Here is a 142,551-nt window from a genome sequence, read left to right as displayed (position 1 = left end):
ACGTTTGTATGTGTTTAATACACTCGGCTGAAAGGTCAGAGGAGAGAGGGAAAGAGCCCTCAGGCTTCCTGTGCAGACAGCCTCAGCCTGCACACGGGAAGCCTCCTCTTCCAGGATGGGTATTCGCCATACAATGTACACTCTGTCTGTCCAACCCCAAACTCTGTTCTGTGCTCAGGCTAGCGGGGCTGTGCAGAACAAAAGCAACCACGTAATCCATGAGGTATCAATCTGTCAGGTCAGTCGGTTCAATGAATGTATATGGCATATTTATCAAAACAGCATAATACAAGGCAGGAACTTACATTGTACATAATTTATTTCTACTGTGAAAAGAAGACTGATGCACTTAGCACTTTGTTTGCTAAGAGAGAAAATATTTTTTTCTTCTTATCTGGTTTTCTTAATATATATTAAACTATTTCTGGATCAACAGTCTTTGTACTATTTTTCTACTTCTCACAAATGCATTTTGGAAAATATACCAATAAAAAGGAAGAACACCAGAGGGAAACATGTACAGTGGGATGTGGTACGGTATAAGCTGAGAGGCGTGTAACAGCGAATTACAAAGGCCACCGTCAGAACAACGCTTAGGCCTACTGAGTGCCACGCCCTATGTTGGACTGTACTGATTTGCATAAATATAACCTAATTAAAGATGGCTTGATTCATGAGAATGAATACATGTCATGTGGCCAGAACTAGAGATTCAAGGTGGCTGCACTCCCCGGTAGCCAGAGAGTGGAGTCCCTGTGGAAATTCCATCCGCCTATTTTTTTCTTTCAGAAATAGACTGTGAATAGCCAGAGCATCTCAGTGTTAAAACACAGCACAGCAGTCTCAGTCTAATATATGGCCATCAGATCAGGCCTGTTCAGCTCACTCTAGGGTTACGTTCCAATAAGCCCAGACTAAGACGGCAGTGCCCGTGGAAATGCATTCCATTGACCTGACCGTGAACTGCAGAACGTCGCGTGAGTGTGGAGCACCAGTGTGACACACTGGGCTGGCTTGGCTGCTGCTGCTGTCAGCACTGACAGATGCAGAATGTCAGAAGCCCGGGAGGAGCGTCAGATTCAAAATGGGAGCTGTGAGCTTTACTGAGGGGTAGTTTAACTTTCCCGCTGTCATAAGGCAGGGAGTTACAAGTGTTAACTACTACACACTCGGACTGTGGTTGAAATGGAATTTAGAGTTCAGATGTAGACCTATATATCTAGACACAGTTAATGTTTAAAAGGCAAATGAGGCTGCCTGGACTCTTCCGTAGAGCATTGCCCAAGTGGCTAGAACAACTGAAAATCCACCGCATCTCGAACCATATTGAAAAGTGAACTCAGTGGAGGGAAAACTATAAAGAAACAACTTGTTAGAAATCTTTTAAGAGTTTCTTTTCAAATGACATTCAATAGGAGGGGAATGGATTTTTTCAAATGTTTTTTTTAAAAGTGTGTTAAGGGCCAGGCTTGTGAAAGTTAAGCCAGAGAAAACCCAGTGTAGAAGAAGAGGTTAGCACTCAGCCTTAAGCTGATGAACTATTGGTCTGTGAGAAGAAGACAGAGTCAGGTTTCTTGAACATTGTGACCTCTTGTACTTTTTCTACACTCAAGGGCAGATCCATACCCACAATTAGCCAGCATAGCACAAGCAAGGGTTTGAGTGGGATGGAGAACCTGAAGTTGGATAGGCGACTAGGTAGATGTACAAGGAGTTGGGAGAGGGGATGTGATCAAAACACATTCTATGAAATTCCCAACGAATAAACAAAATTTAAATAAAATGAAAAGCAAGCCAAGCATGGCAGTGCACACCTTTAATGCCTGCACTCAGGAGGCTGAGGCAGAAGGCATCTCTGAGTTTAAGGCTAGCCTTGTCTACATAGCAGGTTCCAGGAGAAATGTTGTGTTAGGAGGGGAGGGAGGAAGAAAGGGAATGAAGGCAATGGAGAAAACCCATTGCAGACCATGCATTTGACAAAGGCCTGTGGTGCTGGCTGTGTGTCTTCAGTGTATAGTACACAACTCCAGTAGGACCAAGTCATTACCTGTGCAGTCCGCCTAAGCATTTCCCTAAACCAAGGAGATACCGGGGGAGGGGGAGTAGAGAAAGGAGGAGAAATCACTAACAGGAAATGGCTAACACGCTATTAGTCTTTAGGAAAATGCAAGTCTTAAAGCCACAGTAAGATGCCACTTCTCACATTCGAGGGTAACATTAACAATGTCTAGAGGGAAGTGAAGAAGCTGAAATGTCATTCATGGTTGTGAGAGTGGAGAACAACTAGATGCCTTTTTAAAAAATTAAATAGGGGCTGGAGAGATGGCTCAGCAGTTAAGAGCACCATCTGCTCTTCTAGAGGTCCTGAGTTCAATTCCCAGCAACCACATGGTGGCTCACAACCATCTGTAATGGGATCTAGTGCCCTCTTCTTGTGTATCTGAAGACAGCTACAATGTACTCAGGTACATTAAATAAATAAATCTTTAAAACAAAAAAGTAGGATTGCCACATGACTTAGCCACTCAATATGCCAAGAAATCTAGAAAACCACATGTGCACACAGCTTTTATAGAAATATCCTGGCAGCATTTGTAATTGCCCTAAGTGGATAGAATCCAAAAGTTTACTGAACACTGCTATTCGCCCATTAAAAAATTGAGTGTACTACTTTTAACACATGCTATGGTATGGATGAGGTCTTGATTGAAAGGAGCCAGCACAAAATGCTGTATCTACCTTGACTTGCGAGTTTGAAGTGTGCCGGAGGGGCCCACGTGGAGATGCTCATACATTAGCAGCTTGCAAGGGGCTAAGGGACAAGACCATGGGAGCTGACTGGCGATAGATACCTTTTGGGGAAGATAAAAATATTCTGATTAGTGGTGATGGCTCTATGGTATTGAATATTCTATCAAACCACTGCATTTTACTCTTTAAAGTTATTGTTTGGTAAACTTAATTTTTTGGTACATTTTAATAAAAAAAAGTTGCAGAAGGTGAACCTGAAACATGCCAGTTTGCTCATCTTAAATTCAAATATTGACATCGTACGTGATTTTTGAAACGTAGAAACACCACCACCTGGCAACCTATTTTGAAAGCAGAAGGTAAGACATTTTTTCTCCCTGAAAACTGCCCATAGGAGTGGTATTAATTGTCCAGGTTGAGAATATTTATCTATCTAGAGTTTTATCTTCTCTATATGATGTAGGTTGAACTCTTGTGTAGAATGTACAGTCAGTGATACTGAGTTCTGGAAGTAGGTTACCTTTCTCGTGTGTGGGAGCGGTCCAAAGCCAGCGGTGCATGCCCGGGGGTAGGTCTTCCTCTCTTGCCCTCCACTTTATTTTCTCATGGAGTCTCTCATGCCTTGGAGCACACTAGTACAGCTTGGCTGGCTGGCCAGCAAGGCCAGGGATCCTCTGGACTCTTCCAGTGCTAAGATTGGCAGGCACGTGCCACTCAGCCTGGCTTTTACATGGATGATGGGGGAGCCAAATTCGATTCCTCACGCCTGTTTCACAAACTCGAAAACAACTAAGTCACCCCCCCAAGCTATTTTTTTTAAGTTAGATATGTTGTTTAGTATTACAGCCAGACCTACATATATGGTCATTTTGGGGTCATAATTATATTTAAGGCTGATTATCAGTCATGATTATGAAAAGACTGTTTTGCTCGAATTACTTTAGAAAATAGATGCTGTCATATGGGTCCAAATATAAAATGGACATGTTAGCTGACGATATAAAACATATTAGCTGAGGATATAACAATTGCGTTAATAATGACATGCCAATCTATCAAATCCAGCTAACATTAATTCTGATGAATATTGAAAAATGAAAACATTTTGTGCTGAAAATACATAAAAACTCATCATAATACTATGCTTATAAACATGAGCTAAACTGGAAGAAATTCCAGATATGGACAAAAGCATTCACATGAAACATTTGCTTGCTTCAAGGGATATATAATTTTCTGGCAAAAAGTTGGGGATTTTTATAATTAAAACCAGCAAATTCTGAGCCTGCCTAAAATTTTCAAAAGTTTTATATTTTATATAAAGGGTATAGCTTTGACACCAGGAAAGTAATTACATACTAGTATATATCATGTTCTTAGGTATTGTAACTTACTTTTTTCTGGTAATCAAAATTAAAGCATACTAATATTTCCTAATTAAGGTAGTTTTACTGTCTTCCAAACTATTTTCTCCCTTACCGGTTAAACAGAACAGTGTGGTTTCCTCTCTCTGCTGTGTACAGTGTTTAGTCTGATCTCAGGGGTGTACGCTGTCAGTGTTTGCTGCTCTGCAAGGAGAAGGAATCTGTGCGTGTTGATAACACTCATGCAGGCATCTTTCTAACTGACCATGCTTCCTCTGCTTTGAGTTTTCTGCATATACATTTATACCCTTTGCCCTTTACTTCTTATTTAGACTATTAAAGCTCTCTTTCTTTTTCTTTTTTCCCCCATTTTTGTTAAATTGGGTATTTCTTACTAACATTTCAAATGTTATTCCCTTTCCTGATTTCCTGTCCATCAGTTCCCCTAACCCCTCCCCCTCCCCTTCTATATGGGTGTTCCCCTCCCCATCCTCCCTCCATTACTCCCCACACAACAGTCCCCTACACTGGAGGTCCAACCTTGGCAGGACCAAGGGCTTCCCCTTCCACTGGTGCTCTTACTAGGATATTCAATGCTACCTATGAGGTCAGAGTCCAGGATCAGTCCATGTATAGTCTTTGGGTAGTGGCTTAGTCCCTGGAAGCTCTGGTTGGTTGGCATTGTTGTTCATATGGGGTCTCAAGCACCTTCAAGCTCTTTCAGTCCTTTCTCTGATTCCTTCAACAGGGGTCCCATTCTCAGTTCAGTGGTTTGCTGCTGGCATTTGCCTCTGTATTTGCCGTATTCTGGCTGTGTCTCTCAGGAGAGATCTACATCCGGCTCCTGTCGACCTGCACTTCTTAGCTTCATCCATCTTATCTAGTTTGGTGACTGTATATGTATGGGCCACATGTGGGGCAGGCTCTGAATGGGTGTTCCTTCAGTCTCTGCTCTAAACTTTGCCTCCCTATCCCCTCCTATGAATATTTTTGTTCCTCTTTTAAAGAAGGAGTGAAGCATCTGCATTTTGGTCATCCTTCTTGAGTTTCATGTGGTCCGTGCATTGCATCGTGGGTAATTTGAGTATTTGGCCTAATATCCACTTATCAATGAATACATACCATGTGGTTTTTTTTTGTTTTTTTTTGTTTGTTTGTTTGTTTGTTTTTTGTGATTGGGTTACCTCACTCAGGATGATATTTTCCAGTTCCATCCATTTGCCTACAAATTTCATAAAGTCATTGTTTTTGATAGCTGAGTAGTATTCCATTGTGTAGATGTTCCACATTTTCTGTATTCATTCCTCTGTTGAAGGGCATCTAGGCTCTTTCCAGCTTCTGGCTATTATAAATAAGACTGCTATGAACATAGTGGAGCATGTGTCTTTGTTATATGTTGGGGCACCCTTTGGGTATATGCCCAAGAGAGGTATAGCTGGGTCCTCAGGTAATGCGATGTCCAATTTTCTGAGGAACCTCCAGACTGATTTCCAGAGTGGTTGTACCAGTCTGCAATCCCACCAACAATAGAGGAGTGTTCCTCTTTCTCCACATCCTCGCCAGCATTTGCTGTCACCTGAGTTTTTTTATCTTAGCCATTCTGACTGGTGTGAGGTGGAATCTCAGGGTTGTTTTGATTTGCATTGCCCTGATGACTAAAGATGTTGAACATTTCTTTAGGTGCTTCTCGGCTATTCAATATTCCTCAGCTGTGAATTCTTTGTTTAGCTCTGTATCCCATTTTTCAATATGGCTATTTGGCTCTCTGGAATCTTAACTTCTTGAGTTCTTTGTGTATTTGGATATTAGCCCTTTATCAGATGTAGGATTGGTAAAGATCTTTTCCCAATCTGTTGGTTGCTGTTTTGTCCTAATGACAGTGTGCTTTGCCTTACTGAAGCTTTGCAGTTTTATTAGATCCCATTTGTCGATTCTTGATCTTAGAGCATAAGCCATTGGTATTCTGTTCAGGAAATTTTCCCCAGTGCCCATGTATTTAAGACTCTTCCCCACTTTTTCTTCTGCTAGTTTGAGTGTATCTGGTTTGATGTGGGGGTCCTTGATCCACTTGGACTTAAGCTTTGTACAGGGTGATAAGCATAGATCGATCTGCATTCTCATACATGCTGACCTCCAGTTGAACCAGCACCATTTGTTGAAAATGCTATCTTTTTTTTTTCCATTGGATGGTTTTGACTCCTTTGTCAAAAATCAAATGACCATAGGTGTGTGTGTTTTCATTTCTGTGTCTTCAATTCTATTCCACTGGTCTATCTGCTTGTCTCTGTGCCATTGCCATACAGTTTTTATCACTATTGCTCTGTAATACTGCTTGAGGTCAGGGATAGTAATTCCCCCAGAAGTTCTTTTATTATTGAGGACAGTTTTAGCTATCCTTGGTTTTTTGTTATTCCAAATGGATTTGCAAATTGTTCTTTCTAACTCTATAAAAAATTGAATTAAAATTTTGATGGGGATTTCATTGACTCTGTAGATTGCTTTTGGTAAAAATGGCCATTTTTGCTATATTAATCCTGCCAATCCATGAGCATGGGAGATCTTTCCGTCTTCTGCATTCTTTTTCAATTTCTTTCTTCAGAGACTTGAAGTTCTTATCAAATAGATCTTTCACTTGCTTGATTAAAGTCACATTGAGGTATTTTATATTATTTGGGACTATTATGAAGGGAGTCGTTTCCCTAATTTCTTTCTCAGCCTGTTCATCCTTTGAGTAAAAGAAGGCCACTGATTTGTTTGAGTTAATTTTATACCCAGCCACTTTGCTGAAGGTGTTTATCAGGCTTAGTAGTTCTTTGGTGGAACTTTTGGGGTCACTTAAATATACTATCATATCAGCTGCAAATAGTGATATTTTGACTTCTTCCTTTCCAATTTGTATCCCTTTGACCTCCTTTTGTTGTCTGATTGCTCTGGCTAGGACTTCTAGAACCATATTGAATAAGTAGGGAGAGAGTGGGCAGCCTTGTCTAGTCCCTGATTTTAGTGGGATTGCTTCAAGTTTCTATCCATTTAATTTGATGTTGGCTACTGGTTTGCTGTATATGGCTCTTACTATATTTAGGTGTGGGCCTTGAATTCCTGATCTTTCTAGAACTTTTAACATGAACAGTTGTTGGATTTTGTCAAATGCTTTCTCAGCATCTAACGAAATGATCATGTGGTTTTTATCTTTGAGTTTGTTTATATAGTGGATTACTTTGATGGTTTTCTGTATATTGAACCATCCCTGCATCCCTGGGATGAAGCCTACTTGATCATGATGGATGATCATTTTGATGTGTTCTTGGAGTTGATTTGCAAGAATTTTATTGAGTATTTTTGCATCGATATTCATAAGGGAAAATGGTTTGAACTTCTCTTTCTTTGTTGGGTCTTTGTGTGGTTTAGGTATAAGAGTATTTGTGGCTTCATACAAGGAATTTGGTAGTGTTCTATCTGTTTCTATTTTATGGAATAGTTTAGACAGTATTGGTATGAGGTCTTCTATGAAGGTCTGATAGAATTCTGCACTAAACCCACCTGGTCCTGGGCTCTTTTGGTTGGGAGACTTTTAATGACTGCTTCTATTTCTTTAGGAGTTATGGGGTTATTTAGATGGTTTATCTGTTCCTGATTTAACTTTGGTACCTGGTATTTTCTAGAAAATTGTCCATTTCCTGCAGATTTTCATGTTTTTTTGAATGTAGGCTTTTGTTGTAGGATCTGATGATTTTTTTGAATTTCCTCAGATTCTGTTGTTACATCTCTCTTTTCATTTCTGATTTTGTTAATTTGGATATACTCTTTGTGCCCTCTGGTTAGTCTGGCTAAGGGTTTATCTATCTTGGTGATTTTCTCAAAGAATCAGCTTTTGGTTTTGTTGATTCTTTGTATAGATCTTTTTGTTTCTACTTGGTTGATTTCAGCTCTGAGTTTGATTATTTCCTGCCTTCTACTCCTCCTGGATGTATTTGCTTCTTTTTGTTCTAGAGCTTTTAGGTGTGCTGTCAAGCTGCTGATATATGCTGTCTCCTATTTCTTTCTGCAGGCACTCAGCGCTATGAGTTTTCTTCTTAGCACTGCTTTCATTGTGTCCCATAAGTTTGGGTATATTTTACCTTCATTTTCATTAAATTCTAAAATATCTTTAATTTCTTTCTTTATTTCTTCCTTGACCAAATTATCATTGAATAGAGCATTGTTCAACTTCCATGTATATTGGGCATTCTTTCTTTATTGTTGTTATTGAAGACCAGAAGCAACAATCACTATTTCTTAATATCTCTCAACATCAGTGGACTCAATTCCTCAATAAAAAGATACAGATTAACAGACTGGATATGTAAAGAGGACCCAGCATTTTGCTGCCCACAGGAAACACACCTCAGAGACAAAGACAAACACTATCTCAGAGTAAAAGACTGGAAAACTACTTTCCAATAAAATGGTCTAAAGAAGCAAGCTGGAGTAGCCATTCTAATATCAAATAAAATCAACTTTCAGCCAAAAGTCTTCAAAAAAGATAAGGAAGAATACTTCATACTCATCAAAGGAAAAATCCACCAACATGAACTCTCAATCCTAAATATCTATGTTCCAAGTACAAGGGCACCTACATTCATAAAAGAATCCTTCCTAAAGCTCAAAGCACACATTGCACCTCACACAATAATAATAGGAGATTTCAACACCCACTCTCATCAATGAACAGATCATGGAAACAGAAATTAAACAGAGACATAGAGAAACTAACAGAAGTTATGGACCAAATAGGTTTAACAGATATTTATAGAACACTCCATCTAAAAAGGATATACCGTCTTCTCACCACCTCATGGTACCTTCTCCAAAACAGACCATATATTCTGTCACAAAACAAGCCTCAACAGATACAGAAAGATAGAAATAATCCCATGCATCCTATCAGATCACCACGGACTAAGGCTGGTTTTCTTTTTCTTTTTAAGATGTATTTATTTATTTTATGTATTTAAGTACACTGTAGCTGTCTTCAGACACACCAGAAGAGGGCTCAGATCTCATTACAAATGGTTATGAGCCACCGTGTGGGTGCTGGGAATTGAACTCAGGACCTCTGGAAGAGCAGTCAGTGCTCTACACCTCTGAGCCACCTCTCCGGCCCTCTAAACCTTGAGTGTGTGTGTGTGTGTGTGTGTGTGTGTGTGTGTGTGTGTGTGTGCGTGCGCGCGCGTGCGCGCGTGTGTGTGTGTGTGTCCTTTTTGCTAAATTCCATTTCAAGGTGTGGCTCCTCTCATCCAAACTCAGGGCTGTGACCTCTGCTCACCCACATCCCTTTACCTCCTGATGACAGTCTGTAGCCTCTCTTTTGGTTTGTCATTTCAAAGAAAAAACTTAAATGTTTATTTTCTCTGTTGTCCTTTTCAGTTATTTTATTCACTTTTGCTCCGTCTTCATTCTTCTTTCTACTTTGCATTTTACTTGGCCTTTTTTCCTACCTTGTTGAAATGGTCCTAAAGGGATATTTTATACATATAAGAAACAATTTAACATGTTAATCTTTACTTCATCTACGTTTTCTTATATATGTTATATGTTCATTATCCTTTTTGTTCCATTCACTTTTTAATTTTTTCAAATATATTTTGAATGAAAGTAGAATTATTTTACCTGCCCCCTCCATTTTCTCTCTACGTCCCCTCCGAGCCACCCTCCCCTGAACCTCTCCCACATTCTCCACACTCTCAAGCCGGCAGCTTCTCTTTGCTTCCTATTATTACGTGTGTGTGCACAAACACATAAAAATACAGCCCATTGAGTCTGTTGTTTGTTTGTTTGTTTGTGTCTGAGCATTGAATGATCAGTAAGAGGGCTCTTCCTGGGGAGAGGCTAATTCTAGTTCTCCCTAAACTCACCAGTTTCCTGTAGTTCTTTGTCTAGGGTGGGGACTCCTACCTTCACACTAGCATGTTCATTCAGATTGCCGTTGTTCTGGTCTGGCTCATGCTGCCATTTATAGGAGAGGCTTCCTGGTATTCTGGCTTTTACAATCTTTCCACCCCATCATCTGAGCCATAGATGTGGGAGCTGTGATGGGGGAGCAAATGCATCCGTGATGCAGGAGCTGTGGTGCAGGTGCATCCGTGATTCGGGAGCTGTGGTGCAGATGTGTCCGTGATGCGGGAGCTCTGATGCAGGTGCATCTGTGATGCGGGAGCTGTGGTGCAGATGCATCTGTGATGCAGGAGCTCTGGTGCAGATGCATCCGTGATGCGGGAGCTGTGGTGCAGGTGCATCCGTGATGCGGGAGCTGTGGTGCAGGTGCATCCGTGATGCGGGAACTCTGGTGCAGGTGCATCCGTGATGCAGGAAGTCTGGTGCAGATGTGTACCTTTGGGGCTGGGCTCCCAACCGTCAGTTGAACTCACTTCCAGCATTTTCTAATTTCCATAGTGACCTTTTGTGTTCCCTGGATCAATTGGATGCATATTTACAAACATAAATATTTCTGTCATTTTTTTATTTCTTTGCATCAAAAATGTATCCTGTATTTCAATCCTTTGACATTTTTATGCTTACTTGTTCTGATATACAATAATTGTAGTAAATTGTCCTCTTTCAAATGAAGAAATGAAGTCTCTCCTGTAGTTACTGTGTAAAGCTCTCTACATGTTAGGATGATAATTTCTTTCATACCGCTGGTAATCATCTGTCACCTTTCTGATGTTTGATCTGTGAGCTATATAAGCTTCTGTGGCATTTATGAATTTCTGTCTTCAGTCTATTCAATGTTTGCTTTATGTGTTTTCGTCTATTTCTCCATGTTTGAGTTTGACTTATTTTCATTTCTCTGAAGTGTGATCCACTTGGAAATATGTTGTTTGCACTTTTGCCATTAATGTTTTCAACAAGGGAGCGTGGTGATGACGTGTCCTTCTTACAAAGAATGAGCAGTGAGGACAGTTGTCCAGCCCCGCTGCGTCTCGTCGCTGAGTCTCGTCTCTCTTTGCCTCAGTCCTCAGCTGTTAGATGGTGCGCTTGCCATGAAGCCAGTCACTCTGGACTACTGGCCGTGTAGCCGCTGTGACCCACTGGTAAATCAGGCCACATCCTCACAGCAAGCTGAGGTTCCAGCCATATTGGTTCTTTCTCCTTCTTTCCGTCTGTGATCAGGGGACTTGGAATCTGCTGGCTCTGACTGGATTTTACATTAGCCTGTGACCTTCATCTGTAAAAGATCCTAGGATCTTACATACTGGAGATGGGCTAGTCTTCCGCCTTATAGATGCGGTACTTCCTCCTGTAAAAAGAAGGTGCTATGGGTCATGTCGCTCTCCGGCCTCCAGGATTTTTAGATAAAAGTGGATAGTTATAGCTGGACATGCCATTTTCCTTCCAGGGGTTTGGTTTTTCTTTTTTGTTTTAACAAGTAGGGAAACCCTTTTCTTGTGTGGTAGATTTCTTGCTTATTTTAAAAACTGTCTCTAATCCTGAGCCTAAGCTTAGTGCAAAATCCTTGACTTTGATTCGTACCCAGTAGCCTGAGAAACTTTCACAGAACTTTGGTGGTTAGCAGAGGAATGAGCAGACTCCACAGCTCACTGCGGTGTGCATAGTTACTGATAGTTACTCAGTCGACTTTTTTTTTTTTTTTTTTAAGGAGTCACTTTCTGCTGAGCATGTATTCTGAGCAATTAGCCAGCCAGGTACCAATGCCACCGAGGCTCAAATGGCAAGTTACTGCTATGAGGATTTAACAGCCAACCCTCGCCCCATTTACCAGACGGGGGCGCCTAGGATCCCTGACAGCTGGTGGCAGCCAGGCTGAGACTCAGCAGCAGCTACCTGGCTGGACTCTGCTGCACCCCTCTGCCCTCCTTGCCCATCTTCTTGCCCTTGGCCTGCCTGGTGCTTGATCTGTGGGGTCACTTTACCAGCCGAGTCACAACACGGGGCTGACGTCACACTCACCTTCCTGTGCCTTCAGCAACAGCACCCCCACCTCTTCTCTAGCCTGGCAGCTGGGAAGGAAAGGGGTGCCAACTTATTTTCTAACATTTCAGAACCTCCATTCAGAGCCTTCTGGGGTGTTCTGGCACTGAGGAAAAGCCAGAACAGGAACCCAGTTAGATCCAGCCCACCCTGGCCTGCACCAGAAAATCTGGGGGAACAAGAGCAGTCTTTGTAACTCCCACATTCCATCAAGATGGGCTGAAATCGGGTTCTGTCAGCTCCCACACCACCCCCATTTTCCCCCGCTCCAAAACCAGAACCGTTAAATAGCTCAACAGACTTTTATTCAGAACTAAGACTTTGTTAGCACCAAGTATTTGATCCAAGATTCTCTCTTTCTGTGGGAACTTGCATGGGCACCTCTTCCCCATGCTGCTGCAGCAGAAGCAGATGGCCATCTTGGAGGGGGTCAAAAGTCTGGGACTTGGACAGGTTGAGAGCTCTATTTGCCAGGCTGAATTGCTTGTAGTTAACAAGCAATTCAAATGCTTCTCTTCCTCCTCCTCCTCTTCCTCCTCCTCTTCCTCCTCCCCTTCTCCTCCTCCTCCCCCTCCTCCTCCTCCTTCCCCTCCTCCCTCTCCTCCCCCTCCTCCCGCTCCTCCCCCTCCTTCCCCTCACTCCTCCTCCTGAACTTATCCTAGGAATCAGCAGCATTGATTCATGCATAGAAACAGATCTGGCCAGAAAGCGAAAGTTACCCCTAAAGTCAGGGGCACCCAGTGGAGATGAAATCTAGTGGGTCTGGGGTAAGCAATTAGCCTTCCCCTTGGGCTTGATGTTTCCTGCTTTTCTGGGCAATGGACCGCAGTCAAGGTGCCATTGTGTGAGTTAGAGCTGGGGTATGCACTGTCTTCTTTCTTGCCTTTTTGACTGTTTTTTCTCCATCCCCTGGCCTGAGCCATGCCTACCATAAACATTCTACCTGTTTCGAGTCTTGCTAGTTAAACTTCTTAACGTCAGTTGGTTAATATTTATCCGCTTTCTATTACGGAAAGGAAAAGAACTCATTCATCTTGTCGCTTCGGGGGTGAGGGCTTGGAGACACAAACTAGCTTTGCGCTTTCCTGCCTGAGTTGTTCTAATTGTCAGACTGCTCTCCGGTTGGAGAACCGACAACAGAGCGAGGCCTGGCCGCTTGCTCTCCTATCTTGTGGCAATAGGGACCTCAGGAGTACTGTCAGCAATCCTGATTTATTTCAAAGCCTTCCAAAGAGGCAAACAATTGAGATTTTCCTCTTTGGGGAACTCCTAGTAGGGGCAATGGCACTTTGGGATTGAGTATGAAATTATCTGTGTAGGAACCGGTTATAGAGCTCTCCTGAGAGACACAGCCAGAATACAGCAAATACATAGGCGAATGCCATCATTAAACCACTGAACTGAGAACGAGACCCCTGTTGAAGGAATCAGAGAAACGACTGAAAGAGTTTGAAGGGGCTTGAGACCCCATATGAACAACAATGCCAACCAACCAGAGCTTCCAGGGACTAAGCCACTACCTAAAGACTATACACGGACTGACCCTGGACTCTGACCTCATAGGTAGCAATGAATATCCTAGTAAGAGCACCAGTGGAAGGGGAAGCCCTTGGTCCTGCCAAGGTTCGATACCAGTGTAGGGGATTGTTGGGGAGCGGTAATGGGCATTGGATGGGGAGGGAAACATCCTTATAGAAGGGGAAGGGGAGGGGGCTGATGAACAGGAAAGCAGGAAAGGGAATAACACTTGAAATGTAAATAAGAAATACCCAATTTAATAAAAATGGAAAAAAATTATCTGTGTAGGGGGTCATGCTGGGAGCAAAGCCTGGTTCCTGTGCAAACTTCTGTGGAGGGAGAGAGGCAGGCTGCTGCTTGCAAGAGTCACTTCACAGAGTGCAAGCATAGCTCCGCTGGAGGAGCCACCAGCCGTGCTCCGGTCCTTAGATTCCCTATAGTTCCAGTTCTGAATTCTAATGTGATCAGTGCCACAGTCCGTGGGCTCACCATAGCTGGCTGGAAGAGCCGTATCTGGGTGAGCTGTGGAAGTAACAGATAGAGCATGGGTCCCCTGAACAACAGCTAAGGTTCCCCGACAGATAGAGCATGGGTCCCCTGAACAACAGCTAAGGTTCCCCGGATGTAGAAGATGAGATCTGGGTTTCACACAGTGCCCAACCGAGAGGAACCAGGGTCTCTCGCCATCTAGGTGTCACCTGAGTGCCACTGGCAGGCACTCTCAGATCCCTCCCGCTCACAGTCATTCTGTGAACTTCTTGCACTGTCACAGGTGCGCCTGCCTTCTTCACACTCAGGGACAATGAGATTTAGTAACTCGTTTTAATGAGGTAATTATATTTTAGCTCTGTTATGTGCAATTATGCCCTCCCTCAAGTTGTTTTGTCCCCGCCAGCGGGGACCCAGTTATTCAGGGTCCCGAAGAGGCTTTCTACCTGTGGGCCAAAATGGGGGTGAAGAGAAGAAGGAGACCAAGCAAAAGTTCTGTTGTCAAGGTCTCGTTTATTGGGATGAACATTGCAGCTTTTAAGGCTTTCAGGTAGGGGGAGTGACCTTTGTGAAATATGAAGGAGGGGGAGATGAGGGTATAGGCAGTGATAGCTGGAGGCAAAGAAGTCAGGCGATGAGGTCAGGTGGTGGAGACACTGGGTGTTGACTGAGGAGATAACTGGTATCTGCTCGAGCTGAGGCATCCCTTGAATGTTATACTCCTGTGCCGTAAATTCATGGGAGAGGCTTTATCCAACAATCTTAAGATTTATGGCAGTCATCTTCGGGGTGAGTCTCTGTGGCCAAACAGCCCAGAGTCACTTTGAACCATGCAGTCAAAAAGCGGCTAGGCCCAAATCCAATATGGCTCCGTGCATTGTTTCAGCCAGAACATGTGGGTGTTGACCTGTTGGTCGGTGTTGCTGACCCACTGGGCCCAGTGGCTGGTCACATGCTCATACTGAAGCTACCCCTGCTGTGGCTCTGCTAGTAGTTTAGTGCTGATACAGAGCAGGGACAAATTGTCATTTCCTGCCCCGCCCAGAGGAACTCCTGCCGGGTGTGTGGGTGGCCTGCATCTTCCTCATCAGCTTTCTGAGCTAGCAAGATTATTTATCCAGGCTCCAGAGCCCCAGGTAGTCCTTTAGTTTGCAGGGGCTGGAAAAACAGGCCTGGCTAATCATAAGCAAGCACCTGGGATGGATCCATGCCTGGGGGGTCGGGGGTAGAAGGAGGAAGCTCCTGCTACACCCATCTAGCTTTGCAGCTAAGTCTCAATGGAAATATATATATATATGTATATATATATGTGTGTGTGTGTATAGTTATATATAGTTATTATAGTTATATATAGTTGTATATAGTTATATATAGTTATTATAGTTATATATAGTTGTATATAGTTATATATAGTTATTATAGTTATATATAGTTATTATAGTTATAATAGTTGTATATAGTTATATATATGTATCTATAGTTATATATAGTTGCATATAGTTAACATATGTATATATAGTTATAGTTATATATAGTTGTATATAGCTATATATAGTTATATAGTTATACATATAGTTATATATAGCTATATATAGTTATATATGGTTATATGTATTATTTATAGCTATATATAGTTATATAGTTATACATATAGTTATATATATAGCTATATATAGTTATATATGGTTATATGTATTATTATTTATAGCTATATATAGTTATATATATGATTATATATTATATATAGCCATATGTAGTTGTATATAGTTTTATATATAGTTGTATATAGTTATATAGTTATACATATAGTTATATATAGTTATATATATAGCTATATATAGTTATATATGGTTATATATTTTATATATAGTTATATATAGTTATATATAGTTATATATGTTATTTCATAAGTATGGGTGTCTGTCTGTTTGTATAGAAGTACATTACATACCTGCCTGGTGCCAGCAGAGGTCAGAAGAGAGTGTTGGGATTCCCTGGAACTAGACTTCAGTTGTGAGCTGAGCCATCAGTTCATTTAACCATCTCTCATGGTAACTTTTTAGAAGACAGTTTAAATTATGTGACATTTGCTTTGTTCAAAATATTATATCTAACTTATACTATGTGAACCAAAAAGCCTGACCAAGCAGGGACCAAGGCATCTCACCGCCCAACTTAATAAATGTCTTCAGTACATGTCCCTGTGTCCGTCCCACCCAACTTAATAAATGTCTTCAGTACATCTCCCTGTGTCCATCCCACCCAACTTAATAAATGTCTTCAGTACATGTCCCTGTGTCCGTCCCACCCAACTTAATAAATGTCTTCAGTACATCTCCCTGTGTCCGTCTCACCGGCCTATCTACAAGGGAGACTGCCAGGGTTCCATTCTTGTAAGCCTTTCCATGTAGGTATGTCCCTCACTGTTAGAGCTACAGACTCTTTGTAGGCTGCGTCTTTCTTGAGGTAACTTACTGTAACTTTCAGCTCATTGGCTGTTACGGGAAGGTCCATGTTTGCTGCTATGCAATATGTCATTGAGTCGCAAGTTACTTTCCTCTCCTGTCAGGCATATTTTGGGGCATTTTGTCCATTATTTTGTTTTGTGGACAGAACCTCCATAACAGCACTGCTCACACATACTTGGGTAATTGGAGCTTTTCTCTGCTTTTCTGTAGAATTTCCAGGCCCCAGAACTGAGGAGATTGTTTGCCAGAGCTGTTGAACTCCCTGCAGACAGGCAGTATGGTTTGCCATTTTCCAGAGCCCCATGGTGTTGTTCATTATCCAACACGACACAGTGACTGTGTTATTTTTTTGAACTGCATCCCACCTGTTGGCTATGGGGCCCTGGGAAAGTTGGTCAGTCTCTCAAAATATCACTTTCCTTCTTTGTAAGCTGGGGGTTAATCGATTGTAGTGAGGCATGGCAGGTTTGTTGGAAGAAAGAAAATACTCAGTGAAAGGCACACAGTGCCGGATACACTATGCTAAGTGCAGAGCTGCGAGGGGAGGGGATATTTGAACGCAGTGTTCTAATGGGTTGTGTTTGATCCCCACCCCCACTTATATGCAAAACTGAACCCTCAAGGTAATGGCATTAGAAAGGAGCCTTCTGCAGGAGATTCCACAATAAGATAGGCACCTCTGGAAGGAGATTAACGCTCTTACAAAAGAAGCCACGGGCTACCTGTTCACCCCTTCTACCTTGTGAGGAACAAATTAGAAAACCCCTCAGAGGCCTCTAATCTGCTGACACCTTAATCTGAGGATTCCTGACCGTGACAACTGTAAACGGCAAGCTCCTTTTATAAATTCCCACCGTATGATTTTGTGTTATTTTCATTTAAAAATTGATTAAATCAACGGATGTAGTAGTCCTTTGGGCAGCACATGAAACTGGAAGATAAAGAGGTTAGTGTGGCTGCTGCACAAGGGTGGCCAACAGATTCACGAAGCATCCCATAATCATGAAGAGATGGCTCAGCAGTTTAGAGCACTTGTTGCTCTTACAGAGGACCCAGGTTTGATTCTCAGCACCCACATCATCTATAACTCTTGTTCCTGGGGATCTGTGGCCATCTGCTGGCCCCAGGGCGTCTGATACCCTCTTCTGGTCTTGCCAACACTAGATGAACATGATACACATACATATATGCAGCAAAACGTACACAAAAAAAATACATAAAAAAAAGGAAAAGGATCTAACATTTACTAACTGGTCATATTAGTGAACTCGCTACATAATGAAAATGTAACATTTTACCCCAGTAATTTGTTACTGCTTGTATAACCTAAGGCAAAGAGGCCTTGCAAATCTTGTTTCAGGAACTTCCTTAGTCTTGTAAATTTCCTTTACTTCCTGAATCTGTCTACCTCTTCCCTCCAAGAAGGAATATTTCAACGCAGAGGAAATGGCTACATAAGAGGCAGATTTAGGGGTTGGGGATTTAGCTCAGTGGTAGAGCGCTTGCCTAGGAAGCGCAAGGCCCTGGGTTCGGTCCCCAGCTCCGAAAAAAAAGAACCAAAAAAAAAAAAAAAAAAAAAAAAGAGGCAGATTTAAATTATTAACAGATCCCAGTAGCCAAAAACATAAGCAACTAACCAATGAATTCAGGATAGCAATTACTCAGATGAAGAGCTCTCTCACAGGCTGAGCTGCCTACAAGTCCTGCCAGAAGTTTCAGGGATGTGGCCAAGAGGCAACCATGCTGGATTTGAGTCACTCCGGCTCCTGTAAGTAACCCTAGTAAGCTTTTTCTAGGTTCACCAAGCAAGACTTGGGTGGATTAACTTCTTTGGTCTGTCTTCAGTGCCCTATATTGGGTCGGTAGACATTTGTTCATATTTACCTACGAAAAGTCACACAGCACTGTCCTAAAAAATGGAGATCCATATCATAAGATAAAAATATTTTCTGGTTTGTTATTACAGGCCGCAGTGGAGTGATTTACTTAATTAGCATGGACCACTGCTGCTGCTGTCTTCAGCATGCTCGCTCGGGCTTCCCTTGGGACTGTCAGGTCCTGTTGTTTCCTCCAGAGCCCGCAGGGCAGCCCATGTTACACTGAGGCTTTGTGACATCGATGGAGCTATCCTGCTGGGGCGCTGGGAGCAGTGCTCTTCACTCAGAACCTGTGGGAAGCGGCCATGTGTAGCCTTTCCTGATGTCCTCAAAGTTATGTGTTATTTCTAGTCTTTCACAAGTAAGGAGGCAGTGCGAGGAGTCTTCCTTTGTCCGAGGTGCCAAGCCTGATGAAGCCTGGTCTTTTATCTCTGGGTCAGTGATTTCTCTGCCTTTCCACACCTGGCTGCTCCTTGGCATTTATTTATTCCTTTCTCCTTCCCATGGTATGTAGCTTAATCCATCTTACCATATTTAAAAGAGAAGGAAATCCGTTTGCACCCCTAGTTGGCGATAGCCATTAGTCCGAATCAATGAACAAAGTTCACCCTCAATTTTGCTTACAAGGAAAGGCTCAAGAGTTAACCCTGGAAAGTCCCTGGTTGGAGGCACAGCTGTGTAAAGCAAATGGAACCATGCCTGGGTTTGCTGTTGTTGTTGCTGCTTATTCAGATAGCCATGAGTCCTCTTCTCCTGCCTGCAAAATTCACTCTTATTTATCAACACAGTACATTTCCAGTGCCCACCAGATTCCTGGCACGATAATCAGGGTTGAGGAGTATACATGGAACGAGAACAGGGAGAGGAAGCTGAAGGCTAGAATAGAGGAGAAATAAAACTTTTGCTTCCCCATTTTAACACGGCCTCCAAAATGAAGTCCCACAACCCAGTCTTCTCCCCAGGTGTTACTAGGAAAATCCCTCCATATCTTTCCTCTGGGCATGGCCTGCCTAGGCCTCTGGTCATGGCTCCAAAGATATATGTGCTCTTCGCCTGAGCCAATGCAGCTCTGTGCTGTTTCATGAAATGCCTTGCCTTGTTCTGATTTATTTAAGACCATATGGCATTTCATTTGATTTTCTCTGACTTCTTCTGTGAACCTGGTGGTGCCCCCGACCTGTATTTCATATCTACTTTACCTAATAATCCTTTACTACTTTATTTACAAAAAAGACTCTCTGAGTCCTAATTTAGGTGGGCATTTGGTATTGCACCAAGCATTGAATTCTAAACAAAACAGACATGGCTCCCGCCCAGGAACTTATAGTGTTTATTTCTTAGCTCTCCATTGTTTGGTGACTGGGACTGGGGCTTACTTGACTCTGTGTTCTGGCAGGGAGCTTCCATCATCATCAAAAGTCCTCAATAAACACCCAAAATGTACTTTCTCCGGGATAGCCCCTGGTACCACAGTGTCACCTCCTGGCTCAGAGTTCTGCTCAAGTGTCCCTGCCTGGCCTGAGAGCTGCCATCTTCACTCTTAAGCAGGGTTCAAGTGCTTGGTTTACGTCTCTCTCCAGAAACCGTGTGTCCCTTTTCCACCTCAACCTCTGGCCTCAGTTGGGGCCAAAGAACTTATGAACCATTCAATCTCACACCTCTAGTCAAAGAACCATCTAGCTGGTGAAGACCTGTCTCCCGCGTGTTCCCAAGGACTGTCTTTACGCACCTTCCTTGTGGGATTGCTAATCGAATGCAGACCCTTTGTATCTTAGATGGTTGTTCTCACACCAACTACCCAAGGCAGACACAGGTCTCAACAGGAACCAGGACAGTTTGAAGGCTGGAAGGATCTCCACAGCAGGGATCAAAGCCACCTCAATGCCAGGAAAGAAAAAGGAACAAACCTGTTTCTAAAGCCACCAGAGAGGTGCCTGTAAGGGTGCAAGTCACTTGCATCTTCCTAGGAGTCTTGGACTAAGATGGGAACTTCTCTTTCTAAACTAACTGCCTGGTGTTTGGGGAGAGGATCTTATATTTGACTTCCCTCACAGTGGATTCACCAAGCTCAGGAATGTCAGGACACTGTCTGTCCCTGAGGCTTCTGATACACGAAGGGAAGTAAAATTATTCTTTTTTTTAATTTCCCCATTGAAGTTTGGTTCTGAAAACGTACCATCCTTACTGGCTTATGTTTTGTACATTTGTTCCTTAGACTGTGGTGACATTTTGGGAGGCTGAGGGGATTGGTCACAAGGGGCAGGCCACTCTGCTTCCAGGCCCATTGTTCTGAGTGTCAGCCTTCACTTGACAGTCCCACATCCAGGGATAGAGCCGCCCACCATGCCTGCCCACTGTGATCAACCGACTGGAAGTCTCTGAGTTCACGTGCAAACGTGGATTCTCTTCCCTCCTGTTGTCTGTGCCAGGTAATTTGGTCCTGGTGATGTGAACGTTTCTGATATACCCACGGAGAGCAAAGAAGCCAGGCTACCAACATGTCGGTTACTAGGAGCTGATTACGTGTTTCTACCCCTGTCCCTGTTAGAGAAAAACAAAGGAAACACAGTGAGGTGCAGGTGGTATGAGGTTAGAGTCACAGTGACCACTAAGTTAGAGATATGGCCCCTCTCCTCTACCTTTGCTCTCACAAGGCTGCTCCCCGAGACTCTGCAGCAGCTGTGCACATCTGTCAACAGTTCTTTCCTATGACTTCAGTCCACTCACCTCATAATTAGTTTCTTACTGCTTAGAAGTCTTAGAAAGGATGAGGTTGACTGGTGTGAAACTCTGTCACACTGGACTCTTCCTGGTCCAGATGGACGGTGGGCTAGAAAATCAGTTCACCATTCCTAACACTGCAGACGCACAAACAGCAGGAGCTGCCCAGCCTCACACTGCCTAGTTTATTTATCCAGGACAGAAGCGTCCATCATCTTTGCGTCCATCATCTTTGCTGTTTTCTTTTAGAGCAGAGACACCATCTTCACTTACCCCCTCCCGAGCAACGCTCCTGATAAACACATAAACACGGTATGTGAACAGGGAAAGTTTGCTCCGCTTTGTAAAAACTCTCAGTTAGAGACTGGGGGATGGCTCAGCACCTAAGAGTACACGCTGCTCTTGCAGAGGACTCCGACTCTGTTTCCAGCACCCATGCTGGGAGGCTCAAACCACCTGTGCTCAAGCTCCTGGGGAGCCCACACCCCATCTGGCGTCTGTGGGCGCTCACACTCACACGCATAGTCTCCACACACATACAAGTACCTTGAAGGAAAGCAAATAAAGACCACATGAAATTTTAAGAATTCAGTACGAATATACATGATGAAATTAGTGTTTTGAGGCAATGCTCATTTCTGTACATCATTATGAAATAAATGTTATTGTATTGAGATAATTTCAAGGGAAGGGGTTGAAAATTCATCATTAATGAGATATCCTGATGATGTAACTCGGGCAACGACGTAGGAACATTCGACCTCAGAGATGGGGTACATATTTCATCATCTCATGACCCAAGAGAAATTATAAATTTCTTGATTATTTTTGTTTGAGCTCTTACTTTATACCCCATTAGCGCCTTAATATTAATGACACAGACTTAAACATTTATCGCACTAGGAAACATGAGAGCTGTCAGAAGTGCGTGCCGTCACATAAATAGATATATGATGTGTGCCCAGTGTGCAGGCTCAAAGCTACTCCCCAGTGCACAAGTCAGCGATGCTGAATTGTAGAAACAGCTCTGGGACACTGTTTCTTTTGCTGTTTTCAAGGATAAGTGAGAGCACGCCAATGACAGAATTCTCATCAATCAGCCTCATGTTTATGTCTTCAAAAAGAAACCTTAGTCATGACTTTCAAAGTCTTCCACATCATCTATTGTTTCCAAAACTGCATGTAATTTTAAAGCTTTATGAAGCCTTCTCTCTGCCAGTGGAAAGAGGTTTCTATAAACTGCCAGACCATTTGTTTCTGTTGTTTAGAACAGAATATCAGATACTCATTAAATTTTGTGTGTGTGGTGGGGAGGGAGTTATATTTAGATTTGATCTAATTTATATTATGCCCCAAAGATACGATCAGTGAGTTGGGATAATATGAAATTTCTTTTCACTTCCGTGTATTTTTATACAATGTGGCAGGTGCTCTTGCTTATAATTATCTAGTTTGGGGGAAGATTTTTAATAGTTTTTTTAATACATATTGGGATAGTTTGTAAAAAGTTAAAATCATGGCAACGCTCATATTCATACATCATTATGAAAGTCAAGTTTTCATCTTGAGATAATAATTCCAAGGGAGGGAGGTTGAAAATTCATCATTAATGAGGTATTCTGATGATGAAAGGCTGTGGCTAATGTCATCGAAACACTGGCTCTCAGACATGGGGAGTAGGCATCTCTATGCTCGCATGACCCAGGGGAGAGCCTGACTTACAGAGAGGCCATCTGTTGTGATGGGTGGGTATCTGGATGCTGGAATCCTATGCCTGACACCTGACCCTTCCCGTAGATTATCCTGGCAGAGTCACACAGCTCTCTGTTGGTAAGGTGGGGATAATGATGTTCTGACCCAAATGGATTAAGACACAAAAATTATTGAACAACTCAGTTCACAAAACGAGGGTTTGCTGGATGTTGCTTGTTGGCATTTTCATTACTATTGTGTTGCTTGAGTTGGATTAGAGAAAATAAAATATAGCAGCTCTTTTGTCCCTACTAGGGTCTAAGCAATGACAGGAAAGGTCATGTGAAGGATGAGGACACAGCCGGGACTTGATTTCTTCATCAATAAAATGGATCTTTTCTCAGGATGCCTTTTTCTTCCTCTTCTCACATCCCGAGCTCCTGTTCATACAGTGTGCAAAGTCCTAGGCACACTCGTTCCTTTGGTATGGCAGTATTAAAATTAGGACAATATAAAGCACCCGGCAGGCGACTAAAATAAGTAATACCAATATCCTACATAACCTTTGGAGAGATGTTTCTGAAAGATGTTTTCTAGGCAAAATTTGGATCTACAAAGAATTGGGGGAAATGGATGTAATTGGGGGAAAGGTTTTTTTAAAAACCTTTCAAAGATCAGCTGCAGAAGACCAGAAATATCATGTTTTCATGTTCAGCTTCAATTCTAGGAATTCTTAGTTGAACATAGGCAGAGGAGGGAGGAAGGAGAGAGGGCAGCAGGGGGCAAAGAGGAACAACGTGCAGCTTGTATGTTGTGTGTAATTGTTATTTCAAGAAAATTTATTCTGACCACCTTTATTCAAAGAATAAATCAACAAATACCCAGAAGCATTCTGCCCCATTTTCTTATAGCTAGCATAGACCCAATAAAAACAACGAAGGCATGTTGTTTCCAGTAAAAATGGCTGCCTCTGTCTTCCCAGAGTTGTTGAGTACAAGCCACTCTGGTTTTGCAAAGTCCCCTGGCTTGGTAATTTTAGATACATAAGATTGATACCATATGCTATGCCCTGGGTCGGGAGGGCAGAATAAATGGGGGTGGGGAATGTAAGGAGTATTTTATGGATCTGCTATGAAGGAATATGAGAAACTGAAGACTCAAACGCCCAGCCCAGGCAGTAGTCTGATGGCTGGTCTTGCATCTGTCAAGTGGCCTGCCTGGTCTGGTCTTTAGTGACAGATTGGAGGGAATTTGCCACTTTCTTAGCAAGGAGTCCCTGGCTGCTGGGGTGGTTTGCCAGGTCCCCCTTGCCCTGTTTAATGCTCTTGTTTGCGTCGTTCGATTCGGCTCACTTGCTTTCCTGCCTCTGTTTTAGAGTCTTCATTGATTTCTATACATCTTTTCTTCTATTTCTTATCCTTCATCCTTCTTCTCTTTAATGGTTGCCCTGAATGTGTAACATTAACCATTGATTCAGCTTCAGACCAACAACAGCCAAAAGTGAGTACTTCATCAAGAGGTAGGTGGAGAATTTTGAACACATGATCTTTTTTAAAAAATGTTTTCAAAAATAGATGTTTATTATTTCTTTGAGAGTTTCATAACGCACAGTGTACTTTGATCATAATCACTTTTACTCCTCCCCTAGCTCCTCCTAGATCAACCCCCATGTCCTCACTACTTCTCAATGTCAGACACCCCCATCCCTTTGTTAAATAACCCACTGAGGCCATTCTGTACTGCTCGGATAGAGTGTGGATGTGTGGCCATCCACTGGAACAACCCACCAGGGTCCACACCTTTAAAGAAAATGTAGTCTTCTTCCCTCAGAAGCCATCAGCTAGCCATAGCTTCTCATCTAAATGTTGAGGTTCATGAGCTTCCCCCCATCCATGCTGGAATGTTGACTGGATTATGCAAGTATTGTGCAGCCAGTGCCACTTGCTTTGAGGTCACTAGTGCATCAGTGTAGCTGGATTTCTGCCTAGTTCATTATTCATTTCCCACCACCCTTATCCCTTCCAACCCCCACACTAGGTAGGAGAGAAAGGTTAGGGGGAAAGAGGGCACTGATATCATTAAATACCTCCTGCTGATTAGGGGCATTGAGTTCCTTGGGGCAAGTTTGATTGTCAGGAGAGCTCCAACCAGCAACCAGCAATCATCATCGCCGCCGTCGTCGTCGTCATCATCATCATCATCATCATCATCATCATCATCATCAGCAGCAGCAGCAGCAGCAGCAGCAGCAGCAGCAGAGAAAGTAGAGAAGGCAGAGGAAAGCAGCGGCCACACCCCTCGGGGCTCTAGCATTTTATACCCTCTGAAGACTCCTCAGATTTCCAAATGTCATACACTTGCAGAAACTATCTGCAGGCAGCAAAATCACAGCCTTGCCTGAGCATGAGGTAAATCATAGTCTGCTGTTGTGGACATTCTGAAGCAGCCCCATATACCACAGAAACATTAAAACAAAAACACATTCCCATAGCATTTCTGTGTTTTTAAAGAAACAACAATTTTCACTACATAGCAACCCTGTCATGTCTAGAAGACACCATTTCAGTTCTCCCCAGTCCCTGGCTTTTATAAGGGTTGCTCCTTATAAGATACCTGAGCCTTGAAGGGAGGAGGTATCTACAGTTGTCCCTTTCCTCTCTATACTTTGACCCGTTATGAATTTCTGTATTAACTGCCATCCATGGCACAAAGAAACTTCTCTGATGAGAACTGAGTTTATTGCCTACAGGGTAAGGAAGCATTCAATCAAGACTGCCAGAACACGGACAGAGTACGTGCTGTCTGCAAAATAATACTAGGAGCTGGAGTGGGGAATCCACTCCAGCAGTGATGAGGTCCATGAGCAGAGGTCAGGTTGGGTACAGTGAGTGATATACCAGAACAGATGATCGCTTAACTGAATCCTTAAAGAGTAAGATCGACTAAGTTACAAGGGAATGTAAAACTGCAATGAATTGTGGGAAAAGGACCGATGATGGGGGATGAGAGGCGATGAAGTCATATGACGAATCCTGGGAAATCTGACTCTGAAGACCAGCATCAGGGTACAGGTATGAGTTTATTGCCCAGGGCATATACAGTGTTTGAGTCAATCTCAAGCCCCTAAATCCTCAGCCAATTGTATCTCACCACACCAATACTGTGCTCCAATGAAAGCCCTGCCTGGTGAGGTAATGCAGAAAGAGTGGGAGTGGGAGGAGCTATCATCACCTATGAGGACTTCCGTGAAGACCAGGAAGTGGCCACCGCCCTGACCTCAGTTCTTTTTTGCTATCTCACCAGCATGCAGTGTGCTGGGAGCCATCTTAGATCTAATGCAGTGTGTGGCAGAGCAGGACTCTGAGGAGTCTCAGGAGCCTGTGTGCTTTGCTTTCCATCCCACTCTCTCCTTCACAGGGTTGATTTCCACAAACCCCACAATGAATGTTTGTCAGGTGTTATTAGAGTGGAATTCATGGACGTTGTTGAGAGATAAACAAGACCAGGGTCAGGGGCAAAAAGCATTATATTACTTAGGGGACGCTGACTCTGCCTAAGATATAGGCAGCGGAGACACGTGGAGAGGTAGCAAGAATTGATATCTGTCCAGAAGATGAAACATGTTGATATGTCAGCATCAGGCTAGCACGTCTTTACTCACCTTTGTACATCATTAAAGTCATTTGTCCAGTTTAAATATGGGATTTCCCACAGGCTTAATTGTTAAAGGCTTGGTCTCCAGTGGGTGGCACTGTTTGGGGAGGTTCTGGAAACTGTAGAGTGCAGGTCCTGGCTGGGAATGTGTCTTTGGGGCTGTCCTTGCCCTGGCTCAACCCTGGCTCATTGTTCCCTGGCTACCATGGAGGAGTAGGCAGCTTCCTCTCTCAATACATTTCAGCCATGATGGTCTACTTTACCACTCAGAAACAACACAACCACCCAACAGTGGCCTATGACCCCCGAAACTATGAGCTACATAAATCCCCCCACCTTAAAATGCTTTTCTTAGATATTTGCTCCTGTGATAAAAATATCAACACACTACCATTCTCCCTTGGATCTAAGTAGTTAGGAAGCATTTCACCATGGATTTTCTGAACCCCTGAATAGATTAGGTATCTTGGTACTAAAAAGTAGGTGATGGGGAAAGTATATTGTCTATAGTCCCTGAGATTGTGTCAAATAATGGTTACTTGTTGAAAATTGTTCAACAGTTCTTAAGGAAGAATAACATACTCCTAACTGCATGTGTGGGGAGAGTCAAGAGCTATCATTGATGCAACCCAGTGTCATAAAAACATAAAACAGAGTTAACATTCTGAAAAGCTGAGTCCCAACAATTCTCAAGGAAAATAACCACTTCCTGAAATGGTTCAGTAAAAGAGATGAATTGTTTCTGTTTCAGTCCTAGCCCAAAAGTGATAGGTAGTAAAAGATAGTTTATATTTGATACCTATAGATTAACAATACATCCAGCTTGGTTAGGGTAACTGTGCTGTATTCTCTGAACAGAAAAGGCTGGGAAGAGAATCTGAGGTCTAATCAATGACATGACAGCCCTGCTTGAAATCACGTGCTGATAGGTAAAGGTGACTTTGTTTGGAGCCTTGAAAAGGAAGGGTTGGTCAAAAAGTGCCAACTGGCATTAATTCTGAATATCCAAAGGAAGGAGTAATCCCAGCTCGCTGATGTGGATCTTGTCATTGTTGAGCTGTCGAGGTTCTGGAAATAGATCATGTTTTTCTGCAGCTTGGATGAAATGTTTACCGAGTGTGCATGGATTGTCAGAGTTGCAACTTCTCAAATAATCTCCTTTGCCATCAGGAAAGGCAAAATGGTAGAGTATAATAATCTGCCTTGAAAACATGTGTGCTTCCTCCTACCCACAACTGCCAGCATTGGGAACAAAGACATTTTGTTGGTACTGTTGTTCTTATGTCAGGCAGGGGCAGAGCAGACGGCAGTCCTTTACTCACCATAGCTTGATGGCTGGCTTGGTGGCCAAAGCTGTCTTATGCCTAGGACTCAAAAATCAAATCAAATCAAATCAAATCAAATCAAATCAAATCAAATCCAGGCAATGCAGCATATGAAGAGGAAGACAGACAGAGACCTGCAGACCACCATGCCACCTACAGACCTGCCCTTCAGCACAAGGTATAGGTAAATCACAGACCCACCCCTGCCACTCAGTGCGGATGGAGGATGTCAACCAGAGGCCAGCCCCTTGGCCAGCCTTCAGCAGGAGTCACCCCAGTGTGTGAGCATGTGGTGGTCAGATGGGAGAGAAAGAGAAGTGGAGTAGCTTGGGCATTATGAAGATAGATGGAACTGGAGACTGAAGGTGGAGGGGAGTAGCCTGCTGTGAGTGTCTAGCCCTGCCACTGGGACAGCCTGAGATGCTATCGAGGGCCATGTCTGAGTCTGTGGCTGTGCAACCACAGGGATTAGTGTCAATGTCCATGGCTCATATTAGCACTAGAGGACATGTCCCATGGAGATATCCCTGAGCAGGATGTCCATATGAGACAGGGGCTGTGCAGAACTGGCCCTGCCCCTTACTGGATGCACCACTCTGGAGAGCAGGCCCTGTTCCTTGCTCAGGTAGCACAGTGGAGCTGACTGGTGGCAGGGGTGTGGATGAGCGGGTCCAAAGAACGTGAGTATGGGAGAACTGACCTCACCACTCATCTGCCACAAGGCGGTCTGGGTGCCGGGGTGATGCTGCCCCCGACTCTACCCCTTGCCACCTTCAACAGTTGGGAAAACTGCCCCACAGGGTCATGAACCTGGGAGAGCTAGCCCTGCCCCTCACTAGCTGCAGTACTCAGGAGAGTGGGGCCTGCACCTTGCCTGGACAGCACAATAGTGCTGAACCTGGTAGCAGGCTGTGCAGGGGAGCCAGGTCCAAGTGGGGAAAGTACAGGGGAGCTGGTCCTACCCAGAGGGATGATGCCTTACCCCTCCTTTGCCTCTCCCCAGGTCCTGTAGCAGCCGGAAAACAGGGACTCCACCTGGTCTTCATGTGGAGCTGGGCCTGTTGGGAGGGTGGGGATGGGTGAGCCAATCCTGAGAGCATAATCCAGGAAGAGCTGGCCCCGCCATTCCTCTGCCATGAGGTGACCTTGGGTGAGGGGGTGGTAGATGTCCTCCACCCCCTCATCCGTTGATACCTGAGGCAGTCAGGAACTCTAACTCGAAGGTCATGATGTTCCTGATCAGGATGTCCATATGAGACAGGGGCTGTGCAGAACTGTTATGACCTCGCCACTCATCTGCCATGATGTGCAGAGCTATCCCTGCCCCTCACTGGCTGTAGCACTTGAGAAAGTGGGCCCTGCACAGTACCTGGACAGCACAGTAATGCTGGCCCTGGTTGAAGGGTTGTGGATGAGCCATCCACTGATGAAAGCATGGGAACACTGGCTTTTCCAATCGTCCAGTATGAGGCGGTGTAGGTGCTGGGGTGATGTCCTCCCCCACTTCACCTTGCTGTCTACAGCAGCCTGGAGACCTGGGATCATAAGATCAGGAGAGCTAGCCCTTCCCTCTCACTGACTGTAGCACTTCGGAAGAGGGGGTCCTGTGCCTTGCTTGGGCAGCACAGTAGAGGTGGCCCTGCTGATGGGGAAGGCATGGGTGAGTCAGCCCTGAGGCTGTGAGAGCAGGAGAGCTGTCTCAGCCTCTCGGAGGATACAGCACTTGGGAGAGTGGGCCCTGCACCTTGCCTGGCAGCCCAGTGGAGCTGGCTCTGGAGGAGTGGGTGTAGGGAAGCCAGCCCGAGGGCATGGTGGCATTGGGTGGCCTAGCCAGAGCAATACTGGAGACCTTGCCCTAGTGGGCAGATAGGAGAGGGCCAGCAGGCTAAACAGCTTCCACCCAGGCCCAGATTCAGGACTCTGGATTGCCCCGACCCAAAAATCTGTCTGCGTACGGTTCGGACTGGTGAAAGGGCTGGTCCTGCTGATCCAAAGCTGCAGGATCTCCATGACACAGGGCAACAAGAGGATAATCAGGAGGAGTCCGGACAAGGATCCAACACTGATGATGTCACAGAAGCCAAAGATCTCGAACCAGACCAATGACTCGATTGCAATGAACATTTGCAAGTGAAGCTGTATGGATAGGAATCTACTGTGGGACACATTGTTACACACTACAGCTTCCGTGATGAGATGTTCTCTATGCTGTGTTTTTGGTGTGTGTGTGTGTGTGTGTGTGTGTGTGTGTGTGTGTGTGTGTGTGTGTGTGTTTTATTTTGCAAGCGAGATTGCAAGCTTTAGGACGGAAATGAGGAGATGGGGAGATGAGTGGAACTGGGATACATGGTGTGAAACTCACAAAGAGTCAATAAAAAGTTAAAAAACAAACAAACAAACCAAAACCCAAAACAAGCCAACCTGTGCACTGATGACTTGGCTGTAGCACTTCAAAGCCATATGCATCCCTGAGAGGGAGAAATCTGAGGGAGAACCAATTAAAATAAGGAAATAAATGTCTTGAACAGCAGCCTAGTTGAACAACATCACTCAGACAACACGGTGTTCTTTAGAATCTGGTCTACAGCTGGCTCAAACAGGACAGCAGGATAATTATATTCAAGTTTGGAAGGAGTTCCAAGGCACTCACACACATGTGAACCATCACGGTATTTGACCACTGTGACTCATTTTAAGTCCCTGTTATAGTTTCTCCACTTGTAAGACAGAAGCGACGTTGCCATCCATCTGCCTTCTAAAATAAGAATAAAAAGAATTACTGCAAGGCACTTGGCATGATAAGGGACATATAGGTAAGTGATTAATAAATGTCAGGTTTGCTGGTTACTAACTCTGCTCTGGAGCCCTTTGACCTCCGATGGAGGTTCAGGAAGCATCCGGACTCCACAGAACAATGTTAGCGTCTTCTTTGACAGGAGGCGTAGATTGATTGTTCCCATTATATAAGCAAGCTATCCTCCACGTGGTCCTTTTGGACTTCCACGAACCAGAGCACTGTTCCTGCCTGGCCGGGGGATTCAGGCCAGACAGTGCGCAGTCTTCTTTGTAAACCTTATTACTTTTGTCCACTGAAGGAAATAGACTGGCGAGGTGGCTCCAGGCTGTGCCTTCTCAGATTCAACACCGTGGAGGTGAGAAGACACATGGAGCCTAGGGTGCCTGCAGAAATCAGAGGGATAAATCTCAGCTGATGCCTCCAGGAGACAGCCAGGAGCCCTTGAATGGACTCTTAGGTTCCTGCTGTGGCTTCATCAAAGCAGAACCTCCTTGGGAGTCTGACCTGAAGTCTCCTTATCAGTGGCTCTCTGATGTCATAAAAAAGGGACCACCATCCTGACTTCACCCCTAATAGCTGAACTATCGTGAATGGATACTGTAAGAATGTTCTAGAATCCAATAAACAAATAGTCTATTCAGATCTAATCCTACATTAAATCAAATTAACCATTTAGTCAGCAGGATCCATGAAAAGTCTCAATATTTCCTGTTTCGGAATAAACTTTCAGGCAGCTGATAAACAAGTTTATAACCGTGTAGGGTCTCTGAGATATTGATTAGTCTGCCGTATAAGTGCACATGATATCCCAAGAATATCTCGGAAAGTTGAATGATGAGAGCTTCTGACTTTGGACTTACGGATGCACCAAGTCTGCACCAGAAATCCAAACTAAAACTTGTTTCTCCCAGATATAAACCTGGCATCAGGAAGCATTTCTCCACACACAAGACATTCGAGGGCTTCAGATATCCCACTCCAGGTAGCTAACCAAAATAAATGTGAAAGAACTTTGCTTTGGGACCACGAGGGAGCATAAATGTCACCTGCTTGCATGTGTGTCCTGGAACTGACTCTTCCTGAAAGAAACCTGCCTTTTGTCTGAAATGAAGTCATTCGTAGACAGTAACATAGCACATGAAAACTACTATTACTGGTCAGGCATCTGTATTAACACAGAAGAAACAAGAGGAGATGAAGTTTCTTATGACATCATACTTTCAGCCGACTTTGGGATAAACGTTTGGGCGTTTCATACGCACAGTTCTTTAGGAAAATCTGAAGACTTACGGTGGACATATTTTTTTTTTCAGACAAAATTTACCTTTTCTGAATGGCAACACATCCAACTTCCCCTTGTTTGTCGATGCAAAAGAATGCCACCCAAGGCAGCAGCCAGAGACAAAGAGAGGTGCTTGTACATTCACAGAACAAAAGTCTGGCAGGAAAGGCAGGGCGCAACTGCCCACACTGTGTGGAGTCGATGCTGAGAACCATGTTGCTTTCTTTTCTTCTTGGAAAATGGTCTCAAAGGAGTCGAGGGCACGGACTGCTGCTGCTAAGTAAAAGGTCCACGCTCGCCGCAGCCGTGAGTGCCATTAAGTTATACCAGTCCCGGAATAACTTTTCCTCTGAGGACCCCATGTGGCCTCCATTCTCTTCCTCAAAGTCCCAGCCCCCTCAGCCTTCTTAAAAATGTCGCCTATTCATTGCAAGGCTCTCACCCAAGGAAAATAGACAGAGGTGAAGGGGGTGGGGATGGGTGATACAGGGACCCAGAGGGGAGCTGCTTTAGAGAAAGGAGGGAAGGAGAAGGGGGCCCTCCTACAGAATACAAGGATACTTAAGAGCAGTCTGGCTGGAGGACGTTTTTATTTTTATTTTTTTAATCGAATTAGGTCTGAGAATTCATCTCTATTCGCTGGACTGTGCGAAATTAGTTGACAGGAATTAGAGAAAAAATTTTAAAAATGTACGTTTCCCTGAAAATATGAAGTGACCGTGGGCTGTAGGACTATAAACCACAGTAGTTAACGGAGAGGGCTGTTTTGGTAGTGTGAGACCCTGGCGAGCTAGGGAGGACAGTTTGGTCCTTCGATGCAGTCTGTGAAGTTGAATAACCTTATTTTGATTGCCACTTCACACAATGTGAGCTTTCAATCCACGAAGAGCCATAGCAAAGAGCAGGGGGGCATTTTGTCTTTTATTCATTCTCTAAGCCCCGCCGCTCCCCTACCCCATTCCTTGGTTTCCTCCATCTGGTTTTGAATAGCTGTCGTGTGCCAACAATATGTCCGCGCTAGAGTTATTATGCCCCTGTTACCAAAAGCACCTGGCAGTCACCTCTCCAGTGCCCCATGGAGATGGGCTTAACTCTGACTGAAAATCATCCACTTGTATTTTTTTTTTCGGATAACTTTAACAAGAACAGTCTGGTATTAGAGAAGTCTAACAAGTGATTTTTAATAAGAAGTTTTCAAGTGGAAAGAAAACAGAGCCTCTTGCGATTTTCTGGGTTGCGAAGTTGGCTTCCTCTTCCTCCCCACTTGTCCTTTCTTTGGGTTTACAGCCTCAGCAGGCGAAGTTGTCCTGTCCGGATGGACCAGTGCAGATGGGAGCTTTAATTGGTTCTACAGCGAGGCCCGGAAATACACTCTGTGGTCTAGCAACTCCCTGTGTCAGGTGATGGGGGCGGGGGTGGGGGGATCAGCTATCCATTACAGAAAAGTGTAAGAACTGGCAGGGGCTTTGTGTGGTGAGAAACTGCCTTCTCAAGAGGCAGAGAACTCTGTCAGTTTCTCCTTCTAGATAGAGAAGGGCCTAACTGTAGTATTTTGTCTGAAAGAAAATGAAACCCAAGAAAGTCACTGAAACAAGTCTCAAGCTCTGGGCACAGAAGCTCCGGGCGACCTAAAGTAGATGCAGAAACTCCAACCGCGGACTTGACGGACTTGACAGACTTGACGGACCTGACGGACCTAAGGGACCCGACGGACCCGACGGACCCAACGGACTTGACGGACCTGACGTGGGTGCTGAACGTTGGTTCCCACCCAGAAGATGGTGGGAACCTGTGGGTACCTCGTTCTCGACGTGGTCAGACAAGATTCCTTCCTAAACACAGTGAGCCACAGTTCCATGAGAAATCCTTAAGGAATATATCTAGGGAGGAAAACATCGAGATTTAGTTTCCGTGTGGATGAGTCTTATGGAACAACCTCGTGTAGGTGAAGATGAAGCTAGACCCAGACTGGAGCAGAAATTCAAGCTGAGAGTATCTGGAACCATAGAAGTAACCATAGAGTAAGGAGCCATACGTGGTCAAGGGCTGACACTTTACCCCACGGAAGCTGAAGCAGGTGATTATCTTTCAGGGATAACTCATGGGTCACGGTGGTACAGGGACAAAAACATGTCTTACTGTTTCTGATCTACTACCCACCGTTCTTTCTCCTGGGATATTACTGATGGTTTGGTAAATAACTAAGAGTTTGGGTCCTTGTTAAAAGGAAGCATGGATCTTGGGAGAGCTTCTGAAGTGACGTCTTAGTCTGAGTGGCAGTTACACAGCTGTCACCATTGTCACTTGACAACTGGACTTTTCTATACATACAATATAGTTCAAGTATAGAGTTAAACATAAGGAGTTGGTGCAAAGGCTCAGCAGCTAAGAGTATATATTACTTTTGCGGAGGACCTGGGTTCTGTTCCCAGCTTCCACAAAGATGTTAACAGCCATCTACAGCTCAGTTCCAGAAGATCCAGCGCCCTCTTATGGGCTTATCAGGTACTACACACGTTTGTGCACAGATATCCGTGCAGGAAAACACCCATATACATAAAATACATTTTAATAAATAAATCTTTTTTTAAGTTATAAAAGAAGCACAATGATTGCCACCAGTTATATATTTCTTTTAACTGACCCTCTTTTGATCAATAATTTATTATAGGAAAACGAATAAGTAAATCATAAGAATGACTGGTTATACCTTGTTTTTAATGACAGTCTTCCGAGCTTTATGTATTTTTCAGCCAAGAAATAATTCTTTTCACTCCTGCAGGTGGAGACAAAGCTGTATCATTCAATCTTAGACCCTTTGTTAAGAAATGCCTACTTCTTGAATGGAACTAAATATTGCCTTTGACAAGATCCTGGTTACCACAAGGTCAGTTTGATGACGTTACTTAAGAAATGTAGTAAGTGAAGACAGTGTTTTAAAATTCTTTCACTTTCTTCTTCTCTCCCTGTTAAATTCCTAGGGTGACAACCTGTGACTACCGTTTTTAAAAGATGCTGAAGTTGGCAGCTTTCATGTGTGTAATCAGAACAGGACAAAACCTAGACTATAGGCCAGTTCAGCCAGACGGTCCTCCTTGTAAAAGTCTCCAACCCAAGCAGGTGGCCCTGTACCAGCCAAGAGCCTAGAACCTGTTGCATTTTTTAATCCCAGGACATGCCAATATCACTTGTCTATTGGCTTGCTTCATTTGTAAGCTGGGAGTAGTCACATACAGTTGTGAAACAAGTTTGACAGATATGCCTGACTTCTGGCTTTACCAAGAGGGTTTTCCGTTACTTTGGGTGAAGCCATTTTGGAAAAATTAGAAACAAAGCCAAAGCTGTACTTACAAACTTTGGGCTCAAGAAAGTGTGGGCAGGGAGGCAAGCATGAGGTAGTGTGGCTAGACCTAGGGTCAACTCAATCTAGACACAGTATGGATCATTCCAGGTAGGGGGGCTGATGTCAAGAAAGTGTATGAGATTTCAGTGCTGGCCAGGGTGTCACCACCACCTCAGTCGGCTGAGGGCATCTGTCCACGTAACTCAGGAGAGTCCTATAAGCCGGTCCCTGGCCCAATCTGCCCGCACTGAGCCTCAGGTGCAGACATAGCTTGTGGGTAACTGCAGAACTGGGTTTTGAGTGCTCTCTAAAGGCCTTTGTGGTGAGGGAGCTTTTTATGAAGTAGGCCTTTTAAATTGGGCCTTTTAAATTGAGTGGAAAGCCAGGCACCACACAGGACATGGGGGAGACACCACTGACTCTGGCCCCTTCCTCTTTCTTCTCTTCTTACCTACCATGTGCTGGTGAGCCTAGCTATACCGCGTGCGCATCCCCACTGTTAAGTTTCAAACCCAGGACGAGCAGCTGAGATGGCTGTTTAGCATATCAAGCCAGACCTGGCCTCTAGGTTCCCCAGCTCAGTGCCTACCCATTACAGGGTATGACTGGCACACCCTGCCTTCCGCCCTGAATTCTCCAGACCAGGAGCTGCGCTGCCCTTCCTCAAGAGGCTCTTCCCTACAAAATCCAGACGTTTCTCTACTTTGGTACCTCCTGACCCTCACCACAAAGGCCCTTTGAGAGCACTCAAAACTCAGTTCTGGGCAAGATGTGTCTGCATCTGAGACTTGGTACAAGCAGATTTGACCAGGGACCGGCTTATAGGACTCTCCCGAGTCACGTGGACAGATGTACTCAGCAGACTGAGGTGGTGGTGACACCCTGGCCAGCACTGAGGTCTCGTACACTTTCTTACCTCCTGACTGCTGTACTTGGCTCCCACGCCTCCTTTCCCCTCCCCATCTCCCCACATGGTTCAGGGTCATGACCACTCTGTACTTCCCAGATGTGTCTGTCACTGGCTATGCTCTCCTACTTATCTATAATAAACCTTCTCCTCCACTATACCCAGGAGCAGTCGTGTCCTGTCCTTTCCTTCCTTTCCCTTCCCTTCCCTTCCTTTCCCTTCCCTTCCTTTCTCTTCCCTTCCTTTCCCTTCCCTTCCCTTCCCTTTCCTTTTTTCTTTTCCTTTTTCATTCACTCACCATAGTCGGTGACTTTCTCACAGGACAGAAAGCAATGATGATCAGCCACTGACCGAATCTCTGAAGCCATGAGCCAGATCCAAATTAGACATCTTTAAAGTAAATCCGTTCCGTCATTGCCTGTGGTGGAATGGTGACTGACCGAGAGCTCATCCCCGGTTATTGTGGGGACTACAGCTGACAATATGAGCTGGGAGCCTTTGGGAACTTCTGAAGACGCAGGCAAGAGAAAGCCTAGGATGCTGTTAAGCCATTAAGTCTCGAGCATTCCAGTGGGAGCCCAGAGAACTGATACTGAGCTGCTCTGAGGGTCCTCTGCTCCTGGTCCGTGCCACTCACTCAGAGTCCTCTGCTACCTCTGCCAGGGGAGTACAGATGGACGCCATCTGTCCAGCACCAGGCTCTCTGTCTCACCCTCACAGACCTGCATGGTGCACAGCATGGAGATACGTGAAGATGGAAAGAGACACAAGTCCTTCTGGATTAGACACAGGCTCTTTTATTTTATGTTAGGCGTGGGAAGCCGTCTGAGGGTGGAGGTGTGGCTCCAGATGAATATGGGTCAGAGACCTAAGCTGGTGATCTCTCTAGAGGATGGCATCCGGATGGATGAAACCCTCTGTCTTTTAAAACAGGTCCCTTCAGTGCTTTGTGTCAGAGTACAGGCCTCTGTTGCTTGATCAGCAGGGTCCTCTGAAAGCTTCCTTGTGATCTGTCTTCTTTTCTCCCCATCCTATGGGCTTTTTTGGACTTTGTAACCTTGTAATTATCCAAGCTCTGTTTCCTGAGCTTTAGGCACAGCTAGGTTTAAGTTTGGAGGAGGCCCTGTTTATTACAATCAGTGACAATCACTGATTTCTGTTTTCAATGTAGAGCTTCTAACCCAGAATGACCAAAGTGTTTCCTCCCTTAGCCCACTGCACAGAGTTCTGCCATGGGAAAATCTGGTGCCTCCAGGCTCACACTCACAAACCCATCTGGAGCTTTTCCTGATGCCCCACTGTGTTCCTTGTACAGCTGTCCACCCTACTGAAAACATACTTTCATTCCCCATGGCTTTGCACACCTTTGTGTCCTCTTTCTCTTTCTTGTACACGTGACCTAAACCATATGCCATGAACCTCAAGACACTCATTTTGCCTTGGAGGGAAAATGTAGTTTCAGTTATTCAGATTTAGGTTTCCGAGTAAGTATTTTATGAGTATTAATGTACACACGAAGGTGGACTTTAGAGTATTAGATTCAGTGTTAGTTATGAGAACTTTTACTTTTAGGTGAAATTTTTATTTATTATACAGTAAGCTGCAGAGCCGCAGAGCCGTAGCAGGCAGAGAGCATTCGTCAGCCAGCCCCAAGCACCATCTGAGGCCCTCTGTCTTCTGAAGCAGGCCCTTCGATGCTGGCCAGACAGTACAGGCACCTTGTCACTAGGCCAGCAGACTCCTCTGAAACCTTCCTTATGACCTAGCTTACTTCTTCCCATACTATTTCTTTTTTTTTTTTCTGATAGATTTTCAGGACTCTGTAATCTTTTAACGACCTGAGATCTGTTTCTTGAACTTCAGGCTTGTTCAGTTTAAGTTTGGAGGGGGCCCTGTTCGTTTTGAGCCAGTAAAAGCCCAGCTGTGAAGACAAACCCTCGAGAGAGGCAAAGGTGACAGCTACAGCGTCAGCCTCTCCAGGGTGTCGATTCTCAGCGGCTGACTTGGGTTCTGGCTTCTCCTCCTTTAGTTCCCTCTTACCTTTGCTGCTCTCGTTTCTCGCTCCCTGTACCACGCATCTGTTTCGAGTTTTACCACTGCGATAAGAGTGTTTTATGCTGGCTTCTCTGAATTAAATAGAAAGTGCCGAGAGAAGTGTGGACAGTAATGGCCATGCCCAGTCCACACAGTGAGGGTGGGAGTGAGGCCTGCTGGAAACCGCACTAGAGTCCCTCCTTGTGTACCCTCCTTGGCACACACTGGCAAAGAACTTGACCGTATTCTGTCAGTGCTCGGTAAGGCTGAATGTCATGGTGGAAAGAAAAAATCAGGATAGTAGAAAATCCAGGCCACACATGCACATTGATGCTAGCTGCTTTTAGTCAGAGAGGTAGTAAAAAGCAAAAAGGAAGCAGCCAAGGGGAAGATCTGAAAACGGTACAGTTTACCCCAAAAAGAAAGACATGTAACATTCCAGGCTAGTGTCACAGAACACAGCCATGACAGGCTCTCAAAGGCCTAAAAAAATTAAACCCACTTAAAATATTTTAGTTTGACAGTCTCTGGGTGACTTGCACACACAAGGAAACCTTCGGAACTGCTTCTTTACGATTCACTTCCCTCTAGTTAGGAATGCAGAACCTCATCTAGACGTGGTCTAGGGGCTCTGGTGCAACCCTAACCACTGACAGCCCTTCCTAGTGTTCATGGGATGCCGACTTTATAAGCACAGGTATGGGGGGCACGGGGCTGCCAGTGAACCACAGGGCAAAATCTGCAAGTAGCTCTGACAGGGAGATGTGAGAGTGAAGCCAAGGCTTCATGGCGGACCTCAGGCACTTACACACACCAGGATCATGGAACGATGCCAGAGGAAGCTGTAGCCACCCCCACCCCCCAGAGGTATGCGCAGGGAGACTGTACCCAGCAAGTCCACAAAGGCTGTGCTTCCAAAGCCCTTTGGAGCTCACTACTTGCTTTCCTGTACTCAGCATGATGGATGTGAAACAATATTCTTCAGTGTTTCCTCTGTGGCGGTGTTTACTTTCTTTGGTCTACACCTCTATTCCCCACCTCTGGAAATGGAGACGTTTAATTTGTGTTGTAGGGGAAGTTCATAACCTGCTCCATTAATTTTTTACAGGGGCCAAGAGCTAAGGATTTTCTTTGTTCCCCGAGGAGACCTTGCACTCAGACTTTTGACAGTGTTGGAACGGTTAAGACTCTAGGTACGTTTAGAGATGGACTGGTTTGAAGACAAACTTTCGAGAGGGGCAGAAGCTAAGGAGATGCCGTTGAGTATCTCCCTGTTTGCCTGCTGAAGACATAATTACCACATGGTGGTGCTTGGAAACCATAAGCCTTTAAGTTGTGCCTAGTAGAAGGAGCCGAGTGCCTCTGGAGAGAGTCTAGGGGCCTCGGCCGCTTCCTCTGTTTGTCACCTGCTTCTATCATAGTGTGCTATGGGATGTGACCAAACGCCCAGAGCAAGAACGCTACAGAACCACGCATGGAAGCCTCTGGAAATACCAGCTAGAATAAGCCCCTCCTCCTTCCTGCAAGTTCGTTTATACTCAGGTATTTGTGACAGAGACCACAGACAGACAGAAGAGCTATGTGTGTCTGTGGCGCTTCTATCAATAAAGGTGGAGGAAAATCCAACAGTGAGGTAGAGTAGCCCAATGCCACCGTGAAAGACAAGATGACCAAGGAGCACCAGGTCCATCCAAATGGTTTATACAAAGATTATCTCTGCACCAGATGCCATGAGTATGGGATGCAGCAGGGCGCTCACAGGGAGTTCCTACTCTAGAAAGAGGAGGCTTTTTAGTGGAAGGCGTTAGTCTCTCAAGAGGGAATGAATAATCTGCACAGGCAATGTCTGGACCCCCACAGGGAGATTCCCAAGCCCTTGCTCCCTTCAATTCAAAGTTAAGGAAACCTGTTCGGATGAAGATAAGGCCCTTAGTAAAGACCCAAGGATAAGAGGGAAGGTTGAGGGCTGTCCAATTAAGTTCCTTAAGAGGATAGAACTGGGGTCTCAGAATTGGCTCCACCCCACAGGCATCTGTCGAGGGGAGCTGGTGGCTCAGGAGCCCCCAGTGTATAAGTTCCCCTCAAGGACACTCTGGTGTTTGTGGCTGTGCCTAAGAGCAAAAGTCGATGTCGACATGTAGAACTCTGGCCCATTCACTTGCAGGAACTCCCGAGTGAATGTTACCTGGTGGACGGGTGAGCTGAACTTGATGCACTGCACAGACTAAGCTGGGATTGGAGAGAAGCCTGGCCGAGGGCTGGCGGCATTGTTAGTGACCAAGTGCAACCGCTTCAGCCTGTGACTCTGGCATGGCCATCAGAGGAGTCTCTGAGCCGTGTATCTTTGATGAGAGCATGGGTGCCATGCAGCACTGAAGGTAACTGAAGGGGCCCTTCCAAGGCTCTGGCCCAACAGTAAGGTTGGAAAGATTGACTTAAGAGTCTAGGAAACATCTGGGCGTTGTCAGGATATGCAGCAGCACTTAAGCTGGTCCTACAGAACAAAAGAGCCTATACTCTTAGGCTCTTTTCATATTTTAATTATTCACTGTTTTATTAATACAAGAGGAGATTTTAGCACCACTAAACTTCATGCAATGTTTTCTTCCCTCGTTATTTACAGAAATCATTCCAATTAAAGATCAAAGCACACAAAAAGAAAAGCTTCTCGAATCAAAGCAGGGTTAGGGGTAGGTAGACGATGTCGGACTTTGTGGTTTGTTCAGCCTAGAGGAATGAAGGAAACGATATTTCAAAGTGAAGACTGAAGGGCAGAGCTCATCACCGAGGGACAGAAATATGATATATTGTACAGTGAGGAGGAGGATGCTGGTGAGGTGTGGTCAGGATAGAGCCTAACTGTGCCTCAGCCATATACATCTCCAGTCAGGAAATCCTGCATTGTGACAGCAGGAAGCTCAAGAGCACAGGGAGGTTCCAGGCCTCAGACAAACTTCTCAGGGGTGCGAGGGGCAGGGGGTGGGGACTGAGCAAAGGAAGCTCTGTGTATTCCAGTGAGAAGAAGGGAGGAAATTAGTTACCCAAAACAACTAGGCCCAGAGGCCCGGCTGCAGGGGAAAAAGCCCCCATATCCCACGAGATTTCAGGAAGCTGGTCCAGCCCTATGCAACAGCATGAATAAGGAGAGGAAGGAATGAGAAGGCAGATAAAGAGGTTTGCCGCAGCCCAAACCAGGCCGGCTTAAATACATCTGGCATGAAGCGGAAGAAGCATGAGGAGGACTGGGAAAAGGCATGTGGCTCTGCACAATAGTGGGGCCCCCTGGAGTGGGTGGGGAGTAGGGAGTAGGTCCAGGGCTTAGACGACCCCATCCCACTAGGACGAGAGGGAGCAGATGATCCGTTCACAATGAGCCTGCAGCATTCAACTGTGCAACAGTGGAAGTGAGAGTGGCTTCTGAAAGGGCTCTCAGAAAGACCCACCCCACCAGGTCGATTCTGTGGAAGCCTGCTGACTCAAGGACCCCACATTCTGGAGGTGACACTGGACTTTACCCACGGCAATACTATCCACTCTTTGTTGGAATCAAGCAGAAGCGTTTACTAGTTAATGAATTTCTATAACGCCTGTGAGATTCTAGGATGCAGGCACATAGAGAAGATTGGTTGAATCCAGAGTTTACCTGCTGCAGCCCTTAAGAAACCATCTTATTAAGAAGGCACTTAACGTTATTCATCATGATGCGAACCCTATCAGATCGTTTACTGGAAAGTATTCTGAGAAATTTACAGATGGGAAATGGCAGGCACCACAAGTCTGTTGGGTCTCTGCCCATTCTTTTCAAAGGTAGGAAATGTGCCTTTTCTTTGTGATATTGGCTCACCACGCTGTGAACCGGAGTGAGTAGACTGGGTCAGAGGTGAAGGGAGCAGAGCAAGCAAAAGTGTGTGGGTGATTACTGCACTCGGGCCTCGTTCCAGGCAAGGTGGTCAGCTTGATCTCAGCACAGTACTCTCTCGCCGTCTGCCAAGAGGATGAGGTTAATTGGATTGGCAGATGTGGGAGGAACTGATGTTAGCAGATCATTTAACCAAATGCTTTAGCGTCTAACTGGATTCTCTGTCAAGTGGTGTGCCTCTATGTGTGCATGCAATGCTCACAGCAAGCTACAAGGATTAGCCCATCTTACAGAAGAGAAACCCCCAAGTAATTTTGCTTTAGGGTACAGAGGCATTAAGACACACAGTAAGATGTATAGCAAACGCCTGATTTACTTCCCCGCTCTACACTTTAAAATATATTTACTGAAGGTCATTCATCCATGTGCATATATTGATTTAAAGATGAGAGTACTAGTCAGGAGGTAAGCTTCCTGCGGAGTTCCTAGTGTGTAGGAGGGAACTGGAGAGAAAGTACATTCATGTGGACTCTTCTCCAAGTGCCAGCTACATCCAGTCTTTTCTCCCCACACAACGGCCCTTCTAAAAACCATACAGACTGAAAATCTTACTTTCTGCCTCTACCCCGTTCCCTTCAGATGGCCCTCGGTAAAACTTTATTTCAGTTCTCTCTGTGAATACTCAGGAATGTGAACCCTTTGAAGCAGGAAATCCCACCATTGGGAAAATTGTTTTTGAATGTTGATGTGTGCTCCTGTTTGGGCCACCCCTGGCTGCCTCTGCTGTTATCATCATTGTAGTCATCATCAATGTCGTCGTCGTCGTCATCATCATCATCATCATCTTGTGACCTGAGCAGGACCTGTGCTTCTGGGGCTATTCCAGAGATAGGAAGTGATGATGATGTCTTGGAAACCTCTGGTCAGAAGCTTGGCTTATATAGAGTGTGGCCAGATGGCTTTGTCATCTGCCTTATCCACAAGTCTCCATTTGATAGAAATGCTGTGAAGCATAAGCCAAAAGGAAATTCAGATTAACTCTTCAGATAGTCAACACACACACACACACACACACACACACACACACAGAGAGAGAGAGAGACAGAGAGACAGAGAGACAGAGAGACAGAGAGACAGAGAGATACAGACACAGACAGAGACAGACAAAGAGACAGAGACAGAGACACAGAGAGACACAGGGAGAGACAGAGAGAGACAGACACAGAGACAGAGAGAGACAGAGAAAGACAGAGAGAGAATATGCAGGGATACTGTGAAAGTTAAGGGAATAGATGTGCACTCAGTACTGAATGGTGTCTGGCAACATTACATGTTAGCTGTTATTGTCACTGATGTTTTTATGTGTTGCTTTCTGAAGATTTTGCTATAAATAATTAAAGGATACCTGGTCTAAAATAAGTCTCAAAGTTCCATTTACCGAACAGTTTTTCCTTTGTTGTTCTTTTCTCTTACATCTTCATTCTCTTTGTCCCTACCAAGTTAGTTACTTCTGTCAGCAAAGATACTCTCTCTCTCTCTTTTTTTTTTTGTTGTTGTTCTTTTTTTTCGGAGCTGGGGATCGAACCCAGGGCCTTGCGCTTCCTAGGCAAGCGCTCTACTACTGAGCTAAATCCCCCAGCAAAGATACTCTCATGCAGAGGGCAATTAAAGTGTCCACACTCATGGTCGCTGATTTTAAAATGTGAAACTATGAACAGGTAATACCATGTGCACTATCAAATACTCAAGGACACCAGAGAATGGATGGCAAAAGCAAGGCATTTGAAGTAAGCGGTGAAGGGAGCCAGAGCGGCCTGTGAAATATCTTTGTGCGCATGTTCTGAATGAACAGGACTGATAGGAGAATGCTGGGGTATTTTTGAGAACCACAGTCTTTCTTGGCTCTTGGTGGACTTAACTTGGATGTGGGAGAGCTAAGCTCCCAGCAATCTGACTAAATCAATGCTAACCTGAGTGAGTGGCTTTTGGATACCTGTCTCCTGGATTTGAAGAATGAAATTCACGGAACACAGTGGGCGAGTTTTAGGAAGAAGTATCTTATTGTAAAGATCTTAAAAGAAAGAAGAAAGACAGAGCTCCAGTACATAAGAGGGGTCTCGGACCTGGGTATCATTAAAGGATGACTGTCTTAGACTTGACAAAGCTTTACCTGATGAAGAAATGGAGTCACCATGAGCTGGTCTGTCCAGTTCCTACTGTCGGTGTCCAGGCCTTCACTATGGTTCCCAGGAGCGAGGTTCCCAAGGAAGGAAGAAAGACATGAAAAAGTCATCCTGTCCTCCTGGCATCTCTGGTCTCCGTAAGTATGAAGCTACCAACCTGGGCCCAAGAATGTTTCTGGACTTCAGTTAACAGGAAAAACTATTTCAGTCTCTTTTACCATAAAGCTCCCTACACAATTTTTATCTCCTCTTCCTATCAATAAGCAGAAGGGGCAGAGCGACCATTTACAAAGAAGTAATGGCAATATCCACTCAAATGAAAATTGACATCTGTTTCGTTTCCTACCGTCCTACCACAACGTCTCTTGATCCTTATGTTTCTGCTTCGGGCTATTGACTGTGAGAAATCTTTGACCTGAAGATTTAAAATTCACAGTGATGGGGTGGGGTCAGAATGCTCATTTGTTAGAGATGTAAGTACCTTGCACATCACTTTAAATTTACACTGCAATCTTTCTCTACCTCCTTGTGGCATCCTTAAGGTAGTCAGTTTTGTGTGGGAGAGTGAAGGGAACAGAAATTGTAAGAGAGTTGTGTGGAAGGGGATCAATGCTGTGTTTCAGAATAGGAATTTTTTTATCTTGTTTTTCCTTTGGAGCTAAGGACCAAACCCAGGGACTTGAACTTGCTAAGCAAGTGCTGTACCACCGAGCTAAATCCCCAACTCCAGGAATTTTCTTAATATTTAGGGTTGTGTGTACATGTGATGAGTTATTGAATCCCTACTACTCTTTGTAACTCAACTAATTATTCAGCTGCCTAATCTCATTAACGGATTATTTCTGCAGAAGTGGCTTATTTGTATGATTCCTTTCAGTCTTTGTGGTGTGTGTGTGTGTGTGTGTGTGTGTGTGTGTGTGTAGCGCACGTGCTACAGACTGAACCTGTGCATGCCAGGCAAATGCTCTATCACTGAGTCACATCTCCAGCTTTTCTTTTTCAGTCTTAAATGTGCACTTCCTGAAGCTACCAAGAGTATTTGTTCTTGCAAACTCGAATAAGAGACTATAGACTCTTATCCCTCCAAGGCCCAAACACTGGAGAACACTGTTTTGATTTTTCTTTTAGGTCCATAACCAGTCTCTCCTGGAAACATGATTTTTACTTCCTTTTCTATTCAGCTGCTCTGTAAAACTATTCCTGTTCTCTTGGTTTTGCCACAGATAGGGCTTGCACAGCTGTTCCTTCTCTCTGTTTTCTTACTCTGCCATGTTTTCCACAATGCAACGCTAGCAAAATTCTACATAACCTCTGTGAAAGGATTAGAGGGTATGCATGTGGAAAGTTTTCATTTTAAAAATCTTTTCTCTCTTAAAATCTTTGTAGTTAAAAATGGAGATTTTTTATGGTTGGTTGGGTTGGTATAGCTTTCAATCATAGGGAAAGGTTGAAGTTACAACAAAAGATCTGGAAGATCCATTTTGAAGAGAATGGTTTAAAACAGAGAGAAAATGAAGAGGGTAGGAAGGGGAAGGGAGGAAAGGGAAGGGGAGGGGAGTGGAGAGGAGGAGAGTGGAGAGGAGGGGAGGGAAGAGGAAAGAAGGGAAAGGAAGGGAAGGAAAGGGAAGAGAGAAGAGGGGAGGGAGGGGAGGGGAAAGGAGAGGAGAGGAGAGGAGAGGAGAGGAGAGGAGAGGAGAGGAGAGGAGAGGAGAGGAGAGGAGAGGAGGCAAGGTTCGTCCACTTGGTCATCAGTGAGTCTCTCTAAGAACAGTTGAAGCATACCTGACAGCGGACATTGGGTCTGACTGGCTGTAGTTTCTCTACTGTACCAGTCTTGCTAGATTCTGCCATTCTGCCATTCTGCTATATATTTTGAGCACTGCTACTCATCTAACCATCAAATAACTTAGTAATTATGGCTAACAAATTTGGAAGAATTCTTGAATTTTCCATACAGTCAGTTAGCTAAGTTATTTTCAATATCTAAAGTATTTCTTGGATATATAGATATAAAGCATTTTATGCCTCCGTTTTAAAATTTTTGCTTTGCAGACAAACTGATTTTGCACTGGCATTTCCTCTCACCCAAATAGTTTGCTTATGAATGGGCCCCCTAGCTCATTTGTTTTATATTATTACTAAGCCAATGTTTATATACTAAGAGTAAATGGAGCTATCATGCAGCATAGCCAGGCTGATTTGTTGTGATTTCAAGAGAGCTGAGATCTTTCCTGAAGACATGAAAACTAACTAAATGGAGAGAAACTTGAAGCAATCCCACTAAAATCAGGGACTAGACAAGGCTGCCCACTCTCTCCCTACTTATTCAATATAGTACTTGAAGTCCTAGCCAGAGCAATCAGACAGCGAAAGGAGATCAAAGGGATACAAATTGGAAGGGAAGAAATCAAAATATCACTATTTGCAGCTGATATGATAGTGTACTTAAGTGACCCCAAAAGTTCCACCAGAGAACTACTAAACCTGATAAACACCTTCAGCAAAGTGGCTGGGTATAAAATTAACTCAAATAAATCAGTAGCCTTCCTCTACACAAAAGAGAAACAAGCCGAGAAAGAAATTAGGGAAATGACACCCTTCATAATAGTTCCAAATAATATAAAATACCTCAGTGTGACTTTAACCAAGCAAATGAAAGATCTGTATGAAAAGAACTTCAAGTCTCTGAAGAAAGAAATTGAGGAAGAGCTCAGAAGATGGAAAGATCTTCCATGCTCATGGATGACCATTTTGCCCAAAGCAATCTACAGATTCAATGCGATCCCCATCAACATTCCTACTCAATTCTTTATAGAGATAGAAAGAGCAATTTGCAAATTCATTTGGAATAACAAAAAACACCCTGACAGCAAAAACTATCCTCAAAAATAAAAGGACTTCTGGGGTAATCACCATCCCTGACCTCAAGCAGTATTACAGAGCAATAGTCATAAAAACTGTATGGTATTGGTACAGAGACAGGCAGATAGATCAGTGGGACGGAATTGAAGACCCAGAAGTAAACCCACACACCTATAGTCACTGGATCTTTGACAAAGGAGCTAAAACCATCTAATGGAAGGAAGAAAGCATTTTCAACAAATGATGCTGGTTCAACTGGAGGTCAGCATGTAGAAGAATGCAAATTAATCCATGCTTATCATCATGTACAAAGAGCTTAAGTCCAAGTGAATCAAGGACCTTCACATCAAACCAGATACACTCAAACTAATAGAAGAAAACGTTGGGAAGAGTCCTGAACACATGGGCACCGGGGAAAATTTCCTGAATAAAACATCAATGTCTCGGAGGCTGGAGAGATGGCTCAGTGGTTAAGAGCACTGACTGCTCTTCCAGAGGTCCTGAGTTCAACTCCCAGCAACCACATGGTGGCTCACAACCATCTGTAATGGGATCTGATGCCCTCTTCTGGCCTGCAGGCATACATGCAGGCAGAAAGCTATATGGTGTATACATAAATATAGTAAATAAATATTTTAAAAAAAAAACACCAATGTCTCATGCTCTAAGATCAAGAATCGACAAATGGGACCTCAAAAAACTGCAAAGCTTTTGTAAAGCAAAGGACACTGTCATTAGGACAAAACAGCAACCAACAGATTGGGACAAGATCTTTACCAATCCTACATCTGATAGAGGTCTAATATCCAAAATATACAAAGAACTCAAGAAGTTAGACTCCAGAGAGCCAAATAACCCTATTAAAAATGGGGTACAGAGCTAAACAAAACATTCTCAGCTGAGGATTATTGAATAGCCAAAAAGCACCTAAAGAAATGTTCAACATCCTTAGTCATCAGGGAAATGCAAATCAAAACAACCCTGAGATCCCACCTCACAGCAGTCAGAATGGCTAAGATAAAAACTCAGGTGACAGCAGATGCTGGTGAGGATGTGGAGAAAGAGGAACACTCCTCCATTGTTGGTGTGATTGCAAACTGGTATAACAACTCTGGAAATCAGTCTGGAGGTTCCTCAGAAAATTGGACATCGTATTACCTTAGGACCCAGCTATACCTCTCTTGGGCATATACCCAAAAGATGCCCCAACATATAACAAAGACACATACTCCACTATGTTCATAGCAGACAGAAGCTGGAAAGAACCCAGATGCCCTTCAACAGAGGAATGGATTCAAAAGCTGTGGTACATCTTCACAATGGAATATTACTCAGCCATCAAAAACAATGACTTCATGAAATTCAGAGGCAAATGGAATGAACTAGAAAATACCATCCTGAGTGAGGTTACTCAGTCACAGAAAAACACACTTGGTATGCACTCACTGATAAGTGGATATTAGCCAAAAAGCTCGAATTACCCAAGATGCAATCCACAGACCACAGGAAGCTCAATAAGAAAGATGACCAAAATGCGGATGCTCCCACTCTTTCTTAAAAGGGAGAAAATATCCATAGGAGGGGATATGGAAGCAAAGTTTAGAGCAGCAACTCAGGGAATGGCCATTCAGAGCCTGACCCACATGTGGCCCATATATATATAGCCACCAAAACTAGAAAAGATTGACGAAGCTAGAAAATGCATGCTGAAAGGGACCGGATATAGATCTCTCCTGAGAGACACATCCAGAGCATGTCCAATACAGAGGTCAGTGCTAGCAGCAAACCACCGAAGTGAGAATAGGACCCCCTTGGGTGGAATTAGAAGAAGTATTGAAAGAGTTGAAGGAACTTGCAACCCGCTAAGAAACAACAATGCCAACAACCAGAGTTTCCAGGGACTAAACCACCACCGAAAGACATTGACTGACCTAGGGCTCCAACTGCATATGTAGCAGAGAATAGCCTTGTTGGGACACCAGGGGAAGGGAAAGCCCTTGGTCCTGCCAAGGTTAGACCCCACCCCCCCAGTGCATGGGAATATGGGGGGATGGATGTATAGGGGGAATACCCATATGGGGGAGGGGGAGGGGAAGGAATGGGGGCTTATGGACAGGAAACCGGAAAGGGGAATAACATTTGAAATGCAAGTAAAGACATATAGCTAATAAAAAATTTAAAAAAGAATGAACATGTAGGATATTAATACAAGAATTTTTTTTCTTTTTTGTGTCTATGCAATAAAGCCCATTTAAAGTTAAAAAAAAGTTCTATAGTGAGGGGGATCAATAAACCATTCTAGAACTCATCAACAGTGTACAAGAAGCTCACTTCAAGGCAATGCCTTTTATCATGGTGGCTATGTGTTTCCTCATCTGCTATTATGTGTTTCCTCATCTGCTATCATCTGAAAAGCACTGGGCTGGAGTTAGACTTATTTCTATTTGCTTGTGATTTCTGTACATATTTTTATCATATGAATAGAACAAAGCCACGTCTAGTTGTTTTTGTTTGTTTTTCTCTTTTGCTTCAAGCATCAGACCGACCCTTGTCACATCTACCTTTTTATTGACATTTATAACCAATTTTAACATCAAAACTAGATGACAAAACTTAGAAGTAAAAGGCTGGAAGGGTTTGATTGCCCCATGAGTAGGTGCAATGATTCCATTAAAGGACAGGAAAACACCCAAGCTCACAAGGAAACCCTAGGGTCTCCAAATTCTGCAATCGCAAGTGATTAAACAGTCTTGGTGAGAAGAGATCGGAAGATCTCTTCCTCTGGACATGTGGTGCTCCATGTTTTTGGTCTATTGAAGCATTGGTTAATTTGTATTGAAAAGTTTGGCTATGTATCAGTTGCCCAAGCTACAATATGATTCCAAAAAACAAACAAGGAACTTGTTTTTGGGGATTTTTTGTTTGTTTGTTTTGTTTTGATTTTTGTTTTTGCACCCTTGGCATTTAGACCAATGTGGGCATATAGAAACTGCTCAGTAAATTCTGTCCCAGCCAGCTATGGCTGTGGTGAGCACATACTAAGCACCAGGTGACTTCAACACCAAAACTTTATTTTCCCACATAGCTGGAGGCTTGAAGGCTCAGTTCAGGAAACATGTCAGGCAGTCTAGTGTCTTCTGGGGCTTGTTCCCTGGATGTGGATAGCTCCCTCTTGCTAATCCTGGTAAGCAGATGAGGGCTAGTCAGAAGGAGATAGTTAGAGAACAAGAGCTCCGTTGTATTTCTTGTAAGGACACTAGCTCAGTCTTTAGCACCCTACCATCATACCATCTAAACCCATAGATACTACATAAATTGGTAATAGATTGTTGATTGATAGATGGTAGATAGATGATAGAAGATTAAAATTAGATTTATTTATTATGTATGGAAGAATAGGGGCTAACAACTATTTATAATTCCAGTTCCAGGGGACCCTATGCCTTCATTTGACCTCAACAGGCACAAGACATACCTGAGGGCAAAAGGCTTATACACATAAAATAAATCTAACTAACACACACACACACACACACACACACACACACACACACACACACACACGGTAAGAGTGAAAGAAAAGGACAATAGTTCTCCCTTAAAATTTTTACATCTGAAACTTGTTTGTATTTGGCTGGAGAGGCCACTGATTTCCCCTTTTCCTAGTGACTTTCCACCCATGGCCCCCTTTCCATAATCTGAACTGGTCTGTCTCCAGGGATTTCCCTTCCCAGATCTTTTGTTGGAGCCCCTGCTTCCTTAATTTAGCTCTTGATTTATTCCCTTGTTTTTATGGATAACATTCTCTAGAAAAGGATGCCTGGGCATTAAATCTTGAGAGCCTTGAATGTTTGTAATGTCTATCTGGCCCTTACTGTTATGGCATGGCTCTCTTGTGACCACTCAGAGCACCCCCTTTCCTTCTGGTTTCCAAGTTAGCATTCAAGCTGTCTCACAGTACTTAAGTTCATATACACTTGCATCAAAGGTGACCTTTAGTTGTTACTGACGGCGATGTCTAACTTGAAGGCTATTTTTCTCCACATGTTTCCACCACAGTAGCAGGGTAGCTGATGAATACCGTGCACTGGTATTCTGTTTACCTCCTGTCCTTCCTCCTTGTGTGCAGGGAACATTGTTAAAAGTTCCAGAGCTATCAGCCAACAGCCAAAAAAGGATCTTAGTAAGTTGTCTGTGGTCTGAAGCCTTCCCTTGAAGTTAGAATTGCTATTTACTTTCTTTAGAAATAGAAATAAATGATATCCCATATCTGTAATCCCAGTTACTTTAGAAGAATGGCAGGTACAGGGCCAGCCTGAACTATGAGCTGCAGCACTAGCTTGAAACCAAACCAACCAATCAACCAACCAACCAACCAACCAACCAACCAACCAACCAACCAACCAACCCAGTATATCCTCAGAAAACCAAAATAAATAAACCAGTTGTTCTCAACCTGTGGGTCATGACCCCTTTGACAAACCTCTATCTCCAAAAATATTTACATTATGATTCCTACAGTGGCAACATTTCAGTTATGGAGTAGCAATGGAATAATTTTAGGGTTTGAGGGTCACCGCAACATGAGAAAGTATATTAAAGGGTCATAGTATCAGGAAGGTTGGGAACCAATGGACTAAGCTAAGACCCTGAAATTGAAAACTTAATCTGTTAGCCACTATCTACTACCTTTCTATTTTCATTCTAGACTCTTCTAATTAACCCAGAATAATCATGCCATCTCACAGCATCTCACGGTCGTGTCGTGTCATCTCACAGAAGGGACAGTGGGAATGAAGAACAGGTATTCATATTTCGTTTTACTTTCCCTTCATGACTTTCATTCTCTCTTGTTTACTTCACAACACTTCATGTTCCCATCCCAGTGTTTTCAGTTTTAAATTCATATCTAAGACTCAAATCTATATTTGTCTGCCTGCACGATCAACATCACCTACAGTTAAACCTTCTGCATTTTGAAACTAATGGCAGAAATTGACCTTGATGTTTCCCAGGGGGACAAATTCATAAATATAAAAACAGGAAAAAAAATCCCTCACCAAGGTAGCAAATGACTCAGTACAGCTTCTGCAGCAAATGGGAGACAATCCACAAGGCCAGCACGCCACAAACAGCACAATAAATGATACAAGAGCAGGAAGGAGCATGGTGCTCACAGAGGGGCAGGAAGGAGCATGGTGCTCATTGAGTTGCTGCTGAGGCTGTTTATGTTTGTAGCACCCTTCTGGAGAAACTCAAGATGTCTATCACTTAAAACCATGCTTTGTAGTCAAAACAATACAGATATTGTTTTCACATAAAGGTGGTGTTCAGAACATTGGTAAATGGAATCTGCATAGATAACTTCTCAAAATATTGGCAATACTCAGCCCTCCTGATTCAGTACACCTCCTCGGTGGTGAGCTGTTAGACCAGCAGGTCAGTTTGAAATTTGAAGTGTCTTAATTACACTTTGACAAGCACAGAAAGGCTCCTTGGTAAGGCAGAAGGAGGAGTGGAGAAAGAGCTGCTCTTTACAGCATGTGAGCAGACATGGGTGTGGTGCAGGGCTTCCCTTAGGAGCTTGTACTGTGTTCCGGCTTTCTTAACCCGATGGGCTCTTCGGCCTCAGCCCCTTCTGCCTTCTGTCCTTGCAGAGGCCTCAGCATCCTGGGCTCATAGTCATCTCCTTGTAGCTGCTTCCGTCTTTAACCCAGGATAATTATTTCTGTTGCTAGAGATTTTAGTCTGGGCCCCAGCAGACCCCAACAGGCAATGAAGGCTAAACACTCAGTCCACAGTGTGCTTGTTAAAGAGAGTCATAACTGTGAAAACCAGAGAACGAGGATCTACTTCATGTGGCCATGATAGGAAGAGAAACAAAAGGAATCAGTGGTCCTCAAGCCTGCCTTTGAGTTAGTGACTTGAAGCTTAGAGTTAAAGAGGCCTGGATAACAGAACTGAGCAGTCCTGATCCAGGTGGAATCCCTCCCACCCATTGTCTCTTAGATCCAGTCTGTCCTGCTAGGTTGTCTGGCAATTGTTGAATCTTGGTAACATGTACCCACTATTCCAATTGTCTGTATCACAAAGGGAAGGGCATATGTCTCTTTAAGCATAACTGATTTTCTGTCAGGGCAGGTGCACTGCCTCCTCCAATCCCCTCAAGCCTCAACCTGCCCCATCTACAAGCTGTGCTATTGTTATTTAGAGTACACGTGTTTTTAAAGCAGGTTCTGAGCAGACAGGGTGTGTAGGCCAGTGTACGCCAGAGGTCTGGGCCCTGTGTCCACTCTCCCTCTTAACCACATGTATTCACAGTACTGGACCTGCATGCTCACCTCTTGGTTCTTCTAGGGCATTCACTGCAGGTTCTTGTCTCCCATGCTCCTTATGCTACGTCATGTCCCTGGCTGGCATACTGACACCTTGAATGGAGTGGCTTCTGCCAACTTCTCCTTTCTTGATCTTTCCTTCAGACCCCAATGCCACTTCCCTGTATACCAAGTCTTCCAAATCCAAAGCTTAGTCACCTTATTATCTGACCTACTTAGATTACTGTACTTGTTGTGCCCCAGTTTCTCCATGTAATGTAGGAGCCACAATAGTCTTAAAAAATAAAACAGATTTGCTGTGAGCCTTAAATAAGATCAAGATAAGGAACTCAGGCTTGTGGTTGACATCAGAGAAATCAGTCAATGTTTCGCATTGAAACAGTGATCGATTGCTAGTCTCATGGTTCTATCTAACACAAACATGATAATGACAGAAGAACCCTTTTCCTCACTTCAGGGCAGTGGGGTACTACCATCCTGTAACAATCATGGGATCATAGGTTTGCTAGCTTTCTGCATCTCTGGATAATGATTGGTTAGCTTGGAATCATGAAGAAAGAGAAGGGAAGCATAGATTCTCAGGAGCTGGCCCCAGGGTTAGTTAGTGTGGGGCTTGGTAACCATATCCCTCTCTCCTAGATATGTAATATTGTCCTTACAGCGTGGCTGTGCCATACCTGCAGACATCCTTGAACAGCTACGACATCAAGTGTTAACTCTGGTTACTTATCTGTTTTACCTGTGAGGGTAGTGAGGCTCAGAAAGAAATTTATCCTACTTCTTCGCTAAGTAAAAAGGGAGCAGAAAACAAGCAGCTCAAATTCTACAGTAGAAAATATTGTTGTTTTATTTTGTGTGTTTTCCTTTAATACCCCATTTTAATGGGCAGCATTCCCTTCTCACAACAGTTTCTTTGCATCTTGTAGATTTTCTGATGAACAAAATTCCCTCATTTGTTATTAATACCAATTACAATTTTTCAGTCATTTCAGAAGTGGTTGCTTGCATTACCCTACTTTTGTTTTTGAATGACAGAAAAATATATTCTTTAAAGAATAATGCTTCAGTGTGGAAATACATTGTTGGAGATTGGTTCTAATGCTTTGTCTTAATCCAGCTCCCAAAATCACATGAAAATCTGCCCAGATGCTGAGAGACCCTGTCCCCAGCTGGTTTTTGATTGATCAATAAAGAGTCAACGGCCAATGGTTGGGCAGGGTAAAAGAGGCAGGACTTATAGGATTCCCAGGGAAGAAACACAGAGGAGAAGGGAATTCTGCCACAAGAGGGGCGTAGGACAGACCATGCTATGATGGGAAAGCAGAGAGATTAGAATTAAGAGCCCGCTTGGGTCTGGGCCACCAAAAATAAAATATAGATTTAGAAGGCGCTAACTAAAGAATACTGGAGGTTTGGAAGTGCAAAGCTGTTGGGCTAGTCAAGACAAATCAAAATTAGGCTAGTGTGTGTGTGCACATGCACGTGCGTACATGCACAGGTGGGTGGGTGAGTGAGTGTGTGTGTGTGTGTGTGTGTGTGTGTGTGTGTGCGTGTGGTGTGTTTTTCATTCACGAATCCAGACAACTCTAGCAAGCTCACCCACCGGGAGCCAGAGTGGATTAATGATTCACCGCTACAATACGTAACATGTACTAGAAAGGGAGTTATCTGCTTAGAGTGGATTGTGAGCTTCTGAGATCCCTCACTGAACTTACACGATAACTCATTTTTATCAGTTGATGCGCACTTAAGTTGGTGGTAACAACTATGTAAATATTGACCAATAACTAGAAAGTTGCATGAGGAATATACACATGTGTGTATTTGTATAGGACATCTCTATTTGTATCATATAAATGCATTTATGAACAAGCACATATTCACACACTATAATAATACAAACTGCTCCAATACACTACTGCAATTCTAAATGAGTCTTCTTTTTGTTGTTGTTTAAGGTAAATGTTCAGGCTTCTTACATTTTTATAGCTGATTTCCTTCGTGTATTAAAGCACACTGCTGTGGTTTCATGCATAGCATGGTAATTTTTAGCTGTGCAAAGTCATTTTGATTGCTACCTGCAAAGCTCATAATTTTAAACCGTTTGAACTCATGATACCACTCAGATATTGCTCAAAAATGCAAATATTCACAATAGGAATGCCCACTAAAAATTATTTCCTTACAGGAATAGAACGAAAATAGAAGCGAAAAGTATGATAAAAATAAATGGGCATAAGAACTGAAACACCTTGGGGTGATAGTGAAAGGTTAAACAGGGCAAGGAAGATGGTGTTCTTATTGAAAGGCCCTACAAATTAATAGTCTAACCTTGACTGCTTCGAGCTGATTCTCATGTAAGTGCAAACTGAGAAAATATGTTCAGGTAGACCTTCAGGTTCTACTCGAACATTTTTAGAATATCCCCTGATGCTTATGATTAGGGACTCTTCCTCCTGACATACTTGGAGGCGGGCTATTTTTAAGCATCTGCACAGAATTCTGCTTCCTAGAGTTTCCACAGTTCTGATTTCTGCTCGTCAAAGTCAAGCCTCCAGCTGATTAAGTCAGAGGCAGGGGGCAGAGATGGTCCAATTACTGGAGGCAACGGAGCCTGCAGGAGTTAAAGGAGTACAAATGTAAAAAGTGTGAAGAGAATAAAAGGACAAGAGGCTTCATGTCTGTCTGTGGGAGATGAGGTGCTGAGGAGGTGACTTACCCAAAGTTGAAGTAACCCATTTTAGAGATTGTAAGACTGGTTCCTAAAAAGATTCATTGGTTTCTTCCTTCCTTCCTTCCTTCCTTCCTTCCTTCCTTCCTTCCTTCCTTCTTTCCTTCCTTCCTTCCCTTCTTCTTCCTCTTCTTCCTCCCCTCCTCCTCTTCTTTTCTCTTTCATTCTCTCTCTCTCTCTCTCTCTCTCTCTCTCTCTCTCTCTCTCTCTCTCTCTAAAAGAGAGCAGGGTTTCAGTACTGTTGAGACTTGGGGACAGATACTCTTTTTGTTTCCTGCATATTTTAGAATGTTTAGCATCCCTGGCCTGTATGTAACCGATGTTTGTAGTTTCCCCTCATTGTGGAAAGCAAACACATTTGTAGTAAATGTCTATTGTCTACTGGGGTAAAGGGGGGTAGAAAAACCGCTGCTGGGAGAATGCCATTGAAATAAGGTCTTGTTTGATGCATATAATCAACTGGACACAGTGTTCTCTATCACCTGCTTAGTTTTATCTTCTGCTTTGTTGGTGTTTGTCTGCTTGCTTGATTGCTTGTTTATTTGTTCATTTATATATTTATTGAGAGAAGGTTTCTCTGCATAGCCCTGAGTGTCCTGGAACTCACCATGTAGACCAGGATAGCCTGGAACTCAGAGATCCACCTGTCTCTGCCTCCTGATAGTGCTGGGATTAAAGTCCTTCATCATCAGGGCCCAGCTTGTCCTCTGCTTTGAAGAAGTAAAGTGAGAGAGGAGATGGCAGATTGGAGGTTACCTCCTCCACTTCTCCAAGTGAAGAAGTGAGGATAGCAAGAACAGACTACTCCAGAGAGAAAATGATGACAGGCAACTCACTCACACAGAACACTAGGAAACTGAGCAACATACTTTTCCATTCATTTCATGTTTTGTGTGGATGTGTGAGTACACATGCACAGAGGTGTGTGTTTGTAGGTGTGAGACAGACTGTGTGTTAGTCCTGCCTTCTACCTTATTTTGACAGTCTTCCAAAGGAAGTCTGGGACTGTTGGATTAGCCGTTGAATTCCGGCAGACCTTTAAGGAAGAGCTATCTATCATTGGTGCTCCACAAACTGCTCTATGCAATAGAACGGGAAGGAATACTACCAAACTCACTCTATGAAGTGGTTATTTGTTACCATGGTACCAAAACCAGAAGAGGACACAACCAGAAAAGAAAGCTACAGACTTGTTTCCCTGATGAACATCGACATTAAATTACCCAGCAAAACAAACTGGATTCAAGTGCGCACTAAGAAGATTACATACAACAAGATTGAGGTTCACCCCAGGGATGCAAATATGGGTCAACATGCACAGATCAGTGAGTGGAACACATCACGGAAGTAGACTTAAGAGCAGAAATCATGTGATCATCTTAATAGATAAAGAGGAAACATCTAGAAAGTTCAACATCTCTACATCTCTTTATTATAAAAGCCTAGAAAAAATGAGAATATAAATAACATACTTCAACACAATAAAATAATAATAGTATTAATAACAATAATAATAATGATGATGATAATAATAAATGAATCAAACTTATAGCCAACATTGTACTTTACAGGGCAAGGGTTAGGGATGGGGTACTAAGACATTGGCTCTAAACCCTGGAATGAGACAGGAGGTGCCCACTCCCTCTCCTCTTATTCAGTGTAAGTGCTTGAACTTTTAGCTAGAGCCAAAAAGTGAGAGGAAATTAAAAAAGATACAGCAAGGAAAGGAAGAAGACAAATTATTCCTATTGGCAGATGGCATGATCTTATACCTAAGGATGTTAAAATCTATACTAGAATTACAATTAAAATAAATAATGAACTAAATTAAATCGTAACTAAAATAAAGAGCTTAGATACAATAAACACTGTCATGTAGCAATATGAAATATCAATATAAAAAGCCTGCAGTTTTTCAGAATGCCTGCAATAAATTTGCCCAGGAAGAAATTAAGACAATAATCCCATTTCAAATGAACTGAAGAAAAAAACAAACAAAACAAAAATCCTATGAATAAGCTTAACCAAGGAGGTTAAAAGTCAGAGATATTTGCACATCAATCAACTTCCACTACAAGTTATTGTAGCAGAATCTGCAATCACTGTTGTGGGACCCTATGTAGATCAGGCTAGCCTACGGGTCTAACAGCAGAGGAATGGATAAACAAAACATAGCATGTATCTGTGCAAGAGAAAACCTCAAGCCATCAGGAGAGCAAAACACGCCCTTTGCAGGAAAATGGCTGTAACCAGCGAGAATCCTGCCAAATTAAAGCAGCCCCAGAAAGACAAATACTGTGTGCTTTCTTTCATTTCTGGTTACTAGACTTCATGTAGAAACAAAAATATACATGACACAAATGTAGACATGAAATTATCTGGGGAAAACAGGCGATTACTGGGAGGGAAAAGGAGGTGAAAACTTAGAAACATTGGACAAGAAATTTAAGAGAACACCAGAAGGTAGAAAGGACTCCCACACTTAACAATCAGAAAAATTAATATTTTTAAATGGCTATCCTTCTGAAAGCAATCTGTAGATTCAAAACCCTTTCCATCAAAATTACAATTCCATTTTCTGCAGAACTAGGGAAATACCCTAAAATGTATATGGAAGACACACAGTCAATGTGATGCTAAACAGAAATAGCCACGCTGAAAGCATCCAATGCCTGATGGTGCTACAGAGCTACACTAACAAAGATAGCATCATTCTGGTTCCCAAACAGAAACGTAACTCAGTGGAATAAAATAGTGGACCAGGAAATAAACATACACACAAACTCAAGCCACCAAATCTCTGGCAAAGACATCAAGAACATACATTGGAGAAAAGAGCCTCTTCTCAAGTGGTGCTGGGAAACTAAAGGTGCACACATCAAAGAGAGAACCTAGATTGTTCCCCACCTCATTACACACACACACACACACACACACACACACACACACACACACACACACAATTCAAAATGGACCAAAGACCTGAATGTAAGACCTGAAACGTTGAAATTGCTAGAAGAAGACATAAGGAAAGCACTCCATGGTACAACCATTGGCATGGGCTCTCCGTGAAGAACTCCAGTGGCCCAAGATAGCACAGGAAGAATAGACAAGCGGAACTGAAAGGCTGTGTAGCAAAGGCAATGGCAGAGTGGACATGGCCTTAAAGGACTCAAAAGCAAACACCCAAAAGGAAGTTGTTCAGCCAACAAAGTTGACATCTTGGAGACAGAAATATGATCGGTCAATATATACTGGAACTTACGTTTAACCTCCTTAGCATCAGCTACCTTCCTAATCCCGTGACCACAACTCTAGGAAAGGCAGCTGCTTACTGGAGGGAAGTTTACCTGACATGGATGCTCCCAATCCTTTGTTTTCCAGACAAGGTCTTCATCAGGAACCATGCTGTCTTCGAGTCCACACTAGCCACACTATCGCCATATTTCCTCTCCTCACTGCACGAACTGGAGCCAGTGTTACCATGTGCGATCACAGAGTTAATTTATGTGTGAGCATTTTTTTTTATTTTTGGTAAAATATCTACATTTTTATATAACGGAAATGAGTAGAGAACAATGTCCTTTCATGTCAGTTAAATGTTATCGTTCAAACAGAATTGTAAGATATGGCATTGAAAATCGAAGCATTTAGCATTGTGCTCCACCCATGGGGGTGGGGGAGAGTGACTTGAGGAGATGCAACTCATCATGGAGTTGAGGGCCTGGTGGCTGGGGCGGGTTCCGTGGATGCAGGAAGCCTCTTCATGTCTTGAAGCTCACTTGCCATTCCCTTTTGGTCTCTCCAGCTCACCCCCTTACTTTATGGGATGCCGCTGTCCACATTCATGTTGAGTCTTACCCCATCTGATAATCTTCTCTATAAAAACCTCATATACATACCCAGAAGTGTACCTCCTAGGGGATTCTGAATCCTGTTAAATTGACAGTGAAAGTTAACCATCACAGCAATAAAAATTAAAACCACACCCGGGGGAGGGGTTGTTATCAAGAAAACAAGAAATAGCAAGTGCTGGTGGTGGTGTTGGGAAAGAGGAATTCTTATACACTGCTGTTGTAACTCTGTAAACTAGGCAGCCACTGTGCCGATCAGTATGGAGTGTTGAGGTTTGGTTGCTATGCATTGTAATGCTAAATTCTGTACCTTGAGCTCTAGGCCTAGGGGTGAATTTTCACATTTATAAGCTTTTGTTGTGTAAAGCTTTTTCCTTGATTTAAAACTATTGGTTAAATAAAATTGTCTCCAGCCAGTTACTGGAAGCAGGTAGGTTTTGAGTTAGCTGCTTGAGGGTGGAGAAGAGAGAGAAAAGGGGACAAACAGAGAAGTGACCATCATGAGATGAGTGGACTGTGAGCATGTGGCCAGGAGAAACGGCAAGTATCTGGGATACACCACTGGGGAGGCAGCGGGCCAGCAGTTAGAAAAGTAGACTTTTTAGAACAACTACTGGGGTTACCCACCAGTAGTTGTCAAAGTCAAGTAAAATAACTACCATCTGAATCTCACTTATTTTTAAGCTAGTTGGGGATAAGCTTAAATTGGTTGTACTGCAATAATAGGGGTTTCTCAAAATCTAAAATTAGAATAGAGCTACTAAATGATCCTGCTGCTGTACTACTGACATTAGTCTAGATGGGACACCATGCTGGATGCCCATCAACAAATGAACAGATGAGAAAATCACACACACACACACACACTCACACACAACACACACATACACACACTCACACACACTCACACTCACACATAACACACACTCACACATAACACACACAAACACACACTCACACATAACACACACTCACACACACTCACATATAACACACACACACACACACACACGATCTATTCAGCCATAACAGAGGATAAAATTATGTCATTTACAGGAAAATGGATGGACTTGGATATTACATTAAGTGAAATATATTGTACTCAGAGATACAAATATGGTGTGTTTTCTCTCATATGTGGGGATAGTGTATATGATAAAAATGGGGGAAGGGAATCAGCCAGAGTGGGGAGGAGGGATAAAGGAGAGTATAGCGGTGTGTCTTAGGGTTTTACTGCTGTGAACACACACCATGACCAAGGAAACTTTTATGAGGATAACATTTAACTGGGGTTGGCTTACAGGTTCAGAGATTCAGTCTGTTATCCTCAAGGCATAGCATAGCAGCATCCAGGCAGGCATGGTGCAGGAGGAGCTGAGAGTTAATCATCTTCATCTGAAGGCCGTTATGGAAGACTGGCTTCCAGGTAGACAGGATGAGGGTCTTAAGCCCACACCCACAGTGATACACCTACTCCAACAAGCCTATACCTCCTAATAATGCCTCTTCCTCGAGCCACGCATATACAAACCCTCACAAGGTGAGATACAAGAATAGAAGCAGAACATCAGCTCCGGTTCCCTGGGTGAGAATTTAATCTAATCTCTCCAAATGCAATGCCAGCTCCCTAACCTGTCAGAGGCAGTGGCCTCTCGAAAGGCTCTCTGAGTAGATGTTGAAACGGTATAGACTCTGCAAACAGTACTGTGTGCTTGAAAATGCTGGCTCAAGAATTTTCAAAGTTCCAGATTCTTGATCAGAGGGTCAGGACCTTCGCTGCCTGTGGCCAGGGGGTGGAAGAAGCAGAATTAATACACTGTAATTTTTTATTCAAGTAAGTTTTCCACCAGAATGCGCAATGAAGACTCAGGATTCCCATGCAAAAGCCAGGACGTTAGGAGGGGTCTTTTAAACATGGGGATGGCATTCTTTCCTACATCTCTAGTCCCCCCTTCAAGGTTTCTGGGACTTGGGGAATCTCTTTACTTTCTCCAAGCAAGTCATTCTGCGGTCCATCTCATACTGACAAAGCAGCAAAACCAAGAACACCAGAAAAACAAACACCTCTTGAATGACATCACATTCAAGACAAACATTTTCAAACCCAACTCTACTTTAGTAAGTCTAACGGCCAATTGCAAGAAGCACCACGGTTTAATTTACTATTAAGGAAAACCTTGCACGGCCAGTGCAACCTGGGGAATTAACCATCACCGGACAATGCAGATTCAGAGGCATTGAAATGTAGGGACATTCAATTTTAGGACTGACGAGGCCATGAACCTCAACAGGTCTAAAGATATACACAAAGATAACGTTTGCACTATCTTTTTAGTACAATTTCCAACAGGTTGCTTTCTTCACGGGGACAAGCACACAAAGGCAAAGAAGTGAGTTAAGAACATGAATACGCTGGCGAGAGGAGAAGGACGTGAACTCAGGGGCTCTGGGCAGTTCTTCCATGACAAGGCTCTCTGTCTCCTGTTTACAGAAGTCTTTCACTGGGAAAGGGGCAATCAGTTGTAAAGAAAGGATAAAATGACAATGACAGAAAGCTATGCCAGATAGGCCAATGCACCCACAAGAGAAATGTTTTCTTCTACCGTGTGTGTGTGTGTGTGTGTGTGTGTGTGTGTGTGTGCGAGTGTGTATACACATACACTAATATATAATGACATTTAAGAAGTAATATTTTTCATGGGAACCATAATCAATTTATGCCTCGTTTTTAATTACTTCCAAGCTGCTGATTATACATGTGTACATATTTCAAGCTGTTGATGTATGCATGCATGTGCACAGGCATTTGAAATTTTCTGATGGCATTGTAATCTCTGTGCAATAAAGATGGCCATCGGAAGCAGACCTGCGTATGACATTGTTCATTATGATGAAAGGCAAGTCAGTGAACAAGCCACAGGGTCCACCGAGATTAGGCGAGTGTCGTCATGCCTGCTGGAAAGTGATCCGGGTGCCAGCCATCTGGATTTGCAAACATACTGCTTGAGATACATCCCAGAAATGATTTCTTCTGGATTCACACTCACGTCACCAACACAGGCAATCACAAACACACGTACACACACAGTGTGTCCACCCTCCAAAGTCCTCATTTTAATAATGAGCCTTGTTTTGATCCTATAAAAAGCTCTCAACTGGAGTTCACTGGGAGACTCAAAAGCAAAAGCCATTAACATTTGCACTGGCGCTGGCCTCAGGAGAGAAGAGCTGTGGCATCAAAGACTGAAGTGTCTGGGTGGCCTCTCTCTTTCAGCTCAGCTTTGCCCTGCTTTGAGAACAGAGGGGGCAGGAGCTGTGCCAGGCTGCTGAGCTGTGGGAAATGTGTTAGCCAAGTCCAGTTTGGTTCTTCCTCTTCCTTCTCTTAATGGAGAGACAAAAGGGGGGGGGGATATCTTCCATTATTTCTTAATTTTCATATCGCAGCCCATTATCTCAATCAGCGCTCCGCAGTCGAATGAACTAATTTCTGGGGAAAATTCCAGCAGGTTCCTGAAGCTGTTGATGAGCTGAGGCTAATCGCCACAGTCAGAATTTTCTATCATTACCTGAAATGGATTATATGAGTTTGATTGGCAGGAGGGTTAAAGAACGAAGTAGCGTACAGACGTGGCGTGATGAGGGAGGGGGGAGGCAGGTGTCAGTGCACAGAAATCACCCAGAAGCAATTGAAGACCGATTTTATTTAAACTGGGCAGCATTTTAAACCATTAGTATGTATTGAGGAGACTGTAGGTGTGAGGGGGTTGGGGGTGGGGGCTTTGGAAAACAGTGTCTCCTTGTCCTCTGAGAGGCCCAACCAGCAACTGCATGGTATGCCAACTGCGACTGAGACAGACCCTACCATTGGACTGGAAGGGGATACCATCGGGCATCTGGAAGAAGCTGAGGAAGAGGGCGACCTCATAGGAAGCCCAGCAGTCTCAACTAACCCAGACCACAGGGAGCTCCCAGAGACTAAGCCACCAACCAGGAGACCATCCAGGAGCATATTCCGGCGGTCCAAGATCCCTGGCTCATAGGTAGCAGAGGTCTGGGTGGTATGGCCTCAGTGAGAGAAGATGCACTTAATCCTCGGGAGACTTGAGGCCTCAGGGAAGGGGGAGGTCTGGTGGGGGGGGGGAGCATTCTCTGGGAGGCAAAGGAGAGGAAGAATGGGATGAGGAACTGTGGGAGGGGGTATGGAGGGATCAACGGCTGGAATATAAATAAATAAAATAATTTTTTAAAAAGTAGAAAATACAAAGGAACACAAAATTAAGTGTTGTTGGCAGTGTGCTGTGTGGCTGTTCACAGAGGTCCAGCAGAAATCTTACAAAGGGTGAAGACAGGGAGAAACAGCCCCAAGCGAGGACAGGGCTTTGAACCCCCTCTTCCCTCTAGGTTAGTGTTCTACACAAGAGCGCTTCGCCTCTCTCTCTCTCTCTCTCTCTCTCTCTCTCTCTCTCTCTCTCTCTCTCTCTCTCTCTCTCTGCAATGCCTTTAGCTTCCCATCTGCGAAATGAGAGAAGTAGAAACTAGTTTGCCTCCTACGATGTTTTTAACACATAAAATAAAAAATACTGTTTACAAGTGTAAAAAAGAAGTGGTGGTCGATTTCAGTATGAGGGGTAGTGAGTCTTTCCAGAGTCAAAGCTAACTACGCAGGAAGTGCTAGCCTCACCCTGCCCCGCCAGCTGGCCAGTACCTCCCAGCTCTAGACTCTGAATCAAAAAGAAGGGGCGATAGGGGCTGAGGATGGGGACTATGGGGGCTAAGAGTGGGGAGTATGGGGGCTGGGGTGGGACTGGAAGGAAAGGAGGGAGGGGGCTGCGATCAGGACGTAAAGTGAATGAATAAACAAATTAAGGGCAAAAAAGAGTTAAGGGCAATCTGCTGTAGGACTCGATTTGCATCAGAAGAGAGCACAGTCTTCAGCCCTGGCAAGTCCATTAGAAGAGGCTTTGCATCCTAAACCCATAGGATAGGGAACTGGGGAAAGGTGCTATGGTAGGTGGTGAATCTCTAAAGTCCTGGCCTATGGGAGACAGAGTGCTGGCAATTCTCACAGTCAGGGATTTAAAAGCCATGGCCATGTGCCTAATCGGCCTACCAGCCATTTTTAGCTTTCTCTATGTTGGCGTCCATTTCTGCACAACTGTGTTGACTAGTTTTATGTCAACCTAAGAAAAGCTAGAGTTAACACAAGCTAGAGTTACCTGAAGGGAGGGAACTTCAAAGAAAATGCTTCCATACCATCTGGAGATAGGGCATTTTCTTAACTAGTGATTGATGGGGTAGAGACTAACCCTTGTGGGTGAGGCCCTCCCTGGGCTGGAGGTCCTGGGCTCCATAGGAAAGCAGGCTGCGCAAGCAGGGGAAGTGAGCCGAGAAGCAGCACCGTCCCTGTCCTGAGGTCTTTCGATGATGAAGTCATATGGATGCAAGGCAAACGAACCCTCTCCTCCGAGCTTGCCTTTTTTTTTTTCCGGAGCTGGGGACCGAACCCAGGGCCTTGCGCTTGCTAGACAAGCACTCTACCACTGAGCTGAGCTTGCCTTTTGATCTCAGGGTTTCATCACAGCATCGGGAACTAATGCTAACCAAGCTAAGACAGCAGCTATACTATACGTGGCTTCAGTTCCATTAGCCTCTTGAATTTATTTTTACAAAGAGAGGCTCATATTTGCTATGGAGGAGACACGGATCAGTCTGGGGACATTCTGGGAGGGAGGGAGGATCAGGCCAGGGAAGAATTAAAGTCCTCAAGGCTTAGAAATGAGAAAATGCAAACTCCGAAACCTGTAATGATTCACACCAAAAGAAGGAAAGAGAATGAGAAAGGCATGGGTGGGGGGTGGGGGGAGTGGGGGGGTGGGGGATGGGGGTGGGGGGTGGGGAGGGGGAGGGGGGAGAAGAAATGAGCGCCCAAACTGAAAGGGAATCTGGAAACATCTCTAGTCCTGTGCTGGGAAGGTCTAAGGCCTTATGAGTTTCATCAATAAGCTGAAAGAGAAAGGTACGTTGTTTGCCTATGAGCAGAGCCAGGTAAGAAAGTACACATCAGAGTAGTGTGTGGTATACGGAATAGAAGTGGGTTTGGTTAAAAAAAAAACCTAGAGTAAAAATGATAAAATAAGCTAAACCCAAACATATTTCGAGCTCTTTAAGTTAAAATGGCAACAAGTCGGCTTGCTGCAGATGTCACCTCAACCAGCTCTCTAAAGGGTGGCTTCGGAGAGCATAGGACGAGATTCTCGGGAGGACCTGGTACAACTCAGTGAGTCACAGCTGAAAAGCATCCAAGTTGGCTCTAGTGGGTTCCGGAGCCACTGGGGGATGGTACTGGATTCTGGGAAAGTGACCAGAGGGCAGGTGTAAGAGCCAGCTCCCATCTCCCTTTTCCTGGCTCCTTGGCAGTGTGTGTGTGTGTGTGTGTGTGTGTGTGACTTTCTATTCTAAACAAAGAAATTGCCTCCCTCCACCTATGACAACACTACACTACACACACACACACACACACACACACACATACACACACACACACACACACAGTGCTAAGAGATGGTTTAAAGGAGCAAATTGCAATAAATCACAATTTGGAAACTGACCAACATGAAACCTTCTTTTCAAGGTAATATGAATGAAAAATAAGTATTCAGGACAGAGCCTGACTTTGGTGATTAATTGCTGGTTGTCAGATTTCCAGCCACATGGGGGTGTGGGGGTGGGCAAAGAGGAAGAGGGAGAGGGAGAGAGGGAGGGACCTTGCGGTCACCTAGTGTATTCTATCTGGATAAATCCTGTGCAGATGGGCGGATACACTCAGTTCACCCAGCAGCAACTTGGTCCTTCCAGGCCCTTTGTGTCAGAAAAAAGAAAACTTTGTCAGCAATCAGCCTTGGAGTAGGAGATTCAGAAATGGGAAACTGTCCCGGCTTCCGGTCCTATCTCAGAGGAAAGTGTGAGGAAGTGGGAGGCAGAGGCAGAGGCAGCCTGAGCTGGCAGTGTTCACAGCTCCATCTCCCCAGGATGCACCACCCTGCCATCAGCAAGTCAAGTCTTGATTTCTGTGGTTTTAGGACACATCGTGTTACCTGTCACTAGAGGCTCACATCTTCCCAAACATATGGACATTGAGTTCTGCCAATGAATCCGCTAGGCAAGGAAACGACTGTCAGCAAACTCATTGACAAGTGGAAAGTTATGGGACTTTCACAGGCCTCACTGAGAGAGAGAGAGAGAGAGAGAGAGAGAGAGAGAGAGAGAGAGAGAGAGAGAGAGAGAGAGAACTCGAAACTTACATTCTCTTCTGGTGTAAGACCCAACACGACAGCATCTCCTAGGAAAATGACATCGAGTGCCCAGTGGGCTACACCTATGTCCCGGATGTCTCTTTTATCCTGTACACAACCTCTAAGGTTTTGGTGCCACTTGAGATGACTTAAAACAAAAAAATATTTTTTGTGAACTTTGAACCCTTGAATCGCTAAAAATCCGCCTATAGAGAGACCCACAGATGGTGGTATATCTGACTGAAAAAAACAAGCCTTGCTTCAGCATAGTCCCTGAAACAGTATTCGTCGATGACGAATTCCTAGGTAAAGGAACAATTTCCTGTAAATCAATGTACCTTACTTTAGATTTCAACTTAATGCCAATGGCCACATCTCTGTCCCTGGAAAACAAATGGCAGAAAAATTGCTCATGTCCATCACTGGAAAGGCCATGTGCTGTTTGGGGTGAGTTATTTAGACTCTCATCCATTTTTATTGGAAGCCAGTATTTCTCAATAATGTTCCAATTAAACTAATAGAGCAGAATGCATCCAGCTACCGGTGTGATAACAGATGGAGACAGGCATATTCTTTGGGCTTTTTCTTTGTCCGATGCCTCCAGGTCAACGGACAGCAGCAGATGGTTTTAATGGAGTCATTGCTGTGTCGTAGCATGACTTGGTTTCCCAGCTTCAGACATTCTCAGAGCTGTTTCAGCTACGAGGGGGGAGGATTGGAAAACAGGGCTGCTCACCACTGCTGAGGACAAGCACACTGGAGCCAGCTGCCAGGAAGCCGGTTTTCAACCTCAGCCATAACACCAGAAGCACTGAACTGAGGCTACTCCTTTTTCCAAATATCTTAAAACACCACATTTTAAGAATCTTTTTTGTGAAAATGTATAACATTTCTGTATGAATACACTCATCTTTTCAAACAGATACGGGCAACCCCCCTTTTCTCTTTTACTTGTGTACGTGTGTGTGGTATGCATGTATGTGGGTGCACATGTATGCCTGTGCACGTTGAGGCCAGAGATTGGCATTGGTTGTCTACTTCGATTGCTCTCCCTGGTGTGTACTGAGGCATGGTCTCTCACTTGAGCTCAGAGTTTGCCCATCTCGCCTGCCTAGCTAGCCAGCTTGCCTGGTGGATTCATTGTCTTCTCTTGCTAGCCACCTGCACATGGTGGGAATATATCTTTAATTCCAACAATCAGGAGGCAGAGGCAGACGTCTCTGTGAGTTAGAGGACAGCCTGGTGTATGGAATGAGTTCCACTATAGCCAGGGCTGCACATTGAGACTCTGTCTTAACAAACAAACAAACAAACAAACAAACAAACAATAAAAACTAAGTAAATGAAGGTACATGCTATGTTCATAGATTGGGAATTTTGGTATAGTTAAAATGCCTGTCCTCCCTATGTTGATCAATAGGTCAATGTAATTTCTTCTAAAATACCAGCAAAGATTTTTAGATGAATTTATTATAAAGTTCATATAGGAAATGGCAAACGTTAGAGTAGTTGAAACAATCCCAAGGAAGAACGATACTACAGAGTGCTACAGTTTTCCAGTTAGCAAGATTGGCGTCAACTGGGGAACAATATAACCAGTATGATGGGGCAGAGAGCAGCTCATCCACATCGATGAACCTTGAGATGCGTGAGGAGGGTGGAGTGATGGGAGGGGGGTGCCTTTTTCAACAGGTGACAGCAGAGTGACTTGACATGGACAGGTTAAATAAAAGACAAATCTTAAACTAAAGTGCAGATCTACAACGAAAATTAACTTAAAGTGGATGGTTGACTTAAGAGCCCAGTGATTAGGACACAGAAAGCTAAAACGGGATGGAGTGCTGCCACTCCACTGAGTATCTCAAAATCAAGTGGGGACGGCAGCTGAGCACAGAGGGGGAAGTGGACTGCTCGGAGATTTCTGGTGGGAATGTATAGTCACTCTGGAAAAGCATGTGCGTTTCTTGTAAAATGAGACATTCATTTGTCACAGGTCCTGGCAAGTGCAGCCTCTCTCATTTACCTGAGAGAAAGGAAAACCTGTGCTCACATCCAAACCTGTAAAACGAGTGAGCACAGCATCTTTCTACAGAACAGTGTAGAGGTGGGAACGGACCAAACACCCCTCAGAAGGTGAGAGGTTAGACAGACCATCTTATATTCCCACTAAAGAGTTGCTGTAATGAGAGAAAGTGTATTGATTCACAGGCATAGATGCCAGTCAGTGGGATTATCCTATGATTGCCTGTTTTCAGCATTTGTGACCTCGTCCTGTTGTCTCTCCTTTTTATCACCGTTCTATCCATGACTGTAGCTCTCACATACTTGCCTCCTCCCCACTAGAACATTTGTGATCATATTGGACCTGAATAGACAATCTGGGATATCCTCTTCTCCGTCAGATCCTTAATTATACCCGCAGAGTATCTTTCACCATATAGTACAATGTATATGGGGTAGGGCACTGGTATTATTGCATGGTTAGTCTTCATAGCATCTATATTCTGCTTAGTACAATGCTACTTCTTCCATTTACAAAGATCTTATACACACAAAGTATGGAAATGGAGAACAGATTAGTGGTAACAAGGAACAAGATGGGGTACACTGTACGTGGGGTTCAGAACAAGAGTGGGAGAAACCTGAGGCACTGCAAACATAGACAGAGAAATGAAGATTCCCATCAGCAATACTTCATAGACAAATAACACTGGGTTTTATTTGTTGAAAGGAAGTAATAGACTAAAGAAACTGAATTTACTTTAATGCCTCATTAATATCTAATATTTAACATTTAGATATCCAATATGATGGTGTTGAAAAAGGTCACTTTTGACACATTTCGATCGGGCTTCTTTGTATGGGGGCTGGTTGGAGGAAGGGTCTGGGTGGGAGTCAACAGAAGTGTAAAGTCGACTCTTATAAGGTCTTCTTCTTGGGTCTCTAATGAAGGCCGGTTTAATGGTTGTAAGTGAGAAAAAGCATCTGAGCAGATCCTGTGCCACTCAATGGTCGTATACAGTTGAGAAGTGGTCTTCTGTTTCTTGGCCCTCTGAGGGGGGAATGTATTAACTTTCTACCACAACAGTAAAGCATCCGAGACTATTGATTTTAAAAGGGGGAAAGGGGTATTTTGGCTGGCAGTTGTGGTTCGCGATCAAATGATTTCATTGCCTCTATTCGGTTGGTGGCAAGGCAGTGAGTGCTTCCTGACGAAGGTGTGCTGAGGTGACAACCACTCACCTGATGAGAAGGAGGAAGGGACCAGGCTCTCAAAATCATCTTCAAGGACCTCTCAGGAGGCCCCACTTCTTAAAGGTCCCACTACCTCCCTACAGCCCCATTCTAGAGACCACACTAACTCTGTCCTTATGACAATCCACTCCACTCCCTTTGCTTTCTCACACCTTTGTTGAAGCTGCATCGCTTGACTGGTCCTCAAACACTAAAGGCCACAGCCTCTCAAACCTCCGTGACCAACGCCATCTGAATCTCTACCTAACTCTTGGATCTGAAGACTTCTACGTCTCCAGACATAACTCCGTACCCATCACATCCCAATTACAACATACCAGACTGAACAGTGAACCATTAATCAGTTAAAGAGGGCAAAGAATTTGGTGCTGAGTATGCTTACTGTTTCCTACAGGTGAGCAACCCACACAATACAGTGCTTAAGATTCTAACAGATTAAGAACCATTTGGGGAACTATGCCAGCATTACTCTTCCATAGCTGGCTTCTCATACCAAAGGATAAAGGCCAAGGCTGTTCCTCTCCTGCTTATTGTTTACTTTTTTTTTGGCTAGATGACAGACTTCCCTTTGGCCCAGGAGACTTAATGCAATATCAGCACCCAGTCTCACTTCCTAACCACCTGAGTATGAGATAGTTGATTCAAACCAGTGGGAAAATGGCTGTGTTCTGAATGGCTGGTGAATACAAGGATTGCGTCCCACCCATCTGGCCTTTTACTGTAGGATTAACATTTTAAACTGAGGAGGGAGATCCTATGACCACGGTCAACTTTACCAGAAACACCATAATTCATTTCTCCCTGGAGACCTTCGGTTGGTAGGCACTCTGTTGTTCCGGTGACTACCTCAGTTATAAAGGTGGAGAATTAATGGGTTTTAAGTGACATCTCAAAGCTTTAGGTAGTCCTCTCAAGCTTCTTATGGGTAGTAAATGGGTGGGTTTGGCATCACATTCCCAGGAACCTCCCTCCACAGAGTTCCATGCCCTTATACTCTGAAGCTCTTTTTCAATGTCTCTGCCAGATTTTCTTCACAAATGTCTTGTTCACTTTGGAATCACCATATGAGAGGTGTCAGGAACACCAGCCGAATGTATGCAGAATCACCCTTTTGGTTGAAATGCCTCAAGTGCACAGTATTATGTGCCCGATGGCACATGCTTTGAAAACCATTAATGGCACTTCTCTGGGACTCTAGTTGCCATGAGGCACACAGGTTGATGTCTGTTCTGCAAGACACGCAGCATCAGCTGAGAACATTGGCTTCTAGGCAGTGACACGCCATATCATCTGGTCTACTTTCTAGGGACTTCCTCACATTCTTCCTTGTCTGGATATTCTGTGTGCCCACCATGCTTGCTTCCGGTACCCAACCATCCAAGCTTGCTTCCCGTGCCTAACCCAACACATTTGCGTCTGGTTTCCACACATACCCAGCTTTCTGCTTTCTCTTATATTATTTCATCTCCACCTCCCCCCATTCACCAACTTGAACATAAACCTCTGATATCAAATGCTTTCTCCTGTAAACACCCAATTGAGGTTGCTCTCCCTTGTCCATTCAGCAAACATTTGTTGAGTATTTAGAACACAGCAATTTGTTGGCGAATAAACCAGTATGCTTTGCCTGAAGTTCACAGACCTCTGAGAGACATGGACAAGTGCAGGCAAACAAATGGGTGAGAGAGAACGAGCGAAGTGGGATAGTAACAGACAGAACCCATGCAAAGAAGGAAGGGACAATGAAGCTAAAATACAAAAATGAAGTTGGAGTGGGTATCCTTTGGAAATGAGACAGGGCAACCAGCAGAGGAAAAGTGTCGGATGGATATTGATGCATCCTTGAAAAAAGTTTACAGTGGCTATGTATGGAGAAATCACTGGATAGGGATGGGGGAATCAAGTGGGGCAGATGTGAAGATAGCCATGGGGATAGTCCAGGGGGAAATAGGGAAAATGGAGAGAAGTGAGAACAATGAGATGAGTACACATTAGGAGGGGCAGAAGCCAGCAACCAAGGAGCGGTCATTCCCAGGATTCTACCTTGAAAGTTGTGAAGAAAGGGTTGCCAATGAATTTGGGGCCCTGCTTGCTTCTTCCCGGCTGCTACAGTTTGTGTCTGAAGTATGGCCTCCAGAGGGATGTTTTGAGAATGTGGTCCTTCATTTGCTGTGCTATTTTCCTGGTGCTGGAGGCCTGAGGAGATAGGATCTGGTTGACAGAAGTAGGTTAGAAGAGTTAGGCTTTGAAGATTGCACCCACCCTTGTTCCAGACTGCCTTACTCTGCTTTCTGTCTACAACCATTCACAAGCCCCGGTCTTGTAGTCCAGGTATGAGGCTGCTCCACTGGGCTTTCTCTACCGACATGGCCTGGACTTCCTTGACACCAGGAGCCAGACAAGTCTTTTTTCCCTTAAGGTGTTTTCTCAGGTATTTTGGTCACAGCCATGTGGAAAATAAGTCACACATTAACGTAGTGCCAATCATCCAGTGAAAGCTCACGAAGTAGTTCTTAATGACATGGTTCACTTTATTTTTATTTTTGTTTGTTTCTGAGGCAGGGTCTCACTACATAGCTCCACTTGGTCTGGAACTCATTAGTACATTCAAGATCAGGCTGCTCTTGGATCCAGAAATCTGACTGCCATTGCTTCTCAAGTGCAGAGATTAAAGCCATGGGTCACCATGCCCAGATATAGTTTTCTTTATATCTGCCTATTTGATAGTAAGTTACATACAGTCCTGAGACACTTCTCCTCCTCCTCCTCCTCCTCCTCCTCCTCCTCCTCCTCCTCCTCCTCCTCCTCCTCCTCCTCCTCCTCTTCTTCTTCCTCCTTCTTCTTTTTAAATCAAAGATGCTAGACTTATCAACACAGAAATAGTACATAAATCTTTCATTCATGTAATATTCTCCTGATTAAATATTCATATATTACCTAGGGCAATATTAACTTGGCATTCATTTCTAAAGAATCAGTACTGTTGCAGCCATGTTCTTTACATACGATGTAAACCAGAGGGAAAGTGGAAGAACCGTCCTGTACCCAAACACCAAGACTACACTAGAGTCATGTGTCTGGAATGTTGGGGCAAACTGACAATGGGAATTCTGGGTAGATCGACCACACGTTGCACCACTAACAAGAGGCAGGAATCTGAACTTGCTTATCAAAAGTTGAGATGAGAGGAAGGTAAGTTGTAAATGGAAGAAACACAGTGACACCATCTCCTGTTTTGGGTGGATGGATGTAGCTCTCAGGTCAGAATGCACAATTGTGTATAACTCTGTTCCATGGGTCCTGAGAGTCTCCAAATGACATGGGGGCTTGAATGTTACTCAGTTGGAGAGTGTTCCAAGGACCTCCCTTCAGGTCCTGGGCCTGCAGATGCTTAAGCAGAAATGTTCAGAAGGATCTTATCCAATTATGCTAGGACAGATGAAAGTGACCTCACGTGAGAGAGGTGAGAAACTCCAGCTATAAATCTTCATTTTCATCAGGGGAATCCTTTATTAAAGAAAGAGTCTAGGCTGGGAGCTTAATTCAGTGGTAGAATCATTGTTGTGCATGAAAGAGGCTCGAGGTTCAGTCCCAGAAGAAAAAGGAGAAAGAGAAGGAGGAGGAGGAAGAGGAGGAGGATGAGGAGAAAGGGGAAGAAGAAGAAGAAGAAGAAGAAGAAGAAGAAGAAGAAGAAGGAGGAGGAGGAGGAGGAGGAGGAGGAGGAGGAGGAGGAGGAGGAGGAGGAGGAGGAGGAGGAGGAAATAAACTAGTCTTTGTATAAATGCTCTATTGTATAAACATGTCCAAAAAGTTATGAAATCAACTTAGTGGTTTAACCTTCTGCTATGACTAACACAGCAAAGCAACAAACACAGGTTATTCAGTTTTTCCACTTTGGGAAAAAGAAAACACAACCTATCCAAACCATAATTTAACCCATGATCCCATGGTTCTATATGAGAAGTGGTCCAGATTGAGGGGCTATTGGCCCTCTGAGGGTGCTGCAGTCTGGTCCCTGCTGTGGGGATGGACTGTCTTAATTACTATAGCTGAATCAATTTACAGGGGGAAAAACCCCAGTGACTAATTAGATGCAGCATGGCTCTTTGAGGAAGTCACAGAATTGGGGCACAAACATTGGTTGGCCCTGCTACTTGTATAGCGCTGACAGATGCTTCACTGACTCCAACCACTGTGCCCTGTGCTGTCTGGAGTGGAACAGAAGATGCTTTTCTTGACCTTTCTAGGTAAATCATACGAAGCAAAAAGTACCCACTGGGAGTTCCCACTCCAGGAAGAATCAAGGCACCACGACCTTGTCGGTGTTGAAAAGCAAGCTTCGGGGAGGAGGTAGTTTTCCTTTTCTGTAGCAGTTGACAGAATTTACACACACACACACACACACACACACACACACACACACACACACACACACACACACCCTTCTTTCAGGGCTTTGCTCTCCCAGTGACACTCAGACCAACCACTATTTCCAGGGTTAGGAGTTCCTAACAGAGGCACTCAGTTCTAACAGTAAATTCTGTGGCTGATTTCTTTGTACAGTTCCTAATAGGCAAACATCTAAAGCAGTGACGGCCAAACACCTAGTCAGTATAGCTCAGCTTTGTATTCAATTGGAAGGGATTCCTGAATTTATGCTTTTTCCTTGCAAAATAGCCAAATGTGGATCACCCAGATATTTTGTTTCCAAAGGAGATGCTTTTGCCTCTCCATGAGTTAGATTGGCCTTCCAAGTTCGTCTGTTGATCCTATGTGGATGAGTCTCCTGGTTGATCTTCTCCATTTCTCACAGGTACCATGCAGTTGCCAACTCCAGAGATTTATCTATCCATCTAGACCACTCCAAGGTTCTGGCAACCAATTCACAAAAGGATGTTGAAGTCAGTAGTCACTATCACACCACATGACAAAATTTATATCTACACACATATAGTACTGTATATGTGTTCATATACACTTCTCAGTTCAGGAATAGCTATCTGGGCGCCATCTGCAAGGTTCACAAAGGAACATTTTCATTCAAAATAATGTATGGCAACTAAGTTGTGGTGCCGCACTGGACAACAACAATGGAAAGTCTACAGAGCTTGCTGTTGAAAAGTCCAGTAACCTATGATTTCCCGCTTAGAACCAAGATGCTTGGTTTAACTCCAAGACTTTTTTTTTCTTTTTTTCGGAGCTGGGGACCAAACCCAGGGCATTGCAGTTGCTAGGCAAGTGCTCTACCACTGAGCTAAATCCCCAACCCCACCAAGACTTTTTAATAGGCATGGGCTTCCCCATTATTCCAGGTTGCATTTCTCTTAGAATGCATGGTGGCAGACAACTGTCAGTAACCTCGGCACTCACAGAAGCAGAGAGAGGGTCCAGACCGCATTCTCCCTTGTAGAGTTTGAGGTCAGCCTGGGATTCATGAGTTTCTGTCTCAACACCAACCCACAAACAAGTTTACTGAAGGTTTAAGAAATAAAGGAAACAGCATGCCTCTGAATCTTCTGCTGGAGTTGCACGTCAGAAATCATAAGATGCCTGCAGAAGGTCCCTAGACAAGTACCATGCTCTCCTCACCTGCAGACCTTTACGTGGGACCGTCCTTTGGAAAGGAAACCTGTATGTTTCGTTCCCTCCCTCAATCGGAAGGTTGAGAGAAAAGCAGAACCTGCCTGACTTGAGCTCCATCAAGGGCATAGTTTATTCTGGGGACAGGTTAAGCTGTATAACTTTTTCTGTGTTGAATTACTTGATTGAAAATATCAAATGATGTTGCCTCCATCAAAGTGTTGACTATGTACCTGACATTGTAAATTGGGTCTCTTAAGAAGTCAGAATGTCTATATCTAATTTTTAGAGTGTTATTTGGTTTTTAGAAACAAAGGCTTATCCCCCTGCATCTGCTCTTACGCCATGTACTTTAAATAAACATGCTAATGATTGCAGAAGAGATAAAGAGTTTTAAAGAATGACATTCTTTTCCCTGGAGTTCCTAACTCATAGACATTTCCAGGAATTTAACGTTATTATCATGGCAGCAGGTGGAATGAAGGGAAGGGTCATAGCGTTTGGGCAGTCCCTGCTTCCTTTTGTATTTGTGTCACGAGTCAGTTGAGTTATTTAGGGACCACGCTTTCTACTCAAGGCCTAGGTCCACTAAAATAGGAAGAATATGCATTGTTCACAGTGCTTGCAGAAAGCTGTGACACAAGTGTGCAGTATTTTAGAACTTGTCCCTTCCCCGGGGACAAGCTGTAGAAAGCACAGAGAGAGCTGGGTAAAGCTGGACTCCATCCCCCATACCAACTGCATCACTACAGGATTGGGTGAGCACTGTTAGGAAAAATATAGACGTATGTATTAGTTGTGCTTACCCAATTCGTTTTCCCCCTTGAAGTCATCTATTTCTTTCTGGGTGTCTTCTCTACCTGTTGCTTTGAGAGTACAAAGTGATGAAAGAGAAGGCCCTCACAGAAGATTAAAATCATTGTTTTTTTAATGAAATTTAATTTTTCATGATTAAATACAATTCAGAATAAAGGTATCGCCACAAGTTGTTTTGCTGATGTTTGCAGAGGCTGGCGCTGAAGAAAGCTAAGAGGGGGCTCACCCTGAGCTCTGAGAGGATGTGGGCTAAGGGATTCCATGTTTAGACAGATGGCTCTACGCAGTATGTGCAGCCAGAGAAAGCAAGTGTCTGCCTGGAGCTCTGGGTCACAGGGGAGCAAGAGGAAACTTTTGTGCCAACTCCGTGAGGTCATCAGGAGAACCGAGTCAGAAGACAGAACCTCAGTCATCTTCAACCACAGAGAGTCAGCAGGAAAGGAGAGTGGTTTCCGCTATAAGTTGGCTAAATGGCTTATTTTTCTGAAAGACAAGTATTTATGAGAATGAAGTCATGTTTAAAAGGTGTCAGAATATGAAGCAGTTGTGACAGATGAGTGGGAGGAAACTGCGAGGGGTGTTTATCCACGCACTTCCTCTCTATCTCCTGACCATTATGTGTTCTCAGTCTAGACCTGGTTTACTGATGAGGCTGTGCTCAAGTGTGTCAAAGAATGTGGCCATTGCTCACTGCTGTCTGGCGTAGGATTAGAAAGAGAAATGCCAGCATTGGTGCTCCCGGGTGTAGAATGAATTTCCCCGGAGCCCACTTTCTTCATCTTGAAAACAATGCTGGCTAGAGTTAAGTGAGTTATTCTAAGCATCAGGTGTAAGAGCGAGATTATTGTTCCAGGGTTAGCGCTGGGTACATTTCGTTCACTTGCTCGGAAGACCATTCTTGGAATTAGAGTCAATGAAAGCGTTCAACTTTCTCCATTCTTCAGCCCAGCATCCATTGTGCATTGGTATCTGGGGATTATATTATTGTGTTTCATTTACATAATGCATGCTATCTGATACAGTCTTACAGATTAGAGGCTTTTGCTACTAGAAGTTTTATGGTTGAGTCTCAAATACAGATACCTCATGACTTACAGAAAAGGAAAAAGTACACTTGAAAATGTCTTGCAGATATTCGATTCTATGTATACATATATATGTAGCCAACGTCCACATCTTAAGCAGCTGCCTCATAGCAAAACCAAACCAAAACAAAAGGAACCTGAAAAAAACATCACACTAAAGGAGCTGGAAGACTCTTTGAGACATTGTCTAACTTCTCAACCACGCCTGCATCCTTCGGATCCTCCTGGTCCACTTCCAGCCTTGTTGTGCAGTTTTGTACCTAACTGCTCGTGTGCAGATCTCAGTCTCCACAGATGTCCCCTGAGGAGTTTTGTGGGGACCAGCACTAGAAATTAGGGACTTCCTTTTAAAGAAAATAGATTTCCAAGGCCTCTCGATTTTTCACAGTTTACATAAGCCTTGATATAGAACACAATACGAAAACCTTAGCTGAAGTTTTGGAAGGAATTTGCAGAAAGGAACTAACCCAGAAATGTCAATTTTGCCATTTTCTTGTTTTTAGTGGTCAGTTTGTTTTTTTAAAGAATTATTTATTTTAGTTATATGACTACACTGTAGCTGTCTTCAGACACACCAGAAGAGGGCATCAGATCCCATTACAGATGGTTGTGAGCCACTATGTGGTTGCTGGGATTTGAACTCAGGAACTGTGGAAGAGCAGTCAGTGCTCTTAACCACTGAGCCATCTCCCCTGCACTGGTGTTCAATGGTTACAACTCATGTTTTAATCATCTTGGAGCTATGAAGACAGCTCTGGTCTGTGTGTGACCTCAGGTCAGTTAGAAGGGTAGCAAAGCTTGGCTTCATTTATCATACACTTTGGGGGTAAAAATCCAAATCTCAAAAACATACAAGTGGGTAAATGTTTAAAGTTTGCTTGCAAAATAGTATGCACTTGCCTGTGGAACAGGCCAGTGTAGACGTGTGTGATTACAAGACTAATAGAAAGTAGTTCTCAAAGACTAAAGTCATGGGCTCTGGAAAGGGCAAAAGGTACCACTTCCTTCCCTCTAGTCCACTCTTCCTTTCCCTCTTCCTCCCTCTGGCTTCTTTGCTCCCTTAATCAGTCTTTTTACTTTTCTTTTTCAGACTCCTCCTCCCCAACCCTAGCCCCGCCATCCCCCAACTCCTGCAATACAGGTTTCTTCCCATTTTTTCTTGCTTTCTACCATTTTCTCTTCTCTCTCCTCTGACCATATATTAAAATTTCCAAAATACTCCAGGAAAAGTGTTGACCACAGAAAAGAGATCCATTCCTTCTGTAAATCCCATTCTTAGAACAGTTACAAGAGTTATTATTTATTTTCAGTGTTTGCCTGTATGTCTGTGTACCACATGTCTGCAGTACCCAGAATGGCCAGAAGAGGGGGCAGTCCCCTGGGACTAGACAGCACAAATGCTTCTGAGCTGCGGTGTGGATGCTGGAAACCTTGCCTGGATCCTCCACCAGAGCAGCAAATGGCTGAGCATCTCTCCGAGTCCTGATGCTTAACAACTGTAAGGAGTACTGGGCAAATTTGTATTTATTAAGACTTCATAAAAAGGCCCGAAGGCCAAGGAATGACTCAAGAAGGGACAGCGTAACTGCAAATCAGGTAATAGCTCAAGTCCCAAGGCACAGACACTAAGTGTGGACATGCTTGTTAATACCCAGAATTCCACACCAGGCAGTGGTCACGAAAGCACACAGTGGAGTTACGAATTCTGTTTTTAATTTTCTTCTGGAAAGTTACCGTGTTTTGGTTTTTCTCAAACTGGGTATACAAATAGGTTTTCGAGCTTCGGGATTTTTTTCCCCTTCCATTAAAAGTCATCTTCCCATCATGGAAATTTAGAAACAATGTTTTGCTAAAAATTTTAAACCTGAAGTACTTCAAGTCTCAGGAAACTGCCTAATAGGCACCTAGAGAGTTCTGTCAATCACACGGAGCAGATTTGCTGTGTCTCTCTGGTCTCTAATCCTGTTAGAAGAATTGAATGGTTTATGTAAATAGTTAAAAGCCCTGCCGTAGACTCCTTTGTTATTTTTCCTCCTTACTGTAGAATTCAAGTTCTTGTTGAATTCATTTTGTGACTTCATGTTTATTTTCTGGAGTTGCATTTCTTGTACCCTTCTTTCACTGGAAACACATGGATAAAATGTCCTACTACTGGCCTGTTTCAGACGCAGATGTGAAGAGTATCCCAGGTTACAGAGCAAACCCTCAGAAAAGGGATTCATGGGGACAGTAATTAATCAATTACAGTTACATTTCAAAAAGATTTCCTACATTCAAAGTTTCTATTTCTTTAATAAGTGGTGGAAGATGAGTGATGGTTTTCACAGGTCTGATTCTTCTAAATTTGACACAGTCTCTCTCTCTCTCTCTCTCTCTCTCTCTCTCTCTCTCTCTCTCTCTCAATACATTTATTACTCATGGGTGCATGGGTGGCGGAGTGTATACAGGGGTCGTGTGCTCCATGATGCTTGCAGAGACTACGACTTTCAGGGTTCTGCCCCGTAGGTCCTGGGGGTTGACCCTGAGCTGTCAGGCTTGGGTGCAGGTGACTTTACCAGCTGAGCCATCTTGCTGACCCCGTGATGTTTTTGTTAAATCACAGAATTAATGGGAACTGGGAACGAGAGCCCTGGCTCCCCAGATTTGGCTACTTGGAGAACCCAGCAGCCCCAGGTCTCCTGGGGGCATTGGAAACTGTGAAAGAAATATTTTCTTCATTCAGAGATAGGACAGATGCTAAGGAGCAGCAGACAAAATGGGGAACTTGAAGTTGAAGATAGGAAATGATATATACGTATTACTTCAGTAAGATTATGTGCTGCATTACCCAGTCATAAAGAGAAACTGAAAGCTGTACAGACTGCTGCAGCTTTAGACCCCTGAGTATTAGTGGTCTTTCAGTTTTTATAAAAATATTCTAATGACCATGGGCTTTTGAAGGGTGAATAAAATAAGAGTGTGGTCCTAAAATTGAGGTGACATCACCCATGAATAAATTTGCTAATTATTTCACCTTTGCTGACCTGGTTTTCTAGAGTGGGTAGCCTTTAAGATGCTACTCTAGGATGCATCAACCTGCATCTGACACGGTTACTTGCAAACACGTCACGCCTGCGAATAGGGAGCCTCGGCACAGATCGCCTCCATCAGATTGGGCTGTGGACTGTCTGAGGGAGTATTTTTGTGATTTCTCATTGATGGAGGAGGGTCTAGACCACTGTGGGTGGTCCCACGCAGTATAAAAAGGCAGCAGAGACATCACAGGAAGCAAGGCAGCATGCAGGGGTCCTCCAAGCTGCCTCATTTCCTCCCCAGGGCTCCTTTCTTGAGGCCCAACCTTGGTTTCCCTTGGTATTGGGCTGTGTAACCTGCAGGCCAATGAACCCCTTAACCCCCTAAGTTGTTTTTGGTGACTTTCATCACAGCAACAGGAGAACAAATTAGGACAACAGGCAGAGCCAACGTGAATACACTTGAATAAAAGACAGTTAACTATGCCAAAGCGTGGGAAGAGGACCAGCATTCACTGCTGCTTTCTGATGACTAGCCTGATAATTAAAAATCACCATTTAGAATGTTTGAGAGCCAGTGTAACTTCGAATACCATTACTTTTTTTCTTTATTATTTATTGATTTTGCTAGGACTCTGCCAGGAAGGGTTTGTTTGATACATAATAACTTAAGATTGAAGAATTTTAATCTCCCCAGTAGGATACCAATTTACCACCACATGATTTGCCTTTTAAGAGTCACAATCTGTGACTCATGTTTTAAAATCTGGAATGGGTCAGAAAGTCAGATTAGGTACATCTAGGTAGACATGCTTCTGAGCCTCTTAGCTGAAATAAGAGCAGCCAGGTTAAAGTCTAGAACTGTTTTAAAGACACACACACAGTCATCTTTTCAGAAACTCCCAGACTCAGATATGCCTTTTAACAGGCTGTCCTACATGATACCAAAGTTACCAGTTGACTTTGTTAGGCAAATTTATATATTGGTTGCCCAAAGGACAGAGGTAGAAAGTAAATTGTTACTTTCTTGTAAGGGTCTCATGTGTATACTTTGCTTTGCCTCTGTGTATTTAATAACACCAATCTCATTTCTTGGATATTTCAATTCACATTTTACTGATGAGAAAATTGAGAACTGGAAAGGATTAAGAAATTTTCCCAAGAACAACCACCTAGTGAAAAGTCTGAGCTCAAACTGATGCCTTTTTACTGATTTCAGAGCTTGAACATCAAACCATCACATGTCTCCAATCATCTATTGGCTGTGGAGTAGATAGCTCTCTGCAGAGTGTTTTATTTCTGTAAGATAAAATATGCTGACAAAGGACTTAGGCAAAAGGGGTTTGTTTCAGCTAACAATTCCAGGAATACTTATGGAACAAAATATTCAGAAATGTAAATGCCTTTCATTGAGGTTGTTACAATGAGAAACATTTTTATTGAAACACTCACTCAAGTTGAAACATCACAAAACTCAGTGTGAGATCATTGAGGGTAAGGGACCCCAAGTCATTTATTTATTTTATTTTTTTTTTTAAGATTTTATTTATTGTATATGAGTACACTGTAGCTGTCTTCAGACACCAGGAGAGGGCATCAGATCTCATTACAGATGGCTGTGAACCACCATGTGGTTGCTGGGATTTGAACTCAGGACCTCAGGAAGAGCAGTCGGTGCTCTTAACCGCTGAGCCATCTCTCCAGCCCCCAAGTCATTTATAAGATGGAACTGTAATACAAGAGTTTTTAAGTCACAACATCAGCATTTGGGGATTTACAATTAAGAACCTCTGTTTAGAATATCTCCCAAAGCAATGGAGGAGCAGAGTTAAAGGCTTCACTTTAGGCAAGGGATTTTACCATCTATTCTTCATTTCTCCACTGTTAACCAGTGTTTATATTGTAGATTTGCTTGGGCATTTAATCAGTTGATACAGCCAAAACACTTGATCGGAACTCTCTGTAGACTTAGCCTCCACTGCAATCTGTTAGTATCATTAATGTAAACAGCGATGACAGAAAGACCACCGGGGTTCTTCTCTCCAGTTTTAAGCCCTTAAGACTTAACTTAGAATATATCTTTGCTTCCAGTTAAGATCTAAAACACTGAATCTCACTTTTCTGTTAGGAGGGTGTGACTGTGTCAGTGAGGACACTCAAAATTAAAGTACTGTTTCAGCAAAAAAAAAAAAAGTTGATTGACTGCCTTTTGGCTAATGGAACCTGTCTGGAATTCTTATACTTTAGAAATGAGTTAACTCCACTCTTACAGCACCCACAGACTCTAGCTTCATTACTTAGGAAAGGACTGACAGAGATCAAGATTAAAAGACAAAGAAGATACTGCTTAGAAGAGAATCCCAGGAAGCAAAGGAGGCAGTGCATGCTCACCGTGGGAGATCTGAGGTGAGATGAGGGGGTGCAGAGGAGTGCAGACGGTCTAACTTCAGATGGCCCAACCCCAACTCATAATATTTTCACTTTATTGTGTTGTGGAAGTAAAATGAATGCGATAGAAGTCATACCTTGGAGTTTTATCCTTTCCCAGGTCAGGGATACGCTGTCCCATGTGTCTTGAGATCCTGGGCTTCTGATGGTCTGGAAGGGAAACAATGACCATTGTGTGCACTGTCTTTGCTGCTAAGGCTTGATGTTCACAGGTGGATTAAATGAATTTTCAATTACAATGAAAATTCAGTTACAATTGTTGTATCCAGACACAACTGCAGTGTTAGCACAGATGTGGTCTGGTAGTGGCTCTTCAGTATTCTGGAACTAGTATCGGGCCAGTTTTAACCACCCTAGACCTGATGGTGAGGAGGCACAGAACATTATAGATACATAGATGTCTACAGCAAAGGGATCTTCTGGAACTAGAGAAGGCAGGGCGCCTGCCCTGACCTTGCAAGAGGGAGCTGGAGGAATAACAACTCCCAACTCCCAACCCCATCTGCACTGCTTTCTCATTTGCCAAACCCAGGTAGAAGTCAGGGAATATGGGGCCTATGGTCTTTCATCCTCAGGCTAATCCCTTGGGGCTAATTGACCATACAAAAGGGTAGACTAGGTCTGCAGGGCAAATGGATAAGAGTCAGACTGGCATACTGGTAATTACACAGAATGACCAATGACAGAGCTGTTACCTTTTCCTCTTCCCCTCTTCATGCTCCCGAAAGCTGGACATGCAGAAGTAAGATTGCTCTTCAGAGGTTAATCATGTAAACAACAACCCTATTTCTCAGAGGCAGATATGCCCCTTGGGTTAACATAGTTTAAGCTATTTCTAAAGAAAGAAGGTGGGGGTTGAGGAAGTAATTCAGCTGGTTAAGCTCATGGCCAAATGTAAGGACCATGTAGACTGATGCCCTGGCATGTAAAGAACCATGGATTCTGGTATGGTATTATTGCCCCAGGGCTGGACTGGCAGAAATGGGCAGATCCCTGGGCAGATCTCTTAGACTAGCCTGCTTAGTGACAGTCTGGATCAATAAACAAAATGGGAGGGCTCAGCCTTAAGCTCTCTGACTGCTCTCGCAGAGGGCTGGTGTTCAGCTCACACCACCTATTTGGTGAGTCTATAACTCCAGTTCCAATCTGGCGATCTAATGTCCTCTTTTGGTCTCCACAGACTCTTGAATATTCATGGTGAACACAAATGCATACAGGCACACACATATGCACATATATACATTAGTAAGTGAATCTTAAAGATGAAACGAAGCAGACTGTTCTGGTGGGATGGCACCTATACTGTCTTCTGCCTCACAAACGTACACAGGCATACACATGCACATTCAACACACATGCATGCACACACACACATACGCACACACATACACACACACACGCACACACATGCACATACACATACATACACATACACACACTCGCATACACACACATGCACATATACACACACATGCACACACACATACACCCACATACACACACATGCACACACACATGCACATATACACACACATGCACACACACACATACACACACACGCACACACATGCACATACACATACATTCGCATACACACACATGCACATATACACACACATGCACACACACATACACCCACATACACACACATGCACACACACATGCACATATACACACACATGCACACACACACAAACACACATACGCACACACACATGCACATATACACACACACACGCACACACACACCCACACACATGCACATACACATACACACACTCGCATACACACACACGCACACGCACACGTACACGAATGCATACATATGCACATGCACATACACATTCCCTCACACAGGCACAGAGGAAAAGAAGCTGGCCACAGCTCCTGCATTTTATTTATATTAGTGATTTTATGTTCAAGTGTCTCCTGTATCTTTTACTTCGCATTGGATCATAAAAAAAAACAGAAAAATGACTCATTCCAGATACCAACACTAGCAAGCTAGAGTATGTGTGTTTTCTCTTAAGAATGTCAGGATTTCGAGTCATTTTATCATAAAATTATTATAGTCTCACATGTTTCTGAAAAAATAGCTTGTTCAATAATATAAACAACGTGGTGGAAATGTTTAGTTACTTACTGACCAATGCTTATCATTTTAAGTACATTGTACAAACAATGGTGACCTAGGGTTTGGAATGTTGTAGTGAATTCTGACTTGTTTTTGTCTCTGTGGTAAGCTGTTGATAAAGTGGTAAACATGGCTATGTTTTCCTGCCCTCACCTGCCTTGGAGAGTAATCCTGAGCAGTTAGCGCAAGTACAGCATGGAGGTTTCAATAAATAATGTAAGAGCCCTGCTTTCACTAAAGGTCACAGTTCATAAACATTCTATTGTTATGCTTACTAAGTCCGTAGAAAATCAAAGCTGAAACTTTGTAAGGCATTAAAACAAGTGGCAATGATTCCCTTACTCACTGGAGGAGAGGGTTATTTTGTGCTTGAGTGTAAATTTACTCCCTTAGTAGCTATAAAACACAAGATGCTGCATGAAAATATTGCCATCGGTTAACTCATGGGGAGGAGCATCTTTACAGAAGTAGCACCTGAATAGAATGAGCTCAAGCAGTGAAGGAAGAGGGCTGCTAAACGCCAGCTCCAAGTGGACTCAGGCTCCACCACTGATCCTGGAATAGTTCTAACCCATCTAACCACGGCCTACATCAGCCCTCACACAATGGCTTTGTGCTTTGCAGACCACCCGTGGGGTTAGGTTGTTTTTTGTTTTGTTTTCTTTGCTTGTTTGTTTTTTGTTGTTTTTAATTATTCGCTTTCTAAATGGAGTTTTAAAATTCTTCTTTCATGGGGTGGGTTGGGGTGGGGTGGGTCTTGACTTGTCGTTCTAGACTTTTCCTTCTCTATTGGCGTCAAACCTAAGGGTGTATGCTCCGTTGGCAAATTCGGCAAGGAGTTATTATTGAACCCTAGTGTCAAGTGGCTACAGCCCAAAGGGTTCATGGGAAAAGCTCTGAAAGAGTCCTTGGAGGGGTGAGTGCTTGCACACTTGGAGGAGGAGGGAGTCCGGAACGGCCGGAATAGTAAATCGCCAGGGTCTAGAAGAGAGCAACCGAGAACTGAAGGAAGATTGAAACCCCAAACCCAGAGATAAGAGGCAGTGATATGTCTCAGTGGGTGAGACCCATTCAATCCCGAGAACTCACATAGTGGAAGGAGAGAGCCAAGGACTTAGAGACTAGCCCAGCCTGCAAGTGGAATTTTAAACATAACAGCTAAGGTGACAACACCCTCAAGACAGAGCTGGCTCAGTGTTCTGGGGCTGAGAAGACTTCTTCAATACAGGCATTGTGCATCACTGGCTAACATTGACTGTGCTGGCCTGTTTCTGCCAGTCTTCACACGGGATGGTGCTAATCGAATTGCAATAGAATATAGAGTACGGACGTTGGCTATTCCATCACGGTAGCTACGGCATAAGATAGCATGCAGACTTCTCCGAACAGATAATATGACAAAGTCCAATATTATGAAGTCTATCCATGAATAAGATGATTCATATACAGATGGAAAACTATGCTTTTGGTCTGTTTTATTTTTTATTACTGTAATGATGTCATGTTTACAATGATCTATACTGATAACTACCAATCTACGAAAAGGAGGCAAGAGGAAATGTAGAACATGAAGCATTTATATCATAAAATATGAAATTGTATACTTTAAAAATTAAAGGGTGGTAACCAAAAATTATTTATAACAATTAAAAGCAAAAAAAATGAAAGAAAGAAAGAAAGAAAGAAAGGAAGGAAGGGAGAAAGAAAGAAAGAAGATAAAAGAAAAAGGAATCCACGGAAAATGTTAGGGTCACGCGGTTTTTCTTTTCCAATCATTGTACAGCATGGCATGTACAGAAAGCAAATGATAGAGACATCGGGTCACAGACTCAAGAGCTGGTGGCTGGGCTCAGTGCTTGATGTGAGCTGATGAGAACAGCCAGTTCACTCATGAAGGCACATTTTGATTAAGCTATTATTCCTAAATAAAAATGAAATGTCAGGTTAGGAAAAGCGAGAAAGCACAGAAGGTTCCTGCCTTGTGGAGTTCCATCGCCAAAGGAGATGTTAGCCATGTTGTTTCTACAAGGGTTGGCAAGGGTGGTGATGGGTAATGCACAAGAGCCCTAACACAGGCCCTGGGAGGGCTGCAGGGATGACATTCTTTGTCACACTAGGAAGAAAGGCTTTGTTAGTCTAGAGGTCTGTCTCATTTAAAAGTACAAATCAAGCCAAACAAACATAAACATCTTTGATGTCTTGTGTGTACTGGGTAGCTCTGTTAGGTATTGTAAACCTCAGGTTTTATTCACCTGACTAGGCTTCAAGTAACATTTGGATCTTTTAAAGGGACAAAGGTTTGTCATCACTGAGAATATGTGAAGTATTTTTAAACCTGAAAGTGCTCCCTTAAGAGGGGAGACAACTCTTGGAGCAGAGCGGCACCATTACGATAAATGTCAAACACCCCAAAGGGACTTAGATGAAGGGGGTGATACTCCCAGAGAGAAATCTGAGAGATGGAAATACATTCTCCTCTGAAGCAGCATCCTTTTATGGAAAAGCCAGTGTGCAGAGCTGGTTAGCCAGGATTTAGGGCTTTCTGGTACGAGTGCCTTTGTTTAAACACAAAACAATGATTCTTCTAAAATGGTCCGGTTAGGCATGGGAACTTGGATCAGATTTGGAACTGGATTTGGGTCTCAGCCCAGCCTCAAATTGTAATATCAGGATGGTCATTTAATCACACTCAGCCACCATCATATTCCTAATCATTTTATTGTGAAGGTTGCCAAACCAAAGGAAAAGCTTGCACAATGCGCATCTATAGCTCTGTCACAGAGTTGATGGATGGTTTCTACGTTCCCTATCCCATATTGTGGACCTGTGCACGTCCCGACAGAGACATCCATTCTGAGTCGACCTCCCCCACCAAATATCAGCATATAAGTGAGTATCTAGAGTTGAATAATTGTTTATACTTTTCTTCTTTTGATGGAAAAAAGGGCATATCTGAAAACACTGGCAGCTATGCAATAGAAAGCATCGTTGAAGCCCAAAAGCTCGGCTTACCCAAGATACAATCCAAGATACAGCTCAAGAAGGACAACCGAAGTGCAGATGCTTCAGTCTTTCTTAGAAGGGGGAACAAAAATATTCATAGGAGAAGATATGGAGGCAAAGTTTGGAGCAGAGACTGAAGGAAAGGCCATTCAGAGCCTGCCCCACTTGGGGATCCAGCCCCTATATAGTCACCAAACCCAGAAAATATTGATGAAGCCAAGAGGTGCATGCTGACAGGAGCCTGATATAGCTGCCTCCTGAGAGGCTCAGCCAGAGCCTGACAAATACAGAGGCAAATGCTAGCAGCAAACCATTGAACTGAGAATTGGGTCCCCATTAGAGGAGTTAGAGAAAGGATTGAAGGAGCTGAAGGGGTTTGCGACCCCATAAGAACAACAGTACCAATCAACCAGAGCTCCCAGGGACTAAATCACCATCCAAAGAGTACACATGGACTGACCCATGTCTCCAGCTGCATATGTAGCAGAGGATGGCCTTGTTGGGCACCAATGGGAGGAGAAACTGTTGGTCCTGCCAAGGCTGGACCCCCCAGTGTAGAGGAATGTCAGGCTGGGGAGGAAGGAAGGAGTGGGTGTATGGGTGGCGGAACATGCTCATAGAAGAGGGGAGGATAGAATAGGGGGGTTCTGGAGAGGAAACCGGGAAAGGGGATAACATTTGAAGTGTAAATAAAAAAATAGCCAATAAAAATGGAAAATAAAAAGGACCCTTGGAGGTCACCATAGATAATATGGGCTCATTCATAGCTGGTTATTTCTTTTTATGTATTGGATATAGCATAAGAGTTTTAAGATATTGTAGTGAGCAAGGACTAATGAACAAGTGGGAAAGACATAATTACAAATGACTAATACAATAGAGTTTTGAAGGGGGCTGTGACAGAAAGGCCAGGCTGCTCTGAGACCATGTGCACGAGGGAATTCAATTAGAGACCAGTGAAAGTGAGGGGAGCTGAGATTATGACAGGACCCTGATCCAAAACAGCAGAAGTTTATATGGTGCAGTCCTTGAAGAAACTCAGTGAGCAGCCTGTGGAAAGGGAGATTTATAAGTATGAAAGTGATTATTTCATCCTTAGGAGGCAGAAGTGAAGCCTCAGGCGGTCCTGTGGCTTCCAATGATAGTACCGTTAGGAAGGGAAGTTAGCCCAATCAAGGAACTGGACGTGTGAAACTAAACCTAGATGAGGCTCAGGATCTGGCATTGAGGAACTAAATTATGCTTATTTCTACATTATGGACCACCCTCAGAAGTTATATCAACATTTGTAGATAAAGCTACATAAAGATATTGTGTACATTCACCGACGATTAATTGCTATTTTTAATTTAACAGATTTTTGTTGAAAGCCTGGTGCACAGTAATTTTACTCAGACTAAAGGAGTAATAGCACACCCTTGGGACATCCATCCTAGTCTACGGCAAGGCGGGGCCAGCCCTTGATTTACTCTTGTTAGCCACCTGTTCCAGGAACCTCTTAGTTTTGAACAATGACTAATGATCATAAAAAGCAGTTAATATTTATGAGTGTTTACCATGTGCCAGCAAAGTCTTGAATTCCTTACTTGATTGCTTCATTTAGTAGGACGCCTAACAACTTTACTATTGTCCTGATTTACAGATGAAAGAACAGACACAATGAGTTCGTGGCTGATTCAAGCCATACCACAAGAGGAGGAGTCAGAGTTCCAGTGTAGGTGGTACTTACAAACATTGTTCCCACCACTATGCTATGTATTAGGTGACCGATTCATACGCAGCTGTGGTCCATAGAGAAGTGACATGCATCTGGCAGTGCTAAAGTCCTTATTACCCTAGAATAGACAATGCCAACATGACCTAATTTGTTAGCATCAATAAATCCATCTGCTTAAGATATGAGTATCTTGGATGAAGACACTCAATGGTCAATAATGTCAGACCTGTGACTGTAGTTTGGACGAAGTGGCAGAAGTCACCCCCTCTGTTTTGTAGTGGGCTGGCAGGTCTCTGAGGGGGTACAGTGACTTGTTTTTCTGGTGCCTCATAAACTCAGATTAATTATCATTGCATATTGTAAGTCATTTATGTTCATTCTAGGTTTTAGCCTAGAATTTTATGCAAAGCGACAGGCAAATAAAGAAAACACCCAGTATTTCTTTTAGCCCATTCTGATTTTCACATTTATTCTCTATTATTTTCCTCAACCTTTTTCTCTCTCTGGACATTGTCTCCTCTATTCTTACTCTCAACTGGTGACTTTCTTACCATTTAGTTGAGAAGATTAGAAGTGGTCAACACCCATTGCCCATAAGTACCTTTATGACATCTAACTAGCTTTGTATGTGAGGCCTGTGGTGTATGATTCCTCCTTTTAAGCAGGGTGAGGCATCTTGGCTCTTTGTCAAGATGAACCTCTGAACCCAAAGATGGAACTAAGATTCCATCCCTGAGTTCTGCGTGCAGGCCACGCCTAGCAGCTCTCTCTTCCCTTTCTTGAGTAGTTCCCCGACCTTGGGAATGGTTCCCTCCTCCCAACTTTTGGAATGGTTTCCTTTCTTTAGGTGTTATCTGCTCTGTTCTATAGCACTTCCTTGCTACCCTTCCCATCAGAGCTCTTAGTAGAGCTGGCTACTCTGGGTGTGTCCATTTTCTTGACTCCCGTTCTGTTCTTTTTCAAGCTTATTCCAATAATGTGTTTGTTTTCGCCTCTCAACCTAAGGACCTCAGGGTTGCTGACTCTAGCAGTTCACATAGCATATCATTTGAACTACACACAATATAACTTACCACCTGCTCCAAGCTACCACACCCATCCTCTGTCTTCTCTGAGGTTCCAACTGATACCTCTGATCTCTATGAACTGGGATGTCCTAAGGCATGCTCTTTGGGCCTTCCCTTCTTCCCCATTCATAGGTCAGTGTCATCAATATGGAGTTAGCTTTAGATTAATAACACCAACCCTTACAGCTATTCTGAACTAGGCCCAAACAAGGGAAAGTTTCTGTTAGGTGACAGCTCTAAACCCATTCATCTACTTGCTCCTTGGTAGCAGGCAGCCATTTTTCAGGGAAATAAGCCTAAGCCTATTTTCAGGGTAAATTGCATACAGTATTTTACAATGAAATAGTATCTAATCATTTGTTTAGATGTTATTTCTAGCCGATAAGGAGTAAGGGAAATTGGATAAAGGGTTCCAACAAAGGCTTCTTTTTTTTTATAGTTTTTTTTTTTATTAACATGAGTATTTCTTATTTACATTTCGAATGTTATTCCCTTTCCCGGTTTCCGGGCAAACAACCCCCTAATCCCTCCCCCTCCCCTTCCTAATGGATGTTCCCCTCCCCACCTTCCCCCCATTGCCGCCCTCCCCCCAACAATCACGTTCACTGGGAGTTCAGTCTTAGCAGGACCAAGGGCTTCCCGTTCCACTGGTGCTCTTACTAGGACATTCATTGCTACCTATGAGGTCAGAGTCCAGGGTCAGTCCATGTATAGTCTTTAGGTAGTGGCTTAGTCCCTGGAAGCTGTGGTTGCTTGGCATTGTTGTTCATATGGGGTCTCGAGCCCCTTCGAGCTCTTCCAGTTCTTTCTCTGAGTCCTTCAGCGGGGGTCCTATTCTCAGTTCAGTGATTTGCTGCTGGCATTCACCTCTGTATTTGCTGTATTCTGGCTGTGTCTCTCAGGAGAGATCTACATCCGGCTCCTGTCAGCCTGCACTTCTTTGCTTCATCCATCTTGTCTAATTGGGTGGCTGTATATGTATGGGCCACATGTGGGGCAGGCTCTGAATGGGTGTTCCTTCTGTCTCTGTTTTAATCTTTGCCTCTCTATTCCCTGCCAAGGGTTTTCTTGTTCCCCCTTTTAAAGAAGGAGTGAAGCATTCACATTTTGATCATCCGTCTTGAGTTTCATGTGTTCTATGCATCTAGGGTAATTCAAGCATTTGGGCTAATAGCCACTTATCAATGAGTGCATACCATGTGTGTTTTTCTGTGATTGGGTTACCTCACTCAGGATGATATTTTCCAGTTCCAACCATTTGTCTATGAATTTCACGAAGGCATTGTTTTTGATAGCTGAGTAATATTCCATTGTGTAGATGTACCACATTTTCTGTATCCATTCCTCTGTTGAAGGGCATCTGGGTTCTTTCCAGCTTCTGGTTATTATAAATAAGGCTGCGATGAACATAGTGGAGCACGTGTCTTTTTTATATGTTGGGGCATCTTGTGGGTGTATGCCCAAGAGGGGTATAGCTGGATCCTCAGGTAGTTCAATGTCCAATTTTCTGAGGAACCTCCAGACTGATTTCCAGAATGGTTGTACCAGTCTGCAATCCCACCAACAATGGAGGAGTGTTCCTCTTTCTCCACATCCTCGCCAGCATCTGCTGTCACCTGAGTTTTTGATCTTAGTCATTCTCACTGGTGTGAGGTGAAATCTCAGGGTTGTTTTGATTTTCATTTCCCTTATGACTAAAGATGTTGAACATTTCTTTAGGTGTTTCTCAGCCATTCGGCATTCCTCAGCTGTGAATTCTTTGTTTAGCTCTGAACCCCATTTTTTAATAGGGTTATTTGTCTCCCTGCGGTCTAACTTCTTGAGTTCTTTGTATATTTTGGATGTAAGCCCTCTATCTGTTGTAGGATTGGTAAAGGTCTTTTCCCAATCTGTTGGTTGCCGTTTTGTCCTAACCACAGTGTCCTTTGCCTTACAGAAGCTTTGCAGTTTTATGAGATTATTTATAAAAATAAAACCACAGAGAAGAGCAGCTCCCTCTTCCAATGGAGTTTGGGAAGTCTGAGTGAGATGCCTAGAGCTGTGTCAGCCAGCCACTGGCGTAGAGTTAGTTTAAAGACAAACCCATACTGAGTCAGGCCAAATGGAATGAGAGAATGGGTCCCTGATACGATCAGGAGCCTTTTCACCAGTTAACTCTGAAGTACTATACAAACAAACTGTTAGCGTGTGCAGGTTCGCCTCATTGTTTAAGGTAGTGGAGTCTGGATGTTTTTGTTTCCAGTGGCTTTTACATTAAGATCAACACAATGTGGAATTTTTTAGAGGAGGACATCTCAGTGAACATATCTACATTTAACTGGAGTGATCAAAACCGCACGTCCTCTGCTCTTTTTTGTTCTCTGATTTCTGTTTCAGCTGCCACCCAACCCCTGACCAATGGGTTGCTACTTGAATGTCTGTTGTGTGGATCACATCCCCCTTCCGCTCATTCAGCTGAGAAGCTTGACTGAAATTTCAAGAGAAACTTTGTGAAACAAGAGTATGGATTTCCCTCTTTATCTTCTGCCTTCTTTTGGTCCCCATAGTCCTACTTCTCTCATCCTGCTTGTTAGTTTAAGAACACGAAGAAGAGTGGCTCGGCCAGTCCCCTGTATCCACTGTACCCAGAGTGATAATGAGTAGGCCAGTCACATTGCAGTTCTCTAAGAGGATCCTGGAGCTCAAGTGTAAAGGTAGGGAAGCAGTCAGTTATAGAGGGCTGACCTGGGCAGCACATACAGGGGCTCTGAAGTCAGAGTGAGCTGGGCTTGTTGGATGAGTACAGAGAAAGACAGCAAGACCAGGACACCATGCAGGGTATGTGTGTAGGGAGAAAAACACCAAAAACCAAAATCCCCAAAACACCAAAACTAAAACAGAACAACAGCAACAGCAACAGCAACAGCACCCCCCCTCCAAAAAAACCAAAAAACCAAAAACAAAAACCAAACCAAACCAAAACACCTTCTAGTCGATCCTGCGAGGGCTTCATGACCATGGGAAAGTGTGGTTTAACAGAAGGGCTGGGTAGAGCAGGTTAATCTGATTTACCTTATATCATTTTTCCTTTGACTAGCTGTGGAAAAAAGATTGCAAAAAAGCAAGATAGGAAAAGGGGTGGGTTATAGTTTGGAAGCTATTTACACACTCGGCTTAGTCCAGAATGACTGTAGGAGCAATAGAGCAAAGGCATGTTCAGGAACTATGTTCAGGTCAAAGATAAATATATTGATGATTGGTTTGAGTTGGGACGTAAAAAGAAATGGGTAGGAAAGAAGGAAATAAAGGAAACTCAAGAGTTCTTGTTCTTTTGTTTTTGGTGTTTTGTTTTCTTTGTTTGTTTGTTTGTTTGATTGTTTTTAACCTGAAGAAGTAGAAGGGAGTTGGGCTGCTTACACAATATCTTCCAACAGAACACACAGAAATGTGCCTACCATCTTTCCTTTAGTAAGCATTAGATAGACAGACAGGCAGAGGGAAAGACAGGCAGATCGATATCCTAAAGTAATAAGTTACTTTCCTCTCACTGGAAGAATTTTCTTTACAAGCGGCCTATTATAAATGTAGACTTCTACCTAACATGATATTCTCTCCGAGTCTCCAAATTCTTGTCGGTGATCTTTCATTCCATCCTGCTTAGTTTTCATGAAGTAAATATTTTGCTCAATAAGTTGACTCTCTAATCAATTAAATAATTTCATACTTCACCAAGTACTCTCTCAATAGCATGTTGCCAGCCTTGATGATTAATCTGTGCCACTTGAATCTTGGCTTCCTAGGGGCCTTGCCCTTTCACCCAATACTGCGTTTGCTGTCTCCAATAATACTTTGTGTTACTAAGGATATAATGTTTGTTGGCTGATTGAGAAGATTACAGTAAAAGTGGGCATAAACTTGATTCTTGAGTTTGCCACAAAGTAGGGTTAATGAAGAGATCTTTATCTGAATGAAAGCCCAGGTTACTCCTACTTACCTGTACTTCCTTAGGCTCCTTGGAAACCTGGTACGCGTAGGTCTCTTTATTCCTGAATAGAGTAGAGCTGTTTCACAGGGCTTGTGGGAATTTTCCCCTTCAAATCACACTCCTACATGCATAAGAATTAACAGGCATTCATCAAACAAAGAGAAACACTACTTAATCACGCTTTCCTCATTTTCAGGGTCACTCTTAAAACAATCATTCTATAACTAATCCAGAAAACTCTGAGACTGGGGAGGAGGGGAGATAAAGCCTAGAATTTTCCTTTACAGTATACCTGAAAAACAAAATAAGAAAGAATGGATATTTTGGTGAAATTGAACTCAACATACATCTCAGCATTCTCAGTGTTCTCAATCTCTGCCTTGGAGCAATCAATTTAGGCTACCCAAACATCCTGATTGTTTTTGAATTGATTTCAAACATTGAAGCATTATGGCAGACATGTAAATGAGCCCATCTGTATCAACGGTGTATGAATTATTTATTTTTCAGATAAAATATCAGGCTAAGTTAAGAAAAGAGAAACACCTAGAAAGACATTATGCCATTATAGAAATGAGACATGCAGCTTCAGTGCCAGAATCTTTTAAAGGCATAAGGTCTAAAAATAGAAGAGCAGAGAAAAGAAACAGGCCAAGCAGGGCCAACTGAATGCCCGGGTGTGAATAGAATAGGAAATTAAAAAGAAAGCAGAAAAGGCATATAAATAAGCAGTAAAATCTTGCTATCAGAACAGAAATGCAAGAGACGTCATCATCAAAGATCATTAGAAACTTTGTATGTTAATAAATTAAAGTTTGCATAATCTTGAAGATAAGGATCACTCTATAAACATGATATCAGTATTGAACACAGGTCAGAAAAAGAATAATTGCAGCATAAAGTGTCTAAATAAATAAGTCAGAGCCCTGGAAAAGTATTTGTTACATATATAACAGAGGGAATATCACAATTATAAATAATAAGCCCATTCAGATGAGGGTATCAGAATGAAAATAAAAATATCAAGAATAGGCACTGCCCAACACAGATATGACCGTGACCAATAATATTTACTTCTACCATCACCAAACCATTTTGAATTAAAAGCAAGCATAAGATATTGCTTCCCTTTTGTCAATTAGCAAAGATTAAAAATCAATAAAACCAGTGTCTACTGGAAACAAGCAAAAATCATATCACAACTATAAATTCATCTTGCCAAGATAAAATTTGGCAATATTGACTTCAAATGCTTAATATTTATTTAAAATATGTCTTTGGAAGCTAGGAAGATTGCTCAGTCATTAAGAGCAAGCCCTGCTCTTGCAGAGGATACTAAGCATGAGCTCCAACATCAGAAGCGCATATGTGTGTACATGTATGTGTGCATGCTTGTGTGCATGCGTGTGCGCATTCGTGTGTTCATGCATGTACACATGCGTGTGCATACACACAAAGTCACACATACTCACACAAAAAATCATTCACGCATGCTCACACTAATCACTTGCACCCATCATCAAAAATAAAATAAAATATTTTCTAAAACGATTCCCTTGGATACTAGAATCCTAACAATAAAAGTTAGGATGAAGTCATAAAAAAGTGGATGGAAGTATATGGCTCTTAAAAGTCATAATTCTATAGTAAAATGTATCATTGAGCTAACTTGTCCATTGTAAGTTATGTTGTAGAAGAGACTTAGTTAACAAGAGAGAATGTTCAGGTGCTGTTGTTTAAAGTCAGATCAGCAGTTTATAATCAGTTATAATGCTGCCCGTACCTACATGTTGGAAAACAAAGTTGCCTGTATGTGGAGAAGGTACGGAGGAACACACAACAAAATGTTAATGGGTCCATCTTTCCATGTTGTGGTTGTAGATGTTATTTAATAGCTGAATGTTAATGTTCTTCATGCTTTTCTCAGTTTATTTGTTGTAATTTAAATTAGCCATAGATCTTTGAGTCAATAATATCTATCACATGACAGATGGCAAAACCAAACGGAAAAGTGATTTGACAATGGCCTAAAAGTCTCCGTGTAGTCCAGGCTAAACTCGCTGAAATTGCCTTCCCCCTGCCTCTACCTCTTGACTGCTCAGACTGCAGGACTGCTCTCCCGAGATGGGCAGTGGAACCACTGTTAAGTCACTCTGTGAGCTTTAACAAAAAGATTCTGGAACAAAACAAGAATGTATGATAAATGTGGCTCGGCTGGTGACATCCACTCCTGAGACTGGGATGATCTCCTTTGCTGGCTGTTTCTGGAGATTGTTTGCAGAATGTCCCAAGCAGCCATCTGGGAAAGATCACCTCGGGGCAAGCCTGGCCCAACAGCAAACCGTCTACAGTGAGAGACTAGGTGGCTCCAAGTTATCGTGCTGCCTGTCACTCAGATGCATCTCCATACAATGCTCTCCAATTTCCTGAGTCCTGGGAAGGGAAATGGTCACGTCCGAAATTCACAGACTAGACAAAAACAAAAAAATTCAACTACACCACCACCCCTCCCCCACCATCACTATTTGGCACACAGCAGAGACACCAGTAGACATCTTTGTTTCTATTCTTGTAGAAAATAACTCCAAGGAGAGAAAGGCATTCCTTCCCAAGCATCACACTGTGAATTTTGCAAAAGCCAGCAGTGTTCTTGGAGTATACCGTCTCTTACATGGGTTGACACGGAGCTGTGTGTTCCAATGGCTGTGTGTAGTGGGTGCAGGGGTTTGTGGAGCCATTTCTGAATCTCTCTCAGTAGGGAATGCCATGAACTAAGAAATTGGAGTCTGGGATAGTATTGAGTCCCAAATTATGTCTACATTGAATGAATATCTCCACTTCGTTCAACTTTTTTTTTTCTTTTTTTCGGAGCTGGGGACCGAACCCAGGGCCTTGCGCTTCCTAGGCAAGCGCTCTACCACTGAGCTAAATCCCCAACCCCAACTTTTTTTTTAAGCTTCCTTATATTACAAGTAAGACAGATTTTGTGAATCACATACACAGTATAATCCTAAGCCCTAAACTGGTAAAGGTGGAGCTTATTGACCCAGTAATGAGGCAGCTGGTGCATAAAAACCATTACTTCGTGCAAGTTCCTCTCTAATAGAGAACTACTGGAGCTGAAAGCAAACACCTGTGTAACTTGCAGAGCTTCTCAGGGTGATTTTCTCCTGGTACTTGCTGAGAACTCCTTTTCCGGGATGCTTTTCCTACCACCTGACTTCAGTATCATTTCTAGCCCTTCTTCTAAGAACTCCTCCATGGCACTCCCATCAGAGAAAGAGGGTGCATAGCCAGAAGAGCAGAGTAGCTGACTTAGAGAAAGATGGACCCAAGGAAAAAAATACAACAAGCAATATAAAACTCAAGAGTCAAGCCTCATGCTGCCTGGACACCCGAGGCCCCTACTCCCTCCACAGCGAAGCCACATTCCTCTCTAGGGTTGTAGTTTTTGAGTCAGAAGGGACCCTGACCAGAGCATAACTTTATAGCTCTGCCCCCTGCCAGTGCTTAGCAGGAGTGACCCTCCTGGTTTTCCAAGGTCACCGTGGACCCTCTGAGAGAGCCTTTGATTTAGCATGTAAGGGAATTCCCACTGGCTGATGAAATGTTTTCATATTTTATCGTCTTCCTGCAGAGAACAGTTTTTGGCAGGCAGAGTATTTTTATGAACGTCATGGATAAATATTGTGGGTCAGTCACAGAAATGAGCACGAACTTGCTAGCTAGGAAACCTGAGAGGCAGTAAGCTTCCCCCAGCAGAGAGTGGGTATGAAAAGGTTTAAATAGTGGGAGCTTGAAAACACTCGTCAGACCATTGCAGCTGTGCGCTCACAACCTAGTGATAACAGACTGGGATGGATACAATGATGCCAGTTGCATATCTGGAGGTACATAAAGTGCGACTTTTCACTTTGAATTGAGAACATTTGCTGAAAGACAGAGGCTAAGGCTAGACTTTTGGGTCAAAAGACACCAGCCCCAGTGTTTAGACAGACATAGGCCTTTTCACAAAACCAACAGACGCTCGATATTCCAAACTGCTGTTCAGAACTTCCAGAGGCCACTCTGGTTTAAAAAAGAAATAACCCTTTGGAAAATGCAAAAAATAAATACAGTGCAAGCACCACCATGACTTACCCGGCCCACTGCCCTCAGGGGCAAGGGAGTCTGGTGGAAACTGGTTCCAGAGAAGCCTTCTTGACATAGTGATTCACCACCATGATGCTTTCCTTCTTGGGAACCCACCACATGCCCATGTGGCTGCTCCCGTCTCAGCCGCAGACTTAAGAATCCGGGGAAATCCATGCATGATGTTACTAGTCAGCGGTTCACCAGGCCACCATCCCAGATCTGCTACAGAAGACCTATCCCACTTCCCTCTCACCCCTCATTGTCCCTGGCCCAGGTCAGGGTAAGAAACAGATGGCTGTGATTTTTGCCCTGTGTGTCTTATGTCACCTCTTCTCAGAGGTGTTCTCCTTGCCCATTGGTCACTTTAAGTCTAAATTACAGGAGTCCAAATAACCTCTCGACTTTTTTATTTTTTTCAAGACCACTTATCTAACACTTATTTCAAAAGTTTCCTCTCTCTAGGTATAAACTACTTAACCCTATCTGCCATTGTCTCAAATTAAGCGCTTAGCCTAAACCCAGATAGTGGACTATTACTGCCACGCATGCACCCTAGGTTGTCACTAAATACATCAGACAGGAAGAGGAGATGAACAGGAGAGAGGAGAAAGTGCTGCTGTGGGGGGAGGGGAGGGAGAAAGCGAGAGGGAGGAGTTGATCTGGAGTTGATTAGGGAAATACGAAAAGTAAATACAGTGTAAATGCCACCATGACATCACAACCTGCTAACTCATTGCCTTCCAGGCCGATTCATTCATTCATTCATCCATCCATCCATCCATCCATCCATCCATCCATTCATTGTTCTGCTATCTGAGCTCTATAGAGGTCATTATGCCAAGGTCCACAGCTCCGTCTCACAGTCTTTGGAACCCTCTGGAAAAGCCTGTTTGAGAGGCACCAGTGTGGATTAGAACATTTAACAGGAGGATCTGAATAGAATGAAGAAAACCTTCTGAAGTCTGTAGAAGAAAGTCTAGGTACCACGGGTCCTTCTACTCCCTCTTTACCTAGTGGGTGTTTCTCCAGCTTCAGGAGTAGAAGACTGGAGCCGGCTCTGTCTATGCTGAGAGGGTCCCCACTGCACTCCCCTTCCTGTGAGTAAGGCCTTCACTAGGACCTGTGACAGTAGAGGAGGATTGCGTAACATTGTAACTCTACAAACCATCTCATGTTTTTTTCCCACATTATTCTTTTCTGGGAGGAATCAGGAAGCACCAACACACCAGCAAAGCAGCCTTCCAGGGAGAAAATCTGGCTGCACTTAAGGGGGACCTACAAAGAAACATGCTAAGTTCATGTCCAGGACATGAGGCCTCCCAAGGGATCTGCCTAATGTATTAAAAAAAAAAAAATAACACCAGGGAAGCAAGGAGAGAAGGGCAGCCATTTTTAAAGACTTGGTGCATTGTGTTTAATTAAGGCTGAGGGTTATTGTGTGACCACAGGAGGCAGATCTGTGATGTCAACACTAACATCTAATGAGGAAAGAGAGGAAATCCCGGCTGAGAGATGCTCCCACTGCCTTCCCAGAGCAGGGTTGCTTGCATCTGCCTGACATTTGTGCTGGGAGCCTTGAAAAAGGCGCACAGGTTTTGTTTTGTTCCTTTTGCTCTCTGTTTCACACAGTTTCTGCTCTCTTTAGAAAGAGGATTGAACATAAAAGCCCAGCCCTGGATTACAGTGGCTCACTGGGTTCCTGCATCTGTGGAAGCTGCTTTCAAAGTCTTGTCATGGAATCTGAGGAAGCTTTACTAGCGTGACAGGCAAAGCTGGCTCCAGCGTACTGCCATCCACTCCTGGTGAGAGGTCTTATCTAGACTGCCTCAAACCTCCCCTTCACTCAGGGGGTTTAACCAAGAGTTTCACAATCCAAACTGCTCATGGCGGTGCACGCCTGCAATCATAGTAACCAGGAGGTAGAGACAAGAGGATCAGGAGTTCAATGCCAGCCTCAGCTTCAACGTGAGTTGGAGAGTGGCCTGAGATGTACGAGGCTTTGCCTCAAAAAAAATGGCGAATGAATGAATGAATGAATGAATCCCCCTGAGACAGGCATATTTCTTTGATTTTCAACAATTAGCAATTCTTAACAGAAGTAATTGGATTTCATAGTTTCTTCTACTGGTAATTGCACAGAATTCAAAGTCCTCCCTAGCAAAAGTAGCACTGGAGGTTACCCGCTGTTTCCATATTCGACGCGCGCTAAAGCAATAATGAAGCTGTTTAAATCTGAAAAATCATCTCACTCCCAGACTCCACTATTGTGACTGTCTTTCCAGTTGATATTTTTAAACCTTATCACTTTTGGCCACACATCCACATACCACCCTGGGTTATTTATAAAGATAAATCCTGTGCTGAGATCAAAATCTACAATCATCTTTTTTTAAAAAAGGTTTAAATTTGTTTTTGCTGCTTTAAAAAAGATTTTGAAAATATTTTCCAGTGGGTTTTATTTTATTTTATTTTTTTTTAAGATCTTGGTAAAAGAGGAATTGCTCAGACTAAAAATCATCTCTGGGGCTGTCAACTACCACATATTTGAGATGGCTTGAATTATCCAGGAGCTAACAGCTTACTGTTTGAATGTCTTTGTACCTTAGCCTTGTTATGATATTTAAACACTTTCAGTGTGTCTGCCTAAAAATACATCTGCCGTCATTAGCGCCTGGCTTCCTGAAAACAAGAGCTTAGTCCTATATTGACCTTGCATTACCCATACTTTCTGAGCCTCAGTTTCCTTATATCTGAAGTGGAATAAATCATATCGACTTTACAGTGAAAAGTTAAAATGGATTCCCCACTGCACCCACACGAGTGCATAATAATTGGTAGCTTAAAAATGTTAACCACAGATTACAGTTGCAAAGTAGAGGTTGGGTGGTAACAATTGCAACAGTCTCTCTCTCTCTCTCTCTCTCTCTCTCTCTCTCTCTCTCTCTCCCTCTCCCACCCCCCTCTCTCTTTCTGTTTGTGTGTGTGTGTGTGTGTGTGTGTGTGTGTGTGTGTGTGTGTGTGTGTGTAGGTCTTCTATCCTCCAGAGCCTGCACACTTTGGGAAGAGTTTGACCTTGCCCTGACCCTGAACCATGTGGGATGAAGTTCATGTGTGTAGTAACTTCCTGAATCCTCAATGGCACCAAGAAGTCAAAGTTGTCTGTGTATAGACTCTGTTTACAGTTTGCAATTTGACTCTATTTTAAAAGACTCTGGGATTTTGTTGTTGTTCTACTACTCTTCCGGTTAGTAAACAGAGTTTGAAAATTCTAATGCAAGTGTAGTAAATGACTGTTAATAATTTTCTACCTACACAGAGCTAGCATGAGAATGGCACAGCTCACTTTCCTGGGAAGCGGGGAAACTGAGACTTCAAAGGCCAATAGGGCAATCACCTATTGTTGGCTTTGGAGCTTGATCCAGAAATAGTGAGCTCCAGTCTGGAGAGCTGGGCTCAGTTAGAAAATATTTGATCTCATGTGTGAAGGTGTTGCCTCCTCCACTGTGAGAAGACCAACACCAACAGGGCTGTGAGCTTGAAGAGTCTGGCTGAAGATGAGTTAGCTTCATGTAGCTTTTTCTCTATAAGGACTCTATGTCTCACTTTTATCTGTTAGACATGTTCTATTCTTTAAGTTGTATAAATAAATATTAAAATGTATCATACTAATTTACAAATTTTATCTGGTACAGCTGCCAACTCCAAATGGATTTGGCTCAAACTACATTCAGTTCTAAGTTTAAATGCTGCATATGCCCATGTGTAAAGAAAACTTTAAATCATAGAATTGAAATATTCGTCTAACAGATATTCCAGATTACCTAATATTTTCTAAGAAAGGTACAAAGGGATAAAGATAAGAGAATGGGAGATTTAGGGTCACTTTTGAAAATGGTAGGCCCTTGACTTTGGAATTACTGTATCTTAAAGGACAAAATTGGAAAATATGTCTACTGCTTCATTACAGCAGAGACCATTATACCTGTTGGTCACTTTGGAGCTGTGGTAAAAAGGATCCAGGATGAGGATAGCCCTGGATAAGAAGAATGCCATGGATGTGACATGGACACGGGAGTGACAGCAACTGCCTGTAGGCTAAATAGTTATCTTTGTTCTGTGGTTGAAGGTGACCTTCATCAAATCTGGCACAGAAGAGGGTGAAGTTCAGACGGATTGGTTAGCATGCTTAATGTCACCTCATAGGCAGCTCTTTACTGAATATAAGATACTCTAGCTTCTCCCTTTCTATTTCTCCTGAGCATTGGCCTTCGGAGCTTCAGGAAGACATGATGACTTGCTGCTGGGGCAGGCCACTGTGATAAAAGATGGCTTCCTTTCACTGTCTGTGGGTGAGGGGAGAAATAGTTTGCATTCTTTACATTCTCTTTGTTTATAGAAACAGAAAAGTCAATTGTTTCTGTTTCTCATGACAACCTAAGACTAAGGCTGTGATGTTTCCGTAGGGTCATGTTCTGACCCTCGTTGGGTGATCTGTGATGACAATGACGATTATTGGTGTTTGTCCCTGATAAATGCTCTAAGTTCATTCCAGAGAGCACATTCCTGTCTCTTGACCTAAAGTAGCCCCTTGAATTTGCTAGCATCTGAGCAAATTGCCATAGAACCAGAGTTACGTCCATTAGCAGGAAGTAGTGCTCTAGAGTAGTGTGCTGAGATGTTCGAGGACGCTGAAGAGCAATGGGCTGAAATGGGAGATGCTGATGATAAGGGATGAACGCTCTACTATCCCTGAGTCAGAAAGGAAATGTGTCTCTTCTGGGTTTCAAAGATGTTAGCTGGAGGAAGGTCACTGGGAGGAAACTGTGGCTTTTGCTGGAAATTTGTACGGTCAATTTGTGCGTACTTTAGGAAGGGAAATACATGCTGTTTCCTTTCCTCCTACCAGTGTAGGCTGCTAGCTGAAGCCTGAAGCCTATCAGACAGTTTCAAGGGCAGACCCTAGGTCGGAGAAAGGTGACAATGGGTCTACAGGGCAGGACAAAGGGTGAAATCCCAGCTCATGGGCATTAGGGGAATAGCAGGCCCATAAGTCCTAAACTCATTCTTTCATGCTAATATAAAAAAGAGCCTCAGGATCACAGCCTCTATTACTTGGAAGCTGAACAAGGACTGATTAAGCCTAGTAGTTCAAGGATAACCCAAGGATAGTGAGATCCTCTCTCAAAAGTTAATAACTAGGAAAAACCTCACACTTAGAACAAGTAAAGTAACCAATCAACAACAAAGTCTCCTCGAAGCAGAAGGAATGCTTGGCAGTCTTTTATCTACCTTCGTCTTTCTTTCCAGTCTTGGGTTTGAGTGGCAGCAGCCCGGTTCTCCGTTCTCTTCCTTGAACCAGAAACCAAACCAGACTTTACCTGGAAATTATTGTATATATCTGTTCTATGGTACCTTGGAGAACTAGGGGGGAGGGGTGTGGATAAAAGGCCTGTTGTTTTATATCTTGTGTGACATAGAGAACTCTAGGACTGATCCCCAAACTTATCAGTGAACAATAAATCTGAAGATGCTAGGGACAGGATTGCCCCTGGAGACATCAGTGAACTGCCTGAAGCCAGTAGGGAGAGCTGGATGAAACATCTTGCGAAATTACAACAGTTAAAAGCAACTGTTTTTAGGGTGATCTGGAAGTCCTGTGCCTGTCCTAATAAACACTCATGTTAGCAAACTTAGGAAGACCTTAGATTTCCACCTATGTCTGATCATCAGACTTAGAGCAAACCAAAATAGTGGAACCTCTAGTATAAACTCAAAGAGATGACCTCCACTCTGTGTCAGTGCGTGCATGTGTGCGTGTGCGTGTGCGTGTGCGTGTGTGTATGTGTGTGTGTGTGTGTGTGTGTGTGTGTGTGTGTGTGTGTGTGTGTGTAGGTGCACTTGCTTGTTTGTATGCAGGAAGTGAATAAAGGGGATCTAAACTTGGGTTCTCCTGTTTGCCCAGTAAGCACCTTATCCTCTGAGCCATCTCCCTACTCCTGTATTCAAGGACTTTTGATCAAAACATTACCTGTACAAAACTAAAAAAACAAAAACAGAAACAAAACAACAACAACAAAAAAAAACCCCAAAAACCCTTAGATTTCAGTGAGCATACATGATGAGGAACACTTTGTAAAGACGGCATGAAAACAGAATCCTTAAACAAAAGACTACTCTAATGTTCAACAACCAAACCAAACACAATGCAGCAAGTACCAAGGGAAGTGGAAAATATGACTTCTAGAATCATAACATTTTAATAATCAAATGATCAATGTTTAACAAGAAAAAAAATCACAAGATACAATGAGAATAAAATGTCCCCATACAGGAAACTATGAGTCATTAAAGCGGACAAAAGAATCAACGGTAAGTGTCCCCAAGAGATCCCAGACATCAGACTTTAAACCTTTTAAATGAGCTCACAGTGCTAAGATAAATGTGGACAAAGAACTAGAGGAAATCAAGACAAAAGAAAATGCCAACAACCGCAGTAGAAAGAAGACCCAGCAGTCACTCCAGGGCTAGTCAGCAACTACTAGGGTTCAGAAGCACACTGGGATTGGCCAAAGGACAAATCAGAAACATTGAAAGCAAAATATTTTAATTATTGAGTCTGAGTAGTAGAGAGGAAAAAGCATAGCATAAGTGGGCAGAGCTTGAAGGACTTCTGAGACCTCATCAGGAAGAGTGACAGATTCATTATGGAGATGCCAAAAGGAAGGGGAGAGGGGAGGTGGCAAGCTTTCATAATAGCCAAAATGTCTTCCAGTCAGTTTCATGCAAGACAGGAATCAAGCCATCTTGGGTGAGTCTGAACATAGCAGACTTGAAGAGGCTCACATGAAGACGTATTTCAGTTTGCAAAAGGCAAAGCTGAAGAGAGACTCTTAGCGATAGAGAAGCAGTGTGTCAGGCGTGGGATTTCCCAGTCAGATGACCTGTCTGTTTCTAAGCGGAAACTAGAAAGCAGGAGGCTGCAGGATGATCTGCCCAAAATTCTCAACAGCAGTCACCTGACAATTCTGTGCTTGGTGAAGTTGTCTAAAAGTGAGGGTGTGTAAGAAAACTGCTAATTAAGGTCGAAGTCCACCATGACTGGAAAGCATCTGGGCTTGGAGCAATATAGGAGACTCCCTTCATCAGGGGGACTTCTCCTTCTTTGACCTTGTCTGGGGAATTCAGAACCCCCACACATATACCTCTACCTGAAGAGTGTCATATGTCTTCAATTAGATAACAGGATCAATTTCCTTTCTCCCAATAAAATCTGTTTAGCTAGTACCTGAGATTTCTGAAATGCTTCCCCATGCTAATGAAGCATTTTGGTACCCCAAGTCATCATCCAATGACCGTAGCCCATTCTGGATGTTCCTAACTTCAGTCCCCCAAAACTTTCTAAGCCTCTAATCACCCTAAGTTGATCTGCCTCCTGATAGCTGGTCCTGGTGTGATCATTCACTATACATTGTCACAGGAACCCCCAACCACCTACATTCAACCACCTCAACCCCCCAAACCACCACACCCAGCCCCAAGCCCTTGTGGACTGTGTATGCAGATGATCACAAGGATGGGGAAAGCCACAAGGGTGAAGTTGGAAAGTGCTGACTACACAAATGCTGGAGGCTTTTCAACCCCAGACTTGTCCCACAGGCAATTGTAAAGGAAGCCATTCCTCTGAGGTACAGTAGCATATGTCTGCTGTGTCAACACTCTGGAAGCAGAGATGGGAGTTATGCCGCCGTTTCTAACCCATCCTAGGACACACAGTGAGTTCAGGACCAGCCCAGGCTACATGGTGAGACTCTAACTAACAATAACATCTAAAGGAAGTTCTTTAACCAGAAAAAAAGAGGAACAGAAACCTGAATGGAGACATGAAAATCTTTGTTAGTGGTAGATACATGAACAAACATGAAAGCCAATATTTTGAAATGCTGGTTTTATTTCTATTCTTTAGTTTTTTTATAAGATTTTTATAAAAGTATACAAAGATAATTGGAAATCTATTACTAAAAGTATAATATATGAACATTAAAATAAAATTAATAGCAAGGTAAAAGAATAGAACTTTATGGAAATAGCTTTTGTATACTGGAGGTTAATTTGATATCAATTAAAATTAGATTGCTATAACCTTAGGAGAATGTATGAAATTGACAATTGATATGGTCTCGATAAAGAAAATATCTCTAGAGTACACATAAAAGAACAATGTCATTACCAAAACTCAACAAAATACAGAAAGAAGTAGTAGAGGAAATAAGAGAGCCAAAAAATTTATTTACATAAAATATATACAAAAAACAACAAAATAAAAATAACACACAAGTGATTGCACTAACGTGGGTGTCTTAAAAGTATACATCAACAGAGTAGATTTTTTTTAAAAGTTAGATCTATGAGATATTGATAGGAGACTCACTTTAGACCTAAAGATAGAGCTGAGTTGAAGTCTGCAAAAATATATCTCTATATTAATCAAGAGAATGACAATTGAGTAGTTACACAGAAGTATTAGACAAAATCACCTTGGAAGGAAAAGCTGATACAAGAAACAAGAATATTATAGACTGTAAACAGAGTTGATTCATGAAGGATATGTACCAGGTAAGCATAAAGCAAATACTAACAGATATGAGGAGAAACAACGATAAGGGATTTCAATACAATGAAATTTCAGTACCACTCAATCAATGATATAGTTCTAAACTGAAACATTTCTAAAAGCAAATTCTAAGCTATATAATCTTACATAAAATTACCCAAACGATAATGTAACTTCATCCTTTAAATGTGTAGAAAAAGAAAAGTAACTAAACCCACAGTGTTTGAAGGTTGAATAAGTTAATCGGAACAGAGATAAACAAAATGCAGTATGGTATAATGGTGCATGCATGCCTTTAATCTCAGCCCTCAGGAGAACTGAAGCAGGAGGATTACTATGAATTCAAAGCCAGCCTGGGCTACATAGTGAGCTCCAGACTAGCCTGGGATATGATGTAAGACTCGGCCTCAAACAACCAAAAAAGTTATAGAAAAGTAATAGAGAAAATTAAAGTAACAGGTAGTTCTTTGAACAGACAAGCAATGTTGATGATTGTGTTAGACAAGCTGACTTAAAAAAATACAGGAGACTCAAATAATTAAAGCTAAAAATCAGATGTCAAATTGCCAAGATTACTACTGGCTTTATAAGGAGCACACATGTCAGAAGGTAGTGCCATCAACACTTGCGAGCCAACTGAAATTCCTAGAAATGCCAAGAACAGCTGCTCCATGTGGCATCAGGACCCAGGTACTCTTGTAACTAGTGAGGGTGTTGGATTAAAGGTCAAAACCCTCTCAATGACAGAGAAGTCTTGGGAGAGATGAATTAGTGGCTGAATTTCAGGGCTTCCAAGATTTTCTGTCAATCTCCAAATCTTCCAGAAAACCTCGACGAAGGGGAAGCTGCACCAACTCATCCTCTGAGCCAGCATTATCTGAGAGTAGAACCAGCAAAAGAAAAACAAAGCTCTACCTGAAGAGGCAGACCGGTATTTCAATCCGATGCTGGTGTAAAGGCCTGGAGGAAATGCTGCCAGAGCAAGCTCAGCACCACCCTGTAGCTTTGGTTCTGAATCCAGGAGCAGGCGAGCTGTAGTCCCAGAAGCCAGGGGTAGTTTGATACTTGAGAGACGGTCCACATAATATACCACATTAATTAACACAATGAAGTGAGCAGTTCCACACAGGTCCTTTTGGCTAGGTGTGCATGTGTCAGACGCTGCAGTAGGCATCTACTAGAGAATGTTTTGAATGTATTTTCCTTTCTTTAAATGTTTCTTAAACCTGTATTATGTGTTTTGCCAGCATATGAAAATGTGCATCACATGCATGCCCCGGAGATCAGAAGAGGGCACTGTCTTCCCTGGAGCCGGAGTTACAGATGGTTGTCAGGCACCATAAGGGTACTGGGAATCAAATCAGGGTCCTCTGCAAGAGCAGAGTGCTCTAAACAGCTGAGACATCCCCTTAGCCCCCTAGAGCATGCTTTGAATCTTCAAGATAACACTCCAGAATAAGTAATATTAGAAAATTGATTCTACAATGCATATAAACTCCAGGGCACTGAAGTAATTTCCCGAGATTATACACGCAGTAAAGGCTAGCTTTAGAAAGTATGTTCAGAGTTGAGATCACAAAGTCGAGTCCATTCCTACTGTATACATGCGTTTTGCTTGGGCATCTAAGAAGAATGACAATGAAGGTTCCGGATGTGATTTAAGAGAAGCCACATGACTGATTTAATAAATGAATGATCTTTGGTGTCTTTGTCCCTGTCCCCATCTATCCCTGATGAAAATATAGTACAGTTTTGATTGAATGTCCCTTTGCACTGATGCAGTGTGGGCTTAGACTGACCCACTCCAGAGCAACGTTGGCCTGTTGGGCGTGGACGTGCCCCTCTTCGTAATATCTCCAGGGAAACAGTGGCACCTATGGGACCAGCAGCTCCATCATGTAGCGTCGATGTCAGTGAGAGGTAGAGAGAATTAAAAAAATAATAATAAAGTTAGTAAACCGAGAAAGCTGGAATCAATTTGTCTTTGACTCAGAGTCAGGCTCTGTTTAAAAAAAAATACACGCACACACACACAACTGAACGTTGGTGCCAGCTCACTGAGTTCAGTTATAAATAAAAATGAGAATTATGGTTTCCAATTTTTATGAGTTTTTAATGGGTACATTGTTCAGCTTCCTGACAAACTGATGCAATGCAGGCTAACTCCCCAGATGCCTGCCGCATCTGTTTACTTGGTCTGTTGCAAGGAAAGAGCTTTTGAGATCATGTTCTTTCTGTAGACTCAAAGAAAAAGGGCTTCTGTGTACTTCTGGATTTTCACGTTTTATCCTTTCAAAGCCACTTCCCTATCGCTTACCTTCAGTACCACAGGGGCTGGAACTGACTGTCAGGCAAGGTGTCCTCTCTTTACAGGTGGTATGTAGAGGCTGGTAAGCAAAAGCCCAGATAAAGGTCCGAATTCTGTGCCACGATCTGAGATGAAGGGCCTTAGCCCAGCCTAAAGGACAGACCTTTTTTTCCCCCCTCTGGGCAAGGAGCTCATGGCAGTGATGCACAACTTGATTTTTATGGGCGTATTCTAGAGATGCAACTAACTGTGAGTTTGGCTCCTTCTTGTCCTCCAGTCGTTTTCAGCTTTAAAACATCCTTTCTGGAACACTGGCCACAGTGCAGGGACCAGTAGAGTTGGTAGTAATGGAGGGCACTTAATGTTTAACAAGCAACAAAGTCCCTTTGATGGATACTGTGTGTCTGGCGAGGAGGATTTAACAACATGTTGGCCTCACACTTCAGAACCTCCTGTTGTTCTCAGAACCTGATCTGTGGAAGATAAATCCACCCCCTCACCGCACGCCCGCACGCACGCAATTCTTCAGAATCTGGATGTTTAACACTCCTCAAAGACAAATTCTGCCCTCTGTTTTTGCAAAGTTCACCCCATCCTGTGCATCCTCCCTGCCCACAGAAGTTGGGTCTACCCTGGAGTGTCCTGCCTGACTGAGTTTTGACAGTCAGTCAACTGTGGGGGAAGCATAGCCCTTACTCAGGCTCAGCTCTGGAATGGTCTTTCTCCTCAGCCTCTGTACCCCTTCAGGACCACCATAACTCCCCTCGGAAGAAGTCACAGTAGAGATCACTGCGGACTCCTGTTTTGGGGCTGTCAGCGAGCCAGGGTGGGGCGATCCTTCAGCAGCATGGATGTGGTATGTGTCCTCTACACCCTGAGGTCTGTGTTTAAAAATAACACAGACGCCCCTCCCTGTGCTGATGACACTCAGACTAACAGGGATGAATAATAGTATTGACAGTCATTTTGGGATAAGCAGGAAAGATCAGTGAGTAAAACTCACCCCAAACTACAGAAACAACATGAACTTCAAAGGGTGTTTACCTGGTAAGCTAGGGGGCTGTTTCATTCCTGTAACATTTTTATTCTTTCTTTTCTCCTGAACAGCTGCTCTCATTGAGAATGTATCTAGTGGGTGGCCAACATACAGTTCATCCATTCCCGTCCAGAGGATAAGCACTTTGCAAGCTTGCTTGGAGAGGTCTGACAGTCAAGCTGGTAGAAAAGGGTGTCTCAGTTCATCCGGGTCACCCAAGAGTGGAACAATTGTGAGTCGCATGCTTCTGGGGAAAAAAAAAAAAACACTTCCCTTACACATTATCAAAGTAGCCCATCTTCATGTTATGTAATAAAAATTTTAGGGGAGTCTGTAAGCATTCATTTTTCCATTGTAACTTTAGGATTTTTTTTTTACTAGCAATGGGCTCATTTTCAATAAACGGTGAAATAAATACTCTCTAAATTGGGGTGAAAACAGCACATAACTGGATTCCTTCCTACTACTTGCGACTGGGTTCATTTCCCACTTCAGTACAGTGTATGCATAAACAATGATATAAGGGCAGTATCTTGTATTTTGGGACTGGAATGTTTTGATGATAGCAGTCCACTGAGCCCCGGAGTGGAATGTCTCAGCAGCAGTTAAAGGTTAGCAAGATGACTCGACTTGCCAGTAAATGTCTTCAAAGCAGGATCCAGTTATGCAATGTAGAGCCAAGGGTGAGGTTGTATGGCTCTCCTAGTCTCCCTCTGGAAACCTCTAGACACAACAAGGATTGCTCCAAGTTGCCTGGAGCCTAGAGGCAGAAAAACTAGGGCAGGAGTGCATTATGCCATGGGTAACAGATGCATAAACCTGAGGCCCTTAGGACCAAAGGGGCCAACGTCCTTATTATACAGACTAAGGTATGGAGAAGCTGGGTGCTGTGGCTGTGAGTGTCAGAAAGAAATCAGGAGGAGACAGAACCCTGACACCCACATTCTGCTGCCTTTTGTGGAAATCATGAGTTCTGAAAAATGTATCTTGAAATATCCCCTAGTGTATCATTGTTAATTGTTTGAACTTGAAAAGTATGCTCTGGCTATGTAAATTGTAGCTATACTTTAGTAATGAGCACTAAAATATCTAGATTAAAAAAAAACCTTAAGTAACTAGTCTCTAATAGCTAGCTAGAGAATGGATAGGTGGATGGATAGATAGATGGATAGATGATAGATAGATGGATAGAGGAATAGGTAGATAATAGATGGATAGACAGACCGATAGATACATAGATAGATAGATTAGATAGGCAGACAGACACAGAGAAAGATGGATTAATGAGAACAGACAGACAGATTACAGGCAATAAAGCATAGGAATAATGTACGGACAAAGGGTTGCGGGTGTTTGTACTATTTTTATTTTCAAAGGTTACCAACATTTGAAAATATTTCCAAATTTAAAAGTTTTTTTTAATGGCAATGAATAAATAAAATTCCAAGGATCACAATAGAGGCAAGTTTCTCTGGTCCTCTGCCTTGAGTGGGGTTTGTTTATCATGGAAAACTTGTACCCTTCTTGGAGGATGCAGAGTTGAGAGGCAAGAGTTTTTAAAAACCCATTTGAGGAGAGGGACTTGTTGAAATGTTTTTTAAAAATCACCTGAATGAGTCTACTCTTCTTGTCCATTGATATCCACGCCTGAGCATGTTTCCAGAGTCAGCTGTAATTCAGGGAAAAATGAGTGACCTGGCAAAACAGCCTGGTGCATGCTCAGTTGAGGGCATCGGACCGAGCCTGCTGATGAGACTCTCACAGAGCAACCCCAGCAGCACGTTGCTACCTTCCCTTTCGCAAATCACTGCGCACTTGCTATGGTGTTGGATTCTCCCTGCCAGATTTAAAATCCACTCCGCTTTGTAGTTAAGAGAAACCAAGGCTCAGGTCATTTCTAAATCATACAGCTAAGGAGGAAACTTCATGAATTTGTACTCTGGTCCCTTGCCATCTACGGTGAGAACAGTGCCTCCTTCAGCCATCGGTGATCCTGTGCACACTGATGGCGTCACACACTGTGAACTACTCTGAAATCCATGCCCCTGCTGTATATGACTTCTTGCTAACACGGTGATGTCATTAAGCTGAGGTGTACTTTAATTTTTGGCCAAGTCTTATTTCATTCGTTAAATAGATTCAAGGACCCAGTGGAGTTTGCTCTGATTTTCCTTAACATTCAGGTTAAGAATCTATGCTAGTGTTCCGTCATAAACGTGGTACCAAACGGGAAGACATAAACAACATTTACTCTGCCTCCTAAGGTCCCAATGACAAACCGAGGCACGATTCCACCAAGGTTTGCTTTTAGGAACCAATGAGTTTCATGGGCTTCCTTACAGAGAATAGGTGAGGGTTTCCTTACAGGGCTGTGGGTGCTTCTCCGCCCAAGGGGCAGCATGTGGAAAGCTCTTGCCCGTGGCTCATAGATGTAGGCCGTAGTCCCTAGTCTCCAGTCTGTTCATTTTAGCTTCTCCCTGGGGCCAGAGTTTCATACAGTAGATGGCACTAGGCGGTAACCCCTAGTGACCCCCCCTACTCATCCATGATGACGTCTAAATAGTCAATGAGCCCAGCTGGGATACCCTAACTCCCCAAGATGGCAGCTGTTTGGCTTGGAAGATAGTCCCACACGACAGGCAGGTACCCAGAAGACAACATAGTCTAACGTTGTCACACTTAGACATGAGAAAGCTAACACCAGAAATTTCAAGAAAAAGAAAAATCGCAGAGCTGGTTAAATGCTCAGTGGCCAGATAACTGGCCGTCAGATTGATCATTCTTCCTAGAAAACAAACCGTGTTTGGTGAAGGGGTTTAACTATTTCATATTAATACGTTTAAAGATCTAGGGCAGCTTTAAAAATTAAGTAGGCTACAAAGGCCCTTTTCAGTTTACATGTGTTGTCACTTCTAATATAAACATAGAAGTTTAACAATTAAGCACATTTTTCCAGAGGACAGTCAAGGATGGGTATCCATACCCATTCTGTAGTGTGTTGCATCTCCCTAATCAAAACCACAAAACCATGTGAGGAACTAGAAAGAACTCCAGAGCCCCGAGTGACTGCCAAAAATGAAAATGAGTTTAGAGAATAAGAGCTGGGGGGCTGGGGGGTGGAGGGGGCAGTGGGATGACTCAGAGACCCACTACCCTTCCTTGGCTTCAGCATGCAGGCCAGCTTAGCTCTTCATCAGATAAGAACAATTTACGCACAATGGACCAATTTACGGCACACAGGAAAGCCTGTAGCTGGGTTCAGCCCACCACTTCCTGTGGGAGTCAGCAAAACAGCCTCAGCCCTTCCATGTCTTTGACCAAAATACCTCCAAGTCCTCAGATGAGCCTCTCTGCTCATCTTGCTCATTTAATGGGAGGAGGCCACAGTCAGCTCCTGACAGTCATGAGACTGGAAATGTCCAGTCTTCAGGTGTGCTTTTACAGTGTGCCCACGTAGGTGGTTACGTGTGTGCACAAACCCATGTGCACCTGTGTAGGGAGACTTAACCATTTTGGAGAATGTGGTGGGGTGGGGAAAACTCACTGCTTTATTAATGCAAGTTAATTCTTTGCAGTTACAATGTTTCCCTGCTCTGTGCAAATGCAGTTTTGGTGCCAGGAACAAACACTACACTCACTGGAGCAGATCCCCATCCTCCCTGCCCATAGCTATCCTGTCTCTTTTTTCCTGAACTCTGCTTTGCATTCTGGGATGCAGGGAAACACATTACTTTCTAATATATTTTTTCTAGGAGAAGAAAAGGTATGGGGAGGATGCTCACCAGGACTCACAGCTGTCTGGATTTGGTTCTTAGGTGAGGTTAAGTGGCAAAGTAAGACAAATGACATGGTTTCCCTTCAACTCCTCTGAAGCAGTGATCAAATAACCCAAGGCTATGATTATCTCCAGACTCAAACCCTCTCTCCCTTTCTCTGCTTCATTCACATCCTAAATATCCCTGAGTTGTTAGAAGATCTCAAGGTTTCTCTCCTAGGGGGCCACCATTCCAAACTGTGATGGTTAGTGTCAATTATTAGCTCAACACAGTCTCAGACAGCCCTGGAAGAGCCTCAGTGAAGGATTATCTAGATTTGGTTAGACTGTGGTTATGTCTATAGATTACCTTGATTATGTTAATTGATGTGGGAAGACTTTCAATGTGGGCGGCTCCATTCCCTAGGAAGGGTATTTTGAAGTGTATGAGAAGAGCTACCTGAGTACCAGCAAGCACACGAATGTGACCAGCTGCTTCAAGTACCTCTTACCTTGATTTCCTTGTCAATTAATGGAATTGTTAGTCAAATAGGTACTTTCGCCTTTACTTTGCTTTTATCAAGATATTTTATCACAGCAACAGGAAATGAAACTAAGACACAGACCATTAAGAAATTCTTTCATGCCATTGTCCTGCACAGGTCTGAGATGTGAATAGGAGAGCTGCTGTCTCCTCTCATTCAAATCCTGAATCCCAAAGCATTGGTATCCTGGCATGGCTCATCAATAAGTCTGTTCAGAGGGCTCCCTTGCCCCACGTAGGTCAGCATCACTGAGGCGAAAACCATAGTTCTAGATGCAAAGTTTATTTGGTTAACTGAGAGCCCCAGAGTTTTGTTCTTACAAAAAGGAAGTTCACCCCATGCGTGATTTGGGGCCAAGTCTAAGATTATACAGAGGATAAAGGATGGATTGTTCTAAGAATCGGGCCCAAGTGTTGAAACAGCATGACTTTTACCCACAGTGTTGGAAAGGAAAAATATCTAGGTCTATGGCTGTAGCTCTGTGTATAACAAAGGCAGATTAACAAGAGGAAAATACATGCAAGGTTTATGCGACAGCAGGACCGTTATAAAGAAATTAAGACCCAAAGAAACAGCGACATGTTTGTTTTTATGCTAAGCGTGGTAAAGGGTCCAAAATCTTGAAGAAATACAATTGAACAAAGGGAGTGTATGATCCAATGACAATAAATGGGGAATTTAGCAACCCTGGTTTGTTTGAATTCCTACCCTTGGCCTGTGTCTTCTAAGATAAGAGGTCCTCTTCCAGAAGGAAGGGTCTGCAATCTATTTTGGGGAAGGTCAGAAAATCCTTCCTAGGGTTTTATGATCTGCTTGGGGAAGAAGGGTGGAGGGAAGGTCAGAATGACCTTCCTGCTTCTGCTGTTTTCTCAAATTCTTTCAGCCTGAAGTATTTTGGGGTTGCATGTCCTGGACCCTATCAACAATTAGTGCAGAAACTAAAAAGCTTGAAAGTTATTTTCAAACCCATGTATTTTCAGGGTTACACTTCTGACAGAGCCAAGCTTGAGACCTTGGGCAGGAGGGCCAAGCAGGGTTGGCTTGTCTCTCAATGAACTCAGCTCTCTGGTTTTTTATTATATTTTTTTCTGGGAGGAGGAATTATTTATCTTTATAAGCAAAACTCAAGAAGGCCCAGAATCCTGAGGGCATCATAAACTATATGGCAGACTCCCTGAGAGCATGATAACTGAGAGAGAGAGAGAGAGAGAGAGAGAGAGAGAGAGAGAATCAGTCAAGACATTAAAGGAACCTAAAGATATTCTTTAAAACTATCAAGTATCAAAGGCCCTGAAGATATATTTCTTTGACATTTTAAAACCTACATGTCCATGCAATGCTTATTAATAAAGCTTTTATGCCTCTTTACAACTCAGGCTAATTTTGAATAATTTCTCTTCATAAGAAATTATGGCCATGAAATTGCAGCCATAGGCTTTTCTTATGTGTCCTCACAAGGTTTAAATACCCATCTTCAATATCCACTGTGAATTCCTACAACAGTCCTGCAGATAAGGAAATATTATCCGGGAGTGAGTAGGTTAGTTCCTGCCCTAGATAAGAACACGTGTTTCTTCACGGGCACATCAAGAGCTTCCCTCATCCTCTGTAATATTTCATGTCCCTAGAGTTAAACTCTTTCAAGAATTCTAGAAGTAGTTAGACGTTTAAACTCTTTAAATTCTTCAAAGCACTCAAACTATTTCCTCAGGGGGAGTTATTCTAGGTGACTTCTGGGGGTAAAAAAAAGCACATTGTATACCCATCGACTGAGCCATCCTTTAGACAGAGGAGGAAACGCTGGTGCTAGAAGCAGGGACTGGAGCCCCAACCAAAGTTATATTCTACCTCTGAACAAAGGGGAGAGAAGCAAACGGGAATGAGAGTCACAGAAAGGTGGCACCAGTGACCAATTGAGTCTAGTACAGTAAAAAAAAAAAAAAGATGAATGCACACCCCAAAACAAGATACGTACGAGGCACCATTTCTAGATTTCAATATTAAAAATAAATAAATAAATCAACCAGGAGAAACGAGAGGCAAGTGCTTGAAAGTGCCCCAAGGAGTCTTTAGGAAACTAAGCCTTTCTCTCTAATTAATACTTAAGGGATTTTAATTTTCTTTTAAGATGAGAAAAGTACAGCTGTGCAGAGAATCACAAAGGAGGAGGGAGAATTCCACCTTGAAAGATATAAAATGCATTTCCCCCTGAAACTGTGACAGAAGGTCACCTCTGACCAGAGCAATCTGGAGGACAACAGGTGATAGGAGAGAACAGAAGTCCCTTGAAGGAGTGGGTAGACACAAAGATTAGAGGAACTCAGAAGGCTTTTGTAGCAAGTCTGGCTGGTAAGAAGGGAGAAAAAAAAGATGGATTTAATGATTAATGTGACATTACTGGGGGAAAGGTTATTGTATTCTTTAAAAAGAAGAAATAAGATACAGCTTAAAGAATTTACGTTCTCTGTCTCTCTGCTTCTCTGTCTCTGTTTCTGTCTGTCTCTATCTGTCTTTCTGTCTCTCTGTTCCTGTCTCTCTCTCTGTCTCTCTCTGTGTCTCTGTCTCTGTCTCTGTCTCTCTCTCTCTGTCTCGTCTCTCTCTCTCTCTCTCTCTCTCTCTCTCTCTCTCTCTCTGTGTGTGTGTGTGTGTGTGTGTGTGTGTGTGTGTGTGTGTGTGTGTTGGGAGATGCAGAATCCAAGCTATTATACAGTTGCTGTACTGGCTAGTTTTATTTCAACTTGAAACAAGCTAGTATCATCAAAGAGGAGAAGCTTAAAATTGCCTCCATAAGGTTGAGGTGTACGCAAGTTTGTAGAGCATTTTCTTTTCTTTTTCTTGGATATTTTCATTTTTACATTTCAAATGTTATCCCCTTTCCCTGTTTCCCACCCATAAACCCCTTATCCCATCCCACCTTCCCTTTTTTTCTATGAGTGTTCCCCCACCCACCCACCTACCCCTTCCCACCTCCCCACCCTGACATTCCCCTACACTGGGACATGGAGTCTTTGGGGGACCAAGGGCCTCTTCTCCCATTGATGCCCAACAAGGCCATCCTCTGCTATATGCGGCTAGGGCCATGTAGGACATTTTCTTAATTAGTGACCAATGGAGGAGAGCCAAACCCATTGCAAATAAAGCCATCCCTGTGCTGGTGGTCCTGGGCTCTAGAAGAAAGCAGGCTGAGCTAATCATGAGGAGCAAGTCAGTAAGCAGCTTCCTCCATGGCCTCTGCATCAACTCCTGCCTCCAGGTTCCTGTCCTGTTTGAGTTCTTGCCCTGACTTCTTCCAGTGAAGGACTAGGATGTAGAAGTATAAACCAAATAAACCCTTTTCTCCCCAAACTTGCTTTTGGTTCTGATGTTTCATTATAGAAACAGTAACCCTGACTAGGACAGGTGCTCAGCAATGAAAAAGTTTCAAATAAGACAAGGTTCACATACTTATTCATGATGTTAAAAGTCAGGGAATAGAGAGACCCTTGGTTATGAGGGAAGGAAGCTCTGGGGTGCTGGTAATGCCAGTTTCTACACATGAATAGGGTCACACAGAAGACATGGTACTATGTACAGATACAAGGGACTGTATATGGTAAACCTAGCATGCATTTTATAAAAGTAATAACTATGAAATAAAACAAGAACTCAAGAAAGCAAGTATAAAAATTATAGTACTAAGTAAACTAAGTAAACGTTAGCTTTGCAATGGGGTAATAAATATCACATAGATTGAGAACATCATCTGAGAACTGGAGATGGAAGCAGGAGCAGTCAACCAGGTTCCAAGCACATCCTACTTCTGCAGTCGGCATTCGTATACAAACACACACACATCTTTTTTTTTTATTCCCCCATCTTTATTAACTTGGGTATTTCTTATTTACATTTCAAATGTTATTCCCTTGCCCGGTTTCCAGGCCAACATCCCCCTAGCCCCTCCCCCTCCCCTTCTTTATGGGTGTTCCCCTCTCAACCCTCCCCCCATTGCCGCCCTCCCCCCACCAGTCTAGTTCACTGGGGGTTCAGTCTTAGCAGGACCCAGGGCTTCCCCTTCCACTGGTGCTCTTACTAGGATATTCATTGCTACCTATGGGGTCAGAGTCCAGGGTCAGTCCATGTATAGTCTTTAGGTAGTGGCTTAGTCCCTGGAAGCTCTGGTTGCTTGGCATTGTTGTACATATGGGGTCTCGAGCCCCTTCAAGCTCTTCCAGTTCTTTCTCTGATTCCTTCAGCGGGGGTCCTGTTCTCAGTTCAGTGGTTTGCTGCTGGCATTAGCCTCTGTGTTTGCTGTATTCTGGCTTACACAGCACATCTTTAAGTCTTGTGGAAAGTATTTCTCATACCAGAACTCTTATAGTACTTGGAAGTCAATCTCCATACGTGAATTTTTCATTTTTTAAGTTCAGGTTCCCATTGTTTTTTGATGTAGCTAAGTACACAGAAAAGAATGAAATAATGCATCATATGTGACCTTTGAAGAAAGACTAACCAAGCAAAAATAATTACAATTGCTAATTATGCTAATTATTCCAATACTATCATTGAAAATAAGGAGAGAATAAAGAATGAATCATCTACTTAGTAGAAGAGACTAATGCTGACTAATAGCATGAAACGTGCTTTGTATGCTGCCTGGTACTCTCTTCGTGTCTAAAGTGACATCATAATAACAGCATGCATGTATTGTATGGTACAGTGTGATTCTGACCATCTCCTCTCAGACACATGTTTTTTTTAGCACTGAAGAAAAGAAATACTGTATTTACAAATGTGTATAGATTTTTAACTGTAGGCTTTTTATTTTATAGGAATTCCTGGTGGAGATCAAAGTTAGATGTCATCTTATCGGAAGTTATTTGGTAACACTTTCAAAGAAATAATGTTCAGGGGGCTGGAGAGACAGCTCAGAGGTTAAGAGCACTGACTGCTCTTCCAGAGGACCTGAGTTCAATTCCCAGCAACCACATGGTGGCTCACAACCATCTGTAATGGGATCTGGTACCCTCTTCTGGTGTGTCTGAAGACAGTGACAGTGTACTTATATAAATAAAATCTTTAAAAAAAAAAAAAGAAATAATGTTCAGCAATGAACCTTACAGCGGACACAAGGGCATGACATTTTGTATAAACTCTACAGTCTACAAAAGGAGCGATAAGAAATAGAGACATTTTCTTGAGTTGAATGTCAGTGCCACTTGGAATCAATGACAAAGTTAATGGGTAGAAGGGAGTAGGTCAGGAACAAGAGCCAAGTGGCATTCAGGTAACTGTGTACTAAAGTACATTGGAGTTGTGGCCACGATTAGCAAGAGGTAGAGACAGTCTGTCTCTGTCTCCCTGGTAACTACTCTTGTGCCGAAAAGTAAAAAGCACCTTAGTGTCCATAATTCAGCCTCATTTCTAACCCACATTGGTGAGTGTATTAGATGTTTTTCTCCCTCCATTGAATGGGCTTCCAGCTGATGGTCAGACACTAAAACATGGTCTTGAATCCATATTCTTATCCATATTCCAGGACATTTGACCTCACGAGGCACAAAGGGACTTTTCCAAAGCGCAAAGGGCAGAGTTGCTGGATGAAGTTTTGAATAAATTAACATTTATCTTAATCTTAACAAACTGGTACCATGGATGTGTGTGTGTGTGTGTGTGTGTGTATTTTTAATTGAATTAGTTACAAGTATAGTCTTAGGGGAAATTCCTATGTCACACAACTATGAGGATACAGGCATGAGGAGACGCTTTGCCATCCTTGGGATGCGAGGAGAATGCTAAGGAGCTTATAGTGTCAAGGAAATAGAGAGTGTGAGACGCTCCGGATTTTCCTATCTAGTCTTCCTTCGTGACAGTGCTGAAGAGAAGTAAGTTGCCAAAATCGTTAAATGCTGGGCTGTTGCATTACTCACCTGCTACCCAACCTTCACTCTGACATTTATATGCTGAATGACAGGCCCTGTGGACAGGGATGATGTTCAATACAATTTGTCCACACCTGAAAATGACCCACCTCGTGCCTTCTCAGCACGGAAAGGCAACTTTCTAGTGAGGCATCTGAATCAGATAACATCTAAGCTCCTGATTGTGAAACTCTTGGGCTTAGCACTTTAATCTCAAGAACAGTGTTGTTCCCTAGGAAGGAATGTACTCCCCTTCTCAGGTTCTTTTGCCTCAAGTGTGTGTCTCAAGTCTTGACTTGAAGGTCTTAACACAATGAAGGGCAAAGGGCACTTCCTTTAAATCCTGTGGTTATTGGTGTTTGAAATAGACTCTTCAACTCAACACCATAACTTTGACACAGCACAATTTGTATTTAATTATACTGAAATGCTAATGGGAAGACCTGTAAACTCCTGTAAACTCCACCCAGGCCCCAGTTCCAGAATAACAACTCGGAGGCTTTTTATGTATGAATAAATGCCTGGGCCATAGCTTAGGCTTGTTCACTGACTACCAAATAACTTATTTAACTCATTTAAATCACGTTATGTTAACCCTGAGGTTAGTGACCTCTCCTCAGTTCCATGCATCCGACTTCCTTAGAGTCCAGGTGGTACATTTCCCACCACTGACTATCTCCCAGAGATTCAATCTCTACTGGAACTCTCACCGACCATTTCCTGTCATTTGTTAAAGGCCATCAGATTTTTATCGAAAGGTGATGCTTTCATACAATGCACAAGAGATTCTCTCTACAAAGATCCCCTGAAGAAAGTGACTGCTAGTGACCTTGGGGCAGCAAAGGAGCAGATGGAATTCCTCTGAAATAGAAATTCCATGAAAGAGAAAAGAGTTCTCTCATTTAGCTGGTGTTTACTGTCTTTGCTAGAAGGTGAGCACTGGGTGCTTTAAAAGGTTCACATTATATGTCCCAATGTAGACTTCAGCAGGCTATGTTTAACTCTTAATTCATGATTAACATGACTATTTTCTACTTACCACTTTGTTTTAATTAACAACTGGTGAGATTCTTTTTGGTTGTGATACTAAACTATTAATACCTCAAATCCTGAATTCAGCCTTAGAGGTTTAAGAGCCAACCATTGATGGGACAAGGCTGTGAGTGTTCTCTGGGCTAGTGACTTTAAAGTAAATTGTTTGTAAAGCCACATAAGTTATTGATCATAAAGTAGCTATGAGTGGTTCCCAGCTGCAAATGTAACTGGAGTGAGATAATAACAAAATCCACCATAGCAAACATGAGTTGCATTGCTCCATAAAACCTCACATAAAATTTAACAAGCATCCCATCCTCCAGGGTGGAAGGAGAAGCCCTCAGTAAGATTTTAAAAGATCAGTTGTTCTCTCAATTTATTCTCCTGCTTTGGACTTGTCCACTCCAACCAAAAGGCAGAGAAAGGATATTCAGAGATTTGAACTAGTTCACCTCCAATGTCCAACCACTCTTTATTCTTCTCAACTTGGAATCTTGTTACAAGGTGGGCAGGAACCTCTGGAGACATCACATTCACTACCCAAACTCACAAAAAAAGCAAAGAAGCAAAGACAAAAAAAAAAAAAAAAAAACAAAGAAAGAGAAAAGAAAAGGTATTCATTGGCATTGATATGCAGCCAAGAAATCCTAAAGAACTTTTCAAAGGAATAAACAATTTCGGAGGCAGGTGAGCATAGAGAGAACTTAGAAACCCAGAAGTTACTGCACTTCAGTTACACATACATACTTGTTTCCCAACAAAGCACTTAGCAATCTTCAATCCCCACCTGGATTTAACTAGACATACACCATTCTTCAAACATATGTGTATGGTCACCCCAAACTACAGCTCCCTAGCAACCTCTAATGACTCCCATTTTATGACTAACTATGGCCTGCACCATATCTAGGAACTAGAGATAATGAACTAGTGCAGTCTAGGCTCATTTGGGGTACATGTATAGTAAGGAAAAGTGTGTTCTCAAAGTTTTACTGAAAACCTCATCTTCACAATCCTATATCTACATAGAGTTGAGCGTGTATATTGATTAAAATCAGGTATGCCGTGGAAAAGGACAGACACAGTGAACAAAGGTTTATACAACTGAAGCCTGACAACCAAACCAAGAAAGACCTATGCTGTAACCCTTGGCAACCAACTCCTCCTCCTAGAACAAGAAGACCCTCAGTTGGTGGCCTGATGCTCCTGAGCACACTAGCTCAAGAGGCTAGTGCTGCTCTCTGAGTACAACTGCCTACAATTTTGTTTTGATTCTGAATGGCATTCCTTACTATTTTGCTACCTGTATTTCTTTTATTCTTTGAGCAAGATGCTAAGAATCTAGACCCTCTCAGTCCTGAGAGACCACCAGGAACACGTTCACCTTGTCTTTGGGCAACAATGCCCTTCTTTTGACTCCATGAATGACCGCATTTTGTGTCCTTTTCTCAAGGGTAGTCTTTAACACATTAATATAAAATTAAAATCTATAGTCATGTCATCAGTACGCCATGATAAGACCAGATCAGAGAACAACTTGGGGGAGGCAGGTCTCTCCTTCCACCGTGTGGTTCCCTAGGGTTAAACTTGGGTCTTCAGACTCAGCGGCAAGCAGTTTTACCTACTGAGCTATTTTGCCAGCTTCACTGCCTTCTTAAATAAATGCTCCCTGAGATTCGGTTCCTTCCTGAGGCTGAGCATCAGTTTTGCCCCTAACTTGAGTCTTGTGTTCCAGGCAATGTTTATCATCTTTTCCATATCTTATTCTTTAATTCATAAAACCTTGTTGCTTAACAACTCAGTCATAGCTTCTTTGAGACACCCTCTTCTCTATTACGAGGTGAAGATGGATAACCAATCCAGTTTGACATAGATACAATCAGACAAGGTTCTCAGGATGTCTGAAAGCTTTATAATTGTGGGTAAGGCTGGGGAGGCAGACTCAAGGGCACCCTCAAGGCACTTTCAGGACTTTACAAAGTTACACACAGAGATGAACAAGCTGCACCAAAAGAAAACACTGAATCTGCTGATTTGCTAGACTACCCCTGCACTGCCATCTGGGTACTGCTGTCATTCTGGCTACCTCTGTCACTATGGCTATATTCCAGGTGCATTGAACTGATCCCACCCGGCCACCATCTTGCCAACTCAAGAAAAGTACAAAGTCTCAAGATAAACCATTCACTGATTGATGGATCATGGTTTGAGCCATAGGAGTAGACACAGAGAGAGTCTAGCTAGCTCCAACAAAGGAAGGCTTTCTACCTATAGGAGTAAGAACTGGATAGTTAACAGCACAAGCCCTTTCCCCAAAAGAAATATTTATTATACACATCTTTGAAAATCTTTAAACTTTGGACTGGAGAGATGGCTCAATGGTCAAGAGCACTGACTGCTCTTCCGGAGGTCCTGAGCTCAATTCCCAGCAACCACATGATGCCTCACAACCATCTATAATGGAATCTCATGGCCTCTTCTGGTGTGTGAAGACAGCAACAGTGTACATAAAATAAATAAATCTTAAAAAGAAACTTCAAACACAAGATGAATTAAAGGAAGAGTGCCAGTTTTCCCAGAAAACTTCTGCGTGAGACGTTTGTAGCTTGCGCTCAGGGTTATGTGATCTCACTTCACCGGGCTGAACTTCCTTAGTTGTTTGTCTTTATTCACTAACCACCTTTGATTGGTGAATCAAATGTCTGATTGCCAACACTCAGTTCACTTCTTTTCTGTTTCATGTTGTCCTCACACAAATTAGAAATGATGAATGAGTGATCCGCAGGCTAGAGTGGCCATAGAGAGAGTTATCAAGGTAAGGCAAAACAAGCTTGATCTACATTCTTCCTTGTCAGCCTTTAATCCCCGTATTCAGGAAGCAGAGGCAGGCAGATCTCTGTGAGTTCAAGGTCCTCCTGGTCCACAGAGCAAGTTTCAGGACAGCGAGGGCAACATAGAGAAACCCTGTCTCAAAAAAACAAAAAAACAAAAAACAAAACAAAACAAAAACAAAAACAAAAAAACCAAAATTCTTCCTCTTTTGTTCTATTGTAGGAGATGATTCTGGTGCAAAGGTCCTGTTCCTCAATTAGTTCTTGATCCACCAATAAAGATGCTAGCGGCCAATGACTCGGCAGAATAGGAAGGACTTCCAGGTTCCCACAGGCAAGTTAGCAGATGTTGGGGAGAGAGGAGGATTTTCATCATGTTTCTGAGGGAAAAACGGTGACCGGCCATGTGAGATCTCAGGCACAGCGGCCATAGACTGTTTCCCCAGGCAGGAGATTAGAAGCACCCAGCAATTTTCTGGTTGAAAGATGTGTGTGTGTGTGTGTGTGTGTGTGTGTGTGTGTGTGTGTGTGTGTGTGTCTGTGTGTGTGTCTGTGTGTCTGTGTGTCTGTGGATCTGAGGGAAGCTGGGTAGTTTGGTCCACCCAGAGCTTAAAGCTGGGTAGTAAAATCTACACACTACATTCTATGGGCATGACGGCTTTCCCTTGTAATTTTCAATGAGCCTCAATTTCCAGATAGAGCTTTCCCTACACCATGAAAGCTAACAATGGGGGCAGAACCCTCAGTGAAGGGCCTACCTTCTATTAGACAGGGACTGTGTTCACAGTCAGTGAAGTTGCTGGCCTTTTATTCCTTTAGCATGAGGCAAATCACAACACTCCTAACACTTAGGCTAATTACCCTCTGGTAACGGTATATTTAATTCAAATGTTTTAGTATTTCCATAAGTTGATGAAAGGAACACCCAGTAAATTAGTCTCACTTTGTATATATGCAGGTCTGCAGGTGAGGGGGAGGTGAGGGTCTGTCACAGCTCAAAGGGACATTTTCTTCTGCTTTGGATTGTGAAGCTCGGCACATCCCTTGCATTCACAAAACAGTATCAGAGATAATGTGTTGTTATTCGAATGTCTACAAATACCCAGAGAGGGTAACGAGCTCCTTCCCTACCTCTCAGCCCATGCGTTATGTGAATTTTCAGTGTGTGTGAGTTGTTCAGCATCCGATCACATCCTCCATGCCATTCTTCCTGAGTTCCTCCTTTGAAAATGCCAACCACCAGCTTCATTTGAAAGCAGGGCCTCCTGCTAACACCTTGGTGCTCCTGACTCCGGGATGCTACTCAGCTCTGCCTAGCTTTTTCCATAACAATTTGCCTCATTTAAGCTACTGCATAATACAAGGTTCTTTATTCTGTGGGGTTTTTTCTCTTCCTATTAAGAGTGCTTATTATCTGCTTGGTTCTCCGATGTCCTAAGGACCTCGAGCAACACCTGGAATACCTTTATGATGCATTGCTGACCGTCTAATGAATAATCCTTCAGATTCCTCTGAGACCAGCTGTGACAGCGGAGACCCTGAGACAAGTGCAGAGGTTGGGCCGGCCTCTCCGTGTGCTGCTCAACTCCTGCTTTGTGGCCACCTTTCACCAATACAAATCTTGCCTTTTTGAAGGCTCTAAAATTTAGTCACAGTGAGACCTCGAATGGTTCCTCCTCACAGCTTCGAATTTTCCAATTTCCTGGAGTAATTGCATCTGAACAAGGAACGAAGTCTCTAGTTAAAGAAATACAATTTTAATTGCAAAAGTCTCCAGCCCGGTTTTGCGTATACAGTCTAGCAGGAGGTAACGTTTAGCTCGTGAGACGGAGCCCTTCTGGTTATCACACAGCATTGCTAATGTGTGCCTCTGTTGAGAACAGATATCTATCCAAAGGAGGTGGTGTCCTCTTCCTGTAGGCTTTTCTGAAAATAGTGCTGTTATGTGGGAAATGAAACAAACATGTCAGTCTAGCTCAGATACCTTGTGTTTCCATCCGAGGCTCTGGACAATTTGCTCTTACTTTCTTCTTTTTGGGAAATCTGGACTCATCATTCATTGCTGTTGTTGTCATTGTCGTCGTCATCATCATCATCGTCGTCATCCCATGAAATGTGGCATTGAATTATTTCAAATTTTCTGACCAAATACAGTAAAACCGTGCCCATCTACAAGTTGTAACTGAAAACCACAGTACCCTGGAACGGAGTCAGTAAACGCATCCTAGCTGTTTCAAATCACCTTGTTAAAAGTGTCTTTTCAACCTCTTGTTTTCCTCTTTTCCTCTCTGGGTTGGGCTCTCAATGGAGAGCCTCTGGCACGGTCTGGTTCTGTGCCATCCAAGCCTTGGGTATTGAAGAGGAGAGGCAAACCAGCCTGGGAGGGAAAGGATGTGGGCAGAGAGAACAGGGCTGAGGGAAACATTTCGTGCCTGCACTATTGTTTCTAGCTAATTCTATTACTACATTAAAAAAAAAACCTGATTCATTTGAGAACATATTCACGCTACCTTTACACTGGATTTACTGTCTGGCTTTGTGTGAGACTTTAAAAATCTTTTTCTTCCTCCATGATTTAGTCCTTGGTTGTACTAAAATATTGCATAAGAATCTTTAGAAGCTGTTACATATTTTTCCATATTTATTGTCCTGAAATTTCCAATTGATGAGCTTTAATATGATGAGTTTTTCAAAACATTTTTTACGATTATTTTTTGCCAAATATGGTATCAGATACTTGTAATCTCAGGAGTCAGAGGCTCAGGCAGGAGGACTGCAAGTTCAGGCCAGCCTGGGCTACATAATAAGACTCTGTCTCTAAAACCAAACAGAAAGCCGTAAAACTCATTTGAGTGCAAATATCTGAATGGTTCTTTTAAACCTTGATTCTTCACTTGAGAAATTTTCCTGTATTTTTTTTTATTGCATTCGTTTCAAGCCTATAAATCTCTAAGGACAATTCAACCACACGGTGGGCCCTTTACCTGTTTTTAGAATATAATGATGACTCAGGCCACAAGGAAGCAGATGAGCGCCTTGCTCAGTCGCCATCAAAGGAGCTTCCTGCTGCTGCTGTACATGGTAAGAAACAGAGACCCACAGCCAGAGATCAAGCAGGGAGCGAGAGAGCTTCGAATACCCTCCTTAATCAGGATTTCTCCATCACATCCCCCCTGTTGGAACTCAGGGAGCCCACAGAAGGGAAGGTAGAAACAGAGAGAATGGAGGACATCAAGGAATTCAAGCCTCTGAATCAACATGATCAAAGCTCATGTGACCTCAGAGACAGGGCCTGCATGGGGCTGTGCCATGTGGTCCATCCTAGAGCAGAAAAGCATGGACACATGTCCCCATCCCTAACCTAGACGCAGTCTCCAATCGATAACCACTTGTAAACGTAAACTTAACTTCCTCTGAGGGAGTCTCACTGGGCAAACTACTCTACAGAGTGGGATGAAGCCCAGTAGCGATGGCCAACAGAACATCAGCTCAGGGGCATCCTTGGAGGGATTTTAAATTATATATAATATATAATTATATATAATGTATTAATGTGAGTGTATATGTGTATGATGTTTCTACTATGTCTTCCAGTTTACTGTTTTTATGGGATTCCTGAGTGTATAAATAAATAGGCCGCTGTTTCTTATGCCTTTTCTTGGGCTCTTTTCTCTTTGCTTGCCTTTCCAATTCCAATGGGCTAGTTCTTCTTATATCATATTATATTTATTGTAGTATGTTCCCATACAAACCTGCTTGTTTTCTAGTGAGAGACAGATCTGGACGAGAGGGAAGGTGAAGAGTAAGTGGGAGGAGTAGAAGAAAGGAAAACACAATCAGAAGATATTCTATGAGGAAAAAATCTGTTTTCAATAAAAAGGAAATCTATAAATATATACTTTTATTAATTATTTTGATAATTTTATGCATGTGTCCAATGTATTTTGGTCATACTCACCTTCAGCTCCTTCCCTTCAGTCGTCACAGATCCTCACCTCCCACCCTTTTGATATGCATGCACATACACAGACATGTATGTAACACAGGTTCAACATTGCACTATCCACAGTTGGAGCATAGTTGACCTACTGAGGACCACACACTAAAAGCTTCTCCCTCCTCCTGAAGCCATCAATTGTCGACAGCTCCTCAGCTATGGGGGAGACTCATGGAACCCTTTCCCTCCATGCTTAAGTATGAACTGGCTTGATCTTGTGCAGATCTGTGCAGCCCCTGTAGCTGCTATGATCTCGTGAGTGAGGCAGATCCCAACCTATCCAGAAGACATTGTTTTCCTGTCTGTTCCTTTCTGGCTAACTCGTCCTGAGTATGGTTGGGTAGAGAGTGTGATGCAGATACCCCGACGTGGGTGATGCCTCCCCAGACACATTGGATATAGCATACAGCTGCCTTCTGAATTCCTGTCCCTATGGACACAGATTACTGCAGCTCTAAACCCTCAGCAGAGAAGTTCCTTTGTGCAGTGGATGGAGATTAACAAAGAAATTCACAACTGGTCAAAGAACAGGGCATAAACGTAGATATTCTTCAGTATTTCTTTGTATTTGTTAAATTGTATTTTCATATCATGTAATACCTTCATTCAGCTGTCCTTTGGAAAACATTTTGGCCCTGTTTTGAGTTTTTTTTTAATACTTATAATCACTCTTTTGAATTCTTGCATCTCAAGTTTTGTCTGAGTCATCTTGGTCAGGGGTCATTACTATTACTGTGAGGTTAGTAATTTTTGCAGGAGACAAGATGTTTTGTTTGCTCCTATTGTGTTTTTGCAATAGGATACGCCCATCTGGAGTTAGATGAATGATTAAGGCTTTTGCTATTGTTCTTTTAGTGGCTGGGTTTGACGTGTTCAGAGAGTAACACAGTTGTGATGTCACAGGCACCAGCCCCCACCTCCAGTCTGCCCCTGTGGGTTGGATCCAATCTGATAGAGGCTTATTGTGGTTTTAATCAAGCCAATTTGGGGGCTGGAGAATTATCTGATAAAATAAAAAATCACTGGTAAAATCACTGCTCTCTGTGTTTTCTAAACTGTAATCTTTCTTTACAAAATCTGTTTATAACTCCTTTCATGTAAGTTATGTTTGGTTTTTTAAAAGATATATATATATATATATATATCTTTAAAAGACATATATATATATATATATATAATATATGGTTGTTAGCCTCCATGTAGGTGCTGGGAACTGTACCTCCATCCTTTGGATAAAATAACTGGTACTTTTAACCATTGAGCCATCCCTCCAACCATTCCTTTGTATGATTTTTTTTAAAGAAAATCTAGCATCTAAAACTTTTCTATGGTCCACTAGTCCAAATATTCTATAAGATAAATATACTATCCCAATATAAATTTCTGGTGTCTAAGGGCTGTGTCGCTTATTTACTTATTATTCAATAAGCACTTGGTCACTTTCCACTCTAGGCCCTGAGGTCCTACTTGATGTAAAGAGGTGTTTTCATTTATGCCAGTTCAAAAGATGGCAGTCCCCAGTGAGTCAGGCCAGTTCGAGAGGGCCGCTGGAAAGAAAGCCCACCAATGGAAGGATTCCAGCAATAAAGATGGACAGCCTTGAAGTCCTCGGAATTGGAAGTCAGAGGTGCAGGACTCAGCAGAATCGATGCCTTCTGAAGGTTGGAGGTGTTCTGCCCTAGATATTTCCCCATAGCTACTGTGGCTTGTTTGGTGTTGTCTGGTGCCTCCATTGTATAGGGCCCCTCTCATGTCCAGAGTCTTCCTTTATATCAAGACACGAGTGATAGTGGGCAAATGATCACACGTTAGTGATGCTTCTCATTGTTGTGGGAAGAATGATGACTTGCCTCCTGTTCTGGGGGATGGTAGTCCCTCACAGCAGGGACAAAGTGATATAGTTCTCACAGCAGCCAGAGCTGGCCACTTGTATACACTGTGACTGACTGACTCAGAATCAAAGCCAGGACTGGAAGCAGAGATGAACTTCAGCCCTTGAGGCCTGCTCTTTGTCCTATGTTACCCCCGAGGCCCTGCGTCCCAAAGGTCTCACAACCTTTCCCAAACAAAGCCAACAGCTGGAGAGAAAGTATTCAGATAATTGAATACATAGATGGCAACGCACATTAAAAATAATAACCACAACATCATTTCCACCCCATAACCCCTGTTAAAAACCCCATTTCAAAACAAGGTCACCATCCGAGGTATTTTGAGTAAGGAATCTGACATATGCCTCTGAATGAAGCAATCCAATCCATGATAGTTGGGAACCCTCATGTGGGTCATGGTACCTATCTGAGTCTTCTCTTTCCTCCTCCGGTCTCTCTGCATGCTCTGTCAGACTTGCCTTAACACTATGGTTCTAGGGGTTTCCTTCTGTTTGATCCTGACTTTTTACTCTTGTTCCTCAGCTACAGTGATAGCTTCCTCACAGGCCTCTCTTTCCACCCTGGGTCTTTCCCAATCTACTTTCCATATGCAAGCCAGAGAACTTCCAGTGAACATTTGATTCTATCTCTCTTCTTACAACATCCAGTGACTTCCCACGGCCTAAGAAGAAACTCAAAACTCCTTCATGTGGCTTGTTCACAATTTGGTTTCTATTCTCCTCTCCACCCATGTCCCCATTTTAGTCCTCTGTGCTCTGAGGTTCAGCCAAAAAGGAAGTTCCTCCATTTCACCATTCCATTGCCTCTAGGCATTGAACATGCAGTTCCCATGGACCAGAGCTCTCCCTCCTGAGCTCAGTCTCACAAATGCTTACACACCCACTAGACCTTCCAGGAGGCTAATCTGCTCCAGCAGGCTCAGTGGTAGCCCTCTAAATGAGACACCCACATTTTTATTACCTGTGGCCTATGAATGTCTCCTCTTTGGGGGTAAAAGGTGCTTTGTGCCTGTGAATGTTTTGCCTTTGCGTGTGTATATACACCACATGTGTGTGCATTGCCAGGAGAGGACATTGTAAACTGTGCAAGTGGAGTTACAGGCACTAATGGGTCATTATGTGGGTGCTGAGAGGAGAACCCAGGTAACCTGTAAGAACTGTGTTTATAACCACAGAATCATCTCTTCAGCCTCTGAGAGAAAGTGGAAAGTGAGTGAAGAACATAGAGAACACTCTGTACCAGCCTCTGGCCTCCACACATGTGCTCACACTTTATATACAAGTGACACACATGTATATCACACACACATACACACAGAGAGACACACACACAAATACAACACAGACATACAGACATGCGCGCGCACACACACACACACACACTCAGAAACGCACTCACACAGACACATATACAGAGATATACATACAGAGACACACACAGACAGATAGACACACAGAGAGACACAGAAACGCAGATACACACACACACACACACACACACACACACACACACACACACACAGGCTCCTTATGGCTATGTATTGAGATAAGACATACAGCAAACTACGAGTGCCAGGAAGGCACGTTGTGTTTTCTGCAATTGAATCACCAATTCAAGGCCCAAGGCATGTCAATTGTTCTTGGGTTTAATATTAGCAATAAATAATAGTAGTCCTCTTGGCTGAGTGAGTGCTTCAGTCATGCTTCATTCAGTCATGCATGGATTTGAATAAGAATGTGTATAAACTGTCCATCTCCTAAGAAACATCCTGAAGAAGGGACACGTGTGAAAAGACATATTAAAAACCAATCAACCCCCCACCCCAAACCCAAAACCAGTACAACCTTTCCCTCTTATCAAGACATTTAAAAAACACAGCACCTTGTTTATTTGAAGTTGCAGAAAAATGGATGCCATGATTCTTAAACTAGACAATTATGTAATATAACGAGAGATGATTAGAACTATAGTTTCCTTTTACAAGTAAACCTCAGAAACACATAAGCCGGTGACTATTGTTACTGACTAGCAATGAGCAGGCAGTGAAGGGAAGGAAAAATAGCCAACCGTTTGATAGGTCGCACAGCTGGCTGTGTTATTTTCCTACTGTCATAACTTGACCATTTCCCTATGGCCACAGCCTTGGCCTTCAGAGATTCTTCTGTCATAACGAACTGCTGAGCAGCGATGCTCATAACCCCATCTTTTCAGCCACAAGAGGGCCGGGCTGGGGTATTCATCATTTTCAGACACACAGACCTGTTCAATGTTGAGGATGTGTACACCGTGGGACCAATCAGGTTTATTTCAGGGGCCGAGGTGGAAACTAATTCTTTTCTTCTTGCTCTAAAAGTGCTGCAACGAAAGCCCGGCCACCATGGCCAGAAAGCAGTGAGAGTCTGCCTTAGGGGGCAGTGAAGAGGAAGACAAAATCCAGCCATGTGAAGAAGACCCAAGAGTACATTTAACTCTTCTATTCATAGACATTCTATCCATCATGAAGAACTCAAAATAATGCGATTGAGCATGTGACTGCTAGAGATGGGGTTGGCCAGGGATTGCCAACGAGGGACATATGTCTCGACTTCTGTAATCTCTGTGGAGTCATATCATTGATTTGGGCAATGGGCATGGGGGTGAGAACCAATGGTCACTTCAGAGATGAAGTAGTTGAGATTCATGCCTTTCGTATCCTTCCATGCCCTCTATTTCCTTTTATATTTTAAACCAACATACAATACCATACATGTTTATGAAACACTACATGCTATTTCAATACATATATATATATATAATACGGTGATTAAATTGTGATAAATACAGTCATTCCCCTGTGTAAAAACATTAAAGATTCCTTCTAGCTGAAATATACATGGCAATTGCAGCCCGTGATTATTATTCCTGGGCACTCTACTGTGCACACCCACCCCAGCAGGCCAGGACCAGTGTTGCATGCCTGCAGTCCCAGCACCGTGGAGGAATCGCCAGAGGACAAGGAGTTAGAGACCAGTTTCGGGTATGTAGCCAGATCTAATCTTGTGGGGCCAGGGAGCCAAGAGATGGAGCGGGCGCGGGCTCAGAGCAAGAGTAGAACCTCACCTCCCTTCCCCTGGGCCTGGGTGTCCCCCTGCCCCCACATGTAGCCTGTGCCCCACCTTTGCCTGGTAGCCACGTTAAACTTCTCTCATATGATCATGTGCCCCAACACCTGGGGATCCTCCTTATGCAAATGTGGCATTCCAGCACTCTGTTAGCCCCTACTCACCCAAAGGTTTGGATAGCCTTTGTTCCCCATCAAAATGAGCTGTCTCACTGAAGCTACCTTTCCCGAGTGGAGAGTCTTCTTACAGCGCTCAGCCTGCCACCTGAGGTCACTTAGCTCCTCACCATTCAGCCTAGCTTTCCGTCCCAGAATGCACCAGTTGTGATGGCAAAGGATCAGGCCCGGAAGGGCAGGAGGGGGAAGCAGGTATTGAACAGCACTGTCTAAAAACAAAAGGTACATCCCATTGTCATATCTAACTGTAACTGCGTGTCCATCAATCAACGATTCGATTCTACTCTCAACTTCTATCGGGACTTAAAAACTCTGCCTACAAGAGCATGTAGGTAAAAATAGAGAACGGCAATGTTTCTGAGGATATTTCTATTCAGGATCAATAGGAAAAAGGAGTAAATTCTGAAACCAGTCTTTAAAGCAAGGGATTTAAACATTGCACTATTATGAAAAAGGCTTAAACAAAAACCTCACTGATGGAATTTCTATGCTGTTTTTGAGGTTTAAAAAAATTAATATAAATGACTGATCAGTGCAGAAACCCATTATTAGCCAGACTTTGTGGGTCTGGAATCCAGTGCTCACAGACCACACATTTGATCTTGGCCACTGGACACCTCAAGGTTTGGCTTGCAGCACTAACTCCAAGCCTCTTTCTGGCCCTGACTCCTTCTTTTCTTGAAGCATGTTGATAGAAAGTCACTCTGACTGTGAGTCATCTGAGGCAGACTGCCCAGCAGTCTCGAGGAGCAGGGACTGACTTTTGTAGCCCAGAGACCTTTCAGTCCAGGGTGGTTTGAAAAGAGAGCAGTTATGCTGCAGAGTCCAGGAGGCTCTCTCCATGTGCTCTGGGCCGCTCCACTTTCTCTCAAGTTAGTCAAATTTTAAAATTGAAGCTAAAATAAAACTTGGAAGCTGTAGCAGCATTTAAGAGGCTTAGAGAATAGAGAACCGAACTTTTAGCTGTGAACTAAACAGTCACAAAAGTGAGAGAGTTCTTGATTTTTGATTTAAAAATTATTTCGATCTGGTCATGAAGTTCAAGAGAGAGATTATAGAGCACATATTAAATTCAAAGCTGTCATCACACACTGCCACAAGCCCACAGAATTTTTGATAAGCCTTCTCCCCAACACTCTCATTACTGAGGATTAAGCCTATATTCTACTGTGTGCTAAACAACCATTATACCATTGAATTTTATCCTGAGAACTCTTATTTTTTATTACTATTATTATTTTGAGACAGGTCAGTGTCTCACTAAGTTCCTCAAGCTGACCATGAACTCGTAACCTCCCTGAGTTAGCCTCTCAGTGGTTGGCGGTCCTGCTAGGTAAGCTATACTATGAAGCTGATTGCTGACTGATCTTCTAGAGCCAAGAAATCTTTCTTCCCCCCAAACTGTCCACATGATCACCTGTTTTGAAACATCTTCAGCTGTTGTGAATGCTTTATGTCCTTTTTTCTCAGAGTCAGTGAGTGGTTGGTGACATGATTAATATGAAGTGACAGTCTGATAGGGATGCCTCCGTTGAGCACTGTCCTTATTTCTCTGGGTTGTCTGTGTGAGTGCTATGTGCTTTGATCTGTCTCACCTTTGTAGACCAGTCCTGGGCAGTCTGGGTTGGTACTGAAAGGACTGAGGAGGAGTAAGAGAGATTATTCAGGGAGTAAGAGATTAAACAACAGGAGATGACTGCAGAAAGAAAAAAGATGGAGAAAAGGGAGCAAATTGACAAGCAGGAGTAGAGAGGGAAGACCGATCCCACTGCCACTGAGCTGGGATGACTGGACGATATTTTAAGTGTTCACACAGACACACGCACACCATAAAATATTCTAGGCTTGCCTGTGTGAGAAAACATCACAAACCATATTTAGATTGTTCATTTCCCTGCTCACTTATCAATCCAGCCATTGATCCGCTCATCCATCAATGTGATAAACATTTATTGAGTTGTCTATTATGTTCAAGGCAGCAAAGACAGTAATAGATCCCATGGAAGAAGTCTATCATTATACCAATGCTTCCCAGGTCATTTGTGATCATTTTCCCTGACTTACCATTTGCACACATTTTGAAGAGGAGGAAGTGTGAACCACTACGAGGTCAAATAGCTTGCCTAGAGCTACAGAACAGAACGACTTACGTGATTAGAGACAGACTTTCAATTGCAAATGTGTTGCCTCTGGCTAGAGAATAACTAAAGTTTAATTTGTCTAACACAATTTTTAAAAAACATTTTCTTCTAAGAAAGTCAGCAACAGGCGTATGCCCAAGTGTAAAGCTGCAAAGCCTTCCCCTTTCTGGGATTGTTTCCTGTGGTGCGAAACTAAGCCCATTTAATGCTAATTACCCTTTTGATCATTCTTCAAACTTAATATCATCAGATGATGTCCTTGGTATAGAAGAGGCATATTTTCCCTTGTTAAATAGGTTCTTCCAAGTCAATACAACAGCAATGGCACTAATAACCCGGCATCGTTACTGAGTGTCAGCCCTCTGGGTCTGCCTTCCTTTCTCCTGGAGTAAAAGTGCTCATAAAGTCACTTAAGAACCTACCATGGACGAGAACTTCTGCCACCCAAGATGGCATATGAAGGGATAGAAGCATGTATCAAAAACTAATCATGTTAAGAACCCACTGAGACGGAGAGAAATGACCAGGTCAAAGTAGACTTCACATAGAGCTGGGCTAATGGTCACGCCAGAGTGAGGAAGGATGAGGAAATAGCTGTGTGTTGCAATCAGCACTAATCTCAGTCTACAGTTGCTCAGTGGGTAGAGAGTTTGGATCCTCTGGCCCTGGCTGATAATGATCTTGGCTGCTCTAGGTTTCTGGAAGGTGATCACCTAGTCTAATTCAACTAATTATGATGGCGGCTGGTCTGGGCTATTGCACTTCTCTTGGTAATCCACCTGCAGAGAGGGCCAACCTGACATAATATTGCCACAAACGGCTGCGTGTTGTAGATCAGGTGACTGATAGCCGTGGTCTTCAGACCCTCGAGTTTTTTGGTTTTCATTTTTAATGTCTTTACAGTTACTTTTCTCTGCTCATTTCTCTGAGTTTACAGTCTTTGGGAGCAGTTCTCCAAAGCTTGGGAGCTTTCCTCGGAAGATGATTCAGGCCCCAGTGCTGACCAGTGGCTACTCATAAAGACCTTGAGACCACATTACACATGTCATACCAGGGGCAGGAAGACATTATCAGGCCTCCAGACATTTCTTCAAGTCATTATTGGGTTTTAGAATGACTTCACCATGAAGCCAAAGGTGCTTACTCTTTACTTTGGAAATGTGGAATTCACATTACTAATAAGAGGGACATGAATCACCTCATGGAATCTCTGACTTTGGAGCTTTTCTCTTTATTTTATTATATCATGGCAAAGTCTTCTTGACCTACGATCTCCTCTTTTAAAAATGTGTGTCTAGCATGCTGCTGGGGTAGTATAGTCCTGTTGGTCTCTTGGGTTTCCCCAGCTTGCAGAACTGACTTTATGCCCATGGATTAACCACCTCTATGACCTCTATTAACACCCTGAGCAGCCTTACTGTTGTTCTTGAACCTGAAATCTAGGCAAAATCATGTTCATGTACTTAAGATTGAACATTGATGAAAAAATGAAAAGGTCAGTAATCGATGCAGAAATGTATTAGTGGTCATAGACTCGTAGCTTTAATGTTAAGGTGTCAGCACTATCCAAAGAAATCCACAGATGTCATGATTGCCTGTGTAACTGTGCGTTTTTGGACTGGGAAAAAGAAATACTAGTTCATTCATTTTTTTGCCTGTGTTTGGCGTTGAACCAAGTATATTGCACACGCTAGACAAACATTCTTCCACAAACCTGTACACCAGCTCCTCAGTTCACTCTTTAAACCTGTTTATGTATGATAATTTTTACAAAAATGAAGCTAACATAGAAAGTTTCCACAGGGACCTAAATAACAGGCAAATTATAACAGTAACAAGTGGCAAAAATACTGATATTGTCCCTGAAATTCCATCAGAAGCCCCCATTCAGTGGCATTTGGCATCACAAGCACATAGTACATTTGGTACAAATTCTGTTGGGTTTATTTCTGGAAAACAGTTGTCAGGGAGTGGGAAGGACAGGCCTTGGTCTTTATCTTTAAAATCCAAACAGATACTATCACTATCCTCACGGTCAAACGAGAGTTACTCAGCCTCTTTCCTTGAAAGAATGAAGGTCGCAGTCCCAGCCATCATAATGGAGACAGACTGTCTTGGGAAAAGGAGGCTAGAGGCATCTTTGGAAAGAGAATGCTTAGCAGGTTGTCTTTTGGTCAAGAAGGCCCTGAAAAGAGCACAATTCCTGATTAACACCTCTTTGTCAGCCATAGGTGACCTGCGGTGTTTCACAACTACATCTACCACTTGGACTGAGGAGGCACAGAAGCCTCAGATTCAAGGCCAGCGAGACTCAAAGATGGAGGGGGTCGCGGGAGGGGTGGAGAAAGATGACCAAGTGTCTACTGTTTTCTTTTTTTACATGAGCGGATCTTTTTACTACAGTTGAGGAAAGAAATAAAAGGGGATTCTTTTTTTAAAGTTTAAGACAAACATTAAAAAAAAGAGCAAAGTGATAATTACATTGATATTTGTTTAAACAAGTCAAATCTTCGTTAAAAATTCTGTATTTATCCTCTTTCATTTTAATGTTGTTTCTGGAATCAGACTTCCCATTATATAATCCTACAATTCCTTCTTCTTCTCCTAGTAGAGGTGTGATTTGAACCAAGAGTCGGAAATAAAGTCGAAGCTGAAAAAGGAAACTGACTGAAGCTGGGGCTTTTATAAGGGCGTCGGTTAAGACACACCCATCTGTGGCCAGAGTTGTAGAAGGAGCTTTGAAAAGAAAAAGAAATATTTTTTAAAAATATTTTTTCAAGTTGTTTTGTTCCTTTTAAATGAGCTTTCTCAATAGACTTTTGAAATGTTAACCTTGACTGCTAGAACTGAGAAAAAAGGGATTTTCTCACGCTAGTAGAATAGTTCTATGGTTGAGTTTCAGATAAGGAAAGGCAGCAGGCATCATCACCAGGTGCATGATGGGAGGTGAGCTGTGGCCTGCTGGGAAGCCAGGTAGGGAAGGCAGCATCGCAGGTGCAGGCACACAGGGTGCTTTTCCCCGCCGGGTCTTCTTCAAACACAAGCTTTCATTAAGTGGTGTCTACTTTTATTGTTCCCAACTCACTACAGAATTACTTCATACTGAGTGTTGCTGGATGCCGCATTCTGAGCAGGATGAGGTGAGGCTGGCTAGCAGCCTCCTTCAGTCCCCCACCCACCCCACCTCACCCCCGCACACTCCATTTCCATGGCCCCTTCAAACCCCAGTATCATTGTGAGGTCAGGGTTGGGGCTGTCTGCTTCTCTCTCTTGTTTTGTTATCTTTCTTTCTTTGATACCTTCTAATTTGTCTCCCCTTGATAAGGTTTTTTTTTTTTTAATTCTATTTATATACTAGATTTTTAGTTTTGTTGAAATGTTAAAATCACAATTTTATCATTTATATAACTAAATTGTTTTTCCAGGCCTGCAAATATTAGTAATTTAAAAAGAAAAAAGGAAACAAAGCAACTCTCTCCTCCCCTCTCTCTCCCCGTTTCTGAACATATGTTTACTTTTTAAAGGATTTGCTGTCGCATTTCGGAGCAGCATACCGTTCGCCTTTTCAGCCCTAGGCGTTCTTGATTTCCCATTATAAGGAAGGCAGGGTTTTCCCTTTCTCTGTCCAGTCCCTGCCCATTTACATTTTCTACGCAAACCACGTGTACATAATTATTTTATGCAAATGCCACTTATAACTGAGTGATGGGGAAATACAACGTTCTGTATTTTATCTCACCACACAATTGGCCTGACATAAGAATTTCCTTAATTTGGGGTTTCCATAGTTGTCTGTGTCACTATCGATATGCACTCCAAACTCTGCCTCAGTTTACCCGTTCTCTAGAATTCTTGAGCTAAGTTTTTCAGTGTTGGTCTTCTCAGGAAAATCCTCCCACTGTGCTCCTTTCCACCTCTCTCTCTCTCTCTCTCTCTCTCTCTCTCTCTCTCTCTCTCTCTCTCTCTCTCTCTCTCTCTCTCTGTCTCTCGTTCATTTCAACATTTGGGTAAAGTCCTGACCTTGCAGACAAAACGCAAGGGTGAGCACATCCAGAGGGCAGAGGATGGGCCTCCTCCTCCAGACACCAGCTTCACCTGTCAGGTGAGTCTCTTCTTTTTCTCTTGTTAAAGTTATCTTATTTTTGTTGTTGTTTTGTTTTGTTTTAGGTAGTTTTATAATCTGACATCTGTATTCTTTTTTTTTTAATTTCTGTTACAGTACATTAACTCACGGGTCTTTTCCCCCCGCCCTTAGACTGTTTTTGTTTTTTAGTTGTCTTTTTACTACTTTGTATGGGGCCAGCATCTTTCCCGATCCCTCAGGTAACATCGGAAGCCACCCTTTCCCTCTCTGCATGGATTATGTTTTCCCCGTCCTAACTTTGGCTGCTTCTGAATATCCGTCTCCATTTTTCACATCTGAGCCTTTTCCTCGTGTCTCTTTATCTTAGCTCTTTTCTCACTTTTTAATAAACAGATTCTTAAAAGTCAAAAGACAGCTCTACATATGACTACTATTTGGGACACACAACACGGTTGGAAGCCCATGGTGCCAATCACTTTGTGCAGCATTCTGTTGTGATGTTCATGTTTCACATGAAGATACTTAGGCCCAGGGACCAGTCCTTGGGCAGCTGAGTCGGAATGGAGATTCCAGGGTTCATTTGTTTTCAGCACGTGCTGCCCTCCTTGACTGTACATGGTTTCTTCCATTTCAGAATCTGCATGGTCCTTCAGCCAAGGCTAGTGACTGCTAGGCTCAGGTTTCATCGGGTAGGAGCTGTGTGGGGAAGCTGAGCTAAACCCAGACGATTGAAAGCTATCCTGTTCTTTGCTCCACTGACACAAATCCATGGTGTTCCCATGTCTTTACACCAATGCTTCTCAGCCTGTAGGTCATGACCTCTTTGGGGGTTGAATGACTCCTTTACAGGGGTCACCTAAGACCATTGGAAAACACAAATAGTTATACTACGATTTATAACAGTAGCATAATCACACTTGTGAAATAGCAGAGAAAATGATTTTGTGGTTGGGAGTCACCACAATGTGAGCTGTATTAAAGGTGATAGGAAGGTGGGGAACCATTGCTCTACACTTCAAGGGAGTTGCAGACGGCTCTCCCCACTGGCAGCATCCCTCAGGTTTCAAACCCTGCAGTACTATTTATCATCCACTCTCTTGTTTTCTACCTGACACAATTTTATTTCCAATTCCTTCTCTCTTTCTCCTTGCTCTCAGGGGTAAATGACTTTAAGGTCTTGTACTTTCATTTTAACGAGGTTTCAGGATCATGAAATGTCCTCTAACCTACCATTCTTAGACACCAGGGTTCTTTCCATCTCTAAAAATAATGTCATGGACAAGACTGGACCTGTTATGCTCAGCTTTAGAAGTGCTCAGGGTGTGACTGAAGGAAAATGCTCCCATCCTAAATGTTGCCCGTTTGATCTACTTATTTCAATAAATCTCCCGCAAATGACCGCCAAGTATCTCCTTCAATCAGCGTTGGTGTGATGTTGCCTAATGGGACCGTCGTTAGGTATTTACCAGAGAAGACTGCTCAGACACGGATTAAGCCAATAGAAAGTCTTGATTAGCTGGCTGGTGACTACACCGGGTATTTGGGGTCCCAGTATAGGACTGAACCTTTCTCATGAGCTTTTAAGCACAAAAACCATTTTGTTGGCTGACATACTTCAGT

General features: G+C 43.2%; 3 long non-coding RNA genes across 6 annotated transcripts; 1 reads left to right on the top strand and 2 right to left on the bottom strand.

The window, feature by feature from the left end:
• Positions 1-27,329: 27,329 nt before the first annotated feature.
• LOC120100818 (uncharacterized) lies at positions 27,330-29,881 on the bottom strand. Its single transcript, XR_015671653.1, has 3 exons — positions 29,786-29,881; positions 28,813-28,888; positions 27,330-27,875 (listed from the first exon to the last, which is right to left on the bottom strand). It is a non-coding gene; the product is annotated as an uncharacterized LOC120100818 (long non-coding RNA).
• Positions 29,882-33,291: 3,410 nt separating this feature from the next.
• Positions 33,292-120,842, top strand: LOC102547111 (uncharacterized). 4 transcript variants are annotated; one of them, XR_015671646.1, is made up of 6 exons: positions 33,783-33,986; positions 34,692-34,796; positions 51,806-51,901; positions 111,173-111,298; positions 111,550-111,710; positions 120,586-120,842. It is a non-coding gene; the product is annotated as an uncharacterized LOC102547111 (long non-coding RNA). The 4 variants fall into 4 exon arrangements; XR_015671645.1 differs by lacking the exon at positions 120,586-120,842 and having other exon boundaries at positions 33,292-33,986; positions 111,550-111,921; XR_015671648.1 differs by lacking the exons at positions 111,173-111,298; positions 111,550-111,710; positions 120,586-120,842 and adding an exon at positions 69,303-69,442 and having other exon boundaries at positions 33,680-33,986.
• On the bottom strand, positions 94,787-99,677 carry LOC147996252 (uncharacterized). Its single transcript, XR_015671651.1, has 3 exons — positions 99,530-99,677; positions 97,173-97,822; positions 94,787-95,510 (listed from the first exon to the last, which is right to left on the bottom strand). It is a non-coding gene; the product is annotated as an uncharacterized LOC147996252 (long non-coding RNA).
• Positions 120,843-142,551: the final 21,709 nt, after the last annotated feature.

The sequence above is a fragment of the Rattus norvegicus genome, chromosome 2, assembly GCF_021556685.1.
Source record: "Rattus norvegicus strain SHRSP/BbbUtx chromosome 2, alternate assembly SHRSP_T2T, whole genome shotgun sequence".
NCBI classification, from domain to species: domain Eukaryota; kingdom Metazoa; phylum Chordata; class Mammalia; order Rodentia; family Muridae; genus Rattus; species Rattus norvegicus.
Note: the sequence above shows the minus strand (reverse complement) of the source record. Positions and strands in the feature narration are given on the sequence as shown.